General features: G+C 36.0%; 3 protein-coding genes across 6 annotated transcripts; 2 read left to right on the top strand and 1 right to left on the bottom strand.

The window, feature by feature from the left end:
• The first annotated feature begins 12444 nt into the window (after positions 1 to 12444).
• LOC120224084 (NKG2-A/NKG2-B type II integral membrane protein-like) lies at positions 12445 to 24288 on the top strand. 2 transcript variants are annotated; one of them, XM_039222317.1, is made up of 6 exons: positions 12445 to 12655; positions 13060 to 13137; positions 13826 to 13879; positions 14665 to 14813; positions 21711 to 21814; positions 22052 to 24288. In XM_039222317.1, the coding sequence occupies exons 1-6, from the start codon at positions 12472 to 12474 to the stop codon at positions 22176 to 22178; spliced, it is 696 nt and encodes a 231-aa protein (XP_039078248.1). In that variant the 5' UTR covers positions 12445 to 12471; the 3' UTR covers positions 22179 to 24288. The 2 variants fall into 2 exon arrangements, with proteins under 2 accessions (XP_039078248.1, XP_039078249.1); XM_039222318.1 differs by lacking the exon at positions 13826 to 13879.
• A 16072-nt stretch (positions 24289 to 40360) lies between these two features.
• Positions 40361 to 86832, top strand: LOC120224085 (NKG2-D type II integral membrane protein). 3 transcript variants are annotated; one of them, XM_039222319.1, is made up of 8 exons: positions 72194 to 72253; positions 73506 to 73585; positions 75909 to 76013; positions 77947 to 78039; positions 78475 to 78510; positions 78877 to 79028; positions 79563 to 79666; positions 86460 to 86832. In XM_039222319.1, exons 2-8 carry the CDS (start codon positions 73546 to 73548, stop codon positions 86575 to 86577), a joined length of 648 nt encoding a protein of 215 aa, XP_039078250.1. In that variant the 5' UTR covers positions 72194 to 72253; positions 73506 to 73545; the 3' UTR covers positions 86578 to 86832. The 3 variants fall into 3 exon arrangements, with proteins under 3 accessions (XP_039078251.1, XP_039078250.1, XP_039078252.1); XM_039222321.1 differs by lacking the exon at positions 86460 to 86832 and adding an exon at positions 79913 to 79968; XM_039222320.1 differs by lacking the exons at positions 75909 to 76013; positions 77947 to 78039; positions 78475 to 78510; ... (1 more) ...; positions 79563 to 79666; positions 86460 to 86832 and adding exons at positions 40361 to 40547; positions 40963 to 41040; positions 41539 to 41592; positions 42333 to 42481 and having other exon boundaries at positions 72127 to 72253; positions 73506 to 73559.
• Positions 86833 to 112393: 25561 nt separating this feature from the next.
• LOC120224088 (natural killer cells antigen CD94-like) lies at positions 112394 to 118202 on the bottom strand. The gene is made up of 6 exons (XM_039222324.1): positions 118024 to 118202; positions 116806 to 116898; positions 116360 to 116422; positions 114681 to 114832; positions 113529 to 113632; positions 112394 to 112730 (listed from the first exon to the last, which is right to left on the bottom strand). Exons 1-6 carry the CDS (start codon positions 118028 to 118030, stop codon positions 112610 to 112612), a joined length of 540 nt encoding a protein of 179 aa, XP_039078255.1. The 5' UTR covers positions 118031 to 118202; the 3' UTR covers positions 112394 to 112609.
• Positions 118203 to 134124: the final 15922 nt, after the last annotated feature.

Genomic DNA, 134124 nt, shown 5'->3' with positions numbered 1-134124 from the left:
GTCATGATCTCACGGTTAGTGGGTTTGAGTCCCGTGTTGGGGTATGTGCTGACAGCTAACTCAGAGCCTGGAGCCTGTTTCAGAATCTGTGTCTCCCTCTCTCTGACCCTCCCCTACTCATGCTATCTCTCTCTCTCTCTCAAAAATAAATAAAAACATTTTTAAAAAATTTAAAAAAAGAAGTTAATGCTTCTTTGTTGCCACCTGTAACATGCTACTGTAATTATAGCCACCTCATGGGGCTAATATGAGGAATAAATAATATGATGGCTATAAATTCTTAAAATAAAGGCTAATTGCATGAAGTTCTTGCTATATGTGATCTCTTCATATTTTGCTTTTTCACATATTAAATAAAGGCCAATTTCCAAGAAAACCCAAGCTCTATAACTGTCATAACTGTCAGAAACCTGTCATACACTGAAATAGCCAGGCATCAGACATATAATCTGACTTATATACTTTAATCATGTATACTGAAAATATTTGCAGTTTAAAATATTGATGATAACGTTTCATATATTATATATTGAAATATGGTAAACTATATAATATTTGTATTAGTATTCAAGAAAGCAAATACAGCATTTTTAGGAAATAGAAGTGAGGGTGGTTAGGTAATTTCACTACTTGTGAATGAGTAAAGGTACTAACTTGTTAGAATTTAATGAGTAAAGAATATATGCTTTAAAACATAGAACACAGGAGCCCCTGGGTGGCTTAGTCGGTTAAGCGTCCGACTTTCGCTTAGGTCATGATCTCGCAGTTCGTGGGTTCGAGCCCTGCGTCAGGCTCTGTGCTGACTGCCAGCTCAAAGCCTAGAGCCTGTTTCAGAGCCTGTGACTCCCTCTCTCTCTGACCCTCCCCTGCTCACGCTGTCTCTCTCTCTCCTAGAAATAAATTAAAAAAACATTAAAAATTAAAAAAAAACGTAGAACACAGTAAAAGGATATTTAAAGCATATTAAATTAATATCTTCTTACAGAGGAAAGTTAAATAAAATAATGGTTGTGAAAGTTAAGTAAACTAAGAAAAAGTAGAATTCTAAGAAATGATAGTGTTTGTCCAAATGGATTGATAAATATAGTATCCTTAACAATTAATTATATCTATATACTTACCATAGAGATAAAATGTATCAGTAAAACTTATAAGTTAAAAATTATGTCAACATTAATATGGTAATATTAGTTTCAATTCCAAGAATGTTTATATTTAAGACACTGTTTGATTTTAAATTTTTAACAAGATGTTCCTTCAGCAAACACAAACAGAACAATGAAAGTATAAAAAAGTGAAAAAAAACAACAACCATGCAACCCAAGTCAGGAGAAAATGGCTCTAGCTAATGTACTGTCAAAATCCAAGGCAAAAGCCTTTGGTGCAAATGATGAAGCACAATTCACAATGATAAATTGAGTATCCAAACCATAAGCAATGTTTCATAAAACCTGTGTGTATTTAATAATACTAGTTGAACACAGGTTGGAAATAAGAGAAGAAAACAGTCATAAATAGAGATTTGAACAATTCTATCTCCATGCTTATCAAAAAGCAGATTTATCAGGAAGGCTATAGAATGACTGAAACCAGACAGTTAATAAATACATATATGCACATATGTAATTCATACACTATGTATTCATATAGAATTCTCATATTTTTAAAGCCACATGAAAAATTTTCAAAGTTTCAAAAAATACACTAGATACATTTCCATGTATAATAATATAAAATATATAGAGCAGAGATGTCACTGCCTTAACTACCAGCCAATCTTTATACTTGGGCATATGTACATGAATATTTAAATTTAATTTTTATAATTAAAAATAAACAAAAGCTTAACATTGGTTCAGCAGTCATAGTAACCACATTTAACACAAATGTAGACCACATCCACCATTACAGAAAATTCTCTCACTACAGTTTGCCAACAATTTGCAAATCCTTGTATGGGTTTATCTCACTAGCATATTTCTAATTAACATAGGAGCCAAATATATGATCACACTGAATGTTTACAATTTTTATAAGAGTTATAATAAAATTATAATAGCAATATTTTGTCTTGTGAAATATTAATTGCCTTAAAGTGCATATATAACAAAAGAGAGAGAGAGGGAATATGAGCATATACCACAAGAAGCTAAAAAAGCATAAAAGGTTTGGATGTTCTTTTTTTCCTACACCATGTATAAAAGTAAATTCTAAATGAAGGAAAGACTTAAGTCTGAGACTGGAAACCACCAAAATCTTAGAGGAAAACACAGGCGGTAAACTTTTTGAGGTTGACCATAGCAATTTCTTACCAAACATATCTCCAGAGGCTAAGGAAACAAAAGCAATAAAGAACTATTGAGACTTCATCAAGATAAAAACCTCCTGCACAACAAAGGAAACAATCAACAAACCTAAAGGCAGCTTACAGAATGTGAGAAGATATTTGCAAATGACATATCTGATAAAGAGTTAATATCCAAAAAATATAAAGAACTTATCAAACTTAACACGCAGAAAACAAAAAATCCAGTTAAATCATGAGCAGAAGACATGCACAGACATTTCTCCAAAGAAGACATATAGTCAACAGACATGAAAAAATGCTTAACATCACTCGTTATCAGGGATATACAAATTAAAACCAAAATGAGATAGCCTCCTGTCTAAAATTAACAACACAGGAAACAATAGATATTTGCATGGATGCAGAGAAAAAGAAATCCTCTTACACTGTAGACAGCAATGCAAAGTGTTGTAGCCACTCTCGAAAACAGTATGAACGTTCCTGAATTTAAAAAAAAAGAACTACGTTAAAACCCAGCAATTACACTACTAGGTATTTAACCAAAGGACACAAAAATGCTGATTGGAAGTGGTACACTTGCCCTGATGTTTCTACAGCATTATCGATAACAGCCAAATTTAGGAAAGAGCATGAATGTCCATCAATCGATGAAGAGATGTGACATGCCATTTCCAATGATGTGGATGGAACTAGAGAGTATTATGCTAAGTGAAATAAGTCAGTCAGAGAAAGACAAATACCATATGACTTTAGTCATATGTGGAACTTAAAAAACAAAACAGATGAACTTAAGGGAAGAGAAAAAAACAAAGAGAGGGAAGCAAATCATGAGACTACTAACTATAGAAAATAAACTGAAGGTTGATGGAGAGTAAGTGTGCAGGGGGATTGGCTAAATGGGTGAGCAGTGTCAAGGAGGGCACTCGTGTTGAGCACTAGGTGCTATTTATAAGTGATGAATTAATAAATTCTATTTCTGAAGCCAATATTACACCACTGTTAACTAGAATATAAATAAAACTTTGGAAAAACGAACATTCTAGAATGTAAAGATGCTGCCAAAATTTTACATACTACCATACTATATAGAAAAAATTGTTGGTTGGAAAATTAAAATAATAAAAACATGAAAGCAAAATTTAGGTAAAATTAAATACAAAGTAAATAAGAGAAAACAATAAATACTACAGAATCATGACAAAGAACATAACTGCAGTAGAGAAGATCAAAAAGGACAAATATATTCTCATTGAAAAGACTTAAAAAATGGATAAGACTGTCAAAGAAACAAATAAAGACAAGGACCTTTTAGATCTAGATTAAACTTGGGAACACATTATTCTTTTTACATATATTAAACATTAATAAAGCCATATTATAAGTAGAATTTAAAATCTATATGTAATAAAATCTTCCTAGAAAATGCAAAATATCAAACTGTGCTTCAACCAAAATAAACCTAAGCAAACCTACCATGTAGTAAAGAAATTGATTCATTATATAAATCTTCCTACAAAAAAATTCTACTCAGAAGCTGAGATGGAATTAGTGGTGAATTATGACACTTAAAAAATATGATCACTCCTTGTCCCATTATGATATAGTTGTCATATGTATTACATCCTACATGCACTGTATACACTGGAAGACCTTGTTGCAAACTTTGCTTTGGACACTCATGCATACTGCATAGAAATCAACAGAAGATTGTCTTCTATATCTACCCAGATTTATAACTTTCCATGCTCTTCTTTTTACAAAGATGAAATAGTAAAGATGAGAATGGAAAACATTGGAAATGACACTATAAAAACAATAGAAAAAAATCAATGAAGCTAAAAGAACTTCTTCACGGAAAAAATATAGAGAATTGATAAAATATTAAACAGAATTATCAGGAAAAAAAAAGGGTGAGAACCTAAATAAATACATTCAGAAACAAGGAGCAGAAGCTGCAACACACACTTCAGAAATACAGAAAATCATAAGAGACATATGTGAACAATCATATGCCAACAAACTGGACAATCTAGAAACAAATGCACCTATTCCTAGAAATATTTAAATTTTCAAGATTGTATCAGGAATAAACAAAAAATCTAAACAGAAAAGCTCATAGTAAAGAAGTTGAATCCGTAGTTACAAAACTCCTTATAAAAATACATATCCAGGACTCGATTTACACTCTTAGCACTTTTATTCAACACAGTACTGGAGGTCCTAGCCACAGTAATCTGAAAAGAAAAAGAAATAAAAGACACCCAGATTGATAAGGGAAATACAAAACTGTCCCTATTTTCAAATGACAGGTTTCTCAAGATAGAAAAACCTAAATTCTCTGCCAAAGGAAAAAAATTTTACAACTCATAAATGAAATCAATTAGGTTGCAGGATACAAAATTAATACGCAAAACTGTCGGATTTCTGTACATTAGTAAAAAACTATAAGAAGGAGAAAATAAGAAAACAATTCCATTTATAATTCCGTTTATAAGAATAAATTACTTAAAAATAAATTTAACCGAGGAAGTAAGTCCTACACTCTGAAAACCATAAGACATTGATAAAAGAAATTCAAAGATGACATAAATCAGTAAATGGGAAGATATACCATGTTCATGGACTGGAAGAATTAATATTGTGAAAATATTCACATTACACAAAAAGGCCTACAGATTTAATGTAAGCCCTATGAAAATACCAACAGCATTTTTCACAGAACTAAAATAAAGTATTTTAAACATTTTTTTTTAATATTTTTATTTATTTCTAGGAGAGAGAGAGAGACAGCGTGAGCAGGGGAGAGTCAGAGAGAGAGGGAGACACAGACTCTGAAATAGGCTCCATGCTCTGAGCTGGTAGTCAGCACAGAGCCCGACGTGGGGCTCGAACCCACGAACCGCGAGATCATGACCTAAGCGAAAGTCGGACGCTTAACCGACTAAGCCACCCAGGCGCCCCTAAAATAAAGTATTTTAAAGATGGTATAAAAGTACAAAAGACTGAATATCCAAACAATGTTTGTTTTTTAAGTTTCTTTAAATTCCTGTTAACTAACATACAGCATAACATTAGTTATAGGTGTATAATGTAGTGATTCAATGCTTCCTTACAACAACCAGTGCTCATCACAGCAAGGGCACTGCTTAATTCCCATCACCTATTTCACTCACTCCCCCGCCTACATTCCCTATGCTAACCATCAGTTTGTCATAGAGAGTTAAGAGTCTGTTTCTTGCTTTGCCTTCCTCTCTCTTTTATCCTTTTGCTTGCTTTGTTTCTTAAAATCCACATATGAGTGAAAACATATTTTATTTCTTTTTCCAGCTGACCTATTTCACTTAGCATAATACTTGCTACTTCCATTAATGTTGTTGCAAATGGCAAGATTTCTTTTTTTGTGGCTGAATAATATTCCATTCCTTAAATATAATACCGCTTTTTTATCCATTCATCAATTGGTGGTTGTTTTTAAAGATTTTTCTTGCTTCTTGAAGTAGGCCTGTATACTGTATTGCTGTATACTTCCCTTATATGACCACGTTTACTGCATCCCAAAGGTTTTGGATGGTTGTGTTTTCATTTTTATTTCTTTCAATGTACTTTTAAAAATTTCTTCTTTGTTTCCTGGTTGACTCATTGTTCATTAGCATGTTGTTTAGGCCCCGTCAATTTATGTTTTTTCAAATATATTTTTGAGGTTGATTTCTAATATCATTGTGCTGTGGTCAGAAAAAGTGCATGGTATGAATTCAATCTTTTATATGAGCTGGGGCCTGTTTTGTGATCTAATATGTGATCTATTCTGGACAATGTTCAATGTGCATTTGAAAGGAATATGAATTCTGCTGTTTAGGATGGATTCTGAATATATTTGTTAAGTCCATCTGATCCAGTGTGTCATCCAAAGTCATTATTTTCTTGTTTATTTTCTGTTTAATGTAAGTGGGGTGTTAAAGTCCCCTACTATTATTGCGTTATTATCAATGAGTTCCTGTATGTTTGTTATTAATTGTTTTATATATCTGGGTACCTTCACGTTGGGTGCATAAATATTTACAATTATTAGATCTTGCTGGATTGTCCCCTTTATGATTATATAAAGGCCTTTTTTGTCTTTTTTACTGTCCAGATCCAGGAAGCACAGAGAATCCCATCAAAATCAACAAAAGCTGGCTAATACCACCAAGACATACTGTAATTAAATTTGCAAAATATGGTAATAAAGAAGAAATCTTAAACACAGAAAGACAAAAGAAGTTTATAACTTATAATGAAAAACCCATAAGGGTCACTGCACATTTCTCAACAGAAACTTGGGGAGTCAGAAGGGAGTGGCCTGATATATTCAAAGTACTGAATAAGAAAAAACTGCAGCCGTGAAAATCCTATCCATTAGGGTGATTATTCAGAGTAGGAGAGGTAAACACCTACAAACCTAAAGGAGTTTGTGACCAATAAACAGCCCAGAAAGTAATATTAAAAGAGATTCTTTCAGAGGGAAAGAAAGACCAAAGGTGACAAACATAAAAAAAGATCGGAGAAAGTCTCCAGAAACAATGACAAAATAAGTAATAAAATGGTAATAAATATATATCTATCAATAATTACTTTGAATGTAAAAGGACAAAACCCTCCAATTAAGAGACATAAGGTGTCAGAATGAATAAGAAAAATATCAAGACTCATGTACATATTGCCTAAAAGAGACTCGAAAGTGAAGGGATGAGAGACTTGTCATGCAAATGGACATCCAAAGAAAGCAGGAGTGGCAATATGTATATCAAACTAACAAGACTTTAAAACCCAAGCATTGAGGGTTTTTTTGGTATTGTTACTTTTAGAGAGAAAGAAAGAGAGCACGTGTTGGGGGAGAGGGACAGAGGAAGAGATAGAATCTTAAGCGGGCACAATGCTCAGTGCAGAACCCAATATGGGGCTCAGTTTCACTACCTTAGAATCAGGACCTGAGCTAATATCACAAGTTTGTTGCTCCACTGACTGAACCACTCAGGTGTCCCACAAAGCATTCTTTCAGACTAACAGAACTGGAAATGACCTGCTCTTAGATTTCAAACTACACTACAAAGCTGTAATAATCAAAGCAGTATGGAAAAAGAATAGACACATAGATCAAAGGAATGGATAGAAAGCCCAGAGGTAAACTTGAGTTTATATCATCAGCTAATATGTGACCAAAAAATCAAACATAGACAATGGGGAAAAGAGAGTCTTCAGCAAATGGTGTTTAAAAACCTGGAAATCTATGTGCTAAAGAATAAAACTGGACCATGCTGTTATACCATACACAAAAATGAACCTAAAATGAATTAAAGACCTAGATGTAAGGCCAGAAACCATAAAACTCATAAAAGAAAGGATGGGCAAAAAACCCTGGAAATATTCTTAACTTTATTCCTTTGGGTGTGTCTCCTTAGGGAAGGAAAATAAAATGAAAAATAAACAACACATCAAACAACAAAGTTTTTGCCCATCCAAGGAAATGATCCATGAAACAAAAAGGCAGCCTTCTGAATGGGAGGTGATATTTGCAAACGATATATCCGACAAGGGGTTAATATCCAGAATACATGAAGAAGTCCTACAGCCCATCATCGAAGGAACAGAAACAAGTGATTAAAAAATGGACTGAGGGGGGCACCTGGCTGGCTCAGTCGGTTAAGCGTCCGGCTTCGGCTCGGGTCATGATCTCACGGTTCGTGGGTTTGAGTCCCGCGACAGGCTCTGTGCTTACAGATAGCTCAGAGCCTGGAGCTTGTTTTGAATTCTGTATCTCCCTCTCTCTCTGACTCTCCCCTGCTCATGCTGTCTCTCTCTCTTTCAGAAATAAATAAATTTAAAAATTTTTTTAAAAATTTTAAAAATAAAAAGTGGACTGAGGACCTGAGTAGATATGCTTTGAAAAAAAAAATTTTTAATGGCCAAGAGACACATGAAAAGATATTCAACATCACTAACAACCAGGAAAATACAAATCAAACCCACAATGATACATCAACTGAAACATGTCAGAATGAAAAAGATAAGAAATAACAGAAGTTGGGAAGGATGTGCAGAAAAGGTAAGCTTATACACTGTTGGTGGGAGTTTAAATTTGTGTACTCATTATGGGTAACAGTCTGGAGGTTCCTCAAAAATTTTAAAATATAAATACCGTAACATCCACAAAGTCTTTCAGCATATCTGTCTGAAGAAAATGAAAACATTAACTTGAGGAGATGTATGCACCTTATGTTTATTGTTGCATTACTTACAATAGCTGGGAAATAGAAAAAATCCATTTGTGGGGCACCTGGGTGGCTCAGTCGGTTAAGCTTCCGACTTCAGCTCAGGTCATGATCTCATGGTTCATGGATTCGAGCCCCGCCTCAGGCTGTATGCTGACAGCTAGCTCAGAGCCTGAAGCCTGTTTCGGATTCTGTGTTCTCCCTCTCTCTGAACCTCCCCTGCTTGCGCTGTCTCTCTCTCTCTCTGAAATAAATAACAACATTAAAAAAAATTTTTTTTAATCCATTTGCCCAGCTATAGATAAATGAATAGAGAAGTGAGATACACACACACACACACACACACATGCACACACACACACAAGGATACATACACACACAATGGAATATTGCTCAGCAATAAAAAAGAATAATTTTTTTTTCAATTTTGAGAATATTGATGGATCTGGAGGGTTTTATGCTAAATGAAATTAGTCATACAGAGAAACACAAATACCATATGATTTAACTGATAATGTGGTATCTAAAAGCAAATAAACAAAACAAAAGCAGACACCTATATAGAGAGACCAAAGTTGTGATTGCCATAGGAAAGAGGCAAAAAGGAATGGCTGAAATAAGCAAAAGAAAGTAAATGGTACAAACTTTCAGTTATACAATAAATAAGTCACAGGGGTGTCATTACAGCATCGGGAATATAGGCAACAATACTGCATTAACCTTGTAAAGAGCTTTATTGCAATGATTGTTATCATAATGTGTATAAATGTGGAATCACTATGACTACACCTGAAACTATTATAATATTATACGTCAAATCTCCATCATTAAAAATAAATACATTAAAATAGTCACCCAATTTTGAAAAAAAACCCAGAACCACAGGCCAATAGAAATATACATGTAAATATCCTCAAAAGTTATTCACAAATGAAATCCAACAATGTTAAAAAAAAAAAAAGGGAAAGAATTCCATTGATGCAAACTAGGTAATCTATGTTTAATGTTTTATATCTTTTGATGCCCATGTGTGATTTAAATGTGTTTTAAAAGTACCTTCTCTGCACTCTCCCAATTTTGTCAGTTAAGTGAACTTTTCAAAACTCACATTCATTTTCCCACGTACCTAGTTAGACTTGGGCTTTTCTCATTTACAACAAATCTTCCTAGTTAAATAGAGACAATTAGCTATCCCTGGAGGATGAACCAATGAACAATGTAAGTAATTATTTAATATTCAAATTTCTGGCATGGTGCTATTGTTCAGTGTTTTATCCTTCCTACAGTCATGTACCTTTTTCACAGAAGCTCAAATAACTCCTTTACGAGTAATATTGAGTACAAATATATTAAAACTAGGGCAGAAAAATTGAGAAGATGGGTTTTGAAATTACTATCTTTGTGACGGTGACAATATAATTGAACATGTAGTAAGTCTTCAGAACGACTGTCAAATACCATTAAATACCTGTTACAGGGATGATGATTTTAGATTATGCTCAGTATAATAGAAATGATATAACAAGAGCATAAAAAAAAGAAGTATGTAATGCCAAGATGTAGCAGAATTATCTAAAAGTAAAACTTAAACATCTAAGATATTTTGCACTAGGCATAAGTTCTCAGTGTTTGTGATTCAGATTCGTCAAGCCTCTGGCCTCAATGTCTTGGGGAACATAAACATTTCTCAGAGGCACTTGCCAAGGGACAAACCAAATGACATGACACACAAGCTCCATATTCTGGAGGTGTGTGATGAGATAAAGTGTCTTCAAAATAGCCCAAGGGTAAGAATTTCCTGTTCAAATTTAGGTGACACATTGATGAGAAATCTGTTTTTTCCACTATTGCCTCACTCTGAAGTCTCACAGGGCCCACAGGCTGTGAAGATCACAGACATTCTCTGTTTATGAGAGTAACCTGGTTCCCACTGGAAGATGCACAACTGTCTGGCCAACAGAAGGTATGTGTCACTCTTGCCCTGTTTCTCTACTGGTCACCTCACTTAGTGGGAGATACAAATGTTGGATGGGATGCACCTGAGGCACAACTAATACACAATCAAATCACAGGCAGTATTGGTATCTGCATTCCAACAATCCAGGGTAACAAACAGGAAAAAAATAAGAAATATAGTGGAGAACTTCTTAAAATATTCTAACTCTTGCCTATGGATCAGCAACTAAGTGCATAAGGCATAACTGTGTTTGCAAATCAAATGAATTCAAGTGAGATTCCGTAAGCGCCGGGACAAGGAAACTTAATTTGGATTTGTCATGAGTTATAATTACATATATTATTTGATATTTACCTAGCAGTTAGAAGTAGATTCTTAAAATGAATCCATCAAATCAAAAAGGCCAAACATAACTTCTCACACATTTGCTTAGATGAATGAAAACAGCTTTATTTTTCATAAAAAGCTAGATGAATTCTCTTCTGTCAAATGCTAACTTAAATTGAGCTGTAAACAATCAAGACTGTTTGAAAAATGGAAAAACACTTGGCAAAAAAGATATTCAATACTGAAAGACACTCCTGTCTAATGAATTGTGCTCCATGTTCTGAAGCATGTGTATCAGTAAAGATAATGTGAGTGTGGTGTTAAAAAAAATATTAAAATAACTGATAGATTATTTAGAACTTAGAAAAGCCAGATTGAGTATTAAGGGCTTTATATGCATTATATTTTACTTATTTTAATTTCCATTATAGATTAGTAAAAACTAGGTTGTAAGATAGGAAGTAACTTTTTAAAGGTCATACTTTGTATGTTTGAGAGCCATGAAGAATTCCAGATTTCTCTACCTGCTGACCTCATTGACAAATTATGAAGTTACATTTATTTGAATATTTAGAATTCCCTATACAACTAGAGCTACCCTCACTGCCTTTGCATTCATAGATCTTTCTGGTAGCTTATACTAACAGTGTTCTCCCGTAAATGATCTATACTTTTATTTATGATTTTATGGTCTCATACTTTGCCATTAAATCAATTATTAATTTCTGGAGTTGAATAAGTACTTAAAATTTGTTTTGTTTTGTTTTCAGTATTCTTCAGGTTTTGGAAGAGTTTAGTGTGTCACATAACATTTTGCAACATATAAAATCTTTCATTTAAAATTAATAATTCCGGGGCACCTGGGTGACTCAGTCGGTTAAGCATCCGACTTCAGGTCATGATCTCACGGTTCATGGGTTCGAGTGCCGCGTTGGGCTCTGTGCTGACAGCTAGCTCAGAGCCTGGAGCCTGTTTCAGATTCTGTCTCCCTCTCTCTCTGACCCTCCCCTGCTCATGCTGTCTCTCTCTCTCAGAAATAAATAAAACATTTTTTAAAATTTCATAATTTCTCAGAACTCCACAGTTTTTCAAAATAAAAGATCAATTGATGGCACTGCATTATCTTTTAGTAAATATAGGTAAGCCCCCAAATAAAAGTCATTTCCTATAGGAAATTCCTATATATGCTAAATCTTAGAGCACTCAATTTTTAGCCAATATTAGATTTAAAAACTGCCAAAACTTTGCTGTGGCACTTTTTTCCAATACAGCATTTAATTTTAACCTGGTTCTTCATATAGTGTTGAAATGTTTCTGTGGAATCTGACCTTACAGTCATAAGGACAGGACTATTCATGAATTCCTTTCTTCACTAATTTATTGGTTTACATTTTTCCAAACAATTCCATTCTGTCAAACCACCATTCTATCATGACACACTTCTTTAAACCTCTCAGGAAATTAGTATCAGATTTTACATCCTTCAACTGCAAATGAGTAGTGTCCCTCACCCCACACTCCACCCAGTGTGACTGTACTATCAATCTTGACATTGCATTACATACACTAGTCATCAAGTTCTTCAGTGCAGTTTCAGACAGCACTGTGCCTGACCTTACTCAGCTGCAGGCATGAATAACCAAGGAGTTACGTACGCGGAACTCAATCAGGTTAAGTACTCAAAAAAACAGAAAATACCGAAGGGCACTATAAGTTCCATTTCAGTAACTGAGCAGGAAATAACCTATGCAGAATTAAATCTTCAAAATGCTTCTCAGGACCTTCAAGGGAGTGGCAAGGACTCGCACTGCAAAGGTAAAAACATTTAGTACACAGTATAACTGTACTATGACGTGCAGTTGGGGCAAGGGGTGTAAGGAATGAATAGGGAATGATCTTATGTATTTTTCATGTGTGAGGATAGGAGCTTGAAGTTGGAATGCGATATTATACTTCAAACCTGAGGACTAACTTTGTTCAGGCTTTGTTGTAACTTGTAGATCCTTACCAACATCTCATGGGGTCATGTATTTCCTGCGGGTGCATTGGTATGTTCTGAGAGATTACAATAGTAGATAATGGATTTGAGTTCCAAGTTTTTATATGTGATTTCCTATGCCTCGTTGCTTCACTTGTATGTAAAATTCCTAAATGATTCTTTCTGTGCATCCTTTCTCAGTGTTTTCATTTCTCTTTCTGCTCTTTGCCACCATGTCCAGGGAAACTTATTGCTGGGACCCTGGGAATCCTCTGCCTGGTCTTGATGTCCACCGTGGTCACAATAGCTGTTATTCACTGTAAGTAAGTGTTTGAATGACTAAAGCGAATGTTTCACTTTAAAGAGCCTCAGTGCTTAAAAATATTGTATAACATTATGAATTTTATTATCTCGTTTTAGTGCATGTATGCTGTAAATGTGGAATGGCTATCCTGAATTTGTTAAAAGTAGAAATAACAATAATTGTAGAGAGTATTACATATTCAGATATCTATTATATAGATATTCATTCAGATTTTCTTCAAGATGTAGGAGAGACCTAATGGAGAAACACAAATCAATTCTTGGGATTGGTTAAACCAAATACTGTAAAAGATGGTGTGGTTTGGTTCTTTAGGCTTTTGAAAGGATTTCCCCACGTCTTCATTAATTGATTCACTTTTTACTGGGAAAATCAATTTTATTACAGTTTTCTTCTTTCAGAGTTTACTTATTTATTTTGAGAGAGGGACAGAGAGAGAGGGAGAGGGACCATCCCAAAGTAGACTCAACACTATCAGTGTAGAACCTGATGTGGGGCTTGAACTCACCAACGGTGAGATCATGACCTGAGCTTAAGTCAGACGCTTAATCGGCTGAGCCACTCAGGTGCCCACAGAGTTTTCTAATTCCAAACAATACACCAAATTTCAAAGTAAGAAACTCAATCATTATGATTTATTTAGCTTAACATTACATTTGTATCAGGATTGCTTTAATTTTTCTAGGTACTGACACACCAGAACAGAACAATTCTTCCCTGGAAACAAGGGTCCAGAAAGGTACAGCATCATATTCAAAATTCTGATATTAGTATAGTTTCCATTTTAACTCTCTCTGAGGCTAGAGAGGCTAGAGAGGATGATGATAGAGTCTTCTGGGGAAATCAATTAGAAAATCATGATTTTCAGAAATTATGATTACAGGAGAGAATTACCTGTTATACAACAATATAAAGGAATTCTCATTTAAAATCACCACACCCGGGGCGCCCGGGTGGCTTAGTCGGTTAAGTGTCCGACTTTCGCTCGGGTCATGATCTCACGGTTCGTGGGTTCGAGCCCCGCGTCGGGCTCTGTGCTGGCTGCCAGCTCAGAGCCTGGAGCCTGTTTCAGAGTCTGTCACTCCCTCTCTCTCTGACCTTCCCCTGCTCACGCTGTCTCTCTCTCTCTCTCTCTCTCCTAGAAATAAATAAAACATTAAAAAAAATTTAAAATCACCACACCCATTGTTACCAATTGCCTCAAATGCCCTCCTTCTATAACATAATAAAAGATAAATAATTTTACTATTTTAAAATAGTGGTTTCAATCAGTATGTGTAGAGCTGTCTTTTGGGACATGTAGGGATGGATATTTTTGTGTGTTTGCTTTATATGGGCACGTAAATTAGGAAATGAGAGGCTGAGCATTCTCTGTGAGTGTAGTAGTCATATTTTGTTTTATTTATACCATCCTTTGAGTGCGTATAGATACATATATGTGTATACATATGCAACTATGTAAATTAATTGGAATTTGTCAATATTCAAAGTTCTTTGGGATGATATATCATAATTTTTTTTTAGCTTATCATTGTGGACGCTGTCCAAAAGAGTGGCTTATATATTCCAACCACTGCTATTACATCAGCACTGAAAAAAAACCATGGAATGGGAGTCTGATGTCCTGTGCTTCTAAGAAATCTAGCCTGTTCTACATAGATAATGAAGACACGGTAAGATACCAAGATTTCCAGATTTTATCAAAAGTATATTAGTTAATATTATATTTATAGAATTAATCCATAGCTTTCCTACTTGTAGTTTGCTTTAAAGTCTGCTAAATTTTCATAGTTTGATTCTCCTGCTCTCTCTCTATACATATGTATATATATATATAAATATTATATATAAATATAAAATATAAATAATATATGTATAATATAAAAATAAATAAATAAATATATATTTTTAAAGAGAAAGAGAGTAAGGACGAGTGGGGTTGGGGGAATGAGACAATCTTAAGGCGGCTCCATGCCCAGCATGGAGTCAGAGTCAGGGCTCATCTAACAACCCTAAGATGACGTCCTGAGGAAAAATCAGGAGTCCCATGCTTAACCAACTGAGCCACCCAAGTGTACTTTCATTTATATTTGTATACTTTTAATGTAACTTTGGTAACTTCCAGTTATTGCTTTTTATAGAAAACCGTGCTTCTGTAAGTGCCCATTTACTTAAAATGAACTTTCCTATTTATTTTAACACACCAAGGAAGCTAAGCATATGATTGTGCAAATTTATCACAAAGTAGTTAGAACCAGGTAATTACAAATCAGATCATAAAAGTTTAGAGCCTGAGGTACCTGGTGGCTAAGTGGGTTAAGGGTCCAACTCTAACTCTGCTCGGTCATGATGTCATAGTTTGTGAGATAAAACCCCTCTCTTGGCTCCTCACTGACAGCATGGACCCCACTTGGGATACTCTCCCTCTTTCTCTGCCCTCCCCAGCTTCTGCTCTTTGAATGAATGAATGAATGAATGAATGAACAAGTACATACATACATACACACATACATAAAAAGCTTAGAGTCTCTATCAGCCCTGCCCATTTTTATATTATGAAATAACTTTGATTAGTTTTGGACTTAATACAATGGAATCATGCAGTATTCATGTTTATGTGTGTCTCCCTTCGCTCCCATATGCTATTTGTAATCTATCTATAATATTGAATTTGTCTATAGTTGTGAATTATTGCTGCTGTGTTTTATGAATATGATATTTTAAAATCTATTCTCAGAAATTCATTTTTTTAGTATGTGGGTATTATGAATATTTATTTTATGAAAAGCCTTTCCTATGTCTTTTTCCACATATGATATTTATAATAATTTATTATACACAACCATATAGTATACAGTATATTTATGGAATATAAATATTATATTTTCATTATAAAATAATAATATATAAATATAACTTTATCCTCGTGTTTATATATGATTATAATATAATTTTTATAATCATTAGTATGAAATTGCATGGTCAAAAATCTGTGTATATGTCAATATATTAAATTATCATTACATTTTTCTAGAATATTCTGTAAATACTCATTGTACCTAATGGTCCCTTGATCCCAAACTCAATTAACTCAGAAAACTTAATACAGGAAGTTCTGATGGCTATTTAGCAGGACCATTTTTCTGGGCTGTGAATCTTGAGGATGAGAAGGGCTTGAGTGCGTCTCCTGCCCATTTGTCCTGGATGGTGTCTTCTTTTCCATCTTGGAATCCTGGTTATTTTCAGATATGAGCTCTTTCTTGAGTTTATAAGATGTAAATAGATTTTTGACTCTGTGACTTACATTTTTGCTCCCAAATTGGAGTCTCTTAATGACCAAAATTTATTAATGTTACTCCAGTCCAGTTTATCATTTTGGCTGGTAGTGATTATTTGGGAGATCTTTCAGAAATTAGTGAAAGTATATGAATATAATTTCCTATGTTACTTTCTAGAATTTATCTATTTTCCTTTCTCTCTTTATTTTTTAACTCTTAAATAGGGTTTACGACCCATTGGGAGTTTAACTTTTGCAATGCTGTATTTGTGATGGTGTCAGATAAAAGTGAAGGTCACATTTTTCTACATCATTACCCAATTGATGGAGCTTAATCTATAACAAAGTATATCTTTACTTCACAATTAACTTTATATATATACGAAGTTGTAAATATGTACATATATGCTCTAATCTGCTTTATGTAAATAATATGTATTATATATGTTTATATAGATAATTATATATACATATATCAGTCTACACAGACTATCATCCCCAGAGCAGTTTAAGTAAAATTTACAACTTTCTTTTCCTTTATGTCCCTTTATTGTGTCCATTTATAATATAATCATCTGAAATATTCTTCTATATACACTGAGGATCACATTGGTGTTACACTTTTGTTTCAACTGATAATTTTGCTTCAAATACAAACAATTTAGAAAATGCAAGAGGTGTAGGAAAATCCATTCAACCTAATAATAGTTTTATTCTTTCTTTTGTTCTTTCTTCCTGATGATCCAAAATTCTTTCTTTTATCATTTAATCTCTGTTTAGATAATTCCCTTCAGCAGCTCTTTCAGAGTGGGTCTGGTGGTGTCACATTTTCTTAGTTTTCCTTTATCAGAGAATGCCTTGACTTCCCCTACATGTCTAGGTGATATTTTTGTTGAATAGTCCGTGGTTTTTTGTTGGAATGATGCAGTTAGTGTCTAAAACCTTCGCGTCTTTCTAGCACGCCTTTTCCCCGTTATTTTGACTGGAGAGAAAAAGCATTCTGGGGACTTTTGTGTGTACCGACTGGTGTCTGTAGTTTAGTAGCCTCTTTGGCACCAGTCTCGGATATATGAGATAAAGAGAAATTCCAGGGAGCTCACCCTGCACTGCCATTCCTCGGGTCTCCAGTGCTCGGTTCTGTCAGCTTTCTCATCGTCTTTCTGAATCTTCTTATGTTGTCTCATGTGTATTGTCCCAGGTTGTAGTTGTATTTGGAGGGAGGAATTGGGAGAAATCTATCCTATTGAAAAGCCTAAGTAACGTCATTTTGAGATTAAGGCCTCCATTAAGAGCACCCTCGGGCTGCACGTAGCCCCAGTTCCAGAAAAAAGCCTCAGAGTGCTCAAGGCTGAAGCCACCCTCGGACCGCCCTCAGCTCAGCTAATCAAAAAACATTCCTATGGTCTGAGCCAAGGCTGGGAACCGCAGACAGTTATTTTATACAAACTAGCCAATTTCTCGCCGCTTGCCTGAACCCCACGTGGGCCCTTTGAACTCACCTCATAATTGGTCATTTTCAGAGGATTCTCAAAAGTCATGATTGGGTCCCACCAAAGGTAATGAACACCTCACAGGTACTGAATGGTCAAATCCGTTACCATGGGCAGTGTACAATGGTAATTGGTGCTTATGTGATGATGCTAGACGTACAACGTATGCACTGTAACACCCCTGTCCCTGACCCCATAAAAACCCTACTCGCTATTGTTCGGGGCTTCACCCTGCTGCCACTACACTGGTAGGCGGGTAAGCCCCTGCTTGAGCTTCTAATAAAGACCCTTTTGTATTTGCACTGGTGCCGGCTCCTTGGAGGTCTCTGGGACTCGCAATTCGGGCGCAACACTATCACTGTAGAACAGGAGGTCTGGTCTGTAGTGGTTTTATGTGAGTGTTTCTATGACTAATAGTGTTGATCATCTTTTTCTGGCACTCATAAGCCATCCATACTTTGGTGAAGTATCTATTGAAATATTTTGCTTATATTTTACCTTTTTTGTTATTATATTTTAAGAATTCTTTTTTTTTAAATTTTTAATGTTATTTATTTCTGAGAGAGAGAGAGAGAGAGACAGCGTGAGCAAGGGAGGATCAGAGAGAGACACACACACAGAATTAGAAGCAGCCTCCAGGCTCTGAGCTGTCAGCACATAGCCTGACACAGGGCTCGAACCCACAAACCGTGAGATTATGACCTGAGCCGATGTCAGAGGCTTAACCGACTGAGCCACCCAGGTGCCCCATTGAATTTATAATTCTTGTTTGATGAGACTTTCTGTTTTGTTTTGTTGTTGTTGTTGTTGTTTTGTTTTTTCAGTACTTTCAGCTCTGAATTTGACCTTCCCAGTCTTTTATTCTTCATTATTTGTGGTGAGGCTCATCTATTTATCATATTGCTATCTTCCTAAATGTAATGAGTGGTTTTTCTCTTGATACTGTCAGTCTCACTTCTTTTTGTTTGCTTTTTATTTTTTAAGTTGTTGCCAAAGAAAAAAACAAAACAAACAGACCCACATAACCCAAAATATACCACATTACCCATATTCACAAAAAGACACTTGATTTTCCTAGAGCAATTGTCTATTTGTACATTTTCTTTGGGAAAATGTCGATTCAATTCCTTTCCCCATTTTTTATTTTGGTACTTCGGTTTTTGTTATTGTTTTTGTATTGTTACTGACTTACAAGATTTCTTATCTATTTGAGATATGAATCCCTTTGTTGACCCATGATTTGAAAGCATTTTTTCCCATTCTGTTTTCTCATTCTGTTGATCATGCCCTTTGATGTAAAGAAATGTGGTAGTTTGATGTAACACATTTGTCTGCAATGGACTTTTCTTTGGAATCTGTTGCTTTGGTGTCCTACCCAAGAAATCATTGCCAATTACAATGTTGTTTACATTTCCCCCGATGTTTTCTCAAAGGAATTTTTAGTTTTACATACGTTTAGGTCTTTAGCTCATTTTCGGTTAACTTTAGTATGTGGTAGAAATGTAAGCATCTAGCTTCATTCTTTTGCAGGTGGATAGTCAGTTTCCCAACACCATTTGTGAAAGATACTCTTCTTTCCCTATCGAATGATCTTGAAAGCTTTATTAAAAATAATTAGACTGAATATCCAGGGGTTGTGTTTGAATGCATTTTTAAGTTATTGTTTCCATGAGGGATTTAGAGTCTGGGGGTTCCTATTGCCTCATCTTGCTGATGTCACCCCTTCTCCAGTCTGAAATAGTGTGCAAGGCACATATAGACTCTGTGGTGGATATTGTAGTCTAAGGCTGATGGAGGTAGAAGATATGTCACCCATTCCCATTCCCTGATTTTCACACTGACTTTAGTCACCTCTTAATCCGTCCTGCTCCCTCAAGAGTATTTCTTTGTGTTCTCAAGTGTCATTTTATTAAGTGGTCTTGAGTTGTGGATTTCTCTGTGATAGTTCAATGAGTTTGCTAAACCTCTGGGATCCAAAATAATTTGAATAATTATTATCTTAAATAATTTTAAGAAGTAATTCATTCATTGTGACTTAGGGTTGACTTTCTGATTTTCTTTTTCTGCTCCTCTTCCTTCTCAGATTATATGTAGACATATGCTGGTCTTCTGATACTGTTTGGAAGGTCTCTAAACTCTGTTAAGTGTTCTCTCTTTTTTTCTCTTCCATCTTGTGAGAAGAATAAATACTATTACTCCTTCTTCAACTTCACCAATTTTTTCTGCTGTAACTTAAATTTTCTGAGGAGTCGATTTAGTGACTTTTTCATTCTGGTATGTTTTTATAAACTGAGAATTTATCTATGGTCTATTTGTATACTTTTATTACTTGCTGATATTTCCTACTTGATATATTGCAGCCATCATATTTTCACTTAATTATTTGAACTAATTCTTACGATAATTTACATACATTTATAAATATTACTCTAAAATACTTTTTTTCTAATAAATGTAACATCTTATCCCAGTAGGAATTTTTACTGACGTATGCTTTCCTTTAGTATTGAAGAGACTTTCCAGTTTCCTTTCATGTTTTTTGGATGTTTTAGACATTTTTGATGATATAGTTCAGTAAGCATGCATTCTATTTCATTTACCTAGATTATTTTTTTAATTGCATAAATTTTACTGCAGAATCTCCTCCTCTAAATTGGCTTGCTGATATTTTTGTTCAGGTTTTCCAAATTCCTATTGTTTTCATTTTTTAGCTTATCGTGCAAGGGATTGCCCTTGTGATTTTGTAGCTTATGTGCCAACCAATAGTTTTTTTTTTAAGTGTATTTATTTTTGAGAGAAAGAGAGAAAGCTCCAGTGGGGAAAGGGCAGAGGGAGGGGAGGGGGAGAATCCCAAGCAGGCCTCACACTACCAGAGTGCGGAGCCCAATGCGGGACTCAAACCCAGGAACTGTGAAAACATGACCCAAGTCGAAGTTGGATGTTTAACCAACTGAACCACCCAGGTGCCCCGCCACCATTAGGATTTTTTTAAAGACTGTGTGCAAATACTGCAAGTCAGTCTTCCGTGTGATGTTTGTGCATGTGTATGTGTGAGTGTGTGAGTGAGGGAGAGGAGTGCTCATAGCTTCACTACCAGTTCTCAAGTCTCCTTGTGCTCTTACTTTCTCTTGGGCTCATTTTGGTTTCCTCTCCATGTGCGCGTATTTTTATAGTAGCCAAGAGTGTGTAGACAGCTAATTCCAACTCCTCCATTATATTTTCACATTCAATGGCTTCCTGTTATACTTATGGGAGTCACGATGCTTGACACAAAGACCATAACCTCTGACCAGCAAAAATATGGGTTTTCCTCATCATTACTGTGTGACATTGGCACTTGGAGATGAAAAATCAATGGGCAATTTTGCCCCCAGCCCAACTGCTGAGCAAGTTTCCCCCTGTGGCACCAACGCCATTGCTTTTTGCAGCTTCTCCAGTTATAAAAATAAGAATTTTTCTTGATCGCTAAGCTAGGGTGGGCAGGTGGGGAGGCATGGGAGCAGTCTTATGTAAGAAAATTACAAATGCACTTCTTACTTGAATCTCTAGGATTTATTCCAGTGCAAATATTCCACAAAGTACTCTGAACCTTGTATCAATGATCAGAACCACGATTGTTTTCTTTGTCAATTTGTCCTCTCCACTTAGTCCTACTAAGATAACTTTTATAATGTGTCCAGGGTATAACATTGTATTATAATGTAAAGAGTACGTAAAGTAAGAAAGAATGAATTTTGTTACTACAGAATTCAAATGTGTACAAGACTTTTATTTGACTTTTAATGACATTTATTTTCTGATAGTATTTGTTGACCTTCGTCATTCATTCTTCATGGATTATAGTCCCCCCGAGCAGCAATAATAGTTTGTCTGTGTCACGAAAAGACTTAAGACTCTTTCCCAAAGGGTAAGTTTCTTGAGAACTTTTTTTATATTTTATGCCATAAAGAATTAATCTTAGAAGGAAAAACATTAACATGTGGACAATTAGGTAAAACACAATTGTTAAAGTGTTTCCATAGACACGACCTGGGAAATATTTAGATTTAGATATATAACTAGTAGTCTAAATCAATTGTTTATTCATCAAACTATTATGTTATATGTTGTTCCGATTAAAAGGGTAAAATTCTCTGTCTTTCAGGTTGTCAGCATCCTCAGAGAGTGACCGGAATTGTCCATATTTCAATTTTGAATCCTACATAACGTCTCTTGTGTCCTGTTTAGAAGAAAGACCATATGTTTGTAAGCATCAAGCACTAGTTACCTAATTTTGGTATAATGCTATCACACCATCTAAAGAGCGTATCTTTATCTTCTTCAAAGCCACACAATTGTTTTCTCCGAGTATTTTTAAGATGTTATTGTTAGAGCAATTTTAGGTTCACAGCAACATTAAGAGGAAGATACAGAGATTTCCTATATTGTTCTTGTCTATGCACATGCATAACGTCTCCCATTACCAATATCACTCACTAACGTAGTCCGTTTATTACCAACGATGAATCCACGGTGATACATCATAATCACCCAAAACCCAAAGTGTACCTCGGGTTTCAACCTTGGTGTTGTAGAACTATTTTTCAATGTTTATTTATATTACTGTAAATAATATAGTCTCAGGAACATGTAATACATTTCTTAAGTTTTTGATATTTGTTAAACTAAATTATATTTAAGTTACAAGATATAATTAATATCAAGCACTGCTATTGTAAAGTCTTCAAAAAGATGAACAATTCCACTCAGATTTCAAAAATTAATTGACTTGTCCTACCCCTTAAATGGGCTGCAAAAGAAGGTTGAACAATCCAGGGAGGCAGGGTTTTTAGTCAGAATTGAGGCAAGAGACAGAAACCTGGAGAAGTTTGAGTTAAACAATTATCTATTTTTAAGGGAAAGTTTGTAAGAGGAAAGCCTACGAAGAGGAAAGGCTAGTAAGATAAAGAAAACGATAAGAATGTCTTAGGGTTAAAAGGAGGACCCAAGGGAGGGATCACTGGGAAGCCAAGTCTACTCTCTGAAGATGGGATTGAAATGTCACTGAAGACAGTATGGCTGCCCACAGCTTCATGGCAGACATACTCACTGGATTGTTCCGGGACAGAGGAGCTCCACAGTCCACAGACTGAACTAGTTGATAATGAATCTCAGGTTGTGATGGGCAAGGAGAAAGAATTTCCTGCCAGAGTGTTAGGAGTCACAGACCCGAGGGCTAGAAACTGACTGGTACTGGATACTAAAGCCTGCTAGAGGCTGACGTGCAAGCATCCAGCTGGCAACCAAATCATAGCAGCCAAAGGCGAAAATACCATGAAACCTGGAAGAAGAACCCTTTCTGTTGCAGTGTCTCTCCATTGTCTTCTGCTGACAGAATCTCATGTAAGCTGACAAGGTAGTTAGTAAGATCTACCTCCATTATCTGAGAACAGGGCACCGAGGTAAAGATTTGGAGCTGAAAGTACTAAATTGTTAACGGGCACTCAGGGCTGAGATGCAACAACCACAGGATTGCTATATGAGTCATTCAGATCTATCCACTTCCTCAGAAAATCAAACCAAAGTGCAGCACTAATATTTCATTGTTTGGTGAGGATTGGCTTTTCATTAGATAATAACCAGTGTCCTTGGATACTTTTTCTTGAGTGTCGTTTTCCCCATCTGGACTTCGGATATTTTGCACGAGATCTGGTTTTATCAAATTCCTCTTGTCCCCACTTTTGTCATTCTTTACTACCGTGCTAGAAAATATTTTGATATAAAAAATAATGTTAAATTGTGAACAAAACAATGATTAAAAGTCTAAGGATGTTTGCATGGGTCAAATAGCTAGTTATTGTCAGAATTTAGAACAAACGTCTGTAGTTTGATAATAATGCAGAGATATTCTCGCTCTAATTCAAGTACAGGGGAAGAGCGATTAAACTTGATTATTATTTGCAAAATAAATTCATATTTCATATACATTGATCTCTTTGAAGATAACATATTTTTAAAATTCTATTAATTACTCCTTATGCTCATAGAGAAATTATATGAATATTTAAAATCATGTTTAATTATATGTAATCGGTAGCTGTAATTAATTGCTAAATTTGTGTTGCAGACAACCCAAGATTGCATTGGCCTTAAAAATAAGTCTTTATTTCTCATTCACCAGTTTGTGGTTTGGTTATGTTTTATTTGATCAAGGCTGGGCATGTATGGACTTGGCTCTAGACTACAATTCAGCTCAGATCTGTTTTTCATATTTTATTCTTAGAATAGTAGGCTACTTGGCATATGATCTTTTCTAGCAGAGATAGCAACGAGCATAATGTGCTTCTTGATGCCGGAACTCATTGCTATCCCATTCCCACTCACATTATATTGTGAAACAAGTAAGATGGCCAAATATATCACTGACTGTAAAGTATACTCTTTTCAAAGGGGTCAGAAGAAAGAAATGTAGATTCACTGAAAAATAACCATATTAGCCATAGGAGTATGTCTCTCATTATATTTCATTCGATAGATAAATGTGTTTGTAGAAGAAAATTATTGAGAAATAGATGGAAAAAATTAGTCCTTAACGTCCCAACTAGTTTTTGTTTTTGCTGTGCCAAAAATTCTTGTAAAATAGCTTTGTGTACTGGTAAACCTCATCAAAAAGATGCTTGCTCCAGGGTCCTTGATCAATTTACAAATGGGGAACAAACAGTATGGGATAAAGTTTAAGGGCATCAGCAACGCAACTAGATCACTTCCGTGTGATTTCTGAATGCACACTCTTCGCCTGTGTCAGTTACATAACTGCTCAGGCTCAGTTTCATCTTCTGAAAAATATACTAGAAATAGTATCATATTCCTAGAGTAACTTGAGATTACTTGAACAGTACCTCTTGGTACACAAGTATTCACTAGATCTCAGTCGTTTTGACTCAAGATCTTGATGCTTCTATGCCATCACCTGTGACATAACGATCATAACTACAGCCACCTCATAGGGCTGATCTGAAGAATAAATAATATAATGTCTAAATATCCTCAAAATAAAGCCTAACCACATGATGTTCTTGTTATATGTGATTCGTTCATATTTTGCTCTTCCTACTGTTTAATAAAAGCTGATTTCAAATAAAACTGTCTACTTCCTTTCAGCGCATTCTAATCTCAATTGTTACAATATATTGGTTTAACTGGGCAATGGCAATGTAATATGACTTAAACACTTTGATCATATACATCAAAGATATTTGCATTTGAAAAAAGTCTTTGAGAAATTCATACACATTGTGTATGGACACTGAACAAGAGTAATTTTTTCCTGGGCATGCATTTTCATTTTGGAAATCAAGCCCCAATTTCCGTTGTTTTTCTTGTTGGTCAAGAACCCCAGTCTTCTCGCCCAGTGTGTTACTTCGACATACGTAAGGGCTGTCTTGTATGGAACTGAAGACATTTTGAAGGGAATTGCCAAGTTGGGAAAGGTAGCCTGATCGGTTCCTAGATTTGGGGGAACCTGCAGCATCCTAGGGAAGAAGGGAATGAAATGTCCTTTTCTCTCCAATGTTGGGGTATCCCATTGACATGTATGCATCTCTTACTATTGAGAATAGAGAAAAGGAAGAGACAGGCTGCATAGTACATTCTAATGTGGAACACTTCCCAATTTTCTCCCTATTGTTTACATATCTAAATACATGTATAGAAAGGTACCTAACATCTTACTTGCGTCCATAAGAAGCCATGGGAATTATTTAGTAGAGTAAGCATGGGTTAGGGGATTCACCCAAACCATTGGAACTGTATACATATGGAACAAAATTAGGAGGGTATTAATCAAGCGTGAATTCAGAGTACAAAGAGTCATGGAGAAGTCAGGGATATAAAGAACTGAATGGTAGATTTCTCTGCATCTGCCTTTCTGAAAATATACGCTAGGTGTTGAACATAATGGGCTTGTTATTCTGGATCCTAGAGTTAAGCAGTCTTCACTTCAGTACTAAATTCAGAGGAGGTGGTGCACTTTGGAAATTTACCATTGTTGTAACAGAGCAGCAAGTGTCTGCTTTGCCAGTAGCCTGTTCCAAAGGAGAATGTAGGAAGGACGGTGCTGTGTCTGCCTAATCCCATGAACCAAATTTACTAATCTGAAAATGTTGTTTTCTGGTAATCATGATGAGTATAAAGTTGGGGATAAAATCAGACATGAACATTAAAAACTGTTGCTTTGCTCTACATTTTATGAGGCACTTCCCTTAGTTACATCCATTGTTTCTTTCTGGAGCCTCATCTCATAAAATAACATTTAAAAATTAGGTGGTGGGTCCCCAAATGCTGTAGTTGGATAACAGAGATCATCCAATTTGAGAGGAGCAAAAATAATTTTTCAAAGGGAGATCAATGTGATAACATGAAGAGTTCTGAGACATGTGTAATTAGCATCTTACCAAGAGAGGGAAACAATTGGCAGAAAAATATTTGAAGAAACAATGGGTGAAACTATTTCAAACTTGTTGAAAAACACCTAGTTAAACCTAGGAAGCCCAGGGAAACCTAAATAAGATAAATAGAAACTAAATCACAAGTGGATACATTGTAGTCATTCTTTTGAACAAGATCCAAAGGAAATCTTGAAAGCAATGAGAGACTAACAACACTTGATATGTCTTGAAATTCATTAGAAATTATGAAATTTAGAAGATAGTAGAATATTCATCTCAAGAAAAGTAACCTGCCAACCCAGAATTCTATGTCATTAATAGCCTTCCAGAATAAAGGTAAATTAAGATATTTTCAAACAACTACTCGGAACCTCCATCATTAGCAGGCCTGCATTGAGAGAAGTGCTAAGGGAAAGGAATTTTTCAGGCTTCTGGGTAATAGTACCAGATGGAAAACTGGGTATTTGAGAAGGTCAGAAAGGAATGATAAGTCATAAGTATCTAGGTAAATGAAAGACCAACTTCTGTGAAGCTCTTTGCAGACTATGTGAGTATTCAAAGCAAAGGTTGCAACATTGTCTTCCAGTGTTTACAAATGACAACTATAATAACGGTAAGCGACTTGATCAATGTTTTTTAAGTGTCATTATTCACTATTAATGCCATTTTAGCTTCTGAGTAGATTTCTTGGTAGGACTATTTCTGTAATGAACTCAATTTCTTTAATACATGCTACGTTTGCTCAAGTTTCTTTTTTTTATACACCAGTTTGGTAATTTTCATTTTCTGGGAATTTTCTGCTCCATATAAATGTTCACATCTATTTACAATATGGCTTTACTGCCCTTTAATATCTACAAAAACAATTATATGTTCCCAAGCTTAATGTAAATATAAAAGATCTGTGTGGTTTTTTTTGTTTGACAGTCTTATCCACTTCATTGTCTTTTCAATGAGAATACCTTTGTCCTTTATGATCCTCTTTACTACAATTTTGTTCTTTGTCATGATTCTGTACCATTTATTGTTTTCTTTTACTGACTTCATTCAGATTTAATTTCACCTGATGTTTGCTGTCATATTTTAGTTTCTTGTCATATATGCTCACACTGCTGTTCTCTTTCTCTTTTGTAATAAATGCACTTAAGGCAATTAATATTGCACAAGACACAATTTTGCTGTTATGTTTTTTCTTGTTAATCCTATAGAAAAATTGTAGACATTCATTGTGATTATAAATTTGGCTCATATGCTAATTAGAAATATGTTAGTGAGTTAAAACCATTAAAGGACTTTCAAATTATTGGTTACTGACTTTATTTTAGGTGAACCGCAATTAGAGAATTTTCTTTGCAGGTGGACACGGTTAACAATTCTATTAAACATGGCTAGCGTGACTGCAGTACCAATAGCAAGCTTTTATTTATTTTTAATTATGAAAACTTAAATGTAAATATTCATCTACATGTACCTAATTGTGAAGGCTGGCTAATGCAGTGACATCACAGTTCCATATATTTTATATTAATATACTTGGAAATGTGAGTTCACAGTGTTTTTTAAAAGATTTTTGGGAACATTTTCATGTGAATTTTAAAAATATGAATATTCTAGGGGCGCCCTGGTGTCTCTGTCAGTTGTGCAGCCAGTTTCGGCTCAGGCCATGATCTCACCGTTAGTGGGTTCGAGCCCCCCTTCAGGCTCTGTGCTGACAGCTCAGAGCCTGGAACCTGAAGGCTGTTTCAGATTTGGTGTCTCCCTCTCTCTTTGCCCCTCCCTCACTCTCTCTCTCAAAAATAAACATTAAACATTTAAAAAAATATATGAATATTCTATACTACTATATCGTGTATTTAAGTGCGTGCATATTAAGTCTTTTGATAGCCGTACAGATACATCTACTTGTCTGATAAGCAGGAAGATCCAGTTGTTTAATCTCTTTTTAATGATTGTTTACTTCTTCCGTTTTGTCAAATCTTTGTTGAACTTCTATTATTAAGTGCATACAGGTTTTATGAACATCACTAATGGTCTGGACACTCAATCTACCCTTATGAAATGTGCTCCATCATTTCCAGCAATTGTTCCCACCTTGTACTGTGACAGTACATTAGCTAGAGCAGGCTTCTCCCACTTTTCTCCCACCATATGCAGTTTCATATTGTTAAATCTTGATAGGCTCATTATTCCCTTTGCTCTGTTGAGGAAGTATCTCCTTAAAAGAGCCAACAGTTAGTTAAACATTCTTGGTATTGGAATTAAAATTATTCTGCTTAAATTAGTGTAATTTTTAAGTTATCATGTACGTTTTGCTAATATATGTTATCTCTGTGTGAGCAAAATGACATGATTGTTCAATATAATATACTCATAATTTAATTTGGGGTAAAACTACCATTTCTTTGAACTCTACTTTTTCTTTATTCTCTTATCTTCCACAATAAATATTTGAACTTTCTTCTGTTAGAATTTGTTGATTTAATATGCTCTAAATATCTCTTTACTGTGTTCTCTTTTACAGCATACATTCTTCACACATTAACGTCTCACAGATTACTTCCTTAATGCCTTCTCAAACAGTGAAAAGACCTAACCAATCTCACATGTGTTTACTGAAAGTGCTCTAACGGTTCACTTGAATACTAATACAAATATATATTTATAGTTTGAAACATTATCATCAATATTTTAAAATGCACTCAAACCTGAAGAGTACAATAGCTAAAAGTGAAAATAAACTAGAAGTGGGGGAGCAATAAGATGGTGGAGCAGAAGAAGGCCTTTATCCTTCCCTTGCCCCTCAGCAGCTACACAACGATGAAATCATTTTGAACACCCATGAAATTGAGCTGGGGACTGACAGAACCATCTCCACAACTTGAGGGAGAAAAGAGGCCATGGCGGAGGGAGGAGATGGGGTGATGTGACTTGGGAGAGGAAAGTATTGCAGGTATTGTGGAGGGAGGGAGTCCTTTTCATGGAGACGGAGAGAGAAGAAACTAGAGGGAGAGAGATAATCCAGCAAGATTGCACAAGAAAATTATTTCCCCAACACCACTGACTGGGAAAACAAGAGGGGCTGGTTATCACAGGGTTTTACAAGCAGTGGAACTCGAAAACCGGAAGTTTTAAAGTCTGCACCATTGATAGGCTTGAGCCTAGTAGGTAGCCGTGCTCCTGTGGAGAAAGAAAGCGGAGGCCCAGGGGCAGACAGCATGTTCTGAGAGTCCCCTGAGTCACACTGAAGACAGACACTTCCCCTTCTTGGAGTGCATTTAGGAGAGGCAGCACTGCCTCTTGGGACAGAGAACCTGCCCCGTTCATTAGCATATGAGCAGAGACACCTGCTTAAGGTAGCTGATCAGGTGGCTGGCTTCTTGCTATTTTTGCCATAAAATCCAAGCCCCTGGCAGTCACGAGACTGCTTTTCTGGGACAAATCAGCACCAACCAAGGCACAGTGAGATTCTCTATAAAAGGATCAGCACAGGTCTGCATGGCAACCAGGCCACTGAAATTTCTTTGAAATCCAGTCACATACCTGAGATAAAACACAGGAGCACTGGGCTGCCAGGCACACAGGCAATTCAGACACAGATAAGCTGAATGCAGAGATATGACTGAATCCTGAGACACAAGAGGGGAGATTGCTCCTCTGTCAGGGCTTCCTGAGCAGCGATGGGTGAGAACTTCCTTCTGTGGGGAAGAGAGTAGGCCAGTGCCATTTTTCACCCCTCCCCTCAGCATCAAAAGACTTCAGAAAGCTGCAAAGCACGCACAGGGGAGGCTTGAGCCACTTATACCAAGCCCCACTCCCCTGTGCTCTGCAGGTGCCTTTTTAAATAAGGCATGTTAGCCCAAGAACCAGCACAGCAGACCTCTCCCCCAGAAAAGCAGCACAAACCCTTCACTCACACCAGGTCTACTGATCATAGTGTGGGAAAGCTTCTGTGGAAATAGAACCAGGAAAGGGTTTTCCTAACACAGAAAAGACATAAATCTAGACAAACTGCCAAGACACAATAATTCACCCTAAAAGAAAGAACAAAAAGATACATGGCCAGGGAGCCAATCAAAATAGACATAAGTAATATGTCTGAACCAGCATTTAAAACAATATTCATAAGGATACCAGCCTGAATTGAGGAAAGCATAGAAGAAACCATAGAGACCTTTATAACAGAGATGAAAGATCTAAAAGTTAGTCATGCCAAAATGAAAGCTGGTATAAACAAGATGCAAAACCAAGTGGATGTAATGAGCACAAGGATGGAAGAAGCAGAAAAACAAGTAAGGAGTATAGAAGATAAAATTATGGAAAACAATGAAACTGAAAGTAATAGGGAAAGAAGAACATTGGATCACAAGTGTGAATTCAGCAACTCCACAGAGTAATAGCATCTGTATTATAGGAGTTCCAAAAGAGGAATAGAGGGGAAAATGGGTCAAGTTTATTTGAGCCAATTATAGCTGAAAACTTCCCTAATCTAGATACAGAAACAGACATCCAAATCCAGGAGGTACAGAGATCTTGCATCAAAATCAATAAAAGATGGCTAACACCAAGACATATTGTAGGAAAATTTGCAAAATACAGAGATAAGGAAAGAATTATGAATGCAGCAAGGGAAAAGAAATCCCTAACCTACAAGGGAAGACATCAAGTTAGGAGCACTTGTTGGGATGAGCACTCGGTGTTATATGTAAACCAACTTGACAAAAAAAAGTTAGGAGCAGATCTCTCCACAAATACTTGGCAGGCCAGAGGGAGTGGCATGATACATTCAAAGTGCTGAAAGTGAAAAACATGCAGCCAAGAATACTTTATATAGCAATGTTGTGATCCAGAATAGAAGGAGAGATTAAAAAGTTTCCTCTCCCCAAGTTAAAAGAGTTCATGATCACTAAACCAGCCCTGCAAAAAATATTAAAAGGGACTTATTGAATAGGGAAAAAGACCAAAAGCAGCAAAGACTAGAAGGAATGGAGAAAATCTCCAGAAACACCAATTGTACAGGTAATATAATGGCATTGAATTCATATTTGTCAATAATTATGCTGAATGTAAATGGAGTAAGTGTTCCAGCTAAAAGACATTGGGTATCAGAATGGACTAAAAAAATGACAACAAAATACAAGACTGAACTACATGTTACTTACAAGAGATTCATTTTAGACTTAAAGACATCTCCAGATTGAAAGTTAGGGGATGGAGAACCAGTTATCTTGCTAACAAACATCATAAAAAAAAAAAAAAAAAAAAAAGCTGGAGTAGGGGCACCTGGGTGAGTCAGTTAAGCATCAGATTTTGGCTCAGGTCATGATCTGACTGCTTGTGGGTTCGAGCCCCGTGTTGGGTTCTGTGCTGACAACTCAGAGCCTGGAGCCTGCTTTGGATTCTGTGTCTCCCTCTCTCTCTGTCCCTAGCCCACTTGCATTCTATCTCTCACTCAAAAATGAATAAATGTTAAAAAAATTATTTTAAAAGCTGGAGTAGCCGTACTTATAGCAGACAAGCTGAAGTTTAAACCGAAGACTGTAACAAGAGATAAAAGACACTGTAATATAATAAAGTGGTCAATCCAACAAGATCTAACAATTGTGAATACTTATGCCTTCAACCTGGAGAGCCGTAATATATAAATAAATTAAAAACAAACATGAAAGAACTCATTGATAATAGTACAACAACAGTAGGAGACTTTAAAACCCCACTTAAGGCAATGGACACATCATCTAAGCAGAAGATCAACAAGGAAACAATGGCTTTGAATGACACACTGGCCTTAACCAGAACATTTCATCCTAAAGCAGTAAAATACACATTAATTTTCAGGTACACATGGAACCTTCAATAGAATTGATCACATACTGTGTTACAGTTCATGCCTTAACCAGTATAAAGAGTTTGAGATCATAACATGCGTGTTTTCCAACCACAACATATGAAACCTTAAGTCAACCACAAGAAAAAAGTTTGGACGACCACAAACAGAGGGAGATTAAAGAACACTCTACTAATGAGTTAATCAGGAAAATAAAGAAGAAATAAAATAAATAAGGGTGGCTGGTGGCTCAGTCCATTAAGCACCCACCTCTTGGTTTCGACTCAGGTCATGATCTCACGGTTTGTGAGTTTGAGCCCTGCATTGGCTCTGCGCTGTTAGCGATTCTCTCTCACCCTCTCCCTCTTTGCCCCTTCCCCACTCATACTCACTCTAAACAAACAAACAAACAAGCAAACAAATAGTAAATAAAAAATACATGATAACCAATGAAAATGAAAACATGACAGTCCAGAACCTTTGGAATACAGCAAAAGCAGTTATAAGAAGGAAGTACACAGGCCACCTCAAGAAGACAGAAAAGTCTCAAATTCACAACTTAACATTATACCTAAAGTACTGAGAAGACGAACAGTAAATAAGCTTAAAGCCAGCACAAGAATGGAAATAATGGGCAGAAATAAATGACATAGAAACAAAAAAATAGAACAGAATAAAAAAGATGAAACAAGGAGCTGGATCTGTGAAAGTATTAATGAAATAGATAGTCCTCTAGACCGACTTATCAAAAGAAAGAGAAAGAACCCAAATAAATAAAATTACAAATCAAAGAGTAGATAGCACAGCCAGCAGTTCAGAAATACAAACAATTACATGGGACTATTATGAAAAATTATGTACCAACAAGTTGGGCAATCTGGAAGAAATGGATAAATTCCTAAAAACATATAAATTTCTAAAACTGAAATGGGAAGAAATAGAAATTTGGAACATGCCCATTTTTAGGAAAAGAAATGGAATCAGTAATCAAAAATCTCCTAATAAACAAAGTACGGGGCCAGATATCTTTTCAGGAGAACTCTATCAGACACTTAAAGAGGAGTTAATACTTATCTCGAAGTGTTCCAATACAATTGAAATGAAAAGAAAACTTTCAAACTCATGCAACAGGTCCTGCGTCGTCTTGATTCCAAAATGAGACAAAGACCATACTAAAAGGGAGAATTACAAGCCAATATCTCAGATGAACACAGATGCAAAAGTTCTCAACAAAATAGTAAGAAATCAAATCCAACAGTACATTAAAATAATCATTCACCACAATCAAGTGGAATTTATTCCTGGGCTTCAGGGGTGATTCCTATTTGCAAATCAATCAATGTGATATACCACATTAATAAAAGAAAGGATAAGAACCATATGATCTTCTCAATAGATGCCAAAGGAGCATTGAAAACCCTATGATCCTCTCGATAGATGTAGAAAAAACATAGCATCCATTCTTGATAAAAAACAAAACAAAACAAACAAACAAAAACCCTCAACAAAGTAGCGGTAGAGGAAACATAACTCAACATCATAAAAGTCATCTATTAAAGACCCACAGCTAAATCATTCTCAATGGGGAAAAACTAAGAGCTTTTCCTCTGTCTTCAGGAACGAGACAGGGATGTCCACCCTTACCACTGTTATTTAAGGTAGTACTGGAAGTCATAGACTCAGCAATCAGACAACAGAAAGAAATAAAATGTATCCAAACTAGTAAGGAGGAGGTCAAACTTTCACTATTGCAGATGACATGATATTCTATGTAGAAAACCCTGAAGACTTCACCAAAAAACTGCTAGAACTGATGTACAGGTTCAGTAAAGTCGCAGTAAAGGAAACACACATGATCAACTTACAGAAATCTGTTGAATTTCTATATACCAAAAATGAAGTAGCAGAAAGAGAATTCATGGAATCAATCCCATTTACAATTGCACCAAAACCCATAAGATACTTAGGAATGCACCTAACAAAATAGGTAAAAGATCTGTACTCTGAAAACTAGAGAACATTTATGAAAGAAGTGGGGCACAACACAAAGAAATGGAAAAATATCCCATGCTCACAGATTAGAAGAATAAATACTGTCTACACTGCCTAAAGCAATCCACTCATTTAATGCAATCCCTATCAAAATACCACCAGCATTTTTCACAGAAGCAGAGTAAACTATTTTAATTTTATATGGAACCACAAAAGACCCTAAATGGCCAAAGCAATCTTGAAAAAGAAAAGCAAAGTTGGAGGCATTATAATTCTGGACTTCAAGCTATATTACAAAGCTGTAGTCATGAAAACACTATGGTCAATGCATAAAAACAAACAAAAACAAAAATACATAGACCAATAGAACAAAATAGAAAACCCAGAAATGGACAAACTCTTATATGCCCAACTAATCTTCAGCAAAGCAGGAAAGATTATCCAATGGAAAAGAGACAGTCTCTTCAACAAATTGTGTTGAGAAAACAGGACAATGACATGCAGGAGAATGAAACTGGATCACTTTCTTATGCCATACACAAAAATAAATTTAAAATGGATGAAATTCCTAAATGTCAGACAGTGGACCATCAAAATCCTAGCAAAGAAAACCGGCAGCAAACTCTTCGATCTTGGCCAGAGCAACTTCTTACTAGAGATGTCTCCAGAGGCAAGGGATACAAAAGAAAAATTGAACTATTTGGACTTATCAAGATAAAAACTCCTTCACAGTAAAGGAAACAAAAAAACTAAAAGGTTACCTACAGAATGGGAGAAGATATTTGCAAATGAAATTTCTGATAAAGGGTTGGTATCCAAATTCTGTAAAGAACTTATCAACTCAACACCAAAAAAACAAATAATCACTTAATAAATGGGCAGAAGATATGAATACTCAGTGTTCCAAAGAAGATATATAGACGACCCACAGATACATGAAAAGATGCTCAACATTACTCATCATCAGGGAATCAAAACCATGATGGCATACTACCTCACAGCTGTCAGAATGGCTAAAATTAACAACTCAAGAAACAACAGATTCTGGAAAGAATGTAGAGAAAGGGAAGTCCTCTTACATTGTTAGCGGGAATGCAAACTGGTACAGCCACTGTGGAAAACAGCCTGGAGTTTCTTCAAAATGTAAACATAGTATTGCCCTACATATGACTCAGCAATTGTACTACTAGTTATTTACTGAAAAGATACAAAAATACTGATTCCAAGGGGAATGTGCACCCAATGTTTATAACAGAATTATCAACAATAGTCAAATTATGGAGACAGCCCAAATGTCCATCAACTGATGAATGGATAAAGAAGATATGGCACGTTTATACAATGGAATATTACTGAGCCATCAAAAAGAATGTAACCTTGCCATTTGCAATGATGAGAATGGAGTGAGAGTGTATTATACTAAGTGAAATACGTCAGTGAGAGAAAGACAGATACCAAACTTCAAAGCACAATCTCAATTTTTCTTTAAGTTTTTGCTTAAATTATGGTTAGTTAACATCCAGTGTAATATTAGTTATAGGTGTACAATCAAGTGATTCAAAACATCCATACAACACCCAGTGCTCATCATAACAAGTGCATTTCTTAATCCCTACTACCTAGTTCGCTCATTCTTCCATCCACTTTCCCTCTGTAACCATCAGTTTGTTCTATATAGTTAAGTATCTGTTTCTTGCTTTGTTTCCCTGTCTCTTTTCTCCTTTTGTTTGTTTGCTTTTTTTCTTAAATTCCACATATAAGTGAAAACATATAGTATTTAACTATTTTTGTGGCTAAATAATATACCATTATACTATATAACACTTCTTCTATATCCATACATCAGTAGGTAGATGTTTATCTGAGATTTTTCTTGCTTCTTGAGGTACACCTGTATTGGTCTATACTTTCCTCTTAGGCCTACATTTGACGCGTCCCAAAGTTTTAGACCACTGTGTTTTCATTTTCATTTCTTTCCATGTATTTTTTTTTAAATTTCTGCCTTGATTTCCCAGTTGACCCATTCATTGTTCATTAGCATGTTGTTTAATCTCCATGTATTTGTGTTTTAACAAAAACATTAACTTGAGGAGAGGTATGTACTCTGTTTATTGCAACATTACTTACAATAACCAGGAGATGGAAGGAACTCATGTATTCATCTATAGATGAGTGAATACATAGAAGTGATATATATACACGATGAAATACTACTCAGATATAGAAAAGAATGAAATTTTTGTCATTTTGGACAACATTGATGAACCTAGATGGTTGTATGTTAAAGAAATTAGTCAGACAGAGAAAGCAAATTCTGTTGGTTTAATAATGAAATCATAAACAAATAAACAAGTGAAATAGAAACAGACTCATATATAAAGACACCAAAGTTGTGACTGCCTTGGCGGGGGAGGGGGAAGCCTGAAATCGGTGAAAGGTAGTATGCTGTATAAACTTTCAGTTATAAAATCAACAAGCTACAGGGATATAAATTATAATATAAGCAATATAGTCAGTAACATTGTATTAATTTTGTATGGTGATAGATAGTAATGAGCTTTATCATGGTGATCATTAAAGTTATAAATGTTGAATCACTATGTGGAAACCTGAAACTAATATAATATTATATGTCAACTATACATCATTAAAAATAAATACACAGCAATAGAAATGTACATGCAAATATCCTCAAAAATCATTTGCAAACCAAATCCCACAATGGAGAAAAAAGGCAAATAATTCCATTGACATTAACTAGGTAATTTCATTTTATTTTATTTTTTAAATTTTTTAATGTTTTATTTATTTCTAGGAGAGAGAGAGAGACAGCGTGAGGAGGGGAGGGTCAGAGAGAGAGGGAGACACAGATTCCGAAACAGGCTCCAGGCTCCGAGCTGGCAGTCAGCACAGAGCCCGACGCGGGGCTCGAACCCACGAACCGCGAGATCATGACCTAAGCGAAAGTCGGACGCTCAACCGACTAAGCCACCCAGGCGCCCCGGTAATTTCATTTTAAGATTTTATTTCCCTTTAATGTTCATGTATCATCTAATTGTGTTTTAAAAGTAGTTTCTCTGCCCTCCCCAATTTTTGAGTTAAGTGAAATTTTTAAACATTATATTAATTTCCCCCCTACATAGTTAGACTTAAGTTTTTCTCATTTACAACAAATATTCCTACTAAAATACAGATAATGACTCACTATTGGAGAATAACTCAACAAGTAATATGAGTAATTGTTTAATATTCAAATCTCTGGCATGGTGCTATTGCTCAAAATTGTTCAATGTTTTATTCTTTCCACAGGCATTTACCTTTTTAAGCAGAAACCTAAATAACTCATTTACAAATGATAACACTAAATGCAAATATCTTAAAAACATAAGGCAGAAAAAACTGAGATGATAAATTTGGAAATTAAGGTCTTTGTGACAGTGACAATAAAGGTGAAACATAGTAAGTATTCAGATTTAGTGTCAAATATCATTAAATAGCTATTGACGAGATGATGATTTTAGAATATTTTCAGTAGAATAGAAACAACATAGCAAGGGCATAAGAAAAAGAAGTAAGTAACATCAAGCTGTAGCACCCTGTCTAAAATCAAAACTTAGGGGAACCTGGGTCGCTCAGTTGACTAAGCATCCAACTTGCTTTCAGCTCAAGGTCATGATCTCATGGTTCCAGCCCTGAGTCAGTCTCTGCACTGTCAGTGCAGGCCTGCTTGGGATTTTCTCTCTCTCTCTCTGTCTCTCTCTCTCTCTCTCTGTCTCTCTCCTCTCTTTCTCTGCCCCTCACGCACCTGCATGCTTTCTCTTTCTCAAAATAAAATTTAAAAAATAAACTTAAAAAATAAAATAAAAGTAAAACTTAATAATCTAAGATATTTTACACAAGGCCTAAGTTCTCAGTGTTTGTGATTCAGATGGGAGCAGCCTGAGTGGTCATGTCTCTGACCACAGCATCTTGTGAAACATAAACATTTCTCAGAGGCACTTGCTGAGGGGTAACCTAAATGACACCCTATAAGCTCAAAGTCTCTACATTCTGGAGGTGTGTGATGAAATAAAGTGTCTTCAAAAGAACCCAAGGGTAAGAATTTCCTGTTCAGATTTTTTGCGTTGATGAGAAATCTATTTTTTCCACTATTGCCTCACTATGAGCTCTCACAGGGCCAGCAGGCCGTGAAGACCAGAGATCTTACCTGTTTACAAGAGTAACCTGCTTCCCACCGAAGATGCATGACTGCCTGGCCAACAGAAGACACGTGTCACTACTGCCCTGTCTCTCTACCAGCCACACTGGTTAGTGGGAGATTATACACGCCAGCTGGGAAGCGCTTGAGGTACAACTAGTAAACAATCACATCACAGACAACATTGGTATCTGTACTCCGACAATTCATGGTGAAAAACAAGGATGAGTAGGAAATATATTGGAGAATTTCTTAAAATATTTAAATTCTTGCCTATGGAGAAGGAATTAGGTGCGTATACACACATGCAGTTGTATTTGCAAATCAACCTAATTTCAAGAGAAACCCATAAGCATCATGACAAAAACACTTGATTTGAATTTGCCATTAATTGTACATATAGCTACATATATTATTTGATATTTAGCTCAACCTTAAGAAATAGATCTTAAGATGAATCCATGAAATCACAAGTCAAATGTCATTCCTCATACATTTGCTTAGATAAATGAAAAGAGTTTGATTTTTCTTTTTTTAATTTTTTAAATATTTATTTAGTTTGAGAGAGAGAGAAAGAGCGTGAGCAGGAAAGGAGCAGAGAGAGAGAGGGAGAGGGAGACACAGAATCTGAAGCAGGCTCTAGGCTCTCAGCTGTCAGCACAGAGCCCAACATGGGGCACGAACTCACAAGCAAGATCATGACCTGAGCTGAAGTTGGATACTCAACCGACTGAGCCACCAGGACGCCCCTGATTTTTCATAAAAAGCAAGATGAAATACCTTCTGTAAAATGCTAATTTAAACTGAACTGCAAACAATCAAAAGACTTCCTAAAAAACTGAACAAAACTTGGCAAAAAAGATATTCTGTATTGAAAGACACTCCTCTCTAATGAATTATGTTATATGGTCTAAAGGATTGGAATCAGTAAAGTTAATGTGGCTATTGTGTTAAAAACAATCAAAATAACTGATATATTATTGAGAATTTAGAAAAGCCAGATTGATTACTAAGGACTTTATATGCATTATATTTTACTTATTTTAATTCCCAGTTTAGACTAGCAAATACTAGGTATTTAGACACAGGAAGTAACTTTTTAAAGATCATTCTTTGTATGTTTGAGAGCCAAAAGTAATTCCAGATTTCGCTGCCTGCAGAGCTCATTGACTGAATTACTAAATTACAGTTATTTGATTTATCAGAATTCCTTATACAACTAAAGCTACCCTCACTGCCTTTGAGATTGATAGATCTTTCTAAAAGTTTGTACCAACAGTATTCTTCCATAAAAGTTCTACACTTTTATTAATCAGCTTATGGTTTCATATCTTTGCCATTGTATCTATTCCTGGGGTTGCATAAATCCTTAAAAAATAATCTTTTGTTTCCAATGTTGTTCAGGTTGCGGATAAGTTTAGTGGGTCACGTAATATTTTGCAACATATAAAATCTTTCTTTTAAAATTTAACGATGTCTCAGAACTCCAACCTTCTTTAAAATAAAAGATCATTTGATAGCACACGACCTTTTAGAAAAATCTAAAAGCAATTTACTCCAGGAAATTCCTATGTGTCCTAAAACTAGTATTCTCCAGTCAGAACACTCAATTTTGAACCAATAATGGTTTTAAAAATTGTCCAACAAATTGGTGCAGGATTCAGCATTTCAAATTTGACCCAGTTAATAGTGTTCAAATGTTTCTGTGGAATCTGACCTTACACTAATAAGGAAGTATTATTCATGAATTCCTTCATTCCAATCTCATTAATTGCTTTACATTTTTCCAACCAATACTATTGTGTCATAGAGTATCACAGTAGAAACCACGGACTCTAGAATGAAACATTAATTTAAAGCTCTACAGAAGTTAGTGCCAGATTTTACATTGTTCAACTGCAAACGAGTGTGTCCCTCACCCCGCACTCCGCCCAGTGTCGCTGTACGAGCAATCTTGTCAGCACATGACATACACTGTTTATCAAGCCCTTCAGTGCGGGTTCAGCTGCAGACATGAGTAACCAAGCAGTAACTTATGCAGAACTGCATCACGCTAAGGGCTCCAAAAGACAGCAAGGGAAACCTAAGGGCACTAAAAGTTCCATTTCCGCACCTGAGGAGGACATAGCCTATGCAGAACTAAATCTTCAAAGGGCTTCTCAGGATCCTCAAGGGAACGGCAAGGACTATCATTGCAAAGGTAAAACATGTGCTACAGACAGGTATGTCTGCTCTAGGATGGGCAGTTGGGGTGCAGCGGTGCAGGGAATGAGTAGGGAATGAGCTCATCTACTTTTCACTTGTGAGGATCAGACCTTGAAGTTCCCTTCAAGGTATTGTACGTATTGTAATTGAAATCTGAGGAGTAAATTTGTTCAGGCATTGTAATTTGTAGTCTTCACCACCATGTCATGGAGCGGTATATTCACTGTAAATGCAAGGGTATATTCTGAGAGATGATTACAATGGTAGATACAGGTTTGGAGTCCAAGTTTTTATGTGGGGTCCCATGTGTATTGTTGTTTCTCCTGTTTGTAAATTTCCTAAACGATTTTTTCTGTGCATCCCTTCTCAGTGTTTTCATTTCTCTTTCTACTCTTTACCATTGTGTCCAGAGAAGCTCATAGCTGGGATCCTGAGAATCAGCTGCCTCTTCTTGATGTCCACCATGGCCACAATAGCTGTTATTCCCAGTAAGTAAGTGTTTGAATGACTAAAGGGAATATTTCACTTTAATGATGCTCAGTGGCCCGAAATATTTCATAACATTATGGAATTTTGTCATCTCATTTTAATGCCTGTATGCTCTAACTTGGAATGATTATTCTGAAACAGTCAAAGGTAGAAATAACAATAATTATAGAGAGTATTACATATTTCTTCTCATACCTCAGATTTCATAACTCAAAGACAAGGTATAAGAGAGACACCTTATGGAGAAATACAAATTAATTCTTGACATTGGTTATCAAATACTGTAAAAGGTGGTGCTGTTTGGTTTTTTTTTTAAGGCTTTTGAAATCTTTTCTCCCACATCTTCATTACTTTATTCATTTTTTACTGGTAAAGTTAATTTTATTACAGTTTTCTAAATCTAAGCAGTATACCAAATTTCAAACTGAGAAACTCCGTCATTTAAATTTATTTAGTTTAATATTCAGTTTGTATGAGGATTGCCTTAATTTTCCTAGGAACTGACACACCGAAGCAGAACAATTCTTCCCTGGAAAAAAGGGTCCAGAAAGGTACAATATATTTTTCAAAATTCTGATATTAGTATAGTTTCTATTTTGTCTCCATCTGAAGCGAGGCAAAGAAGTTAATCAAGTGTGTTTGGGTGAAAATCAATTAGAAATTCACATATAAACTTTCTAAAATAATGGTTGTAGGAGAATATTTCTTCTTTTGAAACAATTTGAAGAAATACTCATTTAAAATCACCATACTCATTGTTACCAATCACCTCAAATTTTCTCCTATTATAACATGATAAGAGAAAAACCATTTTAGGGGCGCCTGGCTGGCTCAGTCAGTTAAGTGTCCGACTGAGCCCAGGTCATGATCTCATAGTTCACGGGTTTGAGCCCTGTGCCAGGATCTGTGCTGATAGCTTGGCGCCTGGAGCCTGCTTCAGATTCTGTGTCTCCCTCTCTCTCTCTGCCCCTCCCCTGCTCACACTCTATCTCTCTCTCAAAAATAAATAAATATTTTTAAAAGTGAGATAAATCATTTTACCGTCCATAAAGGCGATTTTATTTGGTGGCTCTCCGGACATGTAGAGATGGAATTTTTTGTGTGTTGGGTTTATATGGCACATAAAGCGGGGAGTGAGAGTCTGACCATTCTCTGCGAGTGTGTGTGAGCCTATTTTATTTATATCATCCTGTGAGGATGCGTAGATATGTTATGTTCACATCTGTGTGTACCCATGCAGGTGCGTAAATTTGAATTTTTTAACATTCAAGATCTCATAATCTTTCTCCAGCACATTACTGTGGTTGTCCAAAAAAGTGGCTTATATATGGCAACAATTGCTATTACATTAGCACTGAGAGAAAGTCATGGAATGAGAGCGTGACATCCTGCACTTCTAAGAACTCTAACTTGCTCAACATAGATGATGAAGAGGATGTGGTAAGATTTCAAATGTGTCCAAATTTTATTAAAACATTATCAGTTAACGTTCTATTTGTAGAGTTCATCCATATTTGTGTATATATTTGCTTTAAAGCCTGTTTTGTTGTTTGAGCATGATATTTTATTTACATTTTTATATAATTACTGCACCTTTAATAACTTCCAATTCTTGCTTTTCATAGAAAATTGCTTCTATAAATACCCTTTAGCCCGAAATAAACTACTATTTAATTTTAACACATCAAGAGAACTCAGTATATGGTTGTGCGAATTGAATACACACTAGTTAGAACCACGCGATTACAAGTCAGATCATGATGTAGAAGCTTAGAGACTTTATTAGCCCTGCCCGTTTATATTATGAAATATCTTTGCTTAATTTTGGACTTCTTATCAATGGAATTATGCAGTATGCATTTTTATGTGTGTCTGTCTTCTCCCTCATATGATATTTGTAAGCCATTTATATTATCGCATTTGCCTAAAGTTTGTGAATTTTCACTACAGTCTTCAATGAATATGACATTTTAAAAGGTGAAAGATTTATGCGATCTGAAGAGAAACCAGAGTACGAATATGACATTTTAAAATTTATTTTCACAAATTTCATTCCTTTTTAGTATGTGGATATTTTGAATAATGTTTTGTGGAAAACTTTTTCCATGTCTTTTTTTCACACATTGCATTTATAATAATTTATATATGATGCATAACTATATAGTATATGATATATTACATTTGCTTATGATTATTACACTTATCATCAGAAAATAAAACTGGGGAAATATGAAATAATTGTCCTTCTGTATAATTATAATAGATTTTCTTCTAAGCATTAGAATGAATTTACACAGTTATGTGTATATTTCAATTGATTGCCATATTCCAACATTTTTCTAATATATTGCATAAGTCCACATTGTACAAAAGAGACCCTTGGTCCAAAACTCAGTAGTGAAAAATTAATATAATAAGTTCGGATGACTATATAACAGTACCATTTTCTGGACTGTGAATCTTGAGGGTATTTTCTTCTGTGAGAAGGGGAAATGCTTGAGTGCACCTCTTGCCCATTCCTCCTGGACTGTGTCTTCTTTTCACTTCTTAGAAGTCCTCGTTAAATTTTAAATATGAGCTCTTTCTTGAGTTTATAAGATGCAAATAGGTTTTTGGATGCTGTGACTAGCATTTTTACTCTCACGTTGGAGTTTTTAATACCCCAAATTTATTCATGGTACTATAATCCAATTTATCATTTTGAAAGATGGTGATTATTTTGGACCTATTTCAGAAGTTAGTCAACATTCATGACTTTACTATATTACTTTCTAGGATTTACCTTTTCTCTTTATGTCTTTATTTTTTAACTTTTAATTAAGGTTTATGATCTATTGGAAATTTATTTTTGGTGATGCCATATTTGTGATGCTGTAAGATAAAAAGTTATGCTTTTCTACATCATGACCTAATTGATGGAGCATAATTTATAAGAAAGTGGATCTTTTCTTCATAAATAACGTTATATAAAGTTATATATATGTACATATATGCTTTATTCTGCTTTATATAGATATATATATCTATATAAATTTATAAAGATTTATAAAGATATATAGATAATTATATAGATTTATATAGATATATAGATATATATCTATATAAATTTATAAAGATTTATAAAGATATATAGATAATTATATATTCATAGATCACAATCTACTCAGTCTATCACAACCTACAGCAGTCTGAGCAAAATGTAGAGCCTTATTTTCCTTTATAGCCCCTTACCTGTCCCTTTTATAATTTAATCATCTTAAATATTTCTCTCCTAAAATTGAGGATCAAACCGATGTTTTAATTTCGCTTCAACTGATAATTTTGTTTCAAATATCAAACAATTTAGAAAGCACAAGAAGTGAAAGAATTCCATTAGAACCAACGATGTTTTTATTCTTTATTTTGTTCTTTCTTCCTGAGGATCCAAGATTCCTTTTGTTATCAGAGAACCTCTAAATGTAAATTCTGTTTAGATAATTCCGATTAGCAGTTCTTTCAGAATGGGTCTGGTGGTGATGCATTGTTTTAAGTTAATTTATTTATGTTGAGAGAGACAGAGACAACAACGTGCTGGGGGAAGGGGGGAGAGAGAGACAGACAGACAGACAGACAGAGAAGGAGATCCCAAGCAGGCTCTACACTACCAGCATAGAATCAGATGCGAGGTTTGAACTCACAAAACTGTGAGATGGCAACCTGAGCAGAAACCAACAGTGTTGCACTTAACCAACTCAGCCACCCAGGTGCCCCTAGTGACAGATTTTCTTAGTTTTCCTTCATTAGAGAATGTCTTGATTTCCCCTGCATGCCTGGATGATATTTTTGTGGGTTAGTCAATGGTTTTTGATTGGAACGATATAGTTGGTGTCTAAAATTTTTGTCTCTCTAGCATGCCTTTTTTCTGTTATTTTGCCTGGAAGGTAAAACATTTTGAGGACTTATTTTTTAATGTTTATTTGTTTTGGAGAGAGAGAGACAGTGCAAGCAGGGGAGGCACAGAGAGAGAGAAACAGAATTCAAAGCAGGCTCTGTGCTGTCAGTACAGAGTCCAACTAGGGGCTTGAACCTACAAACTGTGAGATCATAACCTGAGCCAAAGTCAGGCACTTAACTGACTGAGCCACCCAGGCAGCCCATATTTTGGGAACTTTTTATGTACCTTTGGTGTCTGTGGTTTACTAGCCTCTCTGGCAGCAGTCTGGGGTGTGTGAGGTAAAGAAAATGCCCAGGGAGCTCACCGCCATGTCATTCCTCAGATCTCCAGTGCTCGGTTCTGTCAACTTTCTCGCCATCTTTGTGAATCTTCTTATGTTGTCTTGCATATAATACCCAAGGCTTGTAGCTGTATTGGCGGGAGGAATGGAGAAAAGTCTACCCTCTCTATCTTTCCAGCACAGGAGGTCCGGTCTGTAGTGATTTTAATTTGAATGTTCCTAAGACTAATAATGTTGAGCTTTGTTTCCTCTTCTCTTTTGCCACCCATATATGTTTTTTGGTGAAGTAGCTATTGAAATATTTTGCATCTATTTTTACTTTTTGTTATTATGTTTTGAGAATGTTTTATGTATTCTGGCAGCAAGTCTTTTATTAGCTGTGATTTGTAAATATTTCTTCTCAAGACTGTGACTTGTCTTTCTTTTCTCTTCAAATAGAGAAATTATCCTGATGAACTACACTTTATCACTTCATTCTTTTATGGATCATTTTTTGGTGTTCTGTCTAAGAAATCTCTGCCCAACTTTAGGCCATGTGCTGTTTTCTGTTACATCCTCTTGAAATTTTATCATATGTACACACCTATGCATGAACAATTTTTAATATTTGTGTATACAGTATAAAGCATATATTTATTAATAATTTTAATTCCCTGTCATTTCCCAAACATTTACTGAAAAGACTATACTTTGTCCCCTGAATGACTTTACATCTTTGTTGAAATGTGCATTCCATATATGTATGGATATAAACTTTGCACTCTCTAATCTGTTCCATTAATCCCCTTATATAGTCTTATGTCTGTTTCATATGTTAAAAACCATATTTTTTTAAACAGTGAGTTTATATTAGTACTTTTTCAGAGTTTTCATATCTGTCTTAGATCTTTTCATGGATGTTTCCTATTATTTTCTCTTTCTAAAGATATTTTTTCTTTAAGTACATTGTTTGTTGTTTGTTTGTTTGCTTGTTTACTTTGAAAGAGAGAGGGAGTGGGAGAGAGAGAATCCCAAGCAGGCTCTTCGCTGTTCAGCTCAGGGCTCAAATCTCATGAACTGGGAGATCATGACCTGAGTCAAAAATCAAGAGTCAGAGGGGCACCTGGGTGGTTCAGTCGGTTAAGAGTCCAACTTCGGCTCAGGCATGATCTCACAGTCGGTGTCTGGATCTGTGCTGACAGCTCAGAGCCTGGAGCCTGCTTCAGGTTCTGTGTCTCCCTCTCTCTCTGCCCCTCCCCCACTCGCTCTCTGTCTCTCAAAATAAAATAAGGACATAAAAAAAAAAATTAAAAAAATATCAAGAGTCAGACACTTCACCAACTGAGTCACCCAGGCATCCCTCTAAAGATATTTTCAAAACTAAGAATGAATATTAGCTTTATCAGTTGAGAAATCACATCATTTGATCTTTTTTATTCTGCTAATGTGACACATTAAATCTGTGGAATTTCTAATGTAAATCCAACATGGTATTGCTTCAATAAATCTACTTATGTCATAGTCCATTATTTTTATATATGCCCAGAATCTATTTGTGATTGCCACTGAAATGTAATTTAGTGTTTTTTAGTATTCCCATGAAAATGTACTTAACATATATTTCATTAGCCCCCTTTTTTCTGCCCTACAAAGTTACCTTTTTGGTTTTTTATTGGCACCACGTTTTTGTTTTTTTTTTATTCATAGACTTCTAAATACTCTGTAACCAAGTGTGAAAGTTTTCTGAATTGCAGATAAAATTGTATTAGAAGATATAAGAAAATTCTGATGTTTTTATTTCTTTTCGTTTTGGTTTTCACATGACATGCTTTGTAGGATTTTTTTCTATTTTGTTTCTGATTATAAGTAGATTTGCATCTTTTCATAATATTCTCTTCTGGGTACACATGCTATACATGCCAACAGATAGCTGAATTTTCTTTTCTTTTCTTTTTTTAGTGTTTATTTATTTTTGAGAGAGAGAGAGACAGAGACAGAGACAGAGCGTGAATGGGGGAAGGGCACAGAGAGAAGGAGACACAGCATCTGAAGCAGGCTCCAGGCTCTGAGCTGTCAGCACAGAGCCCGATGCGGGGCTTAAACTCACAAACTATGAGATCATGACCTGAGCCGAAGTCAGACGCTTAACTGACTGAGCCACCCAGGTGCCCCAGATGGCTGAATTTTCAAGTGTTACCATTGCATGGAATCAGAAAATGAATTTCACCAACAGTGCAAAATGTCCCTTTCATGTTCTTATCTGCATTTTAAAAACACTTTCTATAAATGGAATCATACAGTATGTGTACTTTATTATTGGACCTTTCAGGTGAAACTAAACTTGTGTGATTTATCCAAAAAGTTGCATGAAGTTGCAAATCGTTCATAGTCCTTGCTATTCCATTGTGTAATTCTACTATAATGTATTCATCCATTCCTTTGCTGATGCTCTTGGATATTTGAGTTTTGATTCATTTAGGCCTACCTGAGTTATTCTACTATACGTAAATGCAGAATCAACTTTCAGCTAAATATGCTTATCATTTCTTCCTTCTATAACTTTAATTGTCTCTTCTTTTTATAGCTTCTTGAGAGGGAAACTACTCAGATGATGAATATAAGTCACAAAGGTACAGAAAGTCTCAACACTACTTTTGTTCTACCCTAAAAGTTCTGATATAATCTCAGTTTATTATCATCCAGGCAAGGGAATCTCCATCATCCAGACAAGATATTTTCAAAGACTGCATCTATGAACTGTAAATTTTTCAGAACTGAGTCACTTTCCAGGTGTTTTGAAACTCTCCAAATTTCTTTCTGTTGTTGCTTCTCATGGATTCCTTTGTCTTCAGAGCATACTCCTTGATGTTTTCTAGCCTTGAAAATTCTGGTCCCTATTTATGACCTAGAACACTTTCTATACATGTGAGTTATGTCAGGCTGGTTGCTGGTGTTTGGACAGTTTCCTAGTCCTCCTGTTTTTGTGATTAGCTGTTGTATCACTTACTGAGGGAAGATATTTAAATCTTCGACACTTAAAATTTTCTGTTAGTTTCCATTTCATGTTTTTGAGGATTCTGCTGTTAGGCGATGAATATATGTTTGTAATTGTCTTATTTTTCTCTTATATTGACACCCTTAACATTTTGAAAGGTTTCTTTAAATTTCTACTAATATTTCTTGTCTTAACAGCTACTTTATCTGATCCTGCACACTTATGGGATTACTGTTTGTAAGGTATATCTTCTGCTATCCTTTTACTTTCACCTATGGGTGCCTTTGAATCTAAAGTGTGTCGGTTACAGAGAGCATATAGATTGATCTTACTTTTTTATTTCCATCTTTTGATTGGAATATTTATCTAATTCACAGAATGTCATTACTGGATAGTTGGATTTAGGCCTGCCAGTTTGCCCTTTGCTTTATGTCTATGTCTTGGCTTTCTCTTACACTTTATCTGACATCTTTTGTATTAAACATATGTTATCTTAGAGCTCCATTTTAATCCCACTATTGATGTCTTAACTGTATTCTTAAGTATTTTTCTGAGTGTCTGTAGGTATTACTAATGTATCTTTTGTTTGTTTTTATTAGATATGATTGACATACAACATTTATAAATTTAAGGCATACAATGTGTTCATTTGATACCCTTATGAATTGCAGTTATGGTTACTAAGATATGTTACATAACAGCTTTCTATGTCACATAGTTACCTTTTTTGTTTTTTTGGGTTTTTTTGTTTTTTTTCTTTTTGTGAGTGTTCAGAGCAGCTAAGATTTAGTCTTAGCAACTTTGAGGGTTATAATACAGTCATGCTCATTGTAATCACTATTCTGTACATTTGATCTCCAGAACTTATTTATCTATAATTGTATCTTTGTACTCTCAAATACCTCCAGGATTCCCCACTCATCGGCCGTTGTAAACAACACTCTACCCTTTATTTTTACAAGTTCAGTTTTTGAAATTCCACATGTGAGATCATACAGTATTTGTATTTGTTGTATGACTTTTATCTCTTACAATAATGCCTTCAAGTTCCATCCATTCGCCACAAATGGCAAGATTTCTTTCTTTCTCACAGCTGAACAATATACGTTCAGTGTGTGTGTGAATGTGTATATTGTATGTATGTGATGCCTTCTCTAACTAGAATCCGTTGGCAAATATTTAAACCATTCTAACAGGTAAGAGGTGATATCAGCTTGTGGTTTTGATTTGCATTTCCTTAATGATTAGTGACCTTAAGCACCCTCCCTGTATCTACTTGCCATTTGTATGTCTTTCAAAAAATATCTACTCAAGTCCTTTGCCCATTTTTTAAATTGGATTATGTTCTTTGTCTTTATTGCACTGTGTGAGTTCTTTATAGAAATAAGTATTATTCCCTTATCTGATGTTTGTTTACAGATATTTTCTTCTGCTCTCTACATTGTTCTTTCACTTGCTTGAATCTTTCTTTGCTGGAAAGATGCTCTTTAATTTAATGCAGTCCCACTCAGCCTGTGGTTTTAGTGACTTCTTCAAGAAACTATGGTCTATGCCAATGTCAAGGATATTATACCTTTCACCTCTACCCATGACTTTATATTTGCATATGTTTTAATGTTACTTATTTTTGTCTTCTTGTTTCAGCTTCAAAAATTCCCTTTAGCATTTCAGTAGGGCAGGTCAAATAGTTAAAGCTGTTTCTGATGCATGGCTTTCCAGGACCACCTTTAGAGTTGTGCTGCTGCCATCCTCTGCCATCTGGGGCAAGCTGAAACACTGACACACCATCCCATGAGATGCTGGGAAAGTCGCTATCTCCTCTTCATTTTTGAATGACTGCTGAGTAAGGCATTCTTGGTGGACAGTTTGTTTCTTCCTTTTGACCACTTTCAAAATATCATCCCCCTCTCTCCTGCCTTGTGTTTGGGAAGAAGATCTTGTTGAGATGGTCCCATCTGGTGTCTGGTATGGCATGCTGACCTCAGAGCCCTCAGAGCAATACTGGGGCTGTCATCCGAGATCAAGCACAGATAGAACGACCAGAACCACAAGTCTTGGTGCACAGGTTTACTTCCTGCGGTTGTGGCACTGGGGTCTAGGGTGGAGACATGGGCAGATATTCCATGGAAACTCTTCCTGGGTCTCAGGGGCTCTGGCTGGCAGAGGATAGGCAGCAAGGACCACAAAGCTTGGGATGACAAGGTTGAGCGGGAGCTTGGGGCTGGGCGGCAGGATGTAGTAGTCGCATAATCTGGGGATGGTGAGTCGAACTTCCACCCCTGGCCGCAGTGGCAGCCCCAACATAGCAGCACCGTGATCCACTTGTGGTCTGTTAAAGCCATATGTCGGGACCCACGGAGATGGACACAGAGTCCAAGCAGCACAGCCCCCAACTGCAGTTCAAACTGTGACCTAGAAGGTGAAAGTTTCTGTTGAGACAGTCCCAACAATAAGGAGTCAGAGCCCTAGTTGGAACCTAAGAGACGAGGCTCAAGGCATTCATAGCTTGGCCCTAGCGATGATGGGTCAGAACCTTGAGCGACCATACATGAAGTAAAGTTTTCAAATAGCAACCTGGCGTTAGCAGCGGCAGTTCTGAATGTAGGCATCATAGTGGGGGTGGGGTTCAGAGCAGCAGGAGGACACTGTACATGAAGACACAGAGTCATGACATGAAACACGGTGGGTGGAATTCAGGGCAGCAGCAATTTGCACCTAGAGTGGCAGTGCAAGCATTCTTAGGATCCATGGGCAAGGTTCAGGGCGCCTTAGCTGCTCTGTTAAGGCTGAGACAGAGCCTCAACCTGGGATGAAGCGTGGGCAAAACTCAGAGGCAGCGCTAGTCTTGTATAAGGGAGATGGTCTGGCACCCATTCCCTAAAAGCAGCAACTGGGGCACCTAAAGGCAAGTCTCACCATAGCAACAGCTCCAGCCTCTGGGAGGAGATTCAAAGGTGGCTGCTCCAACAAGTAGGATCAGCATCAACGGGTCACCTCTGTTACAATAGCTGCACACATTCACGTCATTGAAGATTTTGGGGTTTTCCTGCTCCCCTCTCTCCATGAGATGACTTCCCCCAAGGGGATTCCTCCAGGTGCCAAGTGACTCTCAGCTGGAGGGTTGGGTGATGCAGGCAAAATGCTTCCTTTTCTTTCCATGGGGCCACCCTGGATTCTTGAGCCGCACCAAGTTTGTGCTGCTTTTTTGTTGTCTAGAGTGTTCCTGAGCAGTTCTTAGTTTGAAGTTGTCCAATTTTTGTTCTTATTGCTTTTTGTGGGGTCGAAGAACATTGCGATCTGTTCATCTTCCATCTTGCGGATGGCACTCTTCACACATATATCGTTAGCGGATTGCCATCTCCTTCCAATTAAGTCTGACTAATTTCCATTAAAGTATATTAAATTAGCACTGACATAGCTCTTCTTCCTCCTCCTAAGTATTACAGGCATTCCTCAGCTTTTCAAAAATTTGCATTATGCCTGGGACACCTGGAGGGTCAACTGGTTAAGTGTCCAACTCTTGATTTTGGCTCAGGTTGTGATCACGTGGTTCGCGAGATACAGCGCAGTGAGTCGAGCTCTGCACTGACAGTGGGGAGCCTGCTTGGGATTCCCTCTCTCCCTCTCTCTGTGCCCCTCCCTGTGTTCTTAATAAACACCTCTTTAAGAAAATTTGCATTATGTCACTTTGCTTTTGTGAAAGAGCTATGTTAGTACCAGTTTTTGCTGAACAACAGAAACTGAAGGGGATTAATGTTTTTAGGAGAAAAGTGAAAATTGTGTTCAGTGCTAGTTTTACTGTGATAGAGGCATCTCACAGTCCAAGCAGCAAGATTTGCCCTGTCAAGTTCATTCCTCAGAAACTGTACTCAGCGTCTCAGTTCAGTATCAAGCATAGCTTTCAACTGTGTCTTTGAGCATCTGTATTCAATTTCTTTTTCACATCCATTAGCAGCGTGTGTCTTGAGGTATCAGAAAAGTGTAAGAGAGGTTATTTTGGTGTTATTTATTTTGGTGGAGGTTATTTTGGGGATCAAAATACAGGAATATTCAACAATTTTTCCATATAAATTAATGTTATTTGTTTGTTTAATTTACACCATTTCAACTTAGGAAAACTTTCATAGGGACACTCAACTTTCAGAGAGAGAGAGGGAAACCTCTTCTTACAAGGCTGTACTGAAGTCACCTACCTTTGGATTCTGATCACCAATTATACATATCTTTTCCTACACTGCATTCATGATTTCCCATCAGAGACTTGAAATGACGCATTCATGGTGACTTTGCACCACAAACATTAACAAATGCTAAAAGGTATAAAGTACGTGGTATATATCTCACCATACAGTGTTATAATGACCACTTTAAGTAATCTTATCTTTTGAAGCAATTCAGAGAGGAAAACACACACAGATTTCAAAATATACCAACATATTTACCATTTCTGCTGATCATTATTCTCTTTGTGGATGTGAATTACCAATTAGCATCATTTACCTGTAGCTTAAACAGCGTTTTTGGAGGGCAGGTGTACTGAGAGGAAATTCTCTTAGGCTCTGTGTTTGTTGTGGGGTCTTTACCCAACTTCTTTTTTCAAATTTTGTTTTGCTGAATCTACAATTCTTGTTTGACAAGTCTTTTTATTTTATTTTGTGTTGGGTTTTTGTGTGTGTGCAGGAAGTTGGTTTGTTTCTTGCCTTTTTTTTTCAGTACTTTCAGCTCTGAATTTGACCTCCCTATCTTTTATTCTTTGTTGTTTCAGGCGAGAACTCATCTGTTAATCATACTGTTATTTACTAAATATAATGAGTAGTTGTTTTCTTGCTTTTGTCAAGATCACCACTTTTCTTTGTCTTTTATTTTATTTTTTTAAGTTGTGGCCATATAAAAAAATGGCACATAACATAAAGCATACCACATTATCCATGTTAATAAAAATAGACTATTGCCTCAGAGAGATTTTAGGTTCATGGCAAAACTCAGACAAAGTACAGAGATTTTCTGTGTTCCCCTGGTGTCTATGTGTCTGTACATCAGTAACGCATAGACTCTCTCATGTTCAGTATCCTTCAGGGGGGTGGGCCACTTGCTACAATTGGTAAACCTATAGTGACACATCTTTGTCACCCAAAGACCAGAGTTTACTTTAAGGTGTACTCCTGGTGTTGTGAATTTTATGAGTTTGGAGGAATATATAATGACATGTATCAACCATTATGGAGTTACACAGAATAGTTTCACGGCCTTAAAAGTCTTCTGTGCTCCATCTATCCACCCTTCCTTCCCCCTAAACTCAGTCAACCACTGATCTATTTCCTGTCTCTGTAGTTTTGTTTCTTTCAGACTTTCACATAGTGGGAATCATACACTAGCTCACATTTTACATTGTATTTAACTATCACATACATCTTAAGCAGCTCTAAGCAGCCAGGTTAGGAGCGCTAACTAAAGAAACATTGTTGCCCAACAGATATCTAGAACTTTCACCTTATAAAACTGGGACTCTATACTTATTAAACAATAATTACCTTTTCCCCTTTCCCTTCAACCATTACCAATCACCATTCTACTCGTTCTTTCTACTAATTTGACTACTTTAGAGCCTTCATAAAAGTGGAATTGTACACTTATTGTTTTCTTTTTTGCATTTGTGTGACTGGCTTGTTTCACCTAGCATAATGCCTTGGAGTTTCATCCATTTTATTATTTTTTAAATTTTTTTTATGTTTTTTTTAATTTATTTCTAGGAGAGAGAGAGAGACAGCGTGAGCAGGGGAGGGTCAGAGAGAGAGGGAGTCACAGACTCTGAAACAGGCTCCAGGCTCTGAGCTGGCAGTCAGCACAGAGCCCGACGCGGGGCTCGAACCCACGAACCGCGAGATCATGACCTAAGCGAAAGTCGGACGCTTAACCGACTAAGCCACCCAGGCGCCCCGTTTCATCCATTTTATAGCATTGATAAGATTTCCTTCCTTTCTAAGGCTGAATAATAGTATGTTGTTATGTGTATATCATGTTTTCTTGATCCATTCATCCATCAGTAGACACTTGGGCTGCTTCTACGTCTTGGTTTTTGTGAATAATACTGCAGTGAGATGTGTGTACACATATCTTTGAGATCTTGCTTTCTATTCCTTTAGATGTTTTCCTATATAGGGGATTGCTGATTCATATGGTAGTTGTATTTTTAATTTCTTGAAGAAGCTGCCTACTCCCCTTCATCATGACTGACCAATTTGTGTTCCCAACAACAGTGTGCAAGGCTCCTCTTTTCCACCTTCTCACCAAAACTTTTTTAATTCTATCCATCCTAATGAGTATGAGGAGATAGCTCATCATGTTTTGATTTGCATTTCTCTGATTATTAGTGATATTGAGCATCTTTTCATATGCTTTTTGACCATTTGTATATTTTCTTTGGAAATATATCATTCAATTCCATTGTCCATTTTTTAATTGTGTTATTTGGCTTTTGTTGTTGTTATTGACTTGTAAGATTCCTTATATATTTCGGAAATGAACCCTTATTTGATGTATGATTTGCAAGTGTTTTTTCTCCCTGTTTATTCTGTTGATCATGCCCTTTGATGCATACAAATGTTTTAGTTTGATGTAGCCCATTGGTCTACAATGGACTTTTCCTTTGTGGTCTGTGGTTTTGGTGGCATATCCAAGAAATCATTGCCAAACACGATGTTGTTTACTTTTCCCCCAGGTTTTCTTCATGCAATTATATAGTTTTACATTTCTGTTTTGGTCCTTAGTCCTTTTTGAGTTAACGTTAGTATATGGTGAAAATGTAAGCATCCAACTTCATTCTTTCACATGTGGATAGTCAGTTTCTCACACCATTTGTGAAAGACATTGTTCTTTCCCTACTGAATGGTCTTGGCACCCTTATCAAAAATGATTAACTGAATATACATGGGTTTGTGTCTGGATATATTTTTAAATTATTTTTTCCCTAGGAGATTTAGGGCCTGGAGCTTCCTATTGCCTCATCTTGCTGATGGTATCCCACTCCAGCCTGAAATTGGGTGCAGGGCAGATACGGAGTCTGTGGTACATTATGTGGTATAAGGCTGATTGAGGTGGAAAATATGTCACTCATTCCCTGATTTTCATACTGATCTTAAGACACGTCTTAATCTACCTTGTTCCCTCAAGATTATTTCTTCGTCTACGTTTGCAAGTGTTCTTTGCTCATTTCATGATGATGTCCTGAGATGTGGATTTGTACGTGCTCATTCTGATAGCACAGTTTGCTAAGGCTCTGGTATCTATAAATATTTTTAAATGATATTAGTAAGTTGTCCATTCATTGTGACTTAAGGTTGTTGTACTTTTTATTAATTTTTAAATTTAACTTAATTTTTTTTTCTGCCTCTGCTGTTCTTCTCAGATTATACTTAGACCTATGCTGGTTTTCCTGATACTCTTTTGAGGGTCCCTGAACTCTGTCAAATTGTCTCTTTTTTTTCTTTTTCATTCTATGGGATGAACAAATGCTGTTACTTTAACCACAATTTCATCAATTTTGTCTATTACATCTCAGATTTTCTGTAGAGAAAATTTAGTGAATTTTTCACTTCAGGTATGAATTTATAAACTCAAAATTTCTTTGTGGTTTATTCATATAGTTTTATTTCTCTATTGCTATCACCTACTTGTTCGGTTGCTACCATCACATGTTCATTTAATTATTTGAACTAAGTTTTCATTGTAATTTACATATATTTAGGAATGTTATTTTAAAATACTTTTTTTTCTGATAAATGTCACATCTCATCCCATGAGAGGTTTCTAATGGTCTATGATTTCTTTTATTATGGAAGACATTTTCCACCTTCTTTTTATGTGTTTTGATTTTTCTTTCTTTTTTTAATAATGATTTTTTAAATTTTTAAAATGTTTTATTTATTTATTTCTGAGAGAGAGAATGAGAGAGGCAGTGTGAGCAGGGGAGGGTCAGAGAGAGAGGGAGACACAGAATCCGAAGCAGGCTCCAGGCTCTGAGCTAGCTGTCAGCACAGAGCCCTGTGCAAGACTTGAACCCACGAACCGTGAGATCATGACCTGAGCTGAAGTCGGACACTTAACCGACTGAGCCACCCAGGTGCCCCCATCTTTTGACTTTTCAAGTAGACCTTTTTTGAAATACACTTAGCAAACATGCATTCTATTTTTTTTTAGATTTGTTACTTTTGTAAGTTGCATAAACTTTTGGAATCTTCTCTCTAAAGTCTGCCTGCTGACATTTTCGTTCAATTTTTCCAAATTTTTACTGTTGATCTTTATTTTTTAGCCTACCTTCTAAGGGATTGCCCTTGTAATTTTGTAGCTTAGATGTCAAATACCAAGTTTTTAAAAGACCACATTCCCCAATGTTTATAGCAGCTCTACAACAATAACCAAACTATGGAAAGAGTCCAAATGTGTCCATCAACTGATGAAAGCATAAAGATGTGGTTTATATATACTATGGAATGCTACTCAGCAATGAAAAAGAATGAAATCTTGCCATTTGCAACAATGTGGATAGAACTGGAGAGTATTAGGCTAAGTGAAATAAGTCAGTCATAGAAAGACAAATATCATATGATTTCACTCATATGTGGAATTTGAGAAACGCAACAGATGAACATAAGGAAAGGGAAGAGAAAATAAGATAAAAACAGAGAGGGGGACAAACCATAAGGGACTCTTAAATACAAAGAACAAATTGAGGGCTAATGGATGGGGGCAGGGGAGCAGGCAAAATGAGTGATGGGCATCGAGCAGGGAACTTGGTGGGATGAGCACCAGGTGTCATATGTAAGTGAAGAATTGCTGGAATCTATTCCCAAAGCTAAGAGTACACTGTATACACTGTACGTTAGCCAACTTGACAATAAATTATATAAAATAAATGAATAAAAAAGAATAATAATAAACAAACAAAAGACTGCATTCAAATACCGCAGGTCAGTAAGACTTCCCCCAATGCCATGTGATGTGTGTGCATGTGTGTGTGCTTGTACACATGTGTGAGTGTGGGAGGGGACTGCTCACAACTTTATTATGAGTTCTCAAGTCCCACGTGCTCTTACTTTCTTCTGGGTGCATCTTGGTCTCCTCTCCATGTGCGCATATTCTTTTCTACCAGCCAAGAGTATGTGGAGAGCTCATGTCAGCTCTTCCATTGTATTTTCACAGAAGTATCTTCCCATTATATTTAAGGGGATCACAGTGCTTGGCATAAAGACCAAAACCTCTGACTAGTAAGAGTATGGGTTTTCTTCATCATTACCGAATGAAATCAGCACTTGGAGCTGAAAATCAACAGTCTAGTTCACCCCCACTGTTCGAGTCTGTCCCTGTGGCACCAGCACCATTGTTTTGTGCAGCTTCTCCAAACAGTAAAAACTGTGATTCTTCTTGATCATTGAGCTAGGGTTGACAAGTGGGGAGGCATGGGATCATCCTAGGCAAGAAAATGATAAATGTGCTGCTTCTTACTTGAATATCCAGGATTTTTGTTAATGTAAATATTGCACAAGTTATCATTAACCTTTGGTCAATGATCAGAACCCAAAAATTATTATCTTTGTCAATTTGTCCCCTTTACATAGTCCTGCTAAGATGTTTTTATAATGTGTCCAGTGTGGGGGTGCCTGGCTGGCTCAGTCGGTTAAGCCTCCGACTTCAGCTCAGGTCATGATCTCATGGTTCACGAGTTCAAGCCCCATGATGGGCACTGTGCTGACAGCTCAGAGCCTGGAACCTGCTTCAGAGTCTGTGTCTCCCTCTCTCTGTGACCCTCCCCTGCTCACACTCTGTTCCCTCTCTCAAAAATAAACAAACATAAAAAATTTTTTTATAATGTGTCCAGTGTGTAACATTATATTATAATTTGAAAGATTTTATAAAGTAGGAATTAATTAAAATTGTTACTACAAAATCCAAATGAATATAAGAGCTTTTATTTGACTTCTAATAAAATTTATATTCTCATAGTATTTGCTGAAATTATTCATTACTACTTCATGGATTGGAGACTTCCAGAGAAGCAATAAAAAATCATCGATGTGGTTGACAGGCTCAACGTTCTCTTCCACAGTGTAAGTTTCCTAAGAACTTATGGTTTTTATACCTTCAAGGAATTAGTCTTAGAAAGAAAAACAGCAATATGTGGACTATTATACAAACACAATATAATTGTTGAAGTGTTTCTATAGAAAAATGATATGGGAAATATTCACACTTAGCTATATAACCATGAGTCGAAATGAATTGTTTGTTCATCAAAATATTATTGTATATATTGCTAAGATTAATTCAAAATAATTCTCTGTATTTCAGGTTGCCAGTATCTTCAGACAGTGACCAGAATTGTCCATATTTCAATTTTAGATTAGAGAGCAGTTATTTTACATCTTGCTTAATCACAAGACCATATGTTTGTAAGCACCAGGCAATTAAGTTTCCTATTTTCGTGTAACGCTATCTCACCATCTATAAAAAATATATCTCACATTTCTTCATAAGCCAGACAATTATTTTCTAAGAATATTCTTAAGATATTATTTGTTTGACCAATATTAGGTTCACAACAAAATTAAGAGGAAGGCACCGAGATTTCCTATATTGCCCCTGTCTGCACACGTGCATGGCCTCTCTCATTATCAATGTCACTGACCAAAATGGTCCATTTGTTACCAAGGATGAATCCACAGTGATGCCTCATAATCACCCAAAGTCCAAAGTGTACCTGAGGCTTCATCCTTGGTGCTGTAGAACTGTTTTTTTCAATCTTTGGTTATATTAAGGTAAAAAATACATTCTCAGGTACATAATATATACTTCTTAAGCTTTTGCTATTTATTAAAATAAATTATAAATTACAAATCATAATATCAAGCACTGTTACCATAAAGCTCTCAATAAGGGGAACAATTCCACTCATATTTCCAAATTAATTGACTTGTCCTAGCCCTTAAAGCGGCTGCAAATGAGGGATGAACAACGCGCAGAGGAGCAAGGTTGTGTCAGAATTGAATCAAGAGACAGAAACCAAGGGAAGGTTGATGTTAACATTTATTATCTATTGTAAGGGAAAGCCTACTAAGAGGAAAGACTACTAAGATGTAAAAAAGATTACAAAAGTATCTTAGAGTTGGGGCCTGCATGGTTCGGTTGGTTGAGCCTCCAACTTAAGTTCAGGTCATGATCTCATGGTTTGTGGGTTCGAGCCCTGAGTGGGGCTCTGTGCTGATGACTCAGAGCCTAGAGCCTGCTTCAGATTCTGTGTCTCCTGCTCCTCCTCTGCTCTCTCTCTCTCTCTCTCTCTCTTTCATAAATAAATAAACATTAAAAAGCTTTTTAAATAAAAGAACATCTTAGAGTTAAAGGAGAGAACCCAAAAGAGTGATGACTGGGGAGCCAGGTCTACTCTCTGAAGACAGGGTTTAGATGTCACTGAAGACATTATTGCTACACACAGCTTCAGGGCACATATGCTCACTGGATTGGCCCGGAACACAGCAGCTCCACGGTCCACTGGTGAGGATAGATCTCGGCCTGTGACAGGCAGGCAAGAGGAACTCCCACCAGCGTGTTAGGAGGCCAGAGCTGAGGGCAGGAAACTGACGGACAGGCCACAAAAACTTCCTGGAGGTTGGATACACAGGACTCCCTGCAAGCATGCAACTGGCAGCCAAGCCATAGCGGCCAAAGGAGCAAAAACACCATGAAACCAGGGAAAAGAGTCCTTTCTGCTGCACTGCCTCTCTGTTGTCTTTTACAGACAAGTCAACTTCATTGTGAGATGACAAGAGAAAATTGATACAGTCTTGCACCGTTATCTGAGAACAGAGCCCCATGGGTGGATTTGGAGCTGAAGGTACTAAATGGTTAACGGGTACTCAGGGAGGCTATGGAAGAGCCATTCCGATCTGCCTACTTCCTCAGAGAATGGAACCAAACTGTATCTTTTGAATCTCTTTTAGTGCAGCATTTTTAATGATTATGTTTGTTTTTTGGTAAAGATTGGTATCTTCATCAGATAATAACCAGTGTCCTTTGGTACTTTTCCTTGTTTGATGTTCTCTTCACCTGGATTGTACATAGTTTGGAACATATCCTATTTTATTAAATTCTCCATATCCTAACTTTTGCCACTCTTTACTACTATGTCTTAAGAGATATTTTAATGGGAAAAATAGTGTTAAATAATAAAGAAAATAAGAATTAAAAGTATAAAGATTTTTCGGTGGGTCAGACAGCTGGTTATTGACAGAACTGAGAAGAAAATTCAATAATTTAGTAATCATTCAGAGATATTTCTACCCTAGTTCATTTACAAGAGGGGAAAAGTTTACCTTTGACAATTGTTTGCCAAATAACTTAGTATTTCATATACATTTATCTATGAATTTAGCTGTCTTTATATTCTCTGTATTTCGTCCCTATACTCTTGTAGAAAAATTATATGAATATTCAAAATTAATTTCATACAATATGTGACAGCTGTAACTAATTGCTGAAGTTGTGTTACAAAAAAACCCAAGATTGTGTTGATGTTTAAAAATAATTTAAATTTATTTCTCATTTAACCATTTATACTTTAAGGGTGTTTTAGCTGATGTAGGCTGGGTAAGTAGGAACTTGGCTCCAGACAGATTCAGCTCATATCTTTTCATATATTTTATTCTTAGAGGAGTGGATACCTTGGTATATGACCTTTTATAACAGAGATTAGTAGCTGTCAGAGGAGTCAGCAGATATGTGCTTCTGTTTTTTAATCTTCAGTTATTTTTGAGGGAGAGAGATAGAGCACAAGTGGGGGAGCAGCAGAGAGAGAGATACACACACAGAATTTGAAGCAGGTTCCAGGCTCTGAGCTGTCAGCACATAGCCAGACATGGGCTTGAACTCACAAATTGCGAGATCATGATCTAAGCCGAAGTCAGGTACTTAACTGACTGAGCCACCCCAGCACCCCAGCAGATTTGTGCTTTTTAATTCCTGGGCCCTGAACTTGTAAGGTGTCACTTTCTTACAATGTATTGTGAAAAAAAGTCACATATTCAAAGCTGTCACTAATTGTCTGCCAAGTATACTTCTTTTCAAAACAGTCAGGATCTACCTCCTCCTAATGATCTTATATCTTCAAGATGGAAGAAATGTAGCTCACTGAAGTATAACCTAATCTATTCTAGGCATAGGAATATTTTTACCATTATATTTTATGAAATAGGTAAGTTTGTTTGTAAAAAAATATTGGAAAACAATTAAAACACTTAGTATTTCAAACAATTTCCTTGCTAGATTTTTGTTTCCTCTGTGCCAAATATTCTCATAAGGTAGTTTTGTCTGGAGGTAAACATCATTCTATAGATGCTTTCACCAGGGTCCTTGATCAATGTGAAATAGGGAGTAAGCAGTATAGTATAAAGTTTAAGGACTTTAGCAATGAAACTAAGTCATTTCAATGTAATTTCAGAATGCACACTCTCAGTCCTGTGACTCAGTTATATAACTGTTCTGGCTGTTTCCTGTCCAGTAAAATATGATAGAAATAGTATTTTATTCAGAGAGCTACTTGAAGATTATTTGAAAAGCACCTCTTGGCACTCAAGTATTCACTAAACTTCAGTCATTTTTACTTAACAACTTTATGCTTCAGTTTCACCATCTGATAGGAGGACCATAATTGTAGCCACCTAATAGGGCTAACCTGAGGAATAAATAATGTAATGCCTAAAGAGTCTTTAAATAAAGGGTAACCACACTGAGTTCTTGCTGTATGTCTTCTTTTCTTGTTTTGTTTCCTAATTATTCAATAAACTCTGATTCCAAGAGGATTCAACGTCTAAAACTTTGCCTTCCTCTTTTTACCCATCCAAGTGTCTATCGTCAACATATTAGTTTAATGAGGCATCAAAAATATTATCTGATTTAACCAATTCAATCATATACATCAAGGATATTTGCATTTTAAACAAAGTTTTTGAGAAATTCAACATGTCACATATGGACTCTAAACAAGAGTCATTTTTTACTGGACATGCATTTCCATTTCGAAACCAAGTCACATTTTCTGTTCCTTTTCTCTGTGATGTAGATTCCCTGTTTCCTTCCACAGTTGTTGTTTTGGATGTATTTAAAGGCTATTATTCTTTTGGAACTGAAGAAATTTGAAAGGAACTGTCAAGGTTGGACAAGATAGCCTGTTCAATTCATAGATTTAAGAACCCTACAGGATCTTAGAGGAAGAGACTGACGTACTCTCTCCTTTCCCATGTTGGAGTATCCCACCCACACACATGCATCTCTTACCATTAGGGATGGAGAAAAGTTAGAGAGAAGCTGCTTCATACATTCTGAGGTGGAATACCTCCCAATTTTCTCCCAGAATGTTATTTACATGTCTAAATATGTTCATTAAAAGGTGCCTAAGTCTTACAAGTACCCATAAGAAATTACAGGAACTATTTGGTAGAGTGAACTCAGGTTAGGGGATCCACCAAAACCACTGGAAATATATAAATATGGAATAATATTAATTAGGAGGGTGTGAATCTAGAGTGAATTCAGAATAGAGTCATGGAGAAACCAGGGATATAAAGATCAAAATGGTACAGTTCTCTGTGACTTTCTGAGAATGTACTTTAGGTGTTGAACATAACGGATTTGTTATTCTGGATCCCAAAGTTAAACAGACTCATTTCAGACCTAAATTCAGAGCAAGAGGGGGCCCCTTTTAAACGTTACTGTTGTCGGAGCAGAGCAGAAAACATGTTCTTTGCAGGCAGCCAGTTCCAGAGAAAATGCAAAAAGAACAGACTTGCGTCTGTGTGCCAAACTCACTAATCTGAACGTTTTGTTTTCTGGTAACTAATGAGTGCAAAGTTATGGGTAAAATAAGACATTTAATAAGTGTCGCCCTGCCCTACATTTTCTGAGGCTCTTCCCTTAATTGCAACCATTGTTTCTTTGTTGCTCTTCCTAAGGTAACATGTAAATACCTAGTTTTGCCCATCTCTCACCCAATCGTTCCATATTGGATAATAGTAATAATGGAATCTCTAGGGGAGCAAAAATAATTTTTACAAGAGAGATCAATGTGATAATACCAAAAGTTATGACACGTGTAATTAGGATCTTACAAGGAGAAGAAACATCTGGCAGAAAAAATATTTGGAGAAATAACAGCTGAAACTCTTCCAAATTTGTTGAAAAGCACAAAGTTAAATTCAGGAAGCCCAGTAAAACCCAAATGAGATCATTAAAAACTAAATCACAAGTGGGTACCTTGTAGTCATTCTTCTGAAAGGGAGAAAAACAAACTCTTGAAAGCAACCAGAGAATAATGATACATGTATGCCCAGAAATTCATTATGAGTAATGAAAATGAGAAATAATAGAATATTCACCTAAAGAAAAAATAATATGCCAATCCAGAATTCTGTATCATTGATAGCCTTCCTGAATGAAGGTAAATTAAGACATTTTCAAACAACTACTGGGAACGTTCATCCCCAACAGGCCTGCATTGCAAGTGGGAAAGGAAGGAAATTCTGTAGTACCAGACAGAAAATTGGGTATTTAGGAAGGTAAGAAGAGCATGAGAAATTATAAATATCTGGGTAAATATGAAACACAACCATCTGTTAATTCTTGCAAAATGCATGATTATTCAAAGCAAATTTTATAACATTGCCTTTCAGTGTTTACAACATATATGGGACATAATACATATGACAATGATATCGTAATGGGTTGGGGAGGTGATCAATAAAACTGTTTGTTACAGGATTACTTAAGTTGTAGAAAAATAATTCTAAAAAAGACTGTGAAAAGTTAAGAGTGTGTACCATAATCTTTAGAACAACCACTAAGAATATAATGTAAACAGGTATAGCCTGGAAGTCAATATATAGATATGTATATATATATATATATACACACTTATATTTACATATATACACACTTATATGTGTGTGTGTGTGTGTGTGTGTGTGTGTATTTATTTATTTATTTATTTTGAGAGACAGAGTTGTGAATGGGGGAAGAACAGAGACAGGGGAAGACAGAGGATTTGCAGGCTCTGAGTTGTCAGCACAGAGCCCGGTGCAGGGCTCAAACCAACAAACCGTGAGATCTTGACCTGAGCCAAAGTCAGAGGCTTAACCAACTGAGTCGCCCAGGTGACCCAGAAGCCAATATATTAATTGAAATGGAATTCTAAAAAATATTTAAAGAATACCGGCGTAGAAGGCACTAAGACCAAACAAATTATGAATCTAGAATAATTTGACTTTGAAATTAACCCTATTTAATATAAAAGACTAAAGATAATTAAGCAAATAATTCATCTACCCCAAATTCTTACACTCTTTATTCTCACCATAAAGTATGTTGCCTGGATTAAGTTAGTATTCTTAGGGAGATTCGACTTAGGTTGCCTTCCTGTGAAATAGATGTAATATTTTTCCACCATAAAAAATTGGATCTGAAAACAAGACAGATGGTAACTACAGTTGTGGTGAGCATAACGTGATGTATAAACTTGTCAAGTCACTGTTGTACACCTGAAACTAATGTAGCATTGTGTATCAGCTCTACTCAACCAAAACAAACAAAAATATGTCTGTTATTTTTAAATCTTCAAATGTGTCTTAGTGCATAAAATTATCAAAACACTAACCTTTCCCACATAACCACCATCATCATCACAGTCGTCATCATGATCTTCATAATAAACCAAAATTCACCCTGAGAGTTTATCATATGCAAAATGATTTTCCTAGAGGCCAGGGATCCTTGTTTCCAAAAATAATGGCAGACCTAAGGATACTGGAAAACAAAGGAAAATATCCTGACCTAACCTTTTTTTGGGTGTCTGCTATTTTTAAAGGCCAATTTTTCATTTTGCTAGATATAAAATCTGAACTTTTTAAAAGTATAAACTTTTTTATACAGTTAATGTGCACATATCAGGAATAATAATAACATTATCATCTCTTAGATATGTTGCTTCTTTTCCAAAGTTTAGAAATGTTGTAAAAGGTTTTCAACTTCACTTACCAGGTCTCACTTGAAGTACTTTTACTTCCACATTCAAACTCCATGAATTATCCATTTCATTTTGAGCTCTCTAAGTCTGGTCCTCTGATAGTACATTGAGTGTGGATCTTATCTAATGACATAACTTCTACATTCTCTCTGGATTTGCAATTTTAGTCCTGACATTGGCTGTTTTGATCGTTTGGGTTTTGGAAATATTCAGATCTAATAAATATGTGTCCCAAGGAAGATTTTCATAACACTTTCACAATTTTTGTAAGTAGAATAGTCATCTTCGTCACATTTCGCAATTGAAACCAGTACTGATGTGTGTAGTGTTGGCCAGAGACATAAGTCTTCCGTGTCTTCCTGAGGCTCTCTTTTCACAGTTTTGCTAACATTTATTTCTAAGATCTATCTATCTATCTATCTATTTATCTATCTATCTATCTATCCATCTATCTATCATTTATCTGTCTGTCTGTCTATCTATCTATCATCTAGTTGGCTTTGCTAGCATTTATTTCTGAGATCTATCTATCATCTATCTATCATCTATCTATCTATCTATCTATCTATCTATCTATCATCTAGTTGGCCCTTCAACCACATGGACATTAAGGATGTTAACCCCCACTGCAGTCAAAAATCCTCATAGAATTTTGATTCCTCCCTAAATTAACTACTCATAGCCTACTGTTGACTGGAAGCCTTACCAGTAACATAAACAGTCAATTAACACATATTTTGTATGTTATATGTCTTATATATTGTATTCTTATAATAAATTAAGCAAGGAAAAAGAAAATATTATTAAGAAAATCATAAAGAGAACATTCATTTACAGTATTGTACTGTAAAATATCCACATATAAATGGACCCCTGCAGTTCCAAGTCTGTTGTTCAAGGATCAACTGTGTATATAAACTGTATGTATATTTATGACATGTCTTTACATATATACAGTATTTAAAATATTTATATAAGTAAAACTTTTTGTTCATTGCTATATACTTCTAATGTTTTCTTTGTTTTACTTGCCTACTCAGTTTAATGAGGCTAGCTGAATTTGTAACCAATAAGTTCAATTTAATTGCTCTGGAATATGAATGTTCCTGGTGAGAGGATTATATATCTTCACCCTGTTGAGCTCAAGTTGGGCACTTCTGAGAAGAAATACTGAGAGGAAAGTTCATGGCTTTCTGTAGCCAGGGAGGGGTCATGGGGCTCTGTATATCATAGTGCTATCGCGTTCCACAGCCTTAAGACCAGAACATGACCAACGTTTCACCCTCCAAGACTTACAGTACATTCTCTAGAAATAACTCTACATACCTTTTCACACAAGACCTCCATGTGCTTTTCAGAAGCAAAGGCATAGTTATGCCAGGAGAACATTATAATACAAGTATTCTTTGACCATTTGAATACAAAAATAAGAAATTAACAAATACACTTTTCTACTTAAAAATATTAATCCTGTGGGGGCACTTGTGTGATTCAGTCAGTAAAGAGCCCGAGTCTTGGTTTCGGCCTAGGTCATAGTCTCATGGTTCATAAGTTCGAGCCCCACATTGGGCACTGCATTGCCAGTTGCTTGAGATTCTTGGGAATCCCTGCTTGGGATTCAATCTCTCTCTCTCTCCCTCTCTGCCTCTCCCCTGCTTGCATGCTCTCTCTTTCTCTCTCTGTCTCTCAAAATAAATAAATAAACTTAAAAAACTATTACTCCTGTGTTGGATCAAGTTGAACACATTTAGCATACATAGCTACTTCATAACTTACTGTCCCTTTTAAAATTAGGAACAAATTTTTATGAAATAGCTGGTTGTTAAAAACAACATAAAATCAATACAGGAAAATACTCTGTGAAATCACTTACAATAATTAAAGCAAATGCCATGGCATTCACAGAAAATTAAATTCAACAGCAAATTAAATTATAAATCAAAATTAAAGTAAAAATTGAGGTACAAATTAAACCATTTAGAGGACAAGTATAGTAAACACCAGGAATAAGATGTGATTTAAAGGGAACAGGTAACAGAGTACTCAGATGTTTAGGACTAATGTCAGGGTAAGAATTTGCAGACCTTAGTTAAGTTATTTAATTTTATCTCAAGATGATCTAGGCTATGTGGCCTTTTTCTGAAACTTAACAAAATAAAAATCAGTAGATTTGGCCCTGTTCTAACTCTAAGAGAAAGGCACTCAGGAATGTGATTTTGGGCACAGGAGATAGTGGAGGGTATGCTAAGTGTGCTGAAGAGACTTGTGTACCACCAGTTATGACCACCTGCAGGAAGAATGGAAATCCCATAAGGCAGGGGCACGTGGGTGGTTCAGTTGGTTGTGTCTGACTTTCGCTCAGACCACAATCTCGCAGTTCATGAGCTCCAGCCCTGCACGGAGCTCTGTGCTGACAGCTCAGAGCCTGGAGCCTGCTTTAGAGTCTGTCTCTCTCTCTGTGCCCCTCCCCTGCATTCACTCTGTCTCTCTCTCTCTCTCAAAAATAAACATTTAAAAAAAATTTTTAAAACTTCAGTATTGTTAACGCACAATGTTGTTTTAGTGTCTAGTGTACAATATAGTGAGGGATTCAACAATTCTATATGTTACTCAGTGCTCATCATGATGAGCGTATTCTTAATCCCCTTCACCTATTTCATCCATCCCTCCAGCAACCTACCCTCCAGTAACCATCGGCGTGTTCTCCATATTTCAGTTATTTTACTTCAATCTGTCTATCAGCATCCAGACTCAGCTCTATTTCTCGGTCTTTTTAAATTTACTTTCTTGTTTTTGTTGATTTTAGAATTTGTCTTTTGACACGTCTCTGATCAGTTGAAAAATATTTACAGAAAAGTTGAGACTACAAAAGTTCCATTTGGTCCTAACCACATACCTTATACTTTCATTTCTGGGCAACTGCCCAGTAAATACCTCTGACCACATCCAGGTTCAGTGTCACAGCTTGAAGTAAGCATCCTGCCCAGAGGACAGTTCCTCACCACAAAGTTACACTGGGGCCTCAACACCTCCTCCCCTTAGGACACACAGGAAGAGCTTAATATATGCTCGGCCATGTAAGCCCTTGCCAGTTGACTGGGGCTTGGTGGATGGTTATTCTCATTTAACAAAAGAAATTTCCAAATAGTTTGTTGAAGTGGTGATGGGTGTTCTTTCTTTCTTTTTTTTTTTTTAAATTTTTTAACTTTATAAAATTTATTATTGAGAAATAGAGAGAGACAGAGCATGAGCATGGGAGGAGCAGAGAAAGGGGGATACACAGAATCTGAAGGAGGCTCCAGGCTCTGAGTTGTCAGCACAGAGCCCAAAGTGGGACTCGAACTCACAAACCACGAGACCGTGACCTGAGCCAAAGTGGGTCGCTTACCTGAGCCACACAGGCTCCTGTGATGGGTGTTCTTAAATGACTTGAACCCAGGCTGTTTGCAAAGCACTGGTGCTTTCTTTCTCCAATAGTTTTAAGAGGCTGGATAAATAGTGTCCATATGAAGCCCATATGTACATTTTTGTAGTCAGATTATCATTTCTGCATACATTTTTGTTGTTTTTTATTTCACTTATTAGAAAGTATGTCTTCTGAAAATTTTGTCCTTTCCTTTTGCAATTTCACATATCACCACGTGATCACTATGTTCTCAAGAATTGTTCCAGCATGACAGATGAAGAGTATGTGTTTAACATCAATTTACTTTGGAAAGGAGACCCTGCAATAGAAAGAGAGCTACTAACAGAAACTCCCCTTTACTTAAGGAACTTAACTGAATAACAAAGGGCAGCCTGTGTTTTTGTTGTTCCAAACATCTTTTACCTTCATGATAATGAGCGGTCTCCCTTTTGTTTCCTCAGGCCCTCCCCTTCTCCTTAACTTCATAGGAGCATTATGTTACCTGACTGCCTTAGAATTTCATGTCCCTGTGGATTTCCTATACCTACACCTGTTAAATTTTATTTTCTCTGGTTAGAGTGTCTTATGTCAATTTGATTCTTTCTTTTAAATATTTTTACTAATTTCTAGGAGAGAGAGAGACAGCGTGAGCAGGGGAGGATCAGAGAGAGAGGGAGATACACACTCTATAACAGGCTCCAGGCTCCAGGCTCTGAGCTGGCAGTCAGCACAGAGCCCGATGCGGGGCTCGAACCCATGAACCGCGAGATCATGACCTAAGCGAAAGTCGGACGCTCACCCTTATGTCAATTTGATTCTATGTTCAACTAGAAGGACCACAGCAGAGGAAGGTCTTCTTCCCTGACAATAAATATATCATCAGAAAAAATAAATTTAAGGCCTTATCTCTTTAATTTCCTATAGTAGTCTTAAATGTGCTGCAAATCTCCGCAATGACATTGAAAAGAAGTGATATTAGAGACTTCTTTGCTTTATGATTTTCTAAAAGCCTATGAATATCTCAAAGTTAAGAGCTATATTGATAGAAATTCTCTCATACATATGCTAATGATTGTTTTTATCATGAAATGGTGTTGAATTATAGCAAATGTGCTTTCCACCTTGATGTCATCATGTTCTATTTCTTTAATCTAGTGTTTATACCAAATTACATTTAATGATTTTTCTTTCAAAGGAAAACTATTACACTCATGAAATAAACTCAATTTGGTCACCTATAGGAGTGTTATTTGCTGTTTTGATTGAGTGCTATTTTAGTATTTTGCAACAATTTTCATAAATGAGATTGAATTTTCTTTTTCCTTTCTTAACATATTCTCACCTAATGTAGGCATCAAGGTAATTCCACTTTTAGTGAAAGAAATAACAACTATTCCTTTTTTCCATACCATCTAGAAGAGTTTGTGTAAATTATGTCTTTTTCTTGAAGTTTATTGTTTTTCTCCATAAAATGATTTGGCATTTGTGTTATCCATATGTAAGATTTCAAATAACCTACTGATTTCATAAATATTTTTTTCTAGCTTTATCAAATTTTGTGGAATCAATATCTATATATGTTAATTGTATGTTATAAATATTGTACATAGATTGTTACAGTGTCCAATTGTTTTATTAGCTAAAGATTATTGCCTAATCATGCTCTCCGATTGAATAGACTTAGATTTACTGATTGAAGTTTGTTTTCACAAGCTCATGTTCAGTGAGAGTTAATATGAGTGAGTGCTTTCTTAGATGTTTCTCTCCAGTGTGTTTTTTAATTTGTTTAAAGTGTCCCAGTTGTATTATATTAATAAAATAATAATAACTATTATGATAACATTGTAAAGAAGCCCCAGTATTGCTTTTAAATAAACTCTTTATTTTATATTAGTCATATATTTATAGAAAAATTGCAAATATAGTACAAAGAGTTTCCATGTGTCCCATTTCCAGTTTCCCGTATTAACAGCTGACATTAGTATGACATGTTTGTCATAATGAATGAACTGATATTGATATATATATTTTTTAAATTTTTAATCCTTATTTATTTTTGAGAGAGAGAGACAGAGCATGAGCAGTGGAGAGGTAGACAGAAGGAGACACAGAATCCCAAGCAGGCTCCAGGCTCTGAGCTGTCAGCACAGAGCCCAACACAGGGCTCAAACTCACGGACCGCGAGATCATGATCTGAGCCGAAGTTAAACGCTTAACTGACATAGCCACCCAGGCATGCCTGATATTGATATATTGTTTTGTTTTATTTTAATTTTTTTTAATTTATGTTTTATTTATTTCTAGGAGAGAGAGAGAGAGACAGCGTGAGCAGGGGAGGGTCAGAGAGAGAGGGAGTCACAGACTGAAACAGGCTCCAGGCTCTGAGCTGGCAGTCAGCACAGAGCCCGACGCGGGGCTCGAACCCACAAACCGCGAGATCATAACCTAAGCGAAAGTCGGACGCTTAACCGACTAAGCCACTCAGGTGCCCCATGATATTGATATATTGTTAAATAAAGAATACTGTTTTCAGAATTCCTTAGTTTTTACCTAATGTCTTTTTTTCTGATTCATTCTAACAGCCTGGATACCATATGACATTTAGTCATTATATCTCTTTAAGCTCCTTTAGGCCATGACAATTCCTTTAATCATACTTTAATGTAACAAAAATTATGAGTAGCTAAAAACCAGAATATTAAGACATTAGTTGATTGTGTTGCTATTCTGGCGTAAGATTTGGTGCTATTGTTCTCAACAACAGAGTAGTATCATGAGTGAAGTTTACAAGGAAAATAGAGAAAAGGATCTATTTAATAGGAGCAGAAATGGATCTGGACACCAAATATATCATAAATAAAATCATATTGGCTACAAAGTGATAATTCTTTGAGCTCGGCATATGGTTCGGTCAGAGTATTTTTATTTTGTACACACTTTATATTTTTATAATTAAAAGATTATGTATGTACACATATGTCTATTCACATGTATGCATTTATGTGTGTGCATATACTTATATGTATGTGTATACATATATGAAAGGTATCTTTCTACGGTTCCAACTTAGATGATACATTTAGCATACTTGATTTCATTCAAATTTATAACAGCATGTGCACAAGATGATTAAGAAGTTAATTTAACTTTCTTTTTTTTCACACAGTGCTCACAACCCTATTTTAGACCAATTTGTCAGTTTTAATTCAGAAAAAGATTATGTAAGCCCATCATTTCCCCCCCTTAAAACTCTGTGAAACTTCTTGTCACTGAATTAATCACTTTAAGTCATAAAATCATCTTCACAGCTCACATTCATTTCACCAGTGAGCAGAATTTTCTGTGCTGTGATAGGCGGAAATACTGTGGTTTGTTTGTGGTTTTTTTCATAAGGAGAGATTAAAATAACATTTGTCGTATCTTCCCCAGGGATCAAAATTGACAGGAGAGAACATCTCTACTTTTAATTCTAAATTGGTAACACAGGACATGTCTCAACTTTTCAGTTGTATAGAAGGTTTTAGCCACAGAATCAAGATCTTCCTTCTTTGATCAGGTGTGTTTCTGTGTGTGTTTGTGTTTCTAACAACTATTATTCAAGAAATGAGAAATTCTTGAGATTTCAAACTCAAGAGTGTTTCCAAAAATATTTACACCATAAGATAATTATAATTGATTGCTAAGTGTTTGACTAGAATTATGGAGGGGAAAGAATGCTTCTTACTTTTAAGCTATACACTCTTTTTTCCTGGGTTCAATGATGAGTAGATAGGATATACTTACTGAAGAATAAGTTATGAATTTGCTGTGAAGATGGAGTTTAATCATCAAACAAAACTCCAAGACTGAATCTACCTTTGGGATTAGAGAATTGAATTTCAACTTGAATTCTCACACGTTGAGTTTTCTGCTCTAGTGCAAGGCACTTAACCTTCTGTGATACACAGTTTTATTTGCAAAATGAAAAACATGTCATTACTTCCAACTACTATGAGCAAATATGAAACGGCCTTTATTGTTTTTAATCTAAGCACTCTTTATAATTATTAAATAGCCATTTTTTTCTGAGAGCTCTTCTAGGCATTCTACTATATAAATATGAGATTATTTTTGTTAATAATGATGGTGATCACAATTTATAGGTGATGATGGTGGCGATGATGATGATAACAATGATGATGATATGGACAGGAGTTGAATTAATATGTATTAGAAAAAACATTCAACAAAAATTTACATCACTGGCCCAAATTTGCCTCACAAAAAAAGCACACATAGAATATTATGTGTGTTGTCATTTGATATCTGTGATAAAAAATATTTTTGATTAAGTATCTTGATGCAGGTGAGTTAAAACACCTATTATATTTTTTTTTAATATTTTTTATTTATTTCTAGGAGAGAGAGAGAGACAGCATGAGCAGGGGAGGGTCAGAGAGAGAGAGAGATACAGACTCTGAAATTGGCTCCAGGCTCTGAGCTGGCAGTCAGCACAGAGCCCGACGCGGGGCTTGAACCCACCAACTGCGAGATCATGACCTAAGCGAAAGTCGGACGCTTAACCGACTAAGCCACCCAGGCGCCCCATTATATTTTTGAGAGAATTATTTATTATTTTGTAACCAGGAGAACTTTAATAAATTAATTTTACCTGGTTTATTTGCCTGGCTTTAGATGAACTCTTATTTTCATTTTTTCCCTTTATATATAGATGAATGGTGAAAATATTGCTATAGTCTCATTTTCCTAATGAAGATATGTTATCTCACCCTAAGGAAAGAAAACATGCCCAATTTTATTTTATTCAGGAATTCTTCACTGGGGTAAATAAACAGTCATAATTATACAATGAAGCTGGTCCAAGATCAGTGGGCTCCTCACAGCATGGGTATGTACCTTCCACTTAAATGTGCAGTTTGGCTTGTGTATAATTTTTTTAAGTTTATTTATTGAGAGAGAGAGAGAGAGAGAGAGAAGGAGTATGAGCAAGGCAGGAGCAGAGAGAGAGGAAGAGAGAGAATCCCAAGCAGGCTCTGTACTGTTAGCGCAGAGCCTGAGATGGGTCTCAAACCCACAGACCGTGAGATCATGACCTGAGCTGAAATTAGGAATTTTTTAATGTTTATTTTGGAAAGAAAGAGACAGAGCATGAGCAGTGGAGGGGCAGAGAAAGAGGGAGACAGAGAATCTGAAGCAGGTTCCAGGCCCTGAGCTGTCAGCACAGAGCTGGATGTGGGGTCGAACTCATGAACCACAAGGTCATGATCTGAGCCTAAATCAGTCGCTTAACTGACTGACTAAGCCACCCAGGTGCCCCTATATAATTGTTAAGATACCTGGAATTTGATACACGTATACAAGGCATAAGAAAGCAAATTACTCCAGGGGCACCTGGGTGCCGCAGTCGGTTAAGTGTCAGACTCTTGGTTTTGTCTCAGGTCATGATCTCGCAGTTCTTGAGTTCGACCCTACGTTAGTCTCTGCACTGGTGGTGCAGAGCCTGCTTGGGATTCTGTCTCTCCAACTTTCTACCCCTCCCCTCCTCATGCTCTTTCTCTCAAAATAAAGAAATAAGCATTAAAAAGAAGAAAGAAAATTACTCTGACTCACTTATGCCCTTTTCATATTATGTCCATGTTATATTTTAAATAAAGTTTTCAAAAACTTGAAAGATTTTTTCCTCCTTTGTTTTATTAACTACCTAAAGTAAAATCTTTCACAATTTGAAGCAGCCTGAAATAGTGACAGCATAATGATTGGGAGTTGGGACAATCCACAGCCTCTATGCACTTAAGTTTCCTTTTTCTATCAAACATAGATATAAAACATGCTATATTTACCTTAGTATATTTCTATTCCCAACATTATATTAAATAAGCAATATGATTTTGGCCACCTATAACATTCAGGTTCTTTATCCAGAAAATAATACCTACCCTTTTCACGTGTTTGATAATTAAATTACACACAGTATGTGCAAAAAATGCTTTAGCTTAATTTTACATATAAAAGATAATTCATATTAACATTTCATTTATAAATGAAATAAAGTAATGATTGTTATATCAGGAAGAGAGCAAAATGAATTTTTACTTGTTTTATTCAGGGGCAAGATTCTTTATGTGTCTTTATCTTAAAATTTTATTCCTTATTATTTTGTTCATTGTATGTCTTTCACTTTAAACAAAAATTGGGCATTTACTGTTTACTACATGACTAACATTATTGTTACTAAAGGCATATTATTTAATTTCACTTTTTAAATACCCATAACAATTTGTGCTGATATCCTTTGTTCTTTCCTTTTCTCTTATTTTTATTCTTCCTTCCTTCCTTTCTCTTTTTCTTTCTTTCTTTCTCTCGCTCTCTCTTTCTTTCTTTCTTTCATCTGTGAAGTTGTTAACTTACCAAATGAGGTTCCATGAGTTAAACACATGTCTAACTCCTTAGGCCCCTGTCTTTTTTATGATACACTGTCTTTATTTTATTTTTAAATTTTCTTAAAAAATTATTTATTTATTTTGAGAGAGGGAGAGAGACAGTGCGAGTGAGTGGGGAGGGGCAAATAGAAACTGAGAGACAATCCCAAGCTGGCTCCTGCCCCAATATGGGGCTCGATCTCATGAAGTGTGAGATCATGATCTGAGCCAAAAACCAAGAGTTGGACCGTACCTGACACCCAGGCATCCTACGCTGTCTTTATTTTAATGTTCAATTTCATTACACATTAAGAATTAACTGATTTTATTTTTTAATGGTTTTTTTTTTATTATTTATTTCTAGGAGAGAGAGAGCGTGAGCAAGGGAGGGTTAGAGAGAGAGGGAGACACAGAATCTGAAGCAGGCTCCATGCTCTGAGCTGGCAGTCAGCACAGGGCCGGATGCGGGGCTCGAACCCACGAACAGCGAGATCATGACCTAAGCGAAAGTCGGACGCTTAACCGACTAAGCCACCCAGGCGCCCCAAGAATTAACTGATTTTAATAGAACGTAAAATCTTGCCTAAGAGATTTTGCCAAAGAATAAGTATAATTTTATTCATATTAAAAGCACAAAAATCATAATAATGAAGTAATATAAAATAAAAGAAACTTGATGTCATTTATACTTTTATAAGGATCTGAGTAGAATAGCAAGTGAAATTGTAAAAATGTATGACCCAAGTGGCAGAAAGGCTATGACTCCTATTGGCCTGAATTGTATTTGTCCAGACAGGGATGCAGTCCGTAATTATGACTCCGAACTGGTAAAGCACAGTGCTTCCGCACGACCAAGGAGAAGGCCTACAGTAATCACAAGCAAATGTGGACAAAACCGTAAGTTCGTCATTGCATGTCTTCTCTACATATTTTGAAGTGAATCCCGAATGCATCGGATTAGTGCAGTGAGAAACAATCCGTTTATTTTACCTTCATGAGAAAAGCAGAAAGGAAATTCACTCTAGTATACTATTGGAATATATAATACAGTTAGACACTGGTTTAAGATTTTTTTCATGATCTCCAGGTTATCATGAACAAAATTGAGACCAGTTTCTTGACGTTTTTTTAAAGATGTTATCTAAATTCTGGTTAGTTAACATGCAGTGTAATGTTAGCTTCAGGTTTAGAATTTAGGGATCCATCACTTTCTTACAACACTCAGTGCTCATCCCGAGTGTGTTCCTTAGCCCCATTACATATTTAACACATCCCCCCATCCATCTCCTCTCTGCTAACTATCAGTTTATTCTCTGTAGTTAAGAGTCTGTTTCCCGGTTTGTCTATTTTTTTCTGCTCTATGTTCATTTGTTTTGTTTCTTAAATTCCACGGATGAGTGACAGCGCATGGGGGACTTCTCCTAGAGAGGAACTCAAAAATATGTACAAGCGCATGAAAATGTTATTCATGTTATGATATCTAATAACAAAACTAAGAAACAATTTAAATACACATTGGAAAATATTAAAAGACTCTCTGGGGATTTTTTTGTCCATATACCAATGAAAGACAATGCAAGCAGCTATTTATACAAATTTGACAACTTTATAAGACACAATGCAGAATAATCTCTAAGATATTTTCTCAAGTGAAAGAAACTCAGAATATTTTGCAGTTTCTTAAACATATCGTTTAAGAGATACCACCTCACACCAGTCAGAGTGGCTAAAATGAACAGATCAGGAGACTATAGATGCTGGCGAGGATGTGGAGAAACGGGCACCCTCCTACACTGTTGGTGGGAATGTAAACTGGTGCAGCCCCTCTGGAAAGCAGTGTGGGGGTTCCTCAGGAAACTAACAATAGAACTCCCCTATGACCCAGCAATAGCACTGCTAGGAATTTACCCAAGGGATACAGTATTGCTGATGCATAGGAGCACATGTACCCCATTGTTCATAGCAGCACTCTCTACAATAGCCAAAACATGGAAAGAGCCTAAGTGTCCATCAACGGACGAATGGATCAAGAAGATGTGGTTTATCTATGCCATGGAATACTACATGGCAATTAGAAAGAATGAAATCCTGCCATTTGTAGCAACATGGATGGAACTCGAGGGTATTATGCTAAGTGAAATAAGTCAGGCAGAGAAGGACAGATACCATATGTTTTCACTCATATGTGGATCAGAAGAAACTTAACAGAGGACCATGGGAGTGGGGAAGGGGAAAACTAGTTAAGGAGAGGGAGGGAGGCAAACCATAAGAGACTCTTAAATACTGAGAACAAACTGAGGGTTGATGTGGGTGGGGGAGAGGGGAAAATGGGTGATGGGCATGGAGGAGGGCATTTGTTGGGATGAGCACTGGGTGTAATATGGAAATCAACTTGACAATAAACTATAAAATAGAAATAAATAAATAAAACATTACAAATAAATAAATAAAATAAAGTTATTTCCTTTAAAAAATAAAAAATAAACGTTTTTAAAAAGGGATTGAAGGAATTGTCTATGTTTCTTATTGTATCTACATGAAAATTTTAAAAATTATAACCATGATTTATACTAAGGAGGGAACTGGAGAACTTTTGGGGAGAAGCAGGAGGGAATCTGCATTTCTATAGTCTCTTTTTTTAAATCATTTACAAAGTACCTATGTTACTTGTTCTGAGAAAAATAATTAGGGTAAAAGTACTGATATCACCCCTCCCATAAAAAAAAATCTAATGTTTATATTAAACGTGAACATACCGAAATTTTTTAATCCTTATTTTTTTCTTCTTTCTTATTCTTTTTGTTTGTTTGTTTTCTTTTGTTTCTGACAGCATCTCCATTTTTCCTGGTCCATTCCATTGCTATAGCTCTGGGGATCCACTTCATTATAATGGTAATGATATGCGGTGCCATAATCATACATTGTAAGTAATAGTAGAGAAGGAAATAAAGCATTCTTGACCTAATTAATGTATTACTTTGATTAGTATTCAGAAGCACAGAAACAAAAGCTAGCAATATTGGAAGCGTCCTTATGTTTTTGCTACCTGTCTAGAAATGTCAACTACTTTTGCTAGAACCGTAAGTTACTAACAACACAAACCCTTTTGCTAATTATGATTTTTTGTTATTGAAATATGTCTTACATATAATGTTTTAGGTGTACAATGTAGTGATTCGACAATTCTATATATCACTCAGTGCTCACAATGATGAGCATCATCACCATCTGTCATGATACAATGTTATTACAATATTATTGACTATATTCCCTATGCTGTACTTGCCATTTTTATAACATACTTATTTTGTAACTGGAAGTCTGTACCTCTTAATCCTCTTAATGATTATTTTAATAGCATTATTGAACAAAGAAGCTCCACTTTCTTTGGAAGGTAAGTGAAAGTTCTCTAATATTTTAAAGGACAAATTACATGCGTCTTGGTGTAATTGGGTATGGGCATATATCCAACAGTGTTAACAAGAGAGTGTGTAAGAAAATGATTAACTCTTGCCGATAATCCATAGCATTCCAACATTTTTTATCTTTTAACAATGGAGGGCTCCTACAAAGCAGAAGGTACTTAGTCTTGGCATCTGTCTGTATATATATAAATTTGTGGCGATATGTCATTGGAGATTATCAGATTGGTTTATCTGGAATGTTAGAGTTGGAATAAAAGGTATTTGATTTGTCTAGACAGAATCTGCTATAGTGCTCAGATCTGTACAGAATTAATAATATATTCTTCCCTTTCTAGAAAGTTATTGTGGCCCATGTCCTAAAAACTGGCTATGTTATAGAAATACCTGCTACCAATTTTTTAATGAGAGCAAAAGCTGGTACCAGAGCCAAGCTTCGTGTATGTCTCAAAATTCCAGTCTCTTGAAGATATACAGCAGAGAACACCAGGTTGAGTATATGTTCTAATTTCCCTTCCTATATTTACTCCTAACATATGAGCCAACTCATGAGAATATGAACCTGAAACATAAGAGAGGCACTAAGACTCAGATACATCTACCCTCAATCTTTCTTCATTAAAAATAAGAAAGCATATTGTAGGTATTATGTATAGTGTTGTTTAAGTCAGAATTAGGCTAGAGGACAGAATCCATTTCCCCAAGTGTGGGAAGAAAATGATTAAGTGATTATGGCCTTGAATTAACCAAAATTCTGAGCACTGATTTTATTTGTGGTTTCAAACAGGATTTCTTGGGGTGCCTGGGTGGCTCAGTCAGTTAAGCGTCCAACTTTGGCTCAGGTCATGATCTCATGGTTCGTGGGTTGAAGCCCTGTGTTGGGCTCTGTGCTGACAGCTCAGAGCTTGGACCTTGTTTCAGATTCTGTATCTCCCTCTCTCTCTGGCCCTCCCCTGCTCACACTGTCTCTCTCTCTCTCTCTCTCAGAAATAAATTAAACATTAAAAAAATTTTTTTCAAACAGGATTTCTTAAAATTGGTGAAGTCTTATCATTGGATGGGGCTAATACAAATTCCTGCAAATGGATCGTGGCACTGGGAAGATGGCACCATTCTCTTACCCAACCAGTAAGTCTATACCAATAGGTGTCTATTTGTGTATTTGTCCCTAAGCTATCCCTGTGGTCATTCAACTAGCACATGTTACCTCACACAATGCCAGGATGTTCCCATATTCTAACAGATTCAGCAAAAAACTCTGAGGGCCTACATTTAGGATATTAGGTGGTCCTCAATACCACAATAATGAGAAACATTGTTTGCTATGTGCTAAATACTGTGCAACATAAGTCTAATAATACACCCTTTTTACAGATAAGGAGACTAAAGCAGAGAGGTGTCACGTATATTCTTTCTAGCTGTGTTTACTGGAATTGTTGAGATACAGTTATATTCAATAAACTGCATATATTTGAAGTGTACAATTTAATACATTTTTTGAGAAATGTATACATCCACAAAACCATTAATAACATCAAGATATCAACATTTATCACCTGCAAATCAAGTAGGTTGAGAGCATTGCTCAAGTCTTCTGTATCCTTTCTGATTTTCTGTCTACTTATTCTATCAATTACTGAGAGAGAGGCATTGAAATCTTGGACTATAATTGTATATTTATGCATTCTACTTGTATTTCAAACAGTTTTTCCTAATATATTTTGAAGTTCTACTGATAAATGTTTGGATTATTGTTAAATAATGATGAATTTATGGCTCTATCATTATGTAATGTGCTCTTTTTCCATCTTGATATTTTGTGCTATGAAGTCCTGCTTTGTCTATTATAAATATAGGTATTCCTATTTCTTTTTGGTTAGTATTAATGTGGTATTTACTTTTGCATTCCCTTATTTTTAAGCTATGTGGGTATTTATATTAAAAGTAAATCTCTGGTAGACAGAATACAATTTAAGTCATTTTTTTTCATCCAATCTGACAATTTCTGCCCTTTTAATGCAAGTGGAAAGCTTTTACTTTCTATGTGATTATTTATATGATTAAATTTAAGTCTTTATCTTGCTATTTGTTTTTTATTTGTCCAATTTGCTATTTATTTCTTTTTCTTCTTTCTCAGGCTTTTTAAACTATTTTAATTTAGGCTAACCTGTTATCTCTTTTCTTCATTTTTAGATACTGCTATTTGATTTTTAATTTCAGACTTTGCTCCATAGTTTATTGAATATATATTCAACTTACTAATTGCTATTATATCACTCATATATAGTTTAGGGCTCTTGTAATAGTAGCCTTCCATTTCTCCCTTCCTAAACTTTGTATTATTTTTTTCCAGCTTTATTGAGATATAATGAACATACAACATTGTATAAGTTTGAGGTGTGCAATATGATGATTTGATACATACAAATTTTGCACTGAGTACCACATAAAGGTTAATGAACACATTTATCATCTTCACATGACCATAATTATTTTTTGGTGAGAATATGTAAGCAACTTTCATGTATGTAATACAGTACTGTTAACTATAGTTATCATGCTGTATACTAGATACACCATTAGATAATATAGTATACATAGATAATTTTATATATATTATATATGTTATATATATATTTACATATATATACTTAGGTTGTTCATTTGAGATCCTTCTTTTTTCTTAAGTTAGGCATTTATACCTATGAAATTCCCACTTAGGACTGCTTTGCTATTGATGTGTCATCATTTTGTTTGTGTCACACTTTTTGATGCCCCTTTTTGATTTCCTCTTTGACCCATTGGTTGCTCAGGATCATGTAGCTCAATTTCCATGCATTTGAGAAATTTTCTGTTCTCCTCCTGTTATTGATATCTAGTTTCATACCATTGTCATCAGGAAAGATACTTGATATGAGTATCAATAAAGTATCAATACTTTATTTTATTTTATTCATTTTATTTTATTGAGCATATATTTTATTTTATTTTATTTATTTTTAAAATCTACACCTTTATTTATTCAATCCTCGAGGGGTACAGCATCACATAGATTCTGTGGCCAATGGCTTTAGCAGGAAAGTCACTTCGGAATTTGGCACAAGCCACGCTACTGTTTCCCGGTGCACATTAGTTTTCCCCAGATAACTCTGGTGCTGTTTGGTTTGTCACCAGGACTCACTGTGTTGTTCTCTGCTGTGTACACATAAGCACATTTCTTGCCTAGATAGAATTCACTTTCATCTCAAGCATAAACGCCTTCAAGTTTAAGAAGAGCTATGTGCTCCCTCTGGTTTCAGAGACCCCTTTTATAACCAGCAAAAACAGCCTTGGACCACAGCCTCCCAGACGTATTTGTCATTTTAGTTAGGAGTCTTGTTCCTGGCAGGCCTCCCCAGGTTCCAAGATGGCTTGATTTGTAATCTTAAATTTCTTAAGGCTTGTTTTGTGGCCCAACGTTTAATCTGTCCTGGAAAATGTTTCAAGTGCACTTGAGAAGAATGTGTAATCTGCTTCTGCCGAATTGAATATTCTGGATATGTCTGTTAGGCCCATGTGTTCTACAGTACTATCCAGATTTACTGTTTCCTTATTAAATTTCTGATGATCTATTCAATGTTGAAAGAACAGCATTGAAATCCCTCATGTTACTCTATTGCTATCTATTTCTCCTTTTAATTGTGTTAATATGTGCTTTATATATTTTGGTGTTCAATGTTGGGTACATATATGTTTAAAATTATTTTCCCCTCTTGATTAATTGGCTCCTTTACTACAATAGAGGGACCTCCTTTGTCTTGTGTGACTGATTTTGACTCAAGGTCTATTTTGTCTGATATAACTATAGCCACACCTGCACTGTTTGGGTTTTCATTTGCATGAAATATAACTTTCATCAGCTCACTTTTGGCCTATGTGTGTCCTAAAGCTAAAGTAAGTCTTTTACAGACAGCATATTGTTATATTTTGTTTTTAATCCATTTAGTCTGTCCATAATACATCATTTGCCCTCTTTCTGATTGCTTTAACCATTTTTCTTTATAATTGGATTTTAGGCATTTGTCTGTAATATGCCTTCGATTAGTTTTCTCATATTCCTTGTGCTTGTGTTTTTGTTTTTTTTTTTTTGAACTCTTGGATCTAGGTGTTTATAATTTTCAAGCACAATTAGAAAATTTACTACCTTTATTTCTTCAAGTGTTTCCCCTTCTTCATTTCTCTTCTCTCTTCCCCAGACACACAAAGATTACAGATCTATTAAGCAAATTAGTTGTGATAAACTGGTGTCCTTTTCACTTGTTTTCTTTGTGTTTCATTGTGGAGATTTTCTATTGTCTTGAATTCAATTGTTTAATCTTTTTTTCCTGCACCATCTATTTTTCGCTACCCTATCAAGTGTGCAGTTCATCTCAGACACTGAACTTCTCATTTCAGAAGTTTGATTTGGCTGCTATTTCTTGAATCTTCTATGTATTTCTTAAACTTTTTGGAATATATGGAATTCGGTCATAAAAACTGTCATGATATCTAGGGCACCTGGGTGGCTCAGTTGATTAAGTGTCTGACTTCAGCTCAGGTCATGATCTCACTGTTTGTGAGTTTAAGCCCCGCCTCTGGCTCTGTGCTGACAGCTCAGAGCCTGGAGCTTGCTTAGGGTTCTGTGTTTTCCTTTTTCTCTGCCCCTTCCCCGCTCACACTTTCTCTCTCTGTCTCTCAAAACTGAATACACATTAAAAAAAGAAAAAGAAAAAAATCCCAAAAACCTGTCATGATATCCATAACTGCTCACTTTAACATTTGTGCTAGTTCTGGGTCAATTTTAATTGATAGATTTTTCTCTTCATTATGGTCACATTATTTTGTTTCTTTGCTTACAGTTACTTTTCTATTAAACTTCATACACTGTGAATTTCACCTTTTTAGTGCTACATTTTTTTTATCTATAAAATTATTTATGAGCTCTTTTTTTCCTGAGACACAAATAAGTTACTTGGACACAGCTTGATCTGGTTTGGTCTTCCTTGGCTTTTCAGCATTATTAGGATGCTTAGTTTACAACTGATTATCCCCCACTACCAATAAAAGGCACTTTTAAGTAATCCACCCAAAGCCATTTGAAATTTGAAGTTTTACAACATGGCTGGTGAAAATAGGCATGATTTTAGACCCTGTGCAAGCATTAGGTAATTCCTTCTTTGTTCTAGGGAAGTTTTCTTACACACATGCATTAACCAATACTCTTTATATACTCAAGTTAGACCTTCTGCATATCCTCAGATCTCTTTATTTGTTCACCTCTCTCATCTCAAGTCCTGTGTCCTGTGAACTCCAGCTGTCTGGCTCTTTCTGGACTCTCCAGTATCCTATGTATCCCGTTTCTATAGCCTGCTTTTAACCACTTGATTATGCAGCTCAGCTGTGCATAGCAGGACCAAGTGAAAATATCCTAGTGCTCACAGAGGTTATGAATACAGCCTTACGCTGTTGGAGGCATGCTAGGATAGCTCTCTTAAAAGGTCGCTTCAATCACTCAGGATCATATCACCATTTTAGCGCAAATCTCAGGAATAAAACCCAAGTGGTTTGTCATGTCTGCTGCCCTTCAGTCTCATGATATCCCAGAGGAAACAGAAGTTCTTTAGACTATAAAAGTTTTTAATTCTGTTTCGAGTATACTTTACTTATCGGAACCTCTAATTCTGTAATAAGTATCAAGAACATCACAACATCCTTACTAATGTCAGGTTAATTAAGTGCTTTCTTTCCCTCAGACACAGTTTTAAGCACTTTGTATGTATTTTCTCATTGAAGACCCTTAAAAAACATATAACAGAGGTCATTTTTAACCTAATTTTGTTGGTAAGGAACAGAATCTTAGAATGTATAATAATTCAGTTAAGCTATAAAACCAGTGATGGTGGTAGGGAGTCAAATAAATCTCTTTCTTACTCCATAGCCACAGTTATCATTAAATGGCTTTAAAGAATCTCTTATCACTGATTTTGAAGTTTACTTTGCTCTCTAATGGTTGGTTAGTTGGTGGTGATCAATGCATGACCTTTTACTGTCCTCTGTTTCCTTCAAATGTCCCCTTCTATTCATTATCAGGGACTACTCATTGTATATTTGGAAACTGGAGACCCCAGTTTATCTTAGAATTGATCTGGGATGATCTTATTTCTGTATGGCTGGATATTTTATTTTTGGCAAAAAAAAAAAAAAAAAGGTTATTCCCTAGAAATACTAGTAAAATTTTGTATCACCTTATCTCAATATTTCCCACTCTGCAAGTGCAAATGTTTTAGAAGCCAAAGCAAAACAACCAGCATATTAAGTTTCAGTTTGTGCATGTGATAAATATTTCTTGAGCATTACTCAATTTCCAGAAACTATGCAGAGATAACTACAGGGATGAATAGTACAGAACTCCATCAAGACCTTCACACTTTAGTCAGAGATACAGTTTTAAACAAATAAAACCCAGAGTTATACTCTGGTGGACACGTGATGTGGAATGGTACGGGAAAACAGACACAGAAGCTGAAAGGAAAACAAAAGCAAAATCAGATTTAAAAGTGAAACTCTAATGTGCATAGATTGAGATCAACTAAAAACAGTTACTAAAAATTTCTTAATTGTTTTTTTCTTTTTTTTTTTAATTGTTTTTTTCTTATTACCATAAGAAGTAGTGTTTTCTATATGGACTGAGTTTCTTCTCTTGTCCTTTTTATCTTTTTTTCAAAAATTTTTAATGTTTACTTCTGAGAGAGAGAGAGAGAGAAAGAGAATGTGAGTGGGGGAGGGGCAGAGAGAGAGGGGGGACACAGAATCCGAAGCAGGCTACAGGCTCTGGGCCATCAACACAGAACTTGATACAGGGCTCGAACCCATGAACTGTGAGATCATGTCTTGAACCAAAGTCATTCACTTAACCAGCTGAACCACCCAGTCGATGCCACATCTCCCCTTATCCTTTTAAATACATATTATCAGACCACAGTCTTTCTTTTTTCTATTGGTCTGATTCACATTAGTTCATCATCACTCTTTGCTCAGCCCTCTATTTCTCACCTCTTCCTGGCAGGAAATAAATCACCAGATTCCATGGCAAAATAGATACACAGATATAGCTATCTCTAGATGAAATGCCTACACACACACGCACACATGTTTATGTGTGTATATATACGTATATGTTAATATCATATATAATATACAGATATATTATATATACATATATGTATATACACACATATAAGAGAATTTTACAATTTATTTTTATTTCCTTACCAAGTTACACATATATAAATAAGATTATTTATTTTTGCATAAAACATGAAACCTGCTGACCTCATTGAATTCTAAACTTATTTCTAATCCATTTGTTTAAAAACGACTTTTAAAATCTTTCATTTCAGGGCACCTGGGTGGCTCCTTCAGTTAAGCATTAGACTCTTGAACTCGGCTCAGGTCATAATCTCATGGTTTGTGAGATCCAGCCCCACACTAGGCTTCATGCTGACAGCACGGAGCCTGCTTGGGATTCTCTCTCATCCTCTCTCTGCCCCTCCCCCACCCTCTCTCTCTCAAAATAAAAAAGCAACTATTAAAAATAAATATAAAAGCAAAATTTTTTTAAAAAACCTTTCATTTCATTCAAGTACATATATCAAAAGATTCTAGATTTCCTAAATTGACTAATTTCCAATATAGACAAAATAATGGCATATAATAGAATGAAACTTCGACGTTTATCACTGAGCTGGCTTTGTTCTGCATACGTTTTAACTAAGCATGATCTTAAAACATCCTGAAAAGATGTTGCTTCAATACTTATATTTAAATACACTTTATTGCATTTTTATATTTGTGTATTAATAAAGTAAGTCATGAATATAATTTGTCCTTCTCTCTTATCTAGACTAACCATGGTTGACATGCAGAATGGAACATGTGCAGTTTATGGCTCGAGTTTTAAAGGTTATACAGAAAACTGTTTAACTCCAAACACGTACATCTGCATGCAGAAGATTGAGTAAAAGTTTATGACTTAAAAAATGTAAAAGATCCAAACACACAGTAGCCTTGCGCTGAATGTGCTCCATGAAGAAAACTTGCAGAAGAAAATTCCACCAGTAGTTATTGAATTATTTAGCCATCTACAACCAGACACAAAGATGACCTTGCAGGGGAATAAAGGCCAATAAATGAAGAACTTGTCTTCTTTAAGAATGCTTTGTTTAGTTTTCGTAAAATTGGGGGTAATGGACAGATTCATTTTTGTATTTAATAAACTGCTGATGAAACCCAGGGTTGAACTAAATTTCAAACTATGAGTCTTTAAATGCACACAAAAGATACACTAAGAAGGCTTTTAGAAATTTTGAAAATCAAATGAATCTAAAACTGAGTGAAAGACATATGAGGGTTCATTAAATTTACTATATTTAAAAATTTTCAAAATAAGAGCAGAAAAGTCAACAGATGCACCCTCAAATTTTCACAATGCTACTCCTGTTTTAACACAGTGCATGAGATGTTTTGTAGAAATTGAATTCCTCCCTCTACTAGAGCACTGATTGCTGCAAAACACAGAAAACGAAGAATAGACTTTGAAGAGAAACTTCTAGGCCTCTCGGCAAAATAGCATCTGAGTTGGAACCTGTGGAGTGACTAGACGTTATCTCTGCAAATCAGTAGGATGACAGAATTCTTGCAAATGGAATAATACTTGCGAATGTAAAGAGAAAGAGTCTGTGACTCTAAAGAAAGCCGCTTTGTATTTATAGGTCTGATTCTGCTTGTTGTTTGTTTATTCATTCGCTTGTCTGTTTTAGATTCCACATAGGAGTGAAATCAAATAGTATTTGTCTTTCTCAGTCTGACTTACATCACTTACCAGAATATTCTCCAGGTCCATCCATGTTGTCATAGGATCTTATCTTTTTTTATGGCCCTATAATATTCCATTATATATATCTATATCCACCACATCTTCCTTATCCATCAGGCTATTGGTGGACATTTAGGTTGCTTCGATACTTGAAACTAATGTAATCTTGTGTGTCTACTATATAGTAGCAAAAAAAAGTTACAGCTCCCCAAAAAAAATCTATTTTGATAAGAGCAGAATGATGGAGAAGACAAGGAACCTAAGAAGCAGAGGAGAGAGAAGCAGAGGCTAAACCATGTGGAGCTTTGTGTACCCATTATAATTTTGGTTTTTATTCTAACTGTGCTTGCCATTTGTGACGGGCATGAAGAAATGGATTGAACAGCATTTGGGGGGAAAATTAGTATAAAATGTCATGAAAAAAATTATTTATTTCTACATGGTCATTCAAGGGCTGAGAATTGTGTTGACCCAAATTAGTTCTTATTTTATTTTAGTTTTTACATTTTTAAATTTATTTTTGAGAGACAGAGCATAAGTGGGGGGAGGGGCAGAGAGTGAATGAGACACAGGGGCTTTGCGGGGCTTGAACTCACAAACCGCGAAATCGTGACCTGAGCCAAAGTTGGATGCTTAACCGACTGAGCCACCAGGGAGGCTCAGCCCAAATTAGTTTTTAAATGCTTGTGTAAAGTTGTAATAAGCACCAATCACAATTTTAAAACTTTAGCATTTTGTCATATTTTAGATTTTATTATTAAACATTTAAATCGCAGAAAGTATGCAAAACAGCAATGTTTGCTTTGAAAAAAATAAAATTGGACTATATTTCTGTTTCGGGAAGTAAGAAAGGAAAAATAGCCTAGTAGTAGGCCCCACTGAAAACAACGAAAACAGTTTATACTATTGTATAATATATTACAGCTTAGAGAAAACATTGCTAAACCAACAAAAGGGTAAAAGCTCTGTAGAGTATCACGATTCCGTGAAAACGGGAATCCCCAGAGAAAAGCAAGCACAGAAACTGACATTCATTCTAAGGGTTTACAATGAACTTGGGAACCTTAGTTTCTATTTTGATTGTTGTCATGGAGCACTGGAAACACAAGATAAAGCTAAGGGGTCACCTTACCTAAGGGGTTAAATACAAGTTATTTTTCTAGAACGGGAACATTCAAAGACTACAATCTCATATAAAGAATAACAAATAAGACCTACATTTCAGGATATAGTAACAAGAACCCTCCATAGTGAAGCAAATAGAATATGTCATCACAAAATATGTCTCTTTCACATAGTTATTTTGAGCTAAAGAAAATTAAGAAATAGCTTGAAATCACTTTCTCAAAGATATCTGCACCCCATGTCCATTGCATAATAATGCAATGTCAAAGTCAAATGTCTTTGACTTTACAAAGTCAAGACATGGAAACAACCTAAGTGTCCACCAATAGATGAATGGATAAAGATAATGTGATATATAAAAATAATGGAATATTATTTGGCTACTAAAAGGAAAGGAAATCCTGACGTTTATGACAACATGAAATGAACTTAGAGGACATTGTACTAAGTGAAATAAAGCAGACATAGAAAGACAAATACCGTATCATCTCACATATGTAGGGTGTAAAAAAGCTGAATTCATATGAACTGAGAGTAGAATGGTGGTTACCAGGGACTAGGAGACAGGAGAAATGGGGAGCTGTTGATCACATGGTACAAACATCCAATTATAAAATGAATAAATCCTGGGGTGCTTGGGTGGCTCAGTCAGTTAAGTGTCTGACTTCAGCTCAGGTCATGATCTCATGGTTCGTGGGTTAGAGCCCTGTGTCAGGTTCTGTGCCAACAACTCAGAGCCTGGAGCTTGCTTCAGATTCTGTGTCTCCCTCTCTCTGCCCCTTCCCTGCTCAAACTCTGTCTCTCTTCTCTCCAAAATAAATAAACATTAAAAAAAAATTTTAATAAAATAAATAAATCCTAGGTTTCTACTGTACAACCTGGCAACTAAAGTTAACAATACTGGACTGTATACTTGAAAGTGGCTAGGAGAATAAATCTGAGATGTTCGCACCCCCCACCACAAAAATAAAATGGTAATTATGTGGCCTGCTGGATTTGTTAACTAACCTTATTGTGCTAATCATGTTTGCAATGTATACATGTATCCAATCATCACGTTGTATATCTTAAACTTACACAATAGTATATGTCAATTATATCTCAATAAATCTGGGGGTCTGGGAGTGGGGAGGGAACTATGATGATTCCTTTTCATCACAAAAGAAAAGAAAGGAAAGGAAAGGAAAGGAAAGGAAAGGAAAGGAAAGGAAAGGAAAGGAAAGGAAAGGAAAGGAAAGGAAAGGAAAGGAAAGGAAAGGAAAGGACAAAGAAAAGAAAAGAAAAGAAAGAAAAGAAAAGAAAAGAAAAGAAAAAGGAGGAAGAGAAAGAAGATGGTGAAGGAAGACAGGAGGGAGGAAGTGGAGGAAGGAGGAGAAGAAAACACAGAAAAGTTTGTATCTCTCTAACCTCCCTTTTCTGATTAAAGGCAAGATATAAATTCTCCTTTTACTGAAGACAGACTCTTCGCCCGGAGATGGGCACCAGAAGAATGTGCAAACAAACTTTACTTCAGTGCCTGCCTTCCATACCTTTACCTTCCCACAGTTTGCCACCCTTGGAAACCTTGGTTTTAAAAACATTCAAGCTTGGGATAAGCTGCATTTGCCTAAACATGCCTCTTAGCAAAACATTAACACTTTCAAATTTGTTTGCACTAACATTATCAGTTTTCTTTTAGCTTTCTAAAGTATTTCATTTCTCTATCTCTATATGTGTCCTTTATAATGCCTAAAAATATTTATCTGTGCCTTCTAACGTTTTTCTCGTATAAATTTTACCAAGTATTTGTTTGTTTGGTCAGCCTTTCAAAAGAACCAACTTGTTGCTTTGTGGATTCTCTGTAGTGTTTATCATAATCGTCATAATCTAACTCATTCTTGTATTTATTACTTCCTTCCTTTTACTTGATTTGACTTGTAAAGACACGTGATTTAATTAGTTATACTTAATCTGCTTCTATCATTTTATTTTTTTTATTTTATTTTTTAAATTTTTATTTATTTCTAGGAGAGAGAGAGACAGACAGCGTGAACAGGGGAGGGTCAGAGAGAGAGGGAGTCACAGACTCTGAAACAGGCTCCAGGCTCCGAGCTGGCAGTCAGCACAGAGCNACAGGCTCCAGGCTCCGAGCTGGCAGTCAGCACAGAGCCCGACGCGGGGCTCGAACCCACGAACCGCGAGATCATGACCTAAGCGAAAGTTGGACGCTTAACCGACTAAGCCACCCAGGCGCCCCTGCTGCTATCATTTTAAATTGGTCTCTTGAAGGGTGCCTGGGTGGCTCAGTCTGTTGAGTCTTCCTTCGGCTCAGGTCATGATCACGCGGTTCGTGGGTTCGAGCCCCGCGTCGGGCTCTGTGCTGACAGCTCAGAGCCTGGAGCCTGCTTCAGATTCTGTATCTCCTTCTCTCTCTGACCCTCCCCTGCTCACACTGTCTCTCTCTCTCTCTCTTCCAGAAATAAATGAAAAAATAAAATAAAATAAATTGGTCTCTTGATTCACTAATTTCCCAGATCTTTTGATACACAATAATTTCACTACCACTTATTTCTAAATAGCTAATATTTTTAGTTAAAACATCCAAGCAATGAATAGTTTATCTTTAATTTTACTTTCTAAATTAATTTCACATTTGTGAAAGTAGCTCACAGATACTTAACCTCCAAATTTGTTGAAATATGCTTTTTGGTCATTTATTGAATATATATGTCTATATTTATTTGTCTTCTATAAGGTTGGCAACAATCATATTCTCTATTTAGGATAGAATTCTGTATACGTCAATAGATAAAATTGTTCATTTTCTCATCTACATCTTATTGGTTGAGTTTATCTCATATCTGAGTAATTTAGAGAGATTTTTCCAAATATTTCCCTATGAAGGTGGATTCCTTTTCCCCCATTTTCCTTAACATATGTTTTATGCGTCTTGAAGATATCTTATTAAATGTATACTTATTGAGGATATTATATCTTCCTGGTGAGTTAGGGTTTCTTTCTTTCTTTCTTTCTTTCTTTCTTTCTTTCTTTCTTTCTTTCTTTCTTTCTTTCTTTCTTTTTTTGCCATGTTGCAGTTAATTTGACTCTTCTTGATAACACACTTTGTCTTATATCTTATTTTATATAATGTCAGTAGAGATCAGCAAACTCTTGTTTGATCGGTTTTCTCTGATTTATGCATTTGCTGTAACTCTGTTAAACTACAAATAAATGTCTAAACAGTCTAAATTTTTTTGGTTCAAAGACATAGAAATTATTAATTGATTTATCAATATATCATTTAATAGGAAAAATCAGAGAATTTATAATTTTAATTATTGACGTATCTTTGGATTTTTCCTAGTCGTATTTTTATTCACTTTTCCCACTTTCCATGCTATTTTGCTCTTTCATTGCCAAGTTTAAAGAAAAAATGAGATTACAATTTTTTTAATGTTTCTTTATTTTTGAGAGAGAGAGAGATGGAGGCAGCACAAGCTGGGGAGGAGCAGGGGAAAAGGGAGACAGAATCTGAAGCAGGCTCCAGGCTCTGAGCTGGCAACACAGAGCCTGATGTGGGGCTTGAACTCAGAAACCATGAGATCATGACCTGAGCTGAAGTTGGACTCTTTCTTAACTGACTTAACTACTCAGGTGCCCCAAGAAAAATGAATTTTTAAAATAACTTATTGAGGTGAAATTCACATAATATAAAATTAGCAATTGTATTTATTTTATTATTTTTTTAAATTTTATATATAGAGAGGGAGCAAGCGAGAGCAAGCACAAAGCAGGAAGAGAGAGAGAGAGAGAGAGAGAGAGAGAGAGAGAGAGAATCTTAAGCAGGCTCCACGCTCAGCACCAAGCAGGATGATGCAAGCCTGATCCCATGACCCCTGAGTCTGCTCTCAACCCACTGAGCCACCCAGGCACCCCTAAAGTTAACAATTTTAAAATAAACAAATCATGGCATTTAGTACATTAACAATGTTGTGCAACCACCGTCTCTGTATTCTGAGATGAGGACAAATGAGATAGCGTGACAATTTATCATCAGTTTTGTTTTATTATAAACATTGCATATTCAAGCAGCTCCGCACACTTTTTTTTTTTTTTTTTTTTTTTTTTTAGAACAATCTGCTTCATAATTCCCCTGGGACACAAAGCTGCTTTGAACCTCTGCGGAGGGAGACGGCCGGCGACACAGGCATGAGACACAAGTGTCCTGATGGTGGCCCCGCTTCCCGACAGACCATTTATTACAGTGGCTTTATGTATGTGATGATGAACATATTCTTGAGCCACCGCAGCACATTTCAAATTGAATGATACATTTTCATTTTAGATCAGACTCACAGAGAGCTGTCATTTTAAAAAAGGATAAAAATAGACAAGTAAATTGGAGGCGGTTTTTATCACTTTTATCATTTTTTTCCTATTCTACTTTTCTCTTGTACCATAGTCTCCTTCTATCTTATTTTCTCTTCCTAATGTACATCTCTTCAGAGTTTCTTTACTGGAAGATAGGAATTTTGATAGGAAACTCAATTTTTGTTCATCTCCATATTCATTTCTCTCTTATTCTTTGTTTACATTTCATTAATTTGCCACTTTATCTTTTGATTTTATAGCAGTTACAAAGATACATAAAAGTAGAAAGAATGAATATACTAAGCACCCAGGTATCTCTCACCCAACTTCACCAGCAACATTGTTTTTCATTCCGGTGTTATGTATACCTTCCAATTTTTCTCATATGTCCCAGTTTGAAAACAAGACTCATCTTATCATATTACTTTTGACTATTCAGTGTGCACCTCTAACTGATCATCTTTATTTATTTCACACTTTTTTCACACTTCTTCTCTTTGTTTTATTCATGTTATGATTTGGCAAAGAAAATAGTCATTTGTTTTTCCTAAAGCCTTACATTTTATATTAGTGTGATTGCTTCCTCTAAGTATGGTCTCTTTCTCTACTCCTTAAATTTCCTGCTAACTGATAGTCAAATATAGAGGATTCATTATATTGAGGTTCTCTCTGTTTATTTTTGGTCAAAAAACTTTCACAATGTGGTTTTGTTATCAATATTTTATCTTCCAGTATGGTAAACAATACTGAGCTTCCCCATGTGTTATATACAAACTAACTGTAAAACTAAGATTATTTCATGGATTCACATGGCCTAAGCCTGTTTGCTATAATATAAGCTTCCTCATCAAAGTTTCACCTAATGATTTTAAAATCAACTGATGATTCCTGCCTAGCTCCATTATTTTACAAATATTTGCAAAATGGAAGTTTTCTAATCTTATCATTCTTTCTGCATTTGTTGGGTGAGATTGTCCCCCCCCCCAAACTTCATTTCTGAACTCTTTGAATTCTTTGAAATGGAATTCACTAACAAAAGGCAGGGCAAATGTTTAATTTTTACTAAATTCTATGAATTTTCAGACTAATCAATTTTGTCTCTGATAATCTTTCATTGTGACAATAACTTTTCACATAAAATTATAAATTCATGCAATCTTTGATATTTGATTTGTTTCTGTCCATAGGAGTCATTACCATATTTCTACTTAAACCTGTTATTATCATTTCAAATTTTAAAATTGCTAGTGGAAACAACTTTGAGTTGATTCCTGAGTCCTTTACACACTATTTCCATCTAAGTTTTGTTTTATAGCTTCTTTTGTGATCTGGCATAAGAAATTATCCGTGTGTGTGTGTGTGTGTGTGTGTGTGTGTGTGTGTGTATCTAATGCTTCCTGTCCTATCTGAAATTGCTTATTTCTCCAAAGAATCCTGGTTGCCATTAATAATTGTTAATATTTGAACATGATAATCTAGTGACTGGGGGTGTTTATTAAACTGGAATGCCATTGCTTTTATAACTTTTGGTGTATCACACTAAGAAATATATGTAATTTCAAAAGCCATACTTCTATATTTCAATTCAAATTTAAAATGACAGGCTCTAGGGGCGCCTGGGTGGCTCAGTCGGTTAAGTGTCTGACTTCGGCTCAGGTCATGATCTCACGGTTCGTCGGTTTGAGCCCCGCGTCGGGCTCTGTGCTGACAGCTAGCTCAGAGCTTGGAGGCTGTTTCAGAATCTGTGTCTCCCTCTCTCTCTGACCCTCCCCTGCTTACACTGTCTATCTCTCTCTCTCAGAAATAAATAAAAAACATTAAAAATTTTAAAACAATAAAATAAAATAAAATGACGGGTTCTTTACCTAAATACTTTGATTTTTCTAGGTGGATCTTTGTCTTACACTGATTTCTTGTTCTTGTGTGATACTAATAAAATTGCTTATTTACTTTTATCTATATCATGCATATGATAATTTCAAAATGCCTTTACCAATATGATAACTAAAAAGACTGCCACATACTGTTTTTGATTGCTTGCAAATGGTTTTGTTCAAAGAATAAACTGGTTTTACATTTAAAAACAACAGTAAGAAACCACTGTATTTTAGTCTCTTGTAATTCTTTTTTCTGTACAGTAATATCGCTAATTTGACATAGATTCAATTTGTTTCAGTTTCTTTTAATTTTACCACTGTATTTTAGTCTCTTGTAATTCTTTTTTCTGTACAGTAATATCGCTAATTTGACATAGATTCAATTTGTTTCAGTTTCTTTTAATTTTTTGTTGTCATTCATTGGTTTTGGTAGTTATTTAAATGCATTCTTAAGAATGCAAAACGTTTTCATAATTTCAGAAGTCAAAATATACTGTAAAGTACTGTCAAAAATACTATTGCTTCTTTCTTATTTTTAAAAAGTATTTTTTTAAATGTTTATTTCTGAGAGAGGGACAGAGCATGAGGGGCGGGAGCAGAGAGAGAGGGAGACACAGAATCTGAAGCAGGCTCTAGGCTCTGAGGTGTCAACAGAGAGCTCGATGTGGGGCTCATATCCACAAACCATGAGTTCATGACCTGAGCCCAAGTTGGACGCTTAACTGACTGAGCCACCAGGCGCCCCCAAGCCAGCATCTTCTGTCATCAGTGCTCTAACATGATAGAGAGCTGAAAGAGCACACAGAGCCTCTCTAGGAGCAGCACTCAGTCTCTGAGTGAGCATAAGCCATCACCTTCTTGAGAGAGACAGCTCCTGGTGTGGATTTCCTTCTGCAAGTGGACACCACCATCCTATTTTAGACCATTTGGACCTCCAGTCCTTTGCAATTGTAATGTAGGCTTAAAAGATCTCAAAAGGATGGATGGATACCTGGACACCTAATAGGGTAATGATGTTTAAGCGATCATCCTTGTATCTATCTATATGGTGTGGTTAAATAGAAAGAGAATGACTCTCATTTCATTACAGAAAGAAGTCTCTTGCAAAACCAAAAGAGGTTACCTGAAGACAGGGAGGTGGGGGAGCACCTGGATGGCTCAGCTGGTTAAGCGTTGGACTTTGACTCATGTCATGATCTTAAGGTTCGTGAGTTTGAGCCCCACATCAGGCTCTGTGCTGATAGTTCAGAGCATGTAGCCTGCTGCAGATTCTGTGTCTCCCTCTCTCTGTCCCCCCCCACTCTTTCTCTTTCAAAAATAAATAAACCTTAAAAAATTAAAAAGAAAAAGAAAGAAAAGGGGTGGGGAAAGGGGATAGACTGGACAGAAAACTGGTGACTTTCATTATAAGTTCCTTGGTACTAAGGAACTTAGGTACTAAGGATTTATTTTAAATTTATGATCTATTACTTTGAAACCACATAGATGGTAGACACAAAACTGTGCCAATATGCAGGAAGCACGGTGGATATATTTAGAGTTCAAACATTTTAAATTATTATTTTCTAATCTACATCTTTTATTGTGTAACTTAGGTGCATCTTTCCCTTCATTCAAGGGAACTGTTCCTCTTTGCATTCCTATTGGATTTATATCTTGAGAAATAAATGAAAGAGCTGCTTTCCTATTCCTTAAGTCTTCGTACACTGTCACCGAATTTTGATTCTCAATTTTCATTGTTTTAGTTGAAATATATAACTAGAAATAAAATGAAGACAAGGACAGATGTTGCTTATGGGTACAGATTTGCACTAGCAAATAAGCTCTAGAGAGCTTGGACATAATATAGTGAATATAGACACCAATATTGTATTATAATCATAAAAGTTGCTAAGAGACTAGAACTTGCTGTTCCAACAACAGAAAAGAAATAATTATGTAAGGTGATAGAGGGGCTAATCATCGTCATGATGGTAATCATATTACAACATATAAATGTATCAAATTAATATGTTGTACACCTTACATGTACATTTATATGTCAAATGCTTTTCAATTAAAAAAATCCATGATGAAATAACATAACTAGAAAAAATCGGGATGGCAAACTTCTTAAATTATATATGTAACAGTCATACAAAAGAAATGTGTAGTGTTTAACCCATGACTTTTAGAAATGAATTTTCAGGATTTATTGGAAAAAAAGACCTTCAAATGTAGAAATGACTTCTTTGCTAATGGATAAGATAAAGACAAGAAGCATTAAGACAAGAAAGAGAAAAAAATATATGTGTGATAAATTCATTTAATTAGGGAATGAACTACCTGAACTCTAAGAAAGTCTAGGAGTAATCAGCATGTGAACTACATATTTCCAAGTATTTGTCAGACTTCCAATTATTAGAACACAGGCTTATTAGGAAAGACCATCAACTTTATTCCCCTCTGAGGTTGGATAATGAAAGTGAGCTATGTTTTTCTCTACTCACTTCATTTCTGACACCAGGTATTTCCAGAGCAAGCAATTGTACAGTTTTTGATAGACACTGACTGGATTTAATTTAATTTAATTTTAATTTAATTTAATTCAATTCCAACACCAACTGCCCAGAATTAACATAGCCCTAAAGGGTAAGGACTCAGTCCCACAAGACTTCCTCACTCTCCACCTTACATGCCAATCACAAGTAGTGGGTCCCCAGATTACCTACAATTTCCATCTGATTTGGCTACAAATTGCAGGTTCTATAACCCCCTTGTCAGGTTTGATATTTTGCTAGAATGATTCACAGAACCCAGAGAAACAGTTCACCTACTATTACTAATTTATTATACAGGGTGCAACTCAAGAACAACCAAATGGAAGAATGCCTGGAACAAAATATATGGGCAGTGGCATGAAGCTTCCATGACCTTTCTAGAAAGGAGCACCACTCTTCCAGCATGTGGATGTGTTCACCAACCCAGAAGCTCTCTGAATCCCTTTGTTTAAGTTTTTTTTTAATGAAGGCCTCATCATGTCGGCATGGCAATGAAATCATTGCCTGTTACTGACTGAATTCAGTCTCCAGCCCTTCTCCTCTCCCTGCAGGTCTGAGCATGGAGCTGAAAGTTCTATCCCTCTGTTCATAAGGTTGGTTTCCCAGGTGGTCCAAGAGTCACCTGTTCAGCATAAATTCAGATATTGTTGAAATGGGCTTATGATGAATGACAAAAGATGCTCTGTTCACTTCTTTCATTCAAGAAATTACAAGGGATTTCAAAACTAATTCAGGAACCAGGAAGGAAGACTAGATGTACACTTATTGTTATATCATAATATCACAGGTAACATATATGAGCAAACTATTGTGTGCATTTTCAGCTTTAATAGAAAGAATGTCCATATGTTGATTTAGAAAGAGACAAAAAGCATTGACATTTTTTCTTTCAGAAAAGTGAGGCTAAAACTTCTCACTTTAGGAGGACCATATGAATCACTGAAGTAAAGTTGATGTTTGTTATTCGGTGTGAATCTTTATGTGTTGAATAATTGCCAAGAAAAGAAGCATGTTGAAAACATAAATAGCTATGTATTTAACATTCTAAAATGCATGTAAAATGAAAATTAAGACATTCAGAAAATTATTTTATAATTTCAAAACGCTGCAATGAATAGAACATGTCTAGGCCATGAGATTATAGAAAAGAAAATATTTGTAAAGGAAAAACACATTTAGCCCGACCCAGGACTTCCAAGTTTATGCTCAAGTGTCATGGAAGTTAGCAATCCTACATTCATATAATAACTTTTGCTACATTATTTTATGTCAAAACACTTTTTTACATTATATTATAAAAGACAGATTAAAGGGTAAAATGATAAAATTACCAATACTTTATTAATTATAGTAAACGATTCTCATGGAAAGCATTAAAAGAATTCTAGTATGGGGTGCCTGGGTGGCTCAGTCGGTTCAGTGTCTGACTCCAACTCAGGTCATGATCTCATGGTTCAAGAGTTTGAGCCCCACATTGGGCTCTCTGCTGTCAGCATGGAGCCCACTTCAGATCCTCTCCCCCCGCCCTCACTCTCTGCCCTTCCCCCACATGCACTCTCTCTCTCTCAAATAAATAAAACATTTAAAAATTAAAAAAAAAAAAGAAATCTAATATGCTATAACAACACATAGCAGGGAATGAAATGGAAATAAAGTCTTTTTTAGGAAATGACCCATAACCTGAGCTCTTAAGGGTGAATAAGAGTTAACTAGAGGGAGAAGTAAATGGGAAAAGCTAGCAAACAGAGGGAATACATTTACACATCTCCTGAGCCAGGAAAGACCCTGTGTACTGGTGCAATTTTTTTTGTTAAGTCTTAAATAAATTAAGAAAATTAGGGCATCTGAGAGGCTCAGTTGGTGAAGCATCCAACTCTGGGTCAGGTCATAACCTTGTAAGTTCAAGCCCCGTATCAGGCTCTGAGCTGACAGTGCAGAGCCTGCTTGGGATTCTCTCTCTCTCTCTCTCTCTCTCTCCATTGCTCTCTGCCCACTCTTGCTCTATTAATTAATTAATTAAAAATTTTAAAAAAGAAAACTAGGCAGTTCAATGGTAGAATTTTCATTATTTTCCTCCAGAGGTGATAGCATCTTCCTTGTTTTTCTCTCCTTAGTGACCATAAAACATAGCTTATGGTAAGGATTCAAGTATTTGAATGAATGGCACTGAAATCACTAAAGTGAGTTATGAAAGAAGTGCTACATGATTGTGGAAGAGTAAGGGACCATTCCAGGAAGCATTCAGGAAAGAGAGAATTCAGATAGCAACTGGATTTTGAGCTGGATCTCACAGAATAAAAATGACTTAGAAATGCAAATTATTGGGGCGCCTGGGTGGCTCATTCAGTTGAGCTGAGCGTCCAACTTCCACTCAGGTCATGATCTCATGGTTTGTGGATTCAAGCCCCATGTCAGGCTCTGTGCTGAATGCTTGCTCAGAGCTTGGAGCCTGTTTCGGATTCTGTGTCTCCTTCTCTCTCTGCCTCTCCCCTGGTCATGCTCTCTCTCACTCTCTCAAAAATAAATAAACAGTAAACAATTAAAAAAAGAAAAAATCCTAGCCAAATATAGATGTCCTTACCTTTTTAAAGTGTATTTTTTCTCTTCCAGGAATGTTTTACATTTTTGTATAGATTTTTGAATAGTCCTTGTTAAGTTTATTCCCAAATATTTCATCTTATTTATCTTTAGTGTAAGAGTTTTTCATTCATCATGTTTTTTTACTGGTTTTATTTGTGTAAAGGAGTGTTATTTATTTTTGCATATGAATTCCATATCCTGTTAACTTATTTTTTTCTTATTATTAGACAGGTTTATCATCAACTCTCTCATATTACTTAGATATATTACCATACATGTGCAAATATAGAGAGTTTTTAAAATATTTTTATCTTTCTATCTATGGTTTTTAGCCTAGGTATATTGGCTATACCACGAGAACAATGTTAATAAGGAGTGGAGATAAATCAGTGGAATACCTTAAGACTTTTTCTGCAAAGTAAAACCCTCTAGAATCCTCACAAACACATACACGTACATATATATATACACACACACACACATAAGTATTTGTATGTAGTTCATACAGATGAGAAAATATCCATACATTTCTTTTTCCAAATTTTATATAGCCAATATTTGTGGAGGTTTTAAATGCATTTAAAAAGAAGGTATATTTTCTATCACTATATAATAGTCAATATATATCTAAAATACCTACCATACTGATTGAGAGTTGGGCGCTTAACCAACTAAGCCACCCAGGTGCCCCAATGTGCAGTTTTAACAGCTGTAGCCCATAATAGCTGAAAAAAATGCAAGTCTAACAATTTTAATGCAGGGTCAGGTAAAAACGTACAGGGAAAGAGTAGCACACTGGATTATTTAGAGCATCTATAACATATCTTATTTTTATGTTCAAACTTGATCTTATATTAAGAGCAGCCTGTTAAAATCACCTTTTATCAATGTGTTACTATTTCTTCTTGCATCTATAGTAATTTTTATATTATATAGTCACTGTTACTGAATAGATTCATAAGTGTTTAATCTTCAGAGTAGCAGGTATCTTTTAGGACTAGAAAGTGTCTTTTTTTGGCCTCATGGAGTCCTCCTCTCCGGGTGTACTTCTTTGACTCTGTTCAGACCTCTGAGAAAGGCTTGCAGCGCCTGTGTTATTGTTTCCGTTTGCCTTGTAAATCTCTGTTCCTCACTTTGTTTCAGGCAATCTTTTGCTTTGCTGAGTTTCATCCACTTCTGCTTCATTTCACCTGGTTTTTTGGGGTTTGTTTGTTTGTTTGTTTGGGGTTTTTTGGTGGGTTTTTTTTGTTTTTTTGTTTTTTTTTTTTTGCATTTCTGTTCTCTCTTATGACTGTGTGAGCATATTGTACCTAATGCAGTGTTGCAAGACCGTTTTCATCAGCTTTTGTGGTTGTTTTCTTTTTTTCAGATGGATGACTTTTGTAGGTAAAAAAAAAATACTGTATTCACTTCCTTGAATTGTTAAAGAGGTTTCATGTAGATGTAGTCTTTCTTTTTTTCTATTCTTATTCATTTAATGGTCAACGTTCTTGGTTAGAGAGCGCCCTCTTCTGTCAGCTCTGTGCTGTTCTGCGCAGTTTCCTTTAAGCATGTCGAGCAACGTGCTAGGTTGGGTGGGGAGGTACAGGCAAAGGCAGGTCTTTTTTTTCTTTTTCCTTTCTTTGGGATTCCTAAATCCCCATAATAATAATTATTATTCTTTTTTACTTTCAGCCACAATTCTAAGAGGCATCGCCTCTTCTTTATTATCCCTTTCTTTCACAGGAAAATAAAAGTGTTTTTCCAAGTTTCTCACCTGTCTTATGTCTCAAACCCCTTATAAAACTACCAGGTCCCAAACTACGGTAAGTATTCTGGAATTTATGACTGCACTTTAATCCTCCTGGATTGATGATGTCTGTGCTCCATCAACATCTTCTGTTGTCTTTTTCCTAGAATATTTTAAGGACAAACCCTCGATGCTGCACCGTGCCCATTAAGTAGCAGGCTGGAGCAAGCGCCCTGTTAAATTTCTTTCCTCTACCTACAGCTAATTTGAAAGTGGTAGTACTCTGAATCATCAGATGCTGAAAGGTCATGGGTCCTGTGTGGTTTTATTTGCTTTTCTTATTAATTTTATATATCTGTGTGAGTGATGGGGGTATTTGAAATCAGGCAGTCTCTTTGCAATATGAGACTGGAGCCTTAGCTGGTATGCTCATTAAAGCATCTTTTCTTTTAGATCCTTACTCTAAAATACACTTCATATTCTTATGCAGTAAAAGCCTGCATGGAAGACTCCTACCTTATCAATGAAGAAGCATTCTGAAATGTTAAACTGAGGCCACTATGTTCTCCGTGTATGCATTGGCTCTCTTGCAGTACCTCTGTGTTATTTATTTAATGTTTTTGTTTGTTTGTTTTGTTTTTGTTTTTTCAGAGAGAGAGAGAGTGCATGTGGGAGAGTGGAAGAGGGGCAGAGAGGGAGACAGAGAGAAAATCCCAAGCAGGTTCCATGCTCAATGCAGAACCCTATGCAGGGCTCAATCCCACAACCCTGGGATCACGACCTGAGCTAAAATTGAGAGTCAGCCGCTTAACCCACTGAGCCACCCGGGTGGCCCAATTTGTGGTGTTAACAAATAGCTGTAGCCCATAATAGCTGGAAAAAAAATGCAAGTCTAACAACTTCAATGCAGGGTCAGATAAAAATGTACAGAGAAAGAGTAGCACACTGGATTTTACAACACAGATTTTATAGGAGCTAGAAGCATCTCAAAGAATATTGTTCAGAAAATCATAGCAGGTAATTAGAAAATATTAAAAGTCCTAGCTAGTGCCATAAGAAGCTATTTTACGGCATTGTTTACAACGGCAATCAGTCTCCCAGTCATGAGATGAATCCAGCAGCAATTCTTACACTTACACAGGGCAATATTTATGTCCAAATAAATCCAGTTAAACTGTATGTGAGTGTAATTCAAATCTGATTTAGATGTAAATTAGAAACAGAGTGAATAAATCTCTATTTTTATATCCCTCAAGGCTAGAGATGTGTATATAAAAATACATATATAATATGCTTATTTTTATTTACACTTCTAGGGAAAAAATTAACCAAATGACATCAGCAAGATGGCAAAATAGGAAATCCCTGACCCTGCTTGCAACCACAAACACACGGGTTCAATAACAATTCATAGGAAAAATCCCTTTGTGAGCAATTCTAAAGCTAACTGAGGAGTTTCATGCACCCTGGTGAATGCAAAACTACGCACTTTGAAGCCAACAGGGAAAACTGAGACACCCTTTGTCATCATGTTTACTCCTGGTTCCGGTCTATTCAGTTAGGAGGAAACTCCCAGTTGTCAGCTTTCCCTGTGGAGGGAGGAGATAGTCTAAATGCCCTGACTTCTCCTGCGGCTACCCAAATGACTAGACTGTCTAGCCTATTTCAGAGTGCTGATTACACTCGGTGTAATCCAGCCGCAGTGAGGACAGCAACAGTGGGGTAGCCTGGCAGTCATCATAGTCTCATAGCTCTCGCCGCCAGGTCAGCAATGAGTGAAAAAATTAAAATCTCCAACTCCCAGCTTCTCCCTGGGGAGGAAAAGAGGTGGACTACACATCCAATGTTCTAACTTTTTGGAGCATCTCCCATAAGACTGGCTTCGGTCTAGCTTGTCTTGAAGGGCTGGCGTGACCCAGCAGAGTCTCATTGCCTGGTACCACTAAGAACAGAGACAACAGAGTGGGAAGGAAGTTACCATAGCTCCGCACACCCTCCTCCTGGCCCAACACAGAGAGAGTGGACAAAACCCTCTGGCTCCTAGCTTCTCCCTGGGGAATTAAAGCATGGAAAGACCATTTGATAACCAGCTTTGATGGAGGCTTCTTGAGAAACTGTATTTGATGTCCCTTCTGTCAAAACGCTGAAGACTTGCACACACTAGATGACTGGGGGCTGCTAAGAGCAGAGTGCATTGAACTAATACAAGAGTTAGAAATACCCCAAAAATCTGGCCAGGCTGGTTGGTGGGATCAGAAGAGTTTATATTGTTAAAATGTCCATATTACTCAAAAAGACCTTTGGATTCAGTGCAATTCCATCAAAATCCCAGTGGCACTGTGTACAGAAATAGAAAAAAAAAATCCTAAAATTCATTTGGAATGACGAGAGATCTCAAATAGCCAAAGTGATCTTACGCAAGAAGAACAAAGCTGGAGGCATCAAACTTCCTAGCTTTAAATTATATGACAAAGCTGTAGTAATCAAAACAATATGGTACTGGCATGAAAAGAGATATAGATCAATGGAACACAATAGAGATCCTGGATAAATCTATGCATATACAGTCAACTGATCTTTGACACAGAGCAAAAACAAAACACAATAGAGAAAGGATAGTCTCTTCAGCAAATGGCTCTGTGAAAACTGGTTATCCACGTGCAAAGAATGAAATCAGACTCTTAGCTCACACCATACACAAAAATCAATTCAGAGTGGATTAAACATTTAACCAAAAGACCTGAGACAGTAAATCTCCTAAAAGGAAACACAGGAGAAAATCTTTAAGACATTGGTCTCGGTAATTATTTCTTGGATATGACACAAAATTACAGGCAAACAACCAAGAATAAACAAGTGGGATTGCATCAAACTAAAAACTTCCTGCAAATCAAGGAAACCATCAGCAGGGTGAAAGGACAACTTCCGGAATAGGATAAGATACTTGCCAACCATATATCTGGTAACAGGTTAATTTCCAAAATATATAAATTATTCTTACAATTCCATACAAAAAAACTAATAGCAATTGAAAAATGGGCTAAGTTTTGAATAAACATTAAATATTGAATAAACAACATCCACATTGTTGCAAATGGCAAGATTTCATTCTTTTTAATCCCTGAGAAATATTCCATTATATATATACCACTTCTTCTTTATCCATTCATCAGTCGATAGACATTTGAGCTCTTTCCATACTTTGGCTATTGTTGATAGCATTACTATAAACATTGGGGTACATGTGCCCCTATGCATCAGCACTCCTGTATCCTTTGGATGAATACCTAGTAGTGCAATTGCTGGGTCATGCATTGCTTTGTTTTCAGTTGTTTTTTTGTTTTTTTTTTTTTTTTGAGGAACCTCCATACTGTTTTCCAGAATGGCTGCACCAGGTTGCTTTCTTACCAGCAGAGCAAAAGGGTTCCTCTTTCTCTGCATCATCACAAACATCTGTTGTTGCCCGAGTTAATTTTAGCTTGAGTAAACATTTTTCTAAAGGAGACTTACAAATAGTCGACAGGCCCATAAAATGATGCTCAATATCACTAGTGATTAAGGAAATGCAAATCAAAGCCACAGAAAGATACCATCTGATACGTGTTAGACTGTGTCAGAAACAAAAACAAAAACATAAAAACCAAGTGTTGGCCAGGATGTGGAGGCATTAGAACATTTGCATACTGTTAGTGGCAATGCACAATTGTGTGACTGCTAGGGAAAGCAGTATGGAGATAAAATACTATATGATCCCACAATTCTACTTTTGAATATGTATTCAAAAGAATTGAAATCAGAATCCAAAGAGATGTTAACACTGCTGAGTTCATTGTGGCTCTATTCACCACAGCCAAGATATGGAAACAACCTCAATGCCCACGACAGATAAATGGAAAAATAAAATGTGCTGTAGGTGATAGATGATGAAAGATGAATGGACAGATAATAGATAGACATCTATCTCTATTATATAATACAAAATATATTTATATGTATAATATTATACAATGGAATAATAATAATAATATATAATAATATATCAAGGATACTTGATTAGGATTGAGTCTAACTTCTGCCCCAAAATGACTCTCCATAATTCTTGGACCAACCTATGTTCTTGGTTCTCTCCTCTGAATCATTCTCCCTTTTTAAAATCTATCTATCTATCTATCTATCTATCTATCTATCTATCTATCTATTGAGTGCACAGTGAGGGGGAGGGGCAGAGGGAGAAAGAGAAAGAATCTCAAGCAAGATCCATGCTCAGCACAACCCTGGGATCACGACCTGAGTCAAAATCAAGAAGAGTTGGACTTCAACAGACAGAGCCACCAGGCGTCCCTCATTCTTCCTTTTTAATGAAAGACAGCATTTGCTTGTGACTTCATAGTTTCCTTAGGTGCTTCCTACTTGCAAATATTTTGGGGGACCAAGATTCTCATTTATGTGTGTCTGTGTATACATTAGTACATACATGTGTTTGTATGTGTGCATGTATGTATTTTTACTGACTCTGTCCTCTTCTGTTCAAATTGGCCATGCTTTTGTTGATACAATATGATCTTAAAAATTTTTTGGAGTCTCCTATGAATTTTACTGGGGTTCGCTTCATTCCCAAGAACGCAAACACATAAATCTCTTTTTCTCTTCATGAAGCTTCTGCTGAGATGGCTGAGGAAAAATGTCTTTAAGCTTCCCAGAAGCCTTGCTGTTTAACCAGGATGATCTGTGAAGTATACTCTTCATAAAAGCATCTTTTGTTTTACTGAACTGAGACAACACCTTTTCTCTTTCTATAATCTTAACAGAGAATTCTACATCTTTACCCATAGCTTTTTCTTTGTGTGAAGCTTCCCTGAGAGCACCTTGGATTTGGTCTTTGCTCAGAATCCATATCTTAATTTTGGCTTTTTTTTTTCTTTTTTTACTTTTGAAGAAACTAAAGAATCTTCAAAACCAGTGAGTTCTGATTCTCTCTTGTTTTAAAGGCCTCCCATTAGCTTATAGGTCTCCTATTATATTGTAATATAAGCTGGAGGAAGAAACCAGGGCCTACCTTTAATGATCTGACTAGAAATAACTTTAGTTAGTTCGCTCAATTTCTTGGGTACGTGTTCTACTTTCCACATAATGACAGACAATAGTGAGGCTAAACTTTATGTCATCGAACAGTAAGAACTCCCCTTACTCCATTTCCTAACATGTTTCTTACTTCCCTGTAAGCCTTCACTAGAAGGCTTCAGTCTTTCTAGAACTTCCAGCTTCTATCCACTGCCATGGTTCAAGCACTTAATTTATTTTTTTCTTTATCGTAGCTCCTCTCTTCTGAGTGCCAACAGCTGAATTATCTATTGTCATGTAATACATTATCCCAACACTTTGTAGCTTAAAAATAAGCAGGTATTATATCACACAATTTCTGAGGGTTAGGAATCTTTGAACAAGCCAGTAGAATGAATCTGGCTTAAGGTGTCTCATGGGGTTTCCATCAAGATGCTGACTAGGGCTGCCTGTGTCATCCGCAGGCTTGTGTGAGGCTGGAGAGTCAGAGGCTGTCAAAGAAGAGGGAGTCTCATTACCTGCCATTGGACTTCATTTCCTGGTTGGCTGTCCATTGGAGGCTTCAGTTCCTTGTCACATGGTCCTGTCAATACAGTTTCTCATCATACAGTAGCTGGCTTCCCCCAGATCAAGTGATATGGGAGAGAGAAAAGAGGAGGAAGCCATACTATCCTTATGATCTAACGCGAGAGGGGGCATATTATCATTTCTGCTATGTTCCATTGGTGACCCAGATCAACCCTCGTACAATGTGGAAAGAAATCGTACAAAGGTATGTACACCAGAAGCTGAGGATCATTGGCACATACCTTGTCGTTTGGCTAACACACATACTTAATGGATTTTTACCTTATATAATGAACTAATAATGTATGACACAGCTGTTTTTTTAAGTTTATTGATTTTAATTTGAGAGAGAGAGGAGGGGAGAGCATAAGTGAGGGGGAGAGAGAGAGAGAGAGAGAGAGAGAGAGAGAGAGAGAGAGGGAATCCCAAGCAGGCTTTGCACTGTCAACACAGAGCCTAATGCGGGGCTCAAACTCATGAACTGTGAGATCATGACCTGAGCCGAAATCAAGAATTGGACGCTTAACCAACTGAGCCACCCAAGTGCCCCAAGACACAACTGATTTTATATAGCAAATTATAAAAGTACATTTATGACTAATAAGATGTGATAAGGCAAGGCGGAAATCGGATTGGTACATACATATTCTCATTTTGGACAATTTGGCAGGTGTTGGCCAACTATGACCCTGAGACCAAATTTATCCCACCATCTGTTTTTGGAAATGAGGTTCTCTTGTACCACAGCCAAACCATTCATTTATGCGTTATCAATGTCTTCATTTGCATTAGAATGGCAGAGCTGAATAGTTCCACAGAAACTAGTCCAAAAAGTTGAAAATATTTACTATCCAGATCTCCAGAGAAAGTTTCATAACCCCTACACTTAAGATATAAAGAGAAAAAATTCAAAAGGTGTCAAATGATGGAAATGAAAAAAGGCATTTACATGTTCCAAAGATTTAGGTAATTGAAAGAAATTATAAGGCTCCAATTAGCATATCCATATAAGGCTTTTTTAAAAAGGCAAATGATATAACACAGCAGGAGAGAATTCTAATAAGCATTTGGGACCAAAAAAAACATGCAGGACCAACCTCCCCAGTGTTCTTCTTACTTCCCCGAAGGCATGATTCATCTCAGAATGGAACCGCTGATATTTGTGCTGATACTTATGTGACCAAAGTTGGTTTTAGGAGAGCTCAGGCAGAAGTTTCCAGCATAGCCTGGTTGTATAGCCGAGACAGGATATCTAACTCATTATCAAGTATATGTTATAAGTAAACAAATTGGTTCTAGGTGCCATGCAGGAAGTTTGAACTTTAAAAAACTTATATTTTTTATATATTTTTATATTAGTTTTTATATTAGTTTATATGTTAACTCTCTTAGTTATTTAGTTATTTAGCTAACTCACTGGCCCTACCCATGGCCAAGAGTCACAAAGCAACTTTTTGGGGCGCCTGGGTGGCTTAGTCGGTCAAACATCCGACTCGATCTCAGCTTAGGTCTTGATCTCAAGGTCATGGGTACAAGCCCCATGTGGAGCCCACTTAAAATGAAACAAAACAAACAAACAAACAAAAAACTACCAACTCTCAGCATCCCTGAAGATAAGCAAAGAGCTGTCTCAAGCCAGCTATACAAAAATCATCTTTAATAGGTAACTTAAATGTCAGTAATGGAGGAACTAAGAATTAATATATTGGAAAAATTTAAAAAGTACTATTTATCCTCACATTTATGATTTCATTTCCTACTTATCTTACCAGGAATCAAAAGGTAATGTTTACATGCAATCAACTATGTAGGAGCACTTACAGTGTATATTGTAAGCTTTGTTGGTATGATAGACACATGACTCTCACACTCCTATGCCCTGGCCTATGTCTGGACAGTCTCCTGCCCTTGACTTTCCGTGAGATTTATGAAGGTGATGGGGTGTTCTCTGCGATTAGATTACATTACATGGAAAGGTCTGGCTACATTTCAGGTGTGATTAAGGTTACAAATTAGTCAATTTTCAGTTAGTCAAAAGACAATATTATGGCTCCACCTGACTTAGTTGAATACTTAAAAATGACTCCAGAGGTGAGAGAGAGAGAGGAGTGTGCACCTTCTGGCCTGAAGAAGTAAGCATTCCTGAAGTGACTGTCTATGGAGGGGACAGCCACTGGGGGTGAGGGTCTAAGTCCTACAACCAAAAGGACAGAATTCTGCCACCAGCCTGAATAAACACGGAAGGGGACTCTAAGTTTCAGATAAGAATGCAGCCTGGCCAAAACGTTAATTCCAGCCTTGTGAAGCACTGAGCTAAGGTCTAAGCCAGGCCCGGCTTCTGGCCCATAGATACTCTAACATAAAAACATATGCTGTTTTAAGTTTCTAAATCTACCATAACTTGATATGCATCAATATGTAACATGTATTACACATATTAGGGTAATATGCTTAAGAAACAAGATAAAATTCAGGAAGGATAATACCTTGCCAGTATTATATTGTTATTTTGTGGGGGGTTTTCAACATTTCCTCATGTCCTTTCATTAGTTTTACATTCAACACTGAGATATTTACCCAACTAGATCCTTCCATGTGCATTATGAGCCTATTTCATAGAACAAAAGTAAAATAATGTTTTTCCCTGAAAAATAATCAGAAATGACACGTTAGAAGGGAAAAGAGATATTTAGTAGAAAGACCTTTACATAAACAATCTTTCCTATCCCAGTGATGACAAAGATATTTTCAGGATGAAGGAAAGCAGCTTATAAGTAGGAGTGGGAGGAAGAATCGTAAAAATGAAATGTAGCTGTGGCACACGGGTGGCTCAGTCAGTTGAGTGTCTGACTCTTGGTTTCAGCTCAGGTCATAATCCCAGGGTCATGAGATGGAGCCCCACCATTGTGCTCTGAGCTGAGTGAGGAACCTGCTTAAGATTTTCTCTCTCTAAAGTAAAAAATAAATAGATAGCTAGATGATAGCTAGCTAGCTAGATAGATAGATAGATAGATAGAAAGATAGATAAAGTGTGCGTCTCATGGTCATGGACCTGATGCTGTGAGAAAGACACACTACTGTGGGAGACTAGTATTCTTTCCATCATAATGCCCGAAAATGATAACGGAGTTCGAAAAGAGCATCTGGGCTATAATTGGGAGGCTACAGTAATTTTCCTCTCTCAATAGAGACCATTTTTGACATGGATTACTCTCTGAATTAGATACCATCCATCATATTTAGCACCTTCTGTTCCCTCATTGCTCTTGAAATCGTAATGAATATACATAAATTCTGAGTAAAATGGCGACTCGGGCTTTCAGCCCCTCACAGGTTCATCCTGGACAAACTTATAAAACATAGACTGTTCTTGGTTCACTGCAGAGAAAACCACTCCAAGGAGAAAAGCAAACAAAAAAGCCCAGAGGAAATGGCCTTATGGGAGGAGGAGAGGAAGATGGGGTACTGGGACAGAAGACTAGTGACTTTCATTATAAGTTTATCTATACTATTTTTAATGTAATTGAAAATATATTGTTTTGAATTTACACGAAAACAAAGCCCAAACATTTTAAATACCCAGAGAGTGGAATGCGTGTTCTCCTAGTCGAAGTTAAACGTTTGACTTACATCATCTTGTCTTTTTCAGGATATAACTTACGTGTTCTTCTCTTAAACTTTATATGAGAATGTGAAAAGTTCAGTTTGTTGTCTTACTATGTTTTTATTTTGAGAACTAAAACACACACAAGGTCCTTTTCTCTTCCTGGCTCTTTATTGAAAATCAACGTGAGGCTCTTAATTATTATTTAATTGAAATATAAAAATAGAAAGCAAAGAGACATGTCAATATAAACTTTTAAAGATGTATATATAATAGTTTTACAAAAGGGAATTAGATTTTTGTATGTGTGAGGTTAGGAAAACCTAGTCCAGGGCATAAATACCTGGCCTTATTATGTTCTCACTCCCTCTTTGACATACCTAGAACTCCTTCAGTTAAATGGCTTGTTCCTCCCCCACAGAGGAAGGGAATTGTTCAATATTTGACACATGACTTTTACGGAGAAGGTTGGGACTTATTAATGATTAAGATCTTCAATGTACACCTCAGTGAGTATTTACTGATGGATAAGCATAAGGCAAGAGAGATTGGTAGAGTGAAAAAATAAATATTGCAAATTTATGTGATCAGGGCTAAGATTCTATTTACCCTTGCAACATTTAAAAGTTTCAAAATTGTTCTATAAGAACTCAGGACCATCAAGAAAAGAAACACAAATATGTTCCCTTCTAAAGACAGATGATACACATGAGAAAGCTGTCATATGACATTCTAAGCTCTAAATTAAAACACAGATATACAGGTATCCAGCCTTACAAAGATCTGAAAGGACATTGATATATATCATTTGATATGAATTATTTTATTTGAATTTCCACAGAGAAAATTTACAAGAATAAAGGCATACAAATATATTACATTTAATATTGAACATATGCATTAAATCAAAATATTCCTTTCTTGACCTTGACGCTTTATACTTTGAGATATAGGTACAGAAATTTCATCAATTTTATTATTAATTATTCATTTTTATTTACTTTTTAATTTACATCCAAGTTAGCTGGCATATAGTGCAGTCATGATTTCAGGAGGATATTCCAGTTATTCATCCCGTACGTATAACACCCAGTGCTCATCCCAACAAGTGCCTTCCTTAATGCCCCTCTCCCATTTTAGTCCATCCCCCCCCACAACCCCTCCAGCAACCCTCAGTCTGTTCTCTATATTTAAGAGTCTCTTATGCTTTGTCCCTCTCCTTGTTTTAATATTATGCTTGCTTCCTTTCCCTTATGTTCATCCATTTTGTATCTTCAATTCCTCATATGAGTGGTCAGATGATATTTGTCTTTCTCTGACTGACTAATTTCACTTAGTATAATGCCCTCTAGTTCCATCCATGTCGTTGCAAATGGCAAGATCTCATTCTTTTTTATTGTAATACTCCATTGTATATATACACCACACCTTCTTTATCCATTCATCCCTCGATGGACGTTTGGGCTCTGTCCATAGTTTGGCTATTGTTGGTAGCACTGCTATAAACATTAGGGTGCATGTGCCCCTTCGGAACAGTACACCTGTATCCCTTGGATAAAAACCTAGTAGTTCAATTGCTGGCTTGTAGGGAATTTCATTAATCTTAAAACACAGGTTTCAAATATATGAAAATTGTGCCATAAGACATAATTTGAAACATTTTACAGATCCCTACAGTAGAGGTAAAGTCATATTCTCAGTACCACTGAACCTTCATTATCCATCCCTTCCACTCCAAGAAGCACCTAAATAAGCTGTTGCTTACATATAAAACGGTATGTACTTCCACAGGGTTCATCCAAAGCAGTTTGGCTTGGGCTATATACCACACATTTCTTTGAATCAAATTTTTGAACTAATGGCAATCTGTAACAAAAAATAAAATGTTAACATATTAGAAAAGGGAATCATATTCAGGAATAGTGTTTTAATTAAATGATAGAACTTTTAAAAGCACCTGAATGAAATATTAGCACAACGAGTCAAGTTTTTTAATTCAGACGCCACGTTTTCACAATTTCAGAGCACAATATTACAAAAACACATCACTGCCTCCATAATCAACAACATTAAGGTCAAGGATTTTATCTTTTTGCTGTTGTTATTAATGGCTTTGATATACGATATGCTTTGCTTCTATTTTGTTCAAAGATATACTGGTTACTCTAGCCCAGGAAAACAAATCCAAGCATAAAATTCATCACTACCTGATCCGGAAAATCCCATACTTATGATTGAAAATGAGATCTAAGATTACAAAACACAGAAAATAAGTTCAGAATATTTGAAGCACGGGAGGATGCCGAGAATATGGGGCTCAATAAGAGAAAATAAAATAATAGATACACTATTTTCCCTGGACAGCTCCTGTGAACCTGAGCATCTGTACATGCACATACACATCCAAATGCTTATACAGGGCAAAAAAATGCTGAAAGCTGTTTTATGGTCACAAATACACTAACCTCATGTCACTTGAACATAAGTTTGAATGACCTAAATGGAACTAAAATTGATATTCTGTTATATCTCCTCTCTTTTCTGTACTTTCATGCCTTAGAGAGGTTATCCTTGCTACATTGTTCCCAAATGTTACATTCTCTGGTGAGATCTACAGATAAACTCATAAAGAACTAAAAAAGACCTTGACTGCCAGAAACTTACAGATCTTGGGAGACATTGGAGTTGTTTTCCCACAACCAGGCACCATGTTCTTCACTGTAATGGAGCCCAATCCAGTAAAAGTTTGTATTGAACCTCATAAAATGCTGATTGGAAACAGAGACAAACATGATAATTTAATTTGAGTCTACTCTGGGAATAATGTACTTTTAACAAAGTGGTAGCATTAGATCCAGCCTTCTAATCACACAAACCGAGATCATTTTTAATGTCCAGTTTAAAAAGCATAGGTGCAGGGCACCTGGGTGGCTCAGTCGGTTAAGCGTCCGACTTAGACTCAGGTCATGATCTCACAGTCTGTGAGTTCGAGCCCTGCATTGGACTCTGTGCTGACAGCTCAGAGCCTGGAGCCTGCTTCAGATTCTGTGTCTCCCTCTCTCTCTGCCCCTCCTTGCTCATGCTTGCTCTCTCTGTCTCTCAAAAATAAATAAACTTTAAAAAAAGTTAAAAAAAAAAAAGTATAGGCATTTCCCTCATATGTTCTTCCTTATGGGCATAAGCACCCATTCATTTGTGATCCATAAATAAATACCACCAAATATTCCTTCTTAAAGGAATAAAAAACGTTAGAAAAACGTTAAAGTTTTCATGGAACACCTCCTTCACAGATTACAATCTAATTTGATCCCACATTAACGGTATCATAGATATACTTGACTCAACTTATATTCAAAACAGGTTCTTCACGCAGCTAGAGAATTTTGTCAACTTTTCTTAAATTGGGTAATGTTTTGATCATACTTTCTATACTTATTGCATACTGTATCCCGGAATGATGATAAAAGATATATATTACAAAAGAAATTATAAATTCAATATACAAACTAAAAATTACAAAGTTGTTTTAGTAGTCTTTGAATTTAAAAAATGGCCTATTATTTGTTCTTTGACTTCTCTCCAAAAAGTTTCTTGTACTTTATCTGGATGCTAACTTGATATTTATTCCTGTGATGTGAATGGATTTTATATAGATTTTATAAGGATTGTTTTTAAGGTGTAGCAAATTAGTTAAGTCATTAGTTCTAATATAATCATCCATTTACTACATAATTAAAGATAAATCTAAGTATACTGCTTTCTTAGCATATTTTTATATGTCAAAAAAAATGTAGGAAACCAGAATTAAATACATGCCAATTCATCTATGTCTTGAATATGAAGTAGACTGGAATTCTGAGAAGCGCAGAAATCACGACTTTCTTTCCAAGTTTTTAACTCATCGGAAAAGAAGTAGCAGTTGCATCGGTTCCCAATCCACCTTTCTTGGCAAGAACAACAGTCAGTTTCTAAGAGAAAAAAAAACAAAACATGCTTGATGACATTCAATTTTTTCAATGCTATTTACTCATTCAAAAATCATTTGTTACTTATTCACTATTTTCCACAAATATTCTTTGTGAATCTACTATACATACCATAGTTCAGGGGATATTAATGTGAACAAATCAGACATAACCTTTTTTCCTAAAAGAGATCATATTCTAGAGAGAGTCAGAACTCTATCATTTCCAATCATTTGTCAGTGACATTTCATAAAAATTTAGGTAAGTATGCCTGAGAATAAGTCAGTATGTAAGAACATTGGGTAGCGGAGTGTCAATTTTAGGATGGCTAGAAGACTCTTTTCAAGGATGTGACCCATAAAATTGAGCTCTGCTGTGTAAACTAGATAAAGAGACATTTATGGGAAAATATTTTAGCACATTTCCTGAGTCAGAAAACAATATGGCGCACTGGGAGAATTCCAATGCTTGGATATTCTATTTTCAAAATAAAGATAAATGAAACAATTAGCTTGACGTCTGATCATACATTTTAATAGTGATAGCATCCTGAACATTTACTATCCCCAGTGATAAAAGTCAGGACACACGTAGGCACTCAAATCTTTTTCAAATGAATGGTGCCGAAGTGTAGGGTAGAAGGGTGGAGGTTACCACGAGCTGGAGAGTGGGGTAAATGCAGATATTTTGGTCAAAGGGGACAAACTTCCAGTGAGAAAGTGAATAAGTTCTGGGGACCTAATGTACAAAGTCACGGTTATAGTTAGCAATACTGTATGATACCTGCAAATTGCTTAAAAAGTAGATCATGAATGTTCTCACCACAGAAAAAGAAATGGTAACTATGTGGCATGATAGAGGGATTAATGTTATGGTAGTAACGATATTGTAACATATATGTATATCAAATCAACTTGTTGTAATACTTTAAACTTACACAACATCCTATGTTAGTGTCTGATTAGGGATGCAAAAAAGCTAAGGGAAAAAAGATAAATAAAATGTTATATGATTACAGAAGATGGTGAGACAGTTTGGAGAGCATTCAGAAAAAAATACTTTAACATATTGGACTTTGAGCTGGCTTTCCCTGCATAAGTAGGGCTTAAAATTGCAGAAATCTGTGCTCTCTATTGTAAGTCATGCAAGAAGAAGAAACAAAAATAAAGAGATATAAAAGTACCAGCTATGAGCAAACCGGCAGGAAATTAGGATTAACTGTAGTATTTACTGTAATCTATTTTTGATTTGCTACAGCACTGATGTAACATGAGCACTTATATAGGAAAAAATGTCATTTAGGCTAATATTTCCCTTATTGCTTATATATGTAAGGTATGCACATTCAATGTAACTTAACAGTTTGTACATTAAAATATAATGAAATGTGACTATCCTACAATTATCAGATAAACTCGTGTTGCTAAGGGTACATCATACTCTGTGTGAGGAAAACAAACCAAAACAAAACAAAACCCTGTCAATTCTATCCTCTACCAACACTAAGGTTTTCCAAAGTATGACACTTACCTTCTTGGATTTCTGTGGTTAGTCCTGGAGACATTGTTGGTTGAATACTTTGTTCACTAAGTACTGTAAGAAATGATTAGAAATTTATGTCATTAGATGCAAGTTTATGAAATAATAAAATATCACGCATTAGTAAAAAGAAACCTTCATGGTTAAATGATTTCATCACAGCTGTGATCTTTATACAAACTTGACTGGAAAAGCTGACAATTTTTCAGGGCTCCTGGGTGGCTCAGTCCGTTAAGCATCCAACTTCAGTTCAGGTTATAATCTCACGACTGGTGAGTTCAAGCCCCGCATTGGGCATTGTGCTGACAGCTCAAAGCCTGGAGCCTGCTTCAGATTCTGTGTCTCTCTCTCTCTCCCGCCTCCCTCCCTCTCTCTCTCTCTCTCTTTCTCAAAAATAAATAAACATTTAAAAAGTTAATAAAAGTAAGAAAACTTACAATTTTTCAACAAAATTCCTGTAGTAATCGTCAACGAAAGGCATATTACTCCTAAGATCCCAGAAATCAAATTCCATGGATTGATCTGAGAAGCTGTAGTAAAGGAGAAGTCCAATGATGACTCAAAAACCAAATACAGGAGGTGAAGTTCTTAAAAGCAACACAGGGCGAGAGAATCCAAAAAGTTCTTTCATTTGATAACCCCATCATCTTGCCAATGAAACATGAGAATGAGAATATCCCATTCAGAACTCCACCCAATAGCAAGAGTTTTATGTGATGTCATTTATCCTTTAGAGAGATTATCTACAACTCTTCTCCTTTCCCAGTCCTGTCTCAGCAAAGTAGATTTACTATTTATTGCCTAGTTCAGCAAAGAAGTTTAGGCATCTGGATTAAGAAGAAACCAAGAGGCATCAAATTGTGCCTTAGGGACTTAGCTAACATATTTATGTTTATTTTCTCAACAAAAATCACAAGATAATATGAGTCCCATTAAGTAGATACCAAAACTTAAGATCCATTCATAATGTTATTTTCTCGAGGTATAAAAGCTGGTACGTATCCAAATCAGAAAGCAAATGAAAGCTTGTCTAGGCCCAGCGTCTTTTATTCAGCATATGCGATCACCTCCACAATTGTACTTGGAAACGTGCTCTTTGATTCATCTGTTCATCTAAGTGCATTCTTTGCTCAAGAAATGTCTGGCTGCTTGTAGCTTTGTAGAGATTTTATAAGAAAGGGAGCACTGTGGCCTTATGCTCGAGATGAGGGTTTCCCCAACCAATGCATGGGTAATACCTTGGGACCTGGATTCATTTCACCGTACATTAAATTATGACCTTATATACATCACAAATGATAAACTTTCTAAAAAACCACTCTTAAGCATTGTCGTTAATATTTGGCATTCTCTATTTGCTTCTGTACCAGGTTAAGTTTGTTCATAATTTAATCTGACACATTCAGTTCGCATTCAGAGTTTAGAACTACCCCTGTCCGACGCCACTCTTTAAACCTGCTGGAAAAGCTTCAAAAAATCATTTCTAAGTTACAGATGAAGAATCAGAAGTGGAAAGGGCTGATACATGGAACGCCTAAAAACATCCACTTTTTTTTTTTCCCCTAAAAGCACTGCCCTGAAATTAGGACTACCCATGAGATGTCTTTTCTGGTTAATTTCATTTTTAAAAATTTGATGACTTGGGCCCCACATACCTGCCATCAGGAACGTTCCTGGGTCGATGCTGGCAAAGCACAATTTGTGCTTAATCAAGAAGAATGGTGCTATGTTGGTTCAGGGAGCCAAGCTGGAGGCTGAAGAATCCAAAAGTCATGTATGAAGAAATTTAACAGGAAAAAAAAAGAAAAACTATATATTTGAGCAATGCTCTTGAGTCTTCTATTGGTGAATGAATAGTGTGAACAAGAAGCAGTAAGTCACTTCTAAAATGTTCCCAGAACCACAAGACAGGAAATTCTCACCGTACATGTGTAATGCAAACACTTTGACTATCATAAAAGAAAATGAGAGGGATTTTTTAAAAATATATGAACATCAAACACATTTCTAAAAACCATTTGGAAAATGGGAAATTTGGGGTTTTCATCCTTGAGCCTACTGGTAATCTGGGTTGAGATGAATTGTTACACTGTTTCCTGTTTTCTTGTCTCAAATTTCATACCCTGAGGCTTTACCTTTAGTGCAATTCTATGAAATGGAAATTGAATTGCCCTGGTGTTACCTCGGGTTAAACGAAAAAAAGACTTCAGAAGAGCAGCAGAACTACCAGATACTTAACAGATTATGGGAGAAGGCAGAGCCATACTCCCAAAACCAGGTACTAAGTGAATGTCTGACCTAATGTGGTAGGGAGTCCATAATGCGCTAGTCAAACATGTAAAATAAATACCAATCCCTGCAGCCCCAAATACACAAACAGTCACATATTTATATATTTATTTTTGCCTACACAACTTTGAGCACACTGCATTTTGAGTACATTAATGAATGACACCAGACTGAACTATTTAACCTCACGCTTCCAAATCGTTTTCTGTTGTAATAAGCGAGTAATCACACGACTCATTTCTCTCTGTCTCCCCCTCTCACTTTCTTTGCCCATTCCCTTATGGATTATGAATCACCACCACACTATACTCATCATTGGAGACATCAGAATGTAAATGTCTTAAACAAAGCTTCCTTTCTAACTCATTAGACATCCCATCTTGGGACATCTGAATTCAGTGAAACTTTATGCGTTGAGCAGTTGGGCATGTCCTATAGTTTGGTCAGCAGGAGTTTCAAATGCAGCCATAAGAACTTCTTTCTTAAAAGGATGGGCTATTTTTGCATCCATACCTCTAATATGGTTCCACATGTTATTTCAGAGATGTAAAAAAACTACGTTATCTTAAAACAAATGGTAGGAATGAGTTAAAATTGTTATGACTCAAAAAAGGTTTCACTGATTGTCGAATAAAACAATGGATGAGAATGAAATTCTACTCCATTTTAAAGCCATGTAATAGAGTTATGGTTGCCTATTTTATCTCCAATCACCTAAAATACAAAACATGAACCTAATAATTTTATTTAAACAAAACATCACATGGTAAGAACATTGAATCCATACTTTTGTTCATGATTAAGGACATTTTAGTTTCATAGAAACCCGGGTGTGTGCATTTTATTATTTAATAATGATCTACTTTTATTCATTGTACATTTTCCTGAGAGTTTCATAACCTTTCTCCAGAAACCTGAATTTTATGCTATCCATGTAATTTGTTAATACATCTTATGTCAGTTTTATAATGAATATTTCAGTTATTTATTTACAGTAAACAACCAGATAATTTATTCAAAAGTTCATTCAGTGGGGCTCCTGGGTGGCTCAGCTGGTTGAGAATCTGACTCTTGATTTTGACTCAATGATCCCTGAGTCGTGGGATCAATTCCCACATCTTAGTGTGGAGGCTGCTTAAGATTATCTCTCTCTAGGGGCGCCTGGGTGGCTTAGTCGGTTAAGCGTCCGACTTTCGCTTAGGTCATGATCTCGCGGTTCGTGGGTTCGAGCCCCGTGTCGGGCTCTGTGCTGACTGCCAGCTCAGAGCCTGGAGCCTATTTCAGAGTCTGTGTCTCCCTCTCTCTCTGACCCTCCCGTGCTCACACTGTCTCTCTCTCTCTCCTAGAAATAAAAAAAAAAAAAAAAAACACCATAACTTAAAAAAAAAAAAAAAAAGATTATCTCTCTCTATAAGGCACCTGGGTGGTTCAGTCAAATTCTTAACTTGGGCTCACATCATGATCTCATGATTCTTGAGTTTGAGCCCTGCGTTGGGCTCTGCAGTAACAGTGCAGAGCCTACTTGGGATTTTTTTTTTTCTCCTCTCTCTCTGCCCCTCCCCTCTTCATTCTCTCTCTCTCTCAAAATAAATTAAAAACATTTTAAAAAATTTTAAAGAGTCTCTCTCTCTCTCCCCCTCTGCCAGTCTCCCTCCCTTGCACATTCTCTCTCTCTTTAAAATAAAAAGTAAAATAAAAAATAACTTGAAAGTCCATTCAATGTCTAACAATCAAATTAATAGTGTTCAGCTTAATTTTGAAGTATTTTCAATATCTCCCAAAGGAAAATATGTGATATTTCTTTTGAGAAAATATTGATTCATCTCACTCTCTACCTGAAATACACTGAAATTGTGGCAATCAGAGAAGACCCCAGTTCTCTCGCATCTGTGCTTCATTATGGAAGAGTATCCCTTTCAATGTATTCCCAGTCCGCTCTGGAACAGACAGAGAAACAGGAGGAAGAGACAACTTCAGAAAGAAAACACTCCTACTAAAACTGAAATTTGAGCAAGATCTTGTAGGATAAATTGGACTTGAAAATACAGAACTGTGGCTAATGTAAAGTGAGAAATAGATAACACACATGCCTTGAACCAAAACCTAAGATAGAAAAAGTTCACCACATATTTTCTTCCCATCTTTTGAAATAAAGTATAACATGCATGTTGAAAAGAAATGAAAGCAAAAATCCTAATTAACTGTCAGAGGCTACACCTGCAACTATAACACCCATCAAGAAATTAAACATTTTTGGCACCCTCATGATCTTTCCTCACTTAAACTTGTTAGTACTCTCTTTCTCCTTCCAGATATTACCACCATCTTGACCTCCAAGACCATTTTGACCTCTAAGGTGAACTAAAGGATCATTTAGTTTTTCCTATTTTTAAAATTCACATAACTAGAACAATATAATACAAACTCTTTTGTATCTAGCTTATTTTCCTCAAGTTCTTGACAGAGTCTTCCAAGGACTCCTTTCCATCTTGCTGACATTGCCTGGGCCAGGTGCAAGTTACTGCATCTAGTAGATGAGACACACTAATTGATTTAAATCAGTTGGGGTCCGATGTGGATACTAGAGTGGGGTCAACTTTACTCAAAATAAAATGAAGAGCAAGGATTCATTTAAAGGAAATCTGAGAAAGCAAATCTCTAAAGATGAAACTTGGGAAGTTGTTGCTCCCTCTCAATATTTCTTTGTTTTCTGTTTAATTTCCTTTTTTTGCCCCTTAAAAGTAGGTCTTTATGAATCAGTCTACCACTGATCCCCATGTGAAAGTTCACTTTGAAGCACAGTGAAAAGAGAAGAGTGAATTTCTCCTGTACTAATTGTACTCAATTCAAGTCCAGTTTCATCAAGAATCTGTGTTATACCAGATGAGTAATGACTTCCATGAGCTTTGATTTAAAAACATTTAGCACAGGGGTGCCTGGATGGCTCAATCGGGTAAAGCATCTGACTCTTCTGCTCAGGTCATGATCTCACGGTTCATGAGTTTGAGCTCCACATCCAGCAATGCACTGGCAGAGCTTGGGATTCTCTGTTTCCCCTCTCTCTCTGGCCCTTTCCCGCTTGTGCTCTCTCAAAATAAGTAAATAAACTTAAAAATAAAAAATAAATAAAAATTAAAAAAAAAAAAGAAAACATTTAGCACATCCACCATTTCTGAATTTACTGTTTCTGATGTGTAATGAATGTTTGGTTAAAGAATATAATGGTATTTGACTTAGGACAATGTAGCTGAGACATAAGAAAGAAAGAGAAATTGAAGGTAGTAAGTGCTAATATCAAGACAATAAATATACTATCTTCTCTTAACCTATTTTTTTCCATGTTTTATTTTGCAATGAATATAGATTGACAAAAAGTTGCCAAATTAATACAGTGCAGGTAGTTCCCTTGGACCTTTCACGCAGTTTCCCCCATGATAATATCTTACATGATTAAAGTACAGTATCAAAGCCAAGGGATTGACATTCATACAATCCATAAACTACTCAGATTTCACCAGTTTTATATGCATTTCTTTGCTTGAGTGTGTGTGGATGGGCATAGCTTTATGCAACTTTGTCTTGTGTATAAATATATGTGACCACCATCATTTAATTTCTGTTTTCATACTTTAGAAAATAATTACCACCATTTATTTTGTGACTATGAAGTTTGGTTGTTAAAGAAAAGGTAAGGTAAATGACTGGAACTTTTCCTTTGTTTATCAATTTTCATTTTAATGAGCTGATTTAGTAAGGGGAAGTTTTAACATTTATTGAACACATATCAGATGCTCATTCTAGTGTTTAATTGAATGCCTTATTGAGTGTATGAGTACACATTTACCATTACCAGTATATTAAATCCTAATGAAGCATTTTGGCCTTCTACTAATTTACTGTAGTAGAAATTTATTGATACATCAGAAATTCCATTTTATCCAGTCTTTTCTGTAATATAAAGATCACACAAGTATACCCAGAAATAGGAAATCATTTAAATTTCCCTCACCTTTGAATATGATTGTCCTAGAGTTAAAGATTCTCACATTTTTTAAAATTGAGTAGCCAGATTCTTATTGGTCATTCAATTCTACCAATAGAAATTTCCTAAGAGTTGGCTAGGATTATTCTTTATGGGGTCTGGCTATGGCTTTCTCCAAGTAATAGAGATGATCATCTCTTAGCTCCATTAAGTGAGCAAAATATTTGCCATTAGTAGAAATGCTTATTTTCCAGTTCTTATTTAATACACTGCTTTCATTTGATCTCCAATTTGTTACCCAGTATCTGTGCAATTGTATTATGGGTTTTAGATACTGTATTGTTGTTTTGACAAGTAAGTATCATTTTAAAGTTGCAATTTAACTGACAGTTACAAATCCAGTTATGAATACTGACCAACGATGTTACACAAGAACGTTTCTCCTTTTTCCCCAGGAAGTTAGAAGTACCAAGAGACTGTTTTCCATTCAAAGCAATAAGGACACCTGGGTGGCTCTGCCAGTTAAGTGTCTCACTCTTGATTTCAGCTCAGGTCACGGTCTCTTGGTTTGTGGGATTGGGCCCTGCATCAGGCTCTGCACTGACAGCATGTAGCCTGTTTGGGATTCTCTCTCTCCTCTCTCTCTGCCCCTCTCCCCTCTCAAAAATAAATAAATATTTTTTAAAAATAAATAAAGGGGTGCCTGGGTGGCTCAGTCGGTTGAGCATCCGACTTCAGCTCAGGTCATGATCTCACGGTTCGTGGGTTCGAGCCCCAGGTCGGGCTCTGTCCTGACAACTAGCTCAGAGCCTGGAGCCTGTTTCGGATTCTGTGTCTCCCTCTCTCTCTGACCCTCCCCTGCTTGCGCTGTCTCTCTCTCTCTTTCTCTCTCAGAAATAAATAAAACATTAAAAAAATTTTTTTAAATAGATAAAGCAGCAACAAAACCAAAGCAGCAATCAACCCTGCATCTGGTTCATGATTAGTTTACTTGGATTCAAATGAAAGAAACAGAACAATATAAAAGCCTTGGATATAGTACTTAGACCTTTCTCTGCACTTGGCACTGTCTCATAGCTATTTTATAAAGTAAGATGGCTCCATGGGATAAGAAGCATTCAAAATAATGTCCTAATTGGTAATGTATATTTTGGATAAAACACTGGCATTCTGTGATTATTAAGGGCAGGGAGGGATTTATGAAACCAGAACGAAAAAACATACAATTTGTTTCAAAATCTCAATTTCAGCCTTTAAAGTACATGTCTTCTATGAATAAGTCCCATCACAGGAGACTTGAGGGTAAGACCTCATGTGACAGTTACAAAGAGTTTGATGGCTGTAGCTGCGGCTTCTGAACCCTCCTATGGATGGAAATAGTTTCTCTGTGGTCAGCCTGTTGGGTGGGCCTTTAGGTTCTCTGAAATAACACACCAAAGGTGACATGTTGGTTACATTCTAAAGCCTAAAACTGAAGTATTTTTACCAGCACAGAGCCTCTTTCTTGACCTTTAGACAAAAATATCTACATTGTAAAGCTCTATGATCAGTATCTGTTGGTGAAACTGGGTCATAAAAAAAAATCCCCTAAGAAGTAAGACACATTAGTACCAGACAGGGGGTTACTTATATGGGTACAAATCAGTAGGTCTGCAGAACTCATCTTTCAACTTTTGTAAAAATACTGATGGGTTTTAGATACTGCATGTTGTTCAACAAGTAAGCTATTTTGCAGTTGCAATTTAACTGATAGTTACAAGTTACATTATGGATTTCAACCAAAGATGTTACACAAGAATGCCCCACAGTTTGGGAGATGAAGGCCCATCCCCCCGTTGCCCAGCATGGGGCCTGCTTAAGATTCTCTCTCTCTTTTTCTGTTTGCCCCTCTTCTGCTCACTTTCTCTCTCTATCTCAAAACAAAACCAAACCAAGTACATAGTTTAGGTGGTATATAAAATTGGTAAGAAAAGAGAACAAGGAAGGAAGAGAAAGAAAGAAAGAAAGAAAGAAAGAAAGAAAGAAAGAAAGAAAGAAAGAGAGAGAGAGAAGGAAGGAAGAAAGAGAAGGAAGGAAGGAAGGAAGGAAGGAAGGAAGGAAGGAAGGAAAGATGGAAGGAAGGAAGGAAGGAAGGAAGGAAGGAAGGAAGGAAGAGGAAGGAAGGAAAAAATTATGGGGTTGGTACAGAAACTATCACAGAAATTATTAGACTGTTTCCAACCTTTCTAACATTCTAGTTTTTCCATTTGTATCATTTTTTTCATTCCTTAATAACATTAATGATTAGGATACCTAACACTTTCTTTTTCCTTCAAATTCATAAAATTTCATAATATGTTATATAATTTTTATGTATTTTTTTAATGTTTTATTTATTTCTAGGAGAGAGAGAGACAGCGTGAGCAGGGGAGGGTCAGAGAGAGAGGGAGTCACAGACTGAAACAGGCTCCAGGCTCTGAGCTGGCAGTCAGCACAGAGCCCGACGCGGGGCTCGAACCCACGAACCGCGAGATCATGACCTACGCGAAAGTCGGACGCTTAATCGACTAAGCCACCCAGGCACCCCTATAATTTTTATATCTAATGATTATCTATAAAACAGTTAAATATTTTTTCAATCTATTGTATGACACATTAGATATTTTGCATAAGTTACTAGAATAATCTTCATAAACCGTATGTTATTGATAGTGTTATTTCTTAAATTATATAGTTGAAAATACAGATTATCAAGGGAAATAGTCTGAAAGTCAATTAGCTGAGCTGGGATTCGCTAAGCTTTTTGGACCTTGAATAGATCAAAATATAGAGAGTCACGCTGTATAATTGTAAGATGACGTACATTATTTTGCCTTGATTGTCCTAGTTATTTTGAATCTTCAATTTTTAGGTACATAAATAACCACAGATGTATTGGAAATATATTTTCTATATAATAATAACATGTTTCTGTATGTGTGTAAATATATAATGTTTAATAATATATTTAATAATATTTAATACATACAAAAATGTGTAAGTATATGCATGCACACATACTTGACTATGTACCTACCATTTGTTTTATGGAGGTAAAATCTAGATTTCAACTAAGTTGTCACCAAAACTTTGTATAACCTTTTATAGCTTTTAGTTACATGTTTTGTTTTCTAGTTTGCCTTCTTTCATGCCTTCTATCTTCTAAGAAATATAACTTATTAGTGTCTATATACACTAATGTCCTCTTGTGAATTTAACGATACTTTCAGATATAAATAACTCAGTTGGAGGGGATATGGGTATCAAAGTGGACTCTTCCTTTTAAAATTTTTTGAATTTGTTTGAAGTTAGATTTCATAGGAAAAAAAAGATTTTACCCTGTTCCCCCTTTCTACTGTGTGTGTGTGTGTGTGTGTGTGTGTGTGTGTGTGGTGACAAATATGATATGACCAGAGTTCTAGAGTGAGGGTTCGATCTAAATCAGCGCCTTTCATGAATGCACCTTTTAGAGCAGAACTTTTATATCGATCAAATATGAAGTAGAGATGTATGTCAATCAAATACACAACACCCAGAACTATTATTATTGAGGCTGGGGGTGACCTCCCATTTCACTCTCCCCACATTTGCTTAGGAGGATCTACAGCTGCTACTCTTAAAAATGAGAAGCAACTTATTTATATGATCAAGCACCTTCTAACCTTCCAAATCTATACCTTTCTTATTGAAGTTTCATGAACATACAGTGTTATATTAGTTTCAGGAGTACAATATAGTGATTCAACTCGTCTATACATTTCTCAGTGCTCATCACCGTAAGTGTACCCTTAGTCCCCTTCAGCTATTTCACCCATCCTCCCCCACCTCTCCTCTGGCAACCACTTGTTTGTTCTCTATTTTTAACAGTCTGCTCTTTTAGTTTGTCTCTCTCTCTTTTTCTTATTTGTTCATTTGCTTTCTTTCTTAAATTCTTCATGTGAGTGAAATTTTATGATATTTGTTTTAATACTCTCAATTTAGTAGACATGTTTGAGCTCTATTCCTATTTCCAGATTTTGCTTGATTTTTTTTTTTTCTGAACCAGACCGATCCAGTAAAAACAAGGCCTTTTTTGGCTGAATTAAATTCTGTAAAAAGTAAGAACCCATAATATTAGAAACATCAGGCATGGACTGTTTTACTGTCTTTACGTCTCTGGCACCTAACATCAATGGGCCACAGAAGACGTTCAGGTTTAGTTCTCACATTTTCGGACTCATAGCTAAGTTGATAATTGATTAATATGTCAGGCAGATAGTTATAATGTAACCTCCAAATTATATCTTCTTGTATTCGTGCCCTTGTGTTGTCCATTTCCACTTTGAATATGAACTGACTTTGTTACTTCCTTTGACCAATCAAATGTGGTAAACATGATGTTTCTCAAGGTCTCTAACCAATCTCTTAAGAGGCCCTGAATCTTTTTCTCTCTTGTGAAGAACTAAGTTGCCACATAAAGCAATCTGGGCTATCGTTGGCAAGTCCACATGGTGAGAGGGGTCCTGGAAGATGAATGACCATGAAAGGAAAGAAGTCTTTGAGAATAAAGACCATGGAGAGATAGGCCTCAGCTTTGCAGCCATCATACTTGAAGGGCAAGACATGATTAACAGCATCATGGGGGCTTCCCATCCAATAGCGGCTCCATGAATGATCCCTACCAGCATCATATGGAACATACGGAAGAGAAAGAAGAGCAATCCCAGCTGGGACCTGCCCAGCCAACCCACAGAAACATGACAAACAAAATATTTGTTGCTCTAAGACATTAAATTATGAGATGAGCAAGAAGGTTCAAAGGCTCTCTCAAAGAAAAAAGAACTTACCTACTTCAAATCTTTGTGTTGTTTCATTCCACCGTTTTCTCTATGTTGTTTCAGTCTTTCACAGATACCATTTTTTTAAGTTTATTTCTTCATTTTGAGAAAGAAAGAGAGAGACAGAGAGAGAGAGCATGTGTGAGAGGGGCAGAGATAGGGAGAGAGAATCCCACGCAGGCTCCACACCATCAGTGCAGAGCTTGATGCAGGACTTGAACCCATGGAACTCGAGATCATGACCTGAGCTAAAATCAAGAGTCAGATGCTTAACCAATGGAGCCACCCAGGCGCTCCTCCATCACATATATCATTTCTACCTATGTTATCTAAAGTATTTCAAAGAAATCTATCACATTTTGTCTAGTCAGGAAACTTGAGTTTTATTTCAATTTTAATTAAAATGTTAATTTTAGTACATCCTTAGTTTTCAGTCAAATCACGCATATAAAATATATTCAAGAAGTAGCCTTATTAATTTGTATATGAAACCTAATAAAATGTTAAATTTAAAGCAAAGATTATGGAGAAGTCATTATTTGGAATTACTAACAGATCTGATTCATTAATCACAGATTTTCTTCAACTTATCTTCATATCTACAGCGTCTTCTTAATTATTAATCTCTGTCCCTTTTAGTCCTGTTTTTAGTATTTTCCTTGTGCTGTGTGATGTTTCATCTTAATATGATCACTATTGTAAACAAATTTTCTTCTTTTTGTTTACAATTTTATTCCATTCTATTTCTCTCTTTTTTATTTTTTAAAATCTAATAAATTTTCTCTAAATTTTAATAGTAGGTCTAATACTTGTTTAAAACTGTACAAAAAATTAACAATAAGGAAAAGCATATATCAGGATTAGTTATGTTTGAAATGGCAGCTGTTTTCTAGAAATAAAATCAGGCAACTTTTTTTTGGAAACAGAAAAATAAAAGATGAATTTGGATGACTTTAAATTGTAATTTTTTTTCTTTGCATCCCCTCCCTTCGAATTGAATTGATCTAAGCCAACACAGTGAATAAAACAGCATGAATAACATGGATTCACAGGCTTAGCACTGGAATAGGAAAGATCTACATTCAAAGCTAAGCTCTACCACTTTCTAGCTTGGTGAATTAAGTAAATAGCAACTACTCAGCCAGAATTTCACAATTTTTAAAATTGTGATGTTTAATTCACTGGTTTGGGGATGAATAAATAAAATGATGGGTATAAATTACAGGGTAAAGAATAATTATGCTGAACTACAAAAGACAGATGGTGCCCTATGATTACTATTAATAGTCAGATGAAAAGGACAAGATAAATGCAGATATCATACAGAATACAAAATAGAAAAATCACTAATTCCTCCTTTTCATTGCAGAATGTGGACTTCTGTAGATTGGTGTTATCTCAAATCTTCAGGATGTCAGATAAATAGTAAAGGTTTTCTCCCACATGCTGGTCATCTCCTTCTCTGCAACCATCCACGGTGGGCTGGAAAACAAACCATTCTGGAGTCATTCGAAGGGGTACCATGTTGGGTTTATGCTCACGGGTGTACATCCCGTTTCTCATGACATATTTTGAAGTTGCAGGAACTACTGACCATAGAGAAGACACTAAACTATACATAAGAAAAAAAATAAGCAAGATTCTGAGCTGGTTCAGAGTCAGACAAGTATGATTCAGAACGGGAACTAGAGAATGAGAATCAAGGAGAAGGAGGGCAAGGAAAGTATCCTTGGTTTTGTCTAGATTTGGAATCAGTCTTTCTTCTGGACACAAGTGAAGTGATAAGGGGACTCGCAGACCAGGATAGGACTTTAGTATCTCCTACCATTTTTGGATGAAAAGTGGCCCATTGATGTGTTTTGATTTTTGCTGTTATTGATATTTCCTCTAGCTGGATTTAAGCTTTATTAAAATAAATGTTGATTTATAAAATAACAATGTCCATAAAAAAAAGTACAAGTAATGTTTAGCAGCACTAAAAAACTGAAACAAGCTAGAACAAGTTATTCTGATACTTTCCTGATAATAATCCTCCTACGGAGACTCATACGATGTTACAGTTTATTACTGACAATAGTTGGAGTTTGACAATAGTCTATCAGTTTTCTATAGCTTCCAGAGTCATAAAATAACTTGAAGATAGCTAAAGGCAGGTACATATTTTTAAACATTAAAATTATATTTATTTATGCTCTCTTACCTTTTTCTCATCTATCTACTATAGATTTGTTTTAAAGTGTAAGGCATATATATTTTTTAAAATAAATATTATGTTAACAAATGTGTTTACTTTTGTCACTTGAAGATAAAAAACAGATGAGTATGACCATATAAAGTTGTATTACATATGTTCATGAGTTTCTCTAGTTTGATAAAATGCTTTTGCATAGTAGAGAATTTCCAAGTATCCACCCAAGACTTTTCTCCATGAAATAGAAGTTAGTTACTTTGGTTAACAGTGGTTGCAACTATATGAGAAATAATGGTGGAGAAATATAACAGTATATGTGCTTTTATTTTTCAAAGAAAAAGAAAAGCATTTTTCCTAAATCAGAGGTGCTTGATCATGTTAAGTCTCTGAACCTCATTACACTTTTATAAACTATATCCTGTGGTGGTTGTTAAAGGGATATTTCCAATCACTTCTGATACCAAAAGCCCCATTGCCAATCTGGTTAAGACATCACTACTGCTGATAGTAAAAATTCACAACTGACATGGGGAGTCTGAAAATGACATGCATGTGTAGAAAAGGTATTTTTCATTAGTGCAGAAAATGTCAATATGACCTCTATTTGCTAAAGAAACTACAGGATTGAGTGTTTCTGATATTTTATGTACTTATTGTACCATGTAACAGAAAGGGAAAATGCTCTGTTATCATAGGCATATTTTTTGCAACCTATCACTGAGAAGCAAGAGTGTCGAGCCAGAGAATTTTATCAGTAATTTGCACTTATGAATGTATATATTTCTTTTTAAAACAGTAACAATAAAATAAAATGCTGAAGAAAATGCAGGGGGAAATTAAATTAAGAGGTACAAACTTCCCATTACAAAATAAGTAAGTCCCAGGTGTGAAAAGTGCAGCACAGGGAATATAGTCAATAATATCCTAATCACTTCATGTAATGACAGAGGGTGACTACACTTACTGTGAGGAGCATTGTATGATGTACAGAATTATCAGATCCCTATGTTGTGCACCTGAAACTAATATAATATTATATAGGCTTCAATAGTAAAAAGCTGAAGAACAAGAAAATCAAATTTTGCTGAATACAGTATAGATTAATAGCTGGTTTATTCCATAAACGTCACCTTTAAAAACAAGTTTTGCTGGTAGAGGGAAGAAATAAAATCCAAACAGCACTACCAATTACTACAGTAGCATTTTTAGTAGTCCAGCAGTCAGAACATGCTACTGGAAGAAGCAAAATCAAGCATTCAAGTATCTGACTGCAAAAGAAGCAGGTAGCGTGAATTATAGTCACATCACATTCAATTTATGAGCCATGGTGCATTTGGTGTACTGTGAAGGAAATAAAATTGATGATATAAAATGAAATGAAATGAAATGAAATAAAGTAAAGTAAAATAAAATAAAATAAAATAAAAACACCAACAAACATTATGTGCCATGCACTCTTTTAAGTACTTTATAAATAACTCATTTAATAACTGCACTGATCTCAGACATATTTTTTCATTCCCTCAGTGGCCCTTTGATGTACCTTCAAATTTGTGCCCTCTCTTGCATATTTGTCTTAGTCTCTCCCGGGCTTTTAATCATCTATAAAATCCCGCAAGATTTGTTACATGAACAGAACTGTACTTAAGCAGCTACGGCAGGGCCAGGACCTAAAAAATACAAAAAGACAGATTATTTCAGTGAAGAAGCTGCTATAGCTTCTTCTGCGTGACAAATTGTTAAATTCTATAATACAGTTCTAAGTATGCAAAAAAGAGGGAGAGGGAGGAAGGTTCACATGCGTACCATTGAACTCTAACACAGGTCCTGCCTTGTCCCAGAAACAAAGACATGAGAGCAGGGACTGTATCTGTTTTTGTTCAATTTTGTATCTGTAGGTCCCAGAATTATGCCTAAACCACAGCAGATTTTTTTAAGTTTATTTATTTATTATGAATGAGTGAGAGAGAGAGCATGTGGAAAGGAAGGGGGAGAGAAACAGAGAGAGAGTGAGAGAGAGAGAGAGAGAGAGAGAATCCCAAGCAGGTTCCCTCAGTGTAGAGATGGATGCAGTGCTCAAACTCAGGCACCGTGAGATCGTGACCTGAGCCAAAGTCTGCCACTTAGCCGACTGAGCCAACCAGGTGCCCCATCACAACATATTTTTTAAAAGTAACTATCTGTTTAATAAATAAATGTATGAATAGAGAAATAGAATCAGGTGATAAGTAGATTTATAAAAACTGAATGACATTTAAAAATCAACTGAAGTCTGAATCAAGAGAATTGTCCAGCATGGAAATTATACAGCATCAGCGGAAGAATCTAATGTGAACAGACGCAGAGAATCTGGAAAAATAACACATAGCTAAACAAGACAACAATACAGAGGTAGGATATTTGGTATTCAAAACCAGTGTCTAATTGATCCCAATCAGATGACCCTTTTCTTCCCTTCCTCAGCCTACTAAATGTGAGGTATCAAAAGTCAGTAGTTTCAAGTGTCTGGTTCTGGGTTTTGTTTTTTTGTTTTTTTGTTTTGTCAGACCTGTAAACTTAAATGGGTTACAGAACCCCTTTAATATTCATTTTCATCATCTGAAAAGGCAACATGCAATGAAATACTTTACTAGAAACGTAAGAATGGTTTAATGCATAAACATAAAAATACTTCTAGTACTTTAACACCTAATAAGTGCTCAAAAACTTTACAATATTTATACATTTACAATGTGTCTGTAAATATATAAAATATAGTGTGTGTGCGTGTGTGTAATGGACAGGGGAATTAATTACATTAAATTTGGAGATTAAGGTTTATCGAGAAGGGCGTCTGGATTCAGATATGACCCTGACACTTTTGGTCACACCTCATCATCAGCTCAGTGTATTTGCCATGCAGAATATTTCCAACCGCAGACTTGCTGCTGCTTGAAATAACATTTAACGCCTACACTAGCCTTGACATGACCATACAATCTTGGGACTGGTGAATAGGTATTGGGCAGAAGAAATAGCATGTCTGATAAAAAAGCAAACAAACAAACAAACAAACAAATGAACAAAAAACAAAACCAAGTAGTTATTACAAAAGATACTGGGAATTGAAACAGTTCGCCTGGCCAAGGAACAGAAGATAAAGCTCGAGGAAGACCCAAGGAGACCAAAAGTGAGGTGTGCAGGCCTGGGTGTGGAGATCACTGTCCCTTAATGTCACTATCTGTGTCATTATCACTTGGTCAAAGGAGGCCACAGGAAATGATACTGAATTCAGAATTATGACAGCATTTACCCGCTAAGAAAGGAGGAAGGAAGAGCAAAGAGCCAAACATAAAGAAAAATAACATGAAGATCAGAAATCATTGATCAGACTGTAAATACTAGAGTTATATTGAACATGAGGTCTTTTTTTTTAACCTAGAATTTTCTTCTGATAGAATGCTCCTGGGAACATATATTGTAGATGGAAAAGGTGAATAAGTAAGGATGCCCAAAAACCCACTTAAGCTGGTATCGAGAACTAAGATGGTTCAATAACATAACACAAAAGTTATTGGGATGCCTGTTTATATAAAACTTTGTGAATAGAATGGTTTCTCCCTGAGTGCCTCCTGAACCATTATCATGACAAAACAGCAGCCTGAACAGAAAGTTTCCCAAACAAACAGCCCCTTTACACCAGAGGAAAAGAAAGGCAGCCTATGGCAAAAAGAAATCAAGAAAAAAGGTAAATCTGTCCTGCTTTTGCTGAATGTTTTACAAAGAAGCAACTCATGCTTAGCAATGAGTAGCAAGACATCATACTTAAATGTCCACTTTAGCAAGAGTATGATCTAAAAGTAAGTACTTATTTCACAAATAGTGGTAAAATCCTTTTGAAAGTGAGAAAATGTCATTCTAATTTAGGTTAACACATGACATCACTATCATAGTAGACTGACAACAACAAAAGAGCTAAAAAAAAAAAAAAGAGAGAGAGAGGGACAGAGACATAGAGAGAAATCAAGCAGGGGAGATCAGAGGTTGGTCTTTCTTATACAGTGGTTTCTTACCATTTCTTTAGAGTTAGAACTGAAAATTAAGTGATGTGTAAAATACAAATGTAGTCCCTAATTCTGTATCCAAATTCCTTGGAGAGAAATGTATTTTAAGAGCCACAATTTTGTCTTTTACAATATAATTTGTGCATAATCACATATGAATTAACAATACCAGTGGAATTTGGTGGCTCGCAGCCAATATTTCCACAGCAAAATATATGATAGGGAAAAATCTGTTTTAAGATAGACGACAGGACTGATAAGGAAATACCTGTTCCTGATCAAAGGCTCTCTCTTCCGGGTTCTTCTTCCCACCCTGATTGTCGCTCGCATTAATGAGGAATGCGGAAGTAACAGGCTATAAATTATTCCCTCTGCTGATGCTCTGGGCTCAGACCTCCAGAGAATGATCTCTGAGC

This window comes from Hyaena hyaena, unplaced genomic scaffold, assembly GCF_003009895.1.
Source record: "Hyaena hyaena isolate Hyena2069 unplaced genomic scaffold, ASM300989v1 scaffold_1107, whole genome shotgun sequence".
NCBI lineage: Eukaryota > Metazoa > Chordata > Mammalia > Carnivora > Hyaenidae > Hyaena > Hyaena hyaena.
This window is presented reverse-complemented; position numbering and strand designations above follow the sequence as displayed.

Excerpts from the sequence above, each read along its gene's own strand:
- LOC120224084 (XM_039222317.1), top strand. The coding sequence starts at position 12,472 with ATGAATAACCAAGGAGTTACGTACGCGGAACTCAATCAGGTTAAGTAC. Across the intron at positions 14,814-21,710 it reads ACATAGATAATGAAGACACG|TATTTGTTGACCTTCGTCAT; the intron begins GTAAGATACCAA and ends ATTTTCTGATAG. Across the intron at positions 21,815-22,051 it reads TTAAGACTCTTTCCCAAAGG|GTTGTCAGCATCCTCAGAGA; the intron begins GTAAGTTTCTTG and ends TCTGTCTTTCAG.
- LOC120224088 (XM_039222324.1), bottom strand. Across the intron at positions 116,423-116,805 it reads AGGAATTTTGTTGAAAAATT|TACTTAGTGAACAAAGTATT; the intron begins GTAAGTTTTCTT and ends CATTTCTTACAG. Across the intron at positions 113,633-114,680 it reads TTCAAGACATAGATGAATTG|CATTTTATGAGGTTCAATAC; the intron begins GCATGTATTTAA and ends GTTTCCAATCAG.
- LOC120224085 (XM_039222319.1), top strand. The coding sequence starts at position 73,546 with ATGAAGCTGGTCCAAGATCAGTGGGCTCCTCACAGCATGG. Across the intron at positions 78,040-78,474 it reads CGGTGCCATAATCATACATT|CATTATTGAACAAAGAAGCT; the intron begins GTAAGTAATAGT and ends TTATTTTAATAG. Across the intron at positions 78,511-78,876 it reads AGCTCCACTTTCTTTGGAAG|AAAGTTATTGTGGCCCATGT; the intron begins GTAAGTGAAAGT and ends TTCCCTTTCTAG.